Source organism: Myotis nattereri (assembly GCF_964212035.1).
Source record: "Myotis nattereri genome assembly, chromosome: 1".
Lineage (NCBI taxonomy): Eukaryota > Metazoa > Chordata > Mammalia > Chiroptera > Vespertilionidae > Myotis > Myotis nattereri.
Window position 1 is genome coordinate 45,529,173 of NC_138075.1, and position 127,188 is coordinate 45,656,360.

General features: G+C 43.1%; 3 protein-coding genes and 1 pseudogene across 6 annotated transcripts; 3 read left to right on the plus strand and 1 right to left on the minus strand.

Moving 5' to 3' along the window:
• Window positions 1–4,804: 4,804 nt before the first annotated feature.
• Window positions 4,805–10,318, plus strand: RPL4 (ribosomal protein L4). Its single transcript, XM_081104961.1, has 10 exons — window positions 4,805–5,007; window positions 6,501–6,672; window positions 6,872–6,978; window positions 7,333–7,471; window positions 7,896–8,020; window positions 8,496–8,625; window positions 8,898–9,054; window positions 9,353–9,436; window positions 9,537–9,657; window positions 9,739–10,318. The coding sequence occupies exons 1-10, from the start codon at window positions 5,005–5,007 to the stop codon at window positions 9,967–9,969; spliced, it is 1,269 nt and encodes a 422-aa protein (XP_080961087.1). The 5' UTR covers window positions 4,805–5,004; the 3' UTR covers window positions 9,970–10,318.
• Window positions 10,319–11,657: 1,339 nt separating this feature from the next.
• SNAPC5 (small nuclear RNA activating complex polypeptide 5) lies at window positions 11,658–34,143 on the plus strand. 3 transcript variants are annotated; one of them, XR_013997231.1, is made up of 5 exons: window positions 11,669–11,765; window positions 13,239–13,328; window positions 14,328–14,462; window positions 30,497–30,587; window positions 31,344–34,143. XR_013997231.1 is itself a non-coding variant. In XM_081113788.1 (3 exons), exons 1-3 carry the CDS (start codon window positions 11,676–11,678, stop codon window positions 14,442–14,444), a joined length of 297 nt encoding a protein of 98 aa, XP_080969914.1. In that variant the 5' UTR covers window positions 11,658–11,675; the 3' UTR covers window positions 14,445–15,234. The 3 variants fall into 3 exon arrangements, 2 of the variants coding, with proteins under 2 accessions (XP_080969914.1, XP_080969913.1); XM_081113788.1 differs by lacking the exons at window positions 30,497–30,587; window positions 31,344–34,143 and having other exon boundaries at window positions 11,658–11,765; window positions 14,328–15,234; XM_081113787.1 differs by lacking the exons at window positions 30,497–30,587; window positions 31,344–34,143 and having other exon boundaries at window positions 11,665–11,765; window positions 14,325–15,234.
• On the minus strand, window positions 17,110–94,778 carry MAP2K1 (mitogen-activated protein kinase kinase 1). Its single transcript, XM_081113779.1, has 11 exons — window positions 94,191–94,778; window positions 50,960–51,170; window positions 49,132–49,278; window positions 45,427–45,504; window positions 44,612–44,663; window positions 27,090–27,214; window positions 24,531–24,732; window positions 23,205–23,269; window positions 19,218–19,279; window positions 18,852–18,897; window positions 17,110–18,136 (listed from the first exon to the last, which is right to left on the minus strand). Exons 1-11 carry the CDS (start codon window positions 94,268–94,270, stop codon window positions 18,023–18,025), a joined length of 1,182 nt encoding a protein of 393 aa, XP_080969905.1. The 5' UTR covers window positions 94,271–94,778; the 3' UTR covers window positions 17,110–18,022.
• Window positions 53,386–57,560, plus strand: LOC308527264 (large ribosomal subunit protein eL31-like; annotated as a pseudogene). The gene is made up of 2 exons: window positions 53,386–53,450; window positions 57,190–57,560. The product of its transcript is annotated as a large ribosomal subunit protein eL31-like (transcript).
• Window positions 94,779–127,188: the final 32,410 nt, after the last annotated feature.

Here is a 127,188-nt window from a genome sequence, read left to right on the forward strand (position 1 = left end):
TAATGATTCTCTCTCATCACTGATGTTTCTATCTCTTTCTCCCACTCCTTTCCTCTCTGAAATCAATAAAAATATATTTAAAAAAGAAAACAGTATCTTGTTATTGTTCTAATTTTTCATTTATTTGATCACTAAATGAAGATGAACAGTCTCTAATATGCTTATTATTGACAAGTATCTCTCATTATTTAAATGTTTTATTTCTTATTTTAGCTATTGATGCATTTAGATACCAAGTTCAGAGAGCCAAGGATTTGTTAGAAATCAAAAGATAGGAGGAGGCAAGGAAAGAACCTTTCCCAGAGCCTCAGTGGGAACATGGCCCTATAGGCACTTTGATTTCACACCCCTAGTCTCCAGGACTGTGAGAGAATGCATTTCTGATGTTTTAAGCAAACCAATCTGTGGTACTTTGTTACAGTCGCCCTAGGAAACTAATATAGATGTCAAGTGGCAAGAATTCAGGGAGGGATTAATACATTTACCTGGATATACTGAGTTTCTGAGTTTGGTTAGTGAGGATTCAGATAGTGTAAGATACCTATATTTGCTTTTTTTCCCTGTGATTACTTATTTGTGTCCTTCTATTATAGTTGTCTCTTTTCCTTAATTGATTTTAAAGAGTTTTTAATATATTTTTAAAATATGGATATTAACCTTGATCACTTATGACTATTTTTCCCGAGCTTATTTGTCTTTTAGTAAGTAATTTACCTTAGTTTACTCATTACTTTAAGGATTAAACTCTATGGGGAGTTTACTTATAGAACGGTTGGCATATATTGGATGCTTAATAAATCAATACATATTTTTAGCAGCTTTGCTCATAACTATCACAAACTAGACACAATCCAAGTGGTAAATGGATAACCAAACAGTAGTGCATCCACACAATGGAAAGCTGTTCTGCAATATAAAGGAATGGACTAATACACACAACAACGAAGATGAATCCAAAATGCATTATACTCATTAATGAAGTCAAACCCAAAAGGCTACATACTGTATGATTTCATTTACATGAAATTACGGAAAAGGCAAAAGAAAAGACAGAAAATGAGATAGAAAACAGAATAGTGGTTTCAAGGCACTGGGAACAGGAGAGAGGGTTGACTATAAAGGGACATGAGGAAACTTTTGGAAGTGACAGAAATGTTCTCTATCTTGACGGGGATGGTTATATGACTGAATGCATTTATAACAACTCCTAGAACTGCACTCCACAAGAATGAAACTTACTCTATTTAAATTAACTTCAATAAACCCAACTTTTAAAACACAATTTTAGGATTATTGAGTTGTGTTTAAAAACCAAATAAATTTTTCATACCTCATAGATAAATGGGTCTTTACAGATTCCTTTCTTTTCTTCATCAAATTCCCTGTGATACAGAACCACATGTGAAAAATAGAGTTACAGAATTCTGTCATTTCAACTCAAGAGTTAGTCATCATGTGTGACAACAGTGAGAAAAGCAAAATGCAAAGTAGACATGGCAGCCTTAAGGCATAGTTGGGAAGAGGGGGAAAAAGCAGAAAAGAGTTTTAGGTTAAGAAGAAATAGAAAAAAGAGATATAGTAGAGATTAATAGACTGCTGCCCACAATTGGGCACAAATGCTTCTAAGAGGCAGCTCTACTCTTTTTAAAAATACATGACTAGTTACTATTAAAATGTAATTTACCACATGACTTTTGGGAAGTAAAAATGACTGGATTTTGACCTGCCAATGAATCAGTGGGCCACCACAGAAAAGTTATTTTAAGAGACCCAGGCCTTAGATTTCTACAGCTAAAATGGTAACATCTATCCTCCCTCTAATTTTATGAGCTGTTAACAAAAAAATTTACAAAAAATTAGTAAATTTGATCACATTAGCTCTAGCTGGTTGCTCAATGGTTAGAGCAGCAGTTCTCAACCTGTGGGCGGCGACCCCTTTGGGGGTCGAACGACCCTTTCACAGGGTTGCCTAAGACCATCGGAAAACACATATATAATTATATATTGCTTCTGTGGTTAATCACTATGCTTTAATTATGTTCAATTTGTAACAATGAAATTGGGGGTCACCACAACATGAGGAACTGTATTAAAGGGTCGCAGCATTAGGAAGGTTGAGAACCACTGGGTTAGATAGAGCATTGGCCCGCAAACTGAAGGGTCTCAGGTTGAATTCCAGTCTAGGGCATATACCTCAGTTGCAGGCTAGATCCACGGCCACATGTGGGAGGCAACCAATCAATGTGTCTCTCTCCTTCTTCCACTCTCCCTAAAAACCAATGGAAATTTTTGGATTAACAACAAAAACAATAGTAATAATAAAATAACAATGTAAGCACAAAACTCTATCATTTCAGTCAAGAGAATTTAACTTTTTTTGTTTTGTTATTCCTCACCAGAGGATATTTTGTCCACTGATATTTGGAGAGTGGAAGGGAGGGAGGAAAGAAACAAACAGACAGACATTGATGTGAGAGATACATTGATTGGTTGCCTCCCGCATGCACCCCAACCAGGGCTGGGGATCAAAACTACAACCCAGGTCCTTGACCAGGAATCGAACCCATGGCCGTTTGTGCTCAGCTGACACTCTAACCACTGAGTCAAGCTGGCCAAGGTTTTTTGTATTTTTGTAATAAAAAAAATGTTTTTGTTAATCAGTCAAGAGAATTTTAAAATAGTGATCTCAAAGCACGTAAAACTATAAACTATTAACATACCAAAATGCACATCAGCCCGCTACATGCTCTGAAAGAGGAAAGATTCTTTTGTGTTAAGATCTTTAATTGATTTTTACAGAGAAAAAGGAAAAGGAAGAGAGAGAGAGAAACATCGATTTGAGAGTGAGACATGGATCCTTGGCTGCCTCCTGCACACCCCCCACCAGGGATCGAGCCCTAAACCTGGGCATGCGCCCAGACCAGGAATCAAACAGGCAACCCTTCAGTGCACAGGAGGACACAACCAACCGAGTCACACTGGCCAGAGTGAGCAAAGAATCGTTAGTGTCCTAAAGGAACCCAGTGGAATTGTTTCAGGACACCATTTATTATTTGATCTACTCTATGATTTACTGAAATAAAACGGGAAATACAAGCTTGAGACTGATTCACTTTTGCCACTTGGACAAGACTGTGACTTAAAGATGTCTGTCTTTAATGTACAACTCAGAGAGGACCATCAATCATTCAGCCATAATTTCTCAAGCATGTGTGTCTTTCTCTAACCACAGAATGAAATAGTATATAGCCATTAATAAGAACAAAGAGATCTAGAGACGCTCCTACTGGAAGCTATCCAAGACACTGTTAGTTTTAAAAAGCTAGTGTTCTGTCTGTAACGATCAAAAAATTGACAACAATAACCACTTTTGTAAGCAGAAAAAAGCAATAAACAATGAAAACGTATAGAATTTAGAAAACAAGGGGCGAGATTATACCAGCGGTTCTCAAAGGGTGTGAGGCCAGCAGCATCTGCTTCACCTGTGATGTGCTAGAAAGGCAAATTCTTCGGCCCCACCAGACCTACTATGTAAATAAGAAACCCTGGAGCTGGGGCCCAGCCAGCTGTCTTGACAACCCTCCAGGTGAGTGTGATGCACGCTCCAATCTGAGGGCTCCTGGATTCCATTTTTGGGTCGGATGCAGGACTAGACGGAGTCCCCTTGGGTACTATCACTTCACTATAAGGATAAAATGCCGCCGGCCGGTGTGGCTCAGTGGTTGAGCGTTGACCTATAAACCAGGAGGTCAGGGTTCAATGCCCCCGTCAGGGCACAGGCCTAGGTTACCGGCTCAATCCCCAGTAGGGGGCGAGGAGGAGGCAGCCGATCAATGATTCCCTCTCTGAAATGAAAATATATTTTTAAAAAAGAATAAAATGCTATCTTAGAGCACAGTGACATAAAAGTACGTTAAAAAGCCAACACACCAACACGTTATCATAACCGTGGCTCACATGATAACTATCCCGAAGAGGCTACACAGCAGTAAGTTTCACACCGGCCAGGCTTTGCACGGGTGGAGGGTGCCAACACCTGGTTTTCCATACACAGGAAAAGTGCCTCCACCATCCTGCAAGGCGTGTGCATTACCCGAATGAATAAGGTGCCTCCTGGAAAACTTGTCACTTCCCACCACGATCGATAACGCACAGCTATTTTCTCCTAAACGACACCACCGGGCCACACTGGGGGGGGGGGGGGGGCGGGGAGGGGGTAACCCCCGGAGCCCAGGGAAGCTCAGCCTAACGTACGCGCCACCGAGAACGGACAAGGCGCTGATCCCCATGGCTGCGGCAAGAGGCTTGGGGGGCATACAGATACCCCGAGGGAGTAACGCTGTCCTCGCAACCGAGCCAACAGCAGGAGCTACGACTCACTGCAGGAGACGCGTGTGAAACTCCTCGGCAGCCTGGTTTATTCGCGACCACATCCCGCCTCCGTCTAACAGCAGAGTCCAGGCCTCCAAACCAAACTTCGCGCGGGAGGCGGAAGCCCGGCGCCTGACCCCGCCCCCGCCGGGACTACTTCCACCGCCCGCCGCAGGTCCCCTTAGTTCACAAGTGAAATTATTGCTTTCAAGCACACAGCGGGTTTTTTCTTCCCAGTAGCTTTTTTTAAAAAATTTTTCCCAATAATTTTTCATTTCCCTAAGAAAATGTTAAAATACGGTACAGTAGTTGCAAGGAAGACACCTCATCTCGCGAGATTTGGCCACTCCCACTTCGGAATTATTCCGCCAAAAGGAGTCCCCCGTTTCTAAACGCTATTGTTGACTCTAGAAGTCAATAGATACCGTCATTTGACGCAGATTAACAAATAACGTGCTATTTTTTATTTTTTCGGAGTGGTAGAGAGGTATGTGTGTCTCTGGATTGGCCCTGAGGCGGAGCCGGGTGGGGAACGAGTCGCAGGTGACATATAGAACGAGGGAGTGCTAGGCACTTCCTTTTCCTGTGGGAGCCGCCGGGTAGAGAGGAGCGTGGCCTTCTCCTCTCCCCGCCATGGTGAGTGCAGGTTCTCTCGGCTGGGCTTTCCCCTGCTGTCGGGCCTGGCAGGAATGGGTTGGGGGTTCCGAACATAAGTTTTCCGGAGGTTGGAACGCAAGGGAAAGGAGAAGACCGAATGTGCCTGTGTGTTGCGGGGAGCCGGGTAGTGCGGCTCTAGGGCAGCCATCTTGGAGGCAACGTGGGCCTCCGGCGCGGGCGCCCTGGAAGCGGCCCAGGCCACCAGGCGTTCTCGGACGCGGAGGACTTGGGCATTCTAGCTTTCTGTTCTTAGAAAGCACGAGCTCCGCGGAAGACTTGGAAGTTGTTGGGCCCTAAGACGGACGGTGGGGAGAGAGTCAATTTTAGGCCCTAGATCTCCATGTAAGGAATGTTTCGTCTATTGAGATTTTGTTGAGAGTTTTTCTGAATTCCCGTATGTTCGCCTTAAGAGTCGCCACTATCAGAAGCACTCTGATCCTCTTACCTTAAAAATTAGTTTTTCCTATTCGGTGTCCCCTAAATGTTTTCGCTGTCAGCCAGCTCGTTGCACGGCAAATGTTAAATGTACCGCGTTTCCACAAAGAATGTTTTTATATATACTGTGTAGTGTGCTGGCCATGGGGAGTTGAGTGAACAAAATGGGCAAAAAAAAACGATCGGTCTGATGTTTGGACCGTGATTGAGTTAGCTGTAAATGCAGCACCGATCGGCGGTAGTGAGGCCTGGGCATGGGGGACGGGGACGGAGGCGGTCGCTGGGCTTCAAAGAGGCATCCGAGGGAGGTGGGGCCTCCCTGTGGAGGGGAGGACGCCCGCTCATGTCTGGGGAGAAGACGCAGGTGGTAGGGGGATCGTTACTCTGAAGAGAAGGTGGGGGTGAGGCTGAGCATATTGTCTGGGGGCCAACCTCAGAGCTAGGTGATAAGTCTTGGGAGAAGGTGGAGCAAAACGGAACGACCCGTGTTTTTACTCCGGTAAATGTTGGGGGATGTGCTTTGAGCGGGATGAAGCTGGCAAGGATGGAACAGTTGGGAGAGGAGAGTTGTGGTAGACAAGGTTTGTTACCGTCTGGGGTGAAAGTTTAGATAGTGGTTTTAACGTTTTCAAGCCTTAAAATAGAGTTTTGGTCATTTTGCTTTGTAAACCTTGGTTGGAAAGTTCCACGATAAGCCATTCTCTTATATGTGGCAGAATTTGATTCTAATCGTTGTTAAGAGTTTTACTTGCAATGATGTTGTAATTTGCGTCCTACTCTGTTCTCAGCGACAGTTGCCTGCTGTCAGTCAGCTGGTTCAGAAGGGTGACGAAAATTCTTCCTGAGCAAAACATACTAACCTTTCTTTGAGTTAGCAGACTTGGTACATTGGTGACGTAGCCTTTGTGGTAGCTGTAAGGGGTGCCTACCCCACCAAACTCGTTTTTTGTAACTGAGCAATTAATGGAATTGTTGGCATATAAGAGGAGTGCTTCTGACATTGCTTGTTGGTATAAATATCTTTTCCTTCTCCCCAGGCGTGTGCTCGTCCACTGATATCTGTGTACTCTGAAAAGGGGGAAACATCTGGCAAAAATGTCACTTTGCCTGCTGTGTTCAAGGCTCCCATTCGACCAGATATTGTGAATTTTGTTCACACCAACTTGCGCAAAAACAATAGACAGCCATATGCTGTCAGTGAATTGGCAGGTATGGATTTAGGTCTTTTATCGTTATTGGTTGATACTTTAAGAGCTGCTTAAACAGTAGTGATGAGATTCCACTCCATTGGTCCGTGTTTCTGAATCAGATGATTTTCCTGGATGTTCTGATGCTGTTTGCTGCTATGCATAATAGTCACAGTGGTGTGGTTGGGTAGCTAAAACTTTCATTTATTTCCCAATTTCAGGTCATCAAACCAGTGCCGAGTCCTGGGGTACTGGCAGAGCTGTGGCTCGAATTCCCAGAGTCCGAGGTGGTGGAACTCATCGTTCTGGCCAGGGTGCTTTTGGAAATGTATCCTTTGTGGTCACTGCCTAGACCGGTCAGCCATCATGGAATCCAGCAGACTAGACCTGGTTTGTTCATACTGGTTTGAAGATATTTTTGTCCAAAAAACTAATAGCATCCAGATAACTCTAGACAGATTTGGAATCTGGAAGGTTTTTTGTTAAATACTAAAGAATAAGTGCTGGACATTAGAGAAAGTTTTCCTTGCAATGATGTCGTAATTTGCGTCCTACTCTGTTCTCAGCGACAGTTGCCTGCTGTCAGTCAGCTGGTTCAGAAGGGTGACGAAAATTCTTACTGAGCAAGACAATCTCTTCCCCCTAATATTTGAGAAATGTGATTCTTAACTGGGAAAAATAGATGTGTCGTGGGGGCCGCATGTTTGCACCAACCAAAACCTGGCGCCGTTGGCACCGCCGAGTAAACACAACACAGAAACGATATGCCATCTGCTCTGCCCTTGCTGCCTCGGCCTTACCAGCACTGGTCATGTCTAAAGGTTTGTGATATTTTGTATTGTAGGAGTGATAACAAATACCCACTTTTCCCATCCTTCACCTGTACTTCTTACGTTAATAATAACATGTAAACTATTCATCCCAGAGTGCCTGACTAAATTTATTATTACATACTAATTCTAACAAATCAGTCATTGGTGAGTGCTATGTAACTGGCGAAGTGCTTTAAATACAGTGATTTAGCATATTAGAAACATCATTTTAACTTCATGTTGCCTATTCTACTTTTACCTGTCAAAATGATGAGATTCCACTTCATTGGTCCGTGTTTCTGAAACACATGATATTTGTGGAAGTTCTGATTTGGCAGTTTGTATACTGTTTTTCTTCTGTGGGTTATATAAAGTGCTGCTCAATTTTTCAAAGGTTCAGGGTAACCAGGTCAGTGTTAATTGGCTTTGTCAGGTCACCGTATTGAGGAAGTTCCTGAACTTCCTTTGGTGGTTGAAGATAAAGTTGAAGGCTACAAGAAAACCAAGGAGGCTGTTTTGCTTCTTAAGAAACTTAAGGCCTGGAATGATATAAAAAAGGTAGGTTTAATGAACACATTTATAGGTTTTGATAGTTCTCACAAATTTGTCAGAATTTTTTTGAAAAGATTGCTGAAGGACAGTATTAACTATACATCCTGGCTGTGGGAACAAGGACTCTGGAACCATATTATAGTCGGATACTGCTTAACAAGGACACCGTTTGAGAAATGCATTGTTGGTGATTTGTTATGTGATTATCATAAAGCACTTACACAAACCTAGATGGTACGTAGCCCGCTTATTACACAGTTAGGCAATGTAGTGTACCATTGCCTATATGTGGTCTGTCATTGATGGAGATGTTACACAGTGGGTCACAGTACTGGAGTTTGGATTCTGCTATTTGTAGCTGTGTTTTAGTGTTACAGAAAGTCATTTTTATCTCAGTTTTATTTATAAAATGGTGTTTTGTAACAAAATACCTGTTATTGGGATCATCTTAACCAGAATACTAAAGCTTCTCACTTTGTAGGTCTATGCCTCTCAGCGAATGAGGGCTGGCAAGGGCAAAATGAGAAACCGTCGTCGTATCCAGCGCAGGGGACCTTGTATCATCTATAACGAGGACAACGGTATCATCAAAGCCTTCAGAAACATCCCTGGTAATTCTTCTATTGCCTACGTGTTTTGATTGCCCATACTATACATGCTTACTCAGCTTTTATTATGATGAGATTCCACTTAATGGTCCGTGTTTCTGAAGCACATGATTTTGTGGAATGTCTGATTCTTGGCTGAATGAGTGAGTGTACAGTTAATGGTTGAAACTTCATAGTTGATAGTTCTAAGGTATCTTATCTAGCACATAAGCCATAAGGATGATTTATGTTTCTTTTTAAATATATGCCCCCTAATTCTCCTTTCCCTTTAAAAGGAATTACTCTGCTTAATGTAAGCAAACTAAACATTTTGAAACTTGCACCTGGAGGGCATGTGGGCCGTTTCTGCATTTGGACTGAAAGTGCTTTCCGCAAGTTAGATGAGCTGTATGGCACTTGGCGTAGAGCTGCCTCCCTCAAGAGTAACTACAAGTGAGTGTTCTTACGTTTATAAACTGAACATAAATTTTTATATTATGGATATTTACATTGATAATTGGTTTCCTTGTTTTCTAAATAATGGATTGCTTTGTTGCTATTTCCCTTTATATACAGATGTAATATACTGAAATGGTAAGATACTCTGAGAAGTGGTAGTGTAGTTGGAAATTTCAGTTGAATTCTGGAGAGCTTTTAAATGGTTAAAACTTTATCTTCTGTTGAGGTTCATGTTAATCACATGAGAAATAAGATTGGGCATCTATTTTCAACACCTTGGTTTTTCTTTCAGCCTTCCCATGCACAAGATGCTCAATACAGACCTTAGCAGAATCTTGAAAAGCCCAGAGATCCAAAGAGCCCTCCGAGCACCACGGTAAAGTTGTGATATTTATAGTAATTCTTGCCCCAACCTCAATATACTTGGTTATTTTTAATGTAAATAAACTGTTAATATAGTGTCTACCTTTTTATAGCAAGAAGATTCACCGCAGAGTCCTGAAGAAGAATCCACTGAAAAACCTGAGAATCATGTTGAAGCTAAACCCATATGCAAAGACTATGCGCCGGAACACCATTCTTCGTCACGCCAAGAACGTAAGTGATGATTTGGCTTTTGCATAGAGGATACCTTTTTAGCGAATTTGATTCTTAGATTTTCTTCTTAATTTGTTGCAGCACAAGCTTCGGGTGGATAGAGCAGCAGCAGCACTAGAAGCCAAATCAGATGAGAAGGGGGTTCCAGGCAAAAAGCCTGTGGTAGGGAAGAAAGGAAAGAAGGCTGTTGGCCTTAAGAAGCAGAAGAAGCCTTTGGTGGGGAAAAAGGCTGCAGCTACCAAGAAGCCAGCAGCTGAGAAGAAGCCGGCAGAAAAGAAACCCACCACAGAAGAAAAGAAGCCTGTGGCATAAACTTACATTTGTTTATTCCATAGCGGTCAAATCACTTTGGACAGCTAATTTTGAATAAAAATGATCAAAGGCAATGAGAAACATAACTTGTTGCATTGTTTTGTGAATCTTGGTTACAATTTTTTTTAATTGACATTTTGTTCTCCGTAATTTCAGCCTTTCATTTGTTAGTCTGGTCTACAACGGAGCATTGGGTTTATAAAGAATCTATGCTGTTGATTGAAAAGAGGGATGTTCCATAAATCCAGATGTAAAATCCATTTTGTAAGTGATGTCTTGAGAAAGCGATGGTTGAGAGACTTGTCTTAAATATATAGAAGCTGTTAAGATTTAGCCATCCCTCACCACCAAAAAAAAAACCTTACAAAAATTACATAAAGTTAGGACATTTTCAGTAACCACAAGAGGGCAGAATCAGAATATGTTTTGAGGTGCAGCGGTAAGGAGCATGTTCTCAGAAGTGTTCTTGTTGCAACCCACTATGATAGAACACTGTTGGAGGGTGTTTGCCACCCTCTTATATTTTGGCTCTTGGGAAAGTGCCAGAAGTATTTTTCAGAACCACTTGTGTATTCAGTTTTACTAAGGAATGAATACATTGATTTGATAAGCATGGTGCAAAAAAATCATGTACACACAAGCATGTTATTTTTCTAAACCTTTTAGTTTGTCACTTAATGTCTTAACCACTCTAGAGTTGGCTCATGGCTGGATCTTGATTTTTCTCCCATTGAAATCAAGATCCATAGCAAGGTTGATGTATGATACTCCCAATTTGCATATTCAAGAGATAGTTTCCTAGTATTTAAAGACACCACCCCCAATATTGTTAGCTGCTTTATTTTTCATTGTCCAATTTGCACCGACATTCTGGGAAACATTTAAAAATGGAATCTTGGTCTACAAAAGCTGTAGGGCACTTGCACCTGTGCTAAATGCTGGTGATGTTAGTCCCTGCTTTAAAAGATGCATTGTAGGATTTGTGCATTTTCATTAACCACTTCATTGTAACATCCACGCTGGAAGTGGGAGTACTGTCCCACCTGAAGCATTTGCAGCTGGACACAGCTTTAGTATTTTGTTAATCCTTACCCTACGATGTTTATCAATTTGAGAAACATGGATGGGTTGCCTCCCATAAGCACACCCCCCTCCCCCCTCCCCCCCCCCCCATCGGGGGACCAAACAGCAATCTAGGTATGTCCTGACCTGAATCGAACCCACGACCTTTTGGTGTATTGGTAAATGCTTCAACCAACAGAACCAGGTCAAGGGCGCTACTTGAGCTTTTATTTAGTTAATCGTCACGGAGGATGTTTTTGCATTGATTTTTAGGGAGAGTGGAAGAGAGGGAAAGACAGAAACATGAGATCAGGGAGGAGACTGCAACCAAGGTACAAGCCCTTGACCGGAATCAAACTGAGGACTCTGGTCTGCAGGCCGCCACTATCCACTTAGCAAAACCGGCTAGGGCGATACTTCAGCATTTTTACCTTCAGATTATGGCTCCGACGGCCTGTGCTTTAGGAATCCTGCTCATTACTCCAGCCTACCTTTAATAACCTTAAAACCCCCACTTTACGCTGGGTGAGGCGGGCAGGAAGCGCTCGGGCGCACGTGCAGCCGGCCTGCGGTTCCGTTTCCGGTAACGCGGGCTCGGTGACGTCATCACAGAGCGCCCAGCCGCCCGGGCGTGTGGAGACGCGATGCTGAGCCGGCTCCAGGAGCTGCGCAAGGAGGAGGAGACGCTGCTCCGGTTGAAGGCGGCACTGCACGACCAGCTGAACCGGCTCAAGGTGACCCCGCGGCCCCCACCGCCCCGCCACCCCAGCCCGGCTCTGCGCGAGCCCCGGTGTCTGCAGCGGCCCCCTGCGGCTGGTGATCCTCCCTCACCAGGCGGTTGGGGCGCTGATCTGGTGGCTTGCCAGCCCGGCAGGCTTGTTTTTAAGATGAAGGCCCACCTCAGAATCTTGACCCTGCAGGTCTAGGTTGAGGCCCAGCAGTCTGCACGTTTGGCGAGTTCATTCCCACACCGACACTCCAGAAGTGCAGGGAGCTTCGGAAGTGCCACCTCCCGAAGGCTCGTGTTGATGCTCCCCGCCCACCGGCCTCTTCCCCGGGGCTCTCAAGGCATTTACTAGCCGCGATTTCCTCGCTCGTATTGCCGCTTGAAACAGCTCTAGTATTGCAAAGCTAGAAGAGACTCGCACATTCTCCCATTGTGCGAAAAAGGACAACGAGGCCCGAGAGAAAAGGCTTGTCGCAGAGTTCCCAGTAGCTTTTCTTCCTGGATCTGGTTATTGAATACACGGCTTTGACTGGGAGGAGAGATTTGGGCCCACCAGGACCTCTTCCCAGATCTTTGCGTAATTCAGCCTCAGTACAATGGTCCTGATAACTCCTACTGCACCCTTCTTCAGGATTTTTTTATATCTATTTCATTGATTTTTACAGAGAGGAAGGGAGAGGGATAGAGAGTTAGAAACATCCATGAGACTCATTGATCAGCTGCCTCCTGCACACTCCCTACTGGGGATGTGCCCGCAACCCAGGTACATGCCCTTGACCAGAATCGAACCTGGGACCTTTCAGTTCGCAGGCCGACGCTCTGTCCACTGAGCCAAACCGGTTAGGGCTTGCTTCTTCAGGATTTTTAAGTCCAAATGAAAGCCCTTTTTAAACTGAAAAGCTTTGTAAACTGAAAAGCTTTGTACACAACTGTGACATATATCAAAATAATACGCACTTTTCCTCAGGACAGTTGTGATAGCCTACAGTTATTTACGTTCTCAAAGCACCACAAGACCTGCAAAGGCACCTGAAGTGTGTGTGTGTGTGTGTGTGTTGATGATGGACCTCCAAAGCCTAAATTTCTTTATGCTCCTGGAAACACTTCCATTTTTCTTGCCTTCAGTGTCTCAGTACTAGGTAGAGAAGCTCAAGCCTAAGGAATCTGCCCTCAGTGGCATCAGCAGATGACACTTGGCTTTTTAAAGAGCTCGCTTGTGTTTTTCCCCCCGAATCGCTTGATCTGGGCTAGTGGATCATTGCTCAGTCAGAACACCTGTGCACCCCACAGGATGGGGCTGGAGGCTTGCTTTGGTCATTTTCTTAAAAGGCAGGGAAAGCTTAAGACCCCCCACCCTTCTCCCGGGAGCTGCAGGGAGATTCCACTGTTTCCACTTATGATGCCAACTTTTTACAGCATGGATAGTAAATTTTTCCACACCAGTGAAATAGTAAGGAAAATGTTAATTCTTCTTTTCTAGGTTGAAGAATTGGCCCTCCAATCAATGATTAGTTCTAGAAGAGAGGATGAGATGCCGTCTTCTCCAGCTGCACAGGAACAATCACATGATGTAAGCTTAACCAAGTTTGGGCCTAGGGAGCAAATGCAAAGTCCATTCTGCTGTCGGTGTAAATTACATTATCAAGACATAAGGACTCTGGGAAGTACTGATAAGAATATTCTAGTTTGATAAACTGGTTATTCAATATTGCTGTTTTAGTGAGGAAACAGCCTTGCTGGTTACACCTTGATTTAATATTGACTTATTTTTTTTTTTAATATATTTTATTGATTTTTTACAGAGAGGAAGGGAGAGGAATAGAGAGTTAGAAACATCGATGAGAGAGAAACATCGATCAGCTGCCTCCTGCACACCTCCCACCGGGGATGTGCCTGCAACCAAGGTACATGCCCTCGACCGGAATCGAACCTGGGACCCCTCAGTCTGCAGGCCAATGCTCTATCTACTGAGCCAAACCGGCTAGGGAAATATTGACTTATTAATTAGGTTCTTGTATTGCCTCCACATCCTAGTCATCCATCCTCAAGTCTAGTTATTCTAATGAACCCAGGGAGAGTGGAGATCTTTGCAGGATATGTCAAACCTCTTGCTCCACGAGTAAGTTTGGGTTCAAAAATAATGTAGCTTCAACTACAAAGCATAGTGCTAAAAAGTGAGTTCTAGTCCTCATTGTGTCCTCCTCTTACCAAATGCCCACTCTAAATCAGTAAAATCATCTTTCTAAATATACCATAGTTTAGCAGCTCTCTCAGTTGTGTGTGAAGCCACTTAAACCCATTTGAAAGCATAATTCTTACGTAAGAAACACTGTTGTAAATCAGGTAACATTCTGTCAAATCTAGGGCATTTATCCTCCCATTTTGGCAATGCAGGTTGGGGTGGAGGGCGGACAGGGTAGAATTTGGAGAAACAAGAAAGTGGCCATACCTCTTAGTGGTAAATACTGGGAATGAATACACAATTGGTATTTGGTTTTAAACCATTTTTAAGAATTTGCTGTTTTGAGACTAGTGTTCTCCTAACTCATAATGTCCTTGGCTAAAGCAGATGGTGGTGCATGTAGACAATGAAGCATCAATCAACCAAACTGCACTGGAGTTGAGCACAAGGAGCCATGCACCAGAAGAGGAGGAGGAGGAGGAAGAAGAAGAACCAGATTCGTGAAGTGGGGAAAGAGCCAGGGTTAGTTACACAAATTAAATTTCTAAGTCGCAGAAACTTTCTAAAGTATTCTTGCCCTGGGCCCTATGGCCTGCTTTAAAAGGAAGCAAGACCTTTAGGAGGATGTGTATAATAATTCTCAAGTTTCAGAATGCTTTAACAAAAATTAGTGACATATAGAAAAGCAAAGATGCAGTGTCTTAGCATTGAGCAATATGGGTGGTGCCGTGTCTGCATTCTGGTCAGATCCAGTAGTTGTGTTCAAAACAGAAGATTTCCTCTGAAATGCTATTGAGCAAGTTTGGCATTTGCCAAAAGGGCAGAGTGTAAGTACAAGGCAGCCTTTTCAATCAACAATGCCTCTTTTAAGCAAACCAATTAAAGGCTGTTTGCGTACCATTGAACGCTTGTAAACATAGCTAAAGTCTAGGAGAGAAAGATGACAAGGAGGACAGAACACCACTTGAGAGCACCAGATGTTGCCACCTCTCAGTGACATCGCAACGTACTGCCACTACGGACTGTTCTGTGCGGCTGTAATCACTTCTAGGTTGAGACATCACAGTGATAAAATGTGCATAGAAATACATTGTAGATGAGTAGCCGTCATGCAGCTAGCTGGTTTCGATAGCAACAGGGGAGCGGATCAGTCCCTCCTCTGGGGAAAACAGGCCAGCCAGCAGGATGGTTTAAAACCCATTTCTGAACTTCGGAAGAAATGTGCCATTAAGAAGGAATCACTATGCTTGGGAGATTGGATTTTTATAATAAAGAGATGTTAGTTACAGAAAAAGTGTTTGTTAAAACTTAGTGTTTGAAGTTGAGATTTATTTCTGCATACTGTCCATTTCCCATTAAATGTACAGTTAAATAGTTACTTAACTTTATAAAAGTTATTTGCCCTGTCCATGCAACAGAAAAGCCAAACAAAACACAAAGAACCTCCTCAAGCAGGACGTCTTATGTAACTGTTCCAGAAGAGAGAACATGGATATGTTTGTTAATCAACATTTCATTAAAGTTATTTTGAGCTACTCTTATAGGAAGTAGCAGGAAGTTTAAATGAACATGCTTCTCAGAAAACACAATGTGAAGATAGTTTTCCATAAAAAGCCTCAAGGCATACATTTTGGGGGTCTAACTTAAAATATGAGCATGGGTTTCTAAGAGCTAGAAAATCTGATCGCTTGCCCTCTCACATCTTTGCAACTCTCACTTTCCCATCTGTAAAATGAGGGTATTTGTACCTGCTCTCGCGATTTTCACAGGTTCCTGTGAGATGCTAATAATATACTGAAAAACCCAACTACTGTTGGTGTTTCAGGAAGAAGTTTGAGGAAGGAATTTGGCATGCAGAACTCAACATAGCAAGACTGATGCAGGGGGCATCATTCTTGAGAATGAGATCTTAGTAATTACTGGAAAATAATCCTTTACCTCTCAAAATGTAGTACCTTTGGATATGAATAGAGAATTTAAAAACACCCCTCAAAAGATACAGGTTACATCACTCCTTCCGTCTCAGACAGAATTTACCCGCTTTAATGAGACATTCTCAGTAGTGGTTGCATTTTACCTGTTAGCAAACGACAGTATGAGGAAGGTGTGGGTCTTAAACCTCAGCCTGAATATTTATATGTCAAAAATTATACGGTAGACTGTTGACTTCGAACAGATATTAGCCTCATAGCAAGAAAAAAATATTGACTAGCTAAGGCAGCAGTATACAACCCTGACCAGTTTTTAAAATCCTGGCCGAGTTCCAAGCTCTGATAGATCTGGAGTGGAACTATCTGCTCAGGAGATTTACCCAAATTCTGTTTTTAATTTGAAAACAAAATAGGCTTTTTGTTTTTAAATATACAGGGTGTGGCAAAAGTAGGTTTACAGTTATATGTATGGAAAAACAATGAACATCTGAATAAACTTGCGTACTCGCCACTGTAAACCTACTTTTGCCCACCTGTATATTCACTTTGGTTTTCTATATTTTTTGGTTTTCTTTTTTTCTGCCCTGTCAAAAAAGAAAATGAGGTCTGAAGAGGTGCTGACCAGGCAGCCTCACATGGACCTCAAGTTCCAAAAGTCACTTTCCAAAGAAGGAATGGGTACCAGTGGCCAGCTCGGATACAGCTTTTTTTGTGACCTCACTGCCACCTCACAGACGTAACAAAACTAATGCCACATATTCCTCCTCTTCAGAAAGGTGTAAAGTGTAACTAACTAGTGAAAGAGGGAAACCATTGCTCAGTGGAGCAAAGCAGCATGGACAGACCATCCCAGTGGAGGCTCCAATGCCAGCCAGGCACTGTTCACCACCAGCAAGGCGCTCCTGCGAGCATGCTGGCAACCCTCCCAGCCCACCCACCTACTGCTTTTCCCTTACATAAAGAGACAGAAGGAGCAGACGGGATCTATTCACAGGTCCACAGGAAAGGTGGCTGGAAGATTCGAAGATTAGGGTGTTTGCTGAGAAGAGTTGGACAAAGTCCAAAGATTGGAATTTCAGGAAACCCTATTAGTTTTGTCCAAAGCGGTGACGTCCTCAGGGCGGCATTTTCACCTTTCAGACCCCCTTTCTCTCTCTCTCTTTCCCCTCACAAATAATGCTTGGCTAAATCACCTGATTTCTTATGTATTAGAGACACCACAAAAGTAGAAATATATCTTTCAGCCTTTTAACTTGATAGTATATTTATTAGAGTAAGAGATTAGATTTGTTAAACATTTGCATTAAAATGGTTAAAAGGATTTTCGTACAATTTGTAGGCACTGTACACACTTGTTTACAATAGCATCATTACTTGGATTTGGGGAAAGGTAAATCGCATACATTTTAATGCCTTGATACACTTGTAACGTTCAAAGTAACTCCATTTTAGAAACACTAATCCAAACTTAAAGAGACAGATACCACTAAGTATCCACATAGTATATTTAAAAATAAATATAGAAATATAACCAGAAGTCTATAAATCATCAAAATAGACAGACTGGTGAAGCCCCAATTATCATGGCAGTGAAGGGCTCTGACTAGATTTTGATGGAAATTGCTGAATTCTATACCGAAAGCAAAAACATAATAAAATACCATGACATACACGTTCTGATGCTTATTTTCATAGCAGCAAAGCATGCTTCACATGCACTGCCTGTGAAGGCTCTCACAGGGCTCCTTCCTCAAGTAGAAAGAAGGTACGCCCAGCAAGAATGAAGTACCACCAAGTATCAAAAGAATCCCCCAAAATACAGGTGGCCAGCCAATCATGGTGAGGGGAGAGCAGTGCAATATTCAGTAAGAAAGACTACTCACAGTCGCCAAGGTTTCACTGTAATTCAACGTTGTACATGTTTTGAACATTGACACACACAAAATAGCCCCAAGCACAAAGCCAATCCACTTAGGGAATAATAACAGAATAAGGATGGTAATATTAAAAATGACACATAGAATTTTGGCACATGCTGAGTTCATCCTTTGTCGTATGTGAAATGCAATCTGAACAGAGGCATGGGAAAGGCCCGAAAGCAACATGACGTGCCACTGGGCTGGGACTCGCTCTTTGCTGTTCCCTAAATGCTTAGACACCAGCCGCATGGGTTGGTGTGCTGGGCTGGTTAAGGCCGATGGTGGAGCAGAGCCAACCTGCAAAATCCACTTCCTCAGCATCAGATCTCTTGATAAAAGCATGAACCTGCATGTGAGGAAAGAGGAAGTGTTGTTAAAAAACACACCAAGAATTCAAGAGTCCTGGTAGGTCGAGAGCTTATGCCACATCTGGAAGGAGCTCCCAAAGCCTGCCCTTGAGCAACGGTGGGGCCAGAAAAGCAGGGCCAGCTGAAGAACGAAGGTCCAGCCCTGCCTGGCTCTGCCAGTCACACCAGCTGTGAGGCCTGGGGCGCTTTGCTCACTTCCCTGAGCCCGCGCTCTGAGCTGTAACATCGGGATAATAGCTCTGCCTTCAGTGTCTCACTCCACTGTTAGAGGGAACAAAGGAACTGATGGACTTGACAGGGTGTATTACACTGTACAGGCTCTACAGCCACGTAAGCTCATATTAGTGTTAGTCCTTCCCAACTCCTCCGGCTCCCACCACCACCAAACAAGAGGAGGCAAGTGCAGATGGGGAGGAGCACTGGGGAGGGTGCTGAATATAAGGTGAGACAGTGGAAGAAAAAGACCGTCCCCGTGACTCCTGGACTCCCGGGTCTGCAGGGCCACCCCAGTTTCTCCTTTAAACTGATGGGAGGGAGGACAGAGGGGACTGCGATCTGGTATCCTGCAGCAGGGCCAGCTGCTCTGCCGTGATCAAGGCAGAGCAGAGAATGGGCTCAGGAAGTACTGGACGGATGACTAACAGAACAGATGAATAAACAGGTAGTATAAGAATCTGAAATAAATGGACTTACCATGAGTTGCTTCAAATCTGCTCTCTCTGCAGGGTTTTTTATTAAGCTTAAAAGGAGAAAGATAACATGAGAGCTGCTGCCTAGAGCTGCTTCTAACTCCCAATTACTTCTGTTTGCCGCCTGTGCTCCCCACACCCCATGGGCTCTGAGGAGGGCCTGAGCCTTATTCACCTTCCTGTTTGTAGCACAATATCATGCCCACAGAACATTAATAAATGCTTGCTGAACTAAGGTCAAAAGGCACTATGCCAATCCATGTAGAGCAAGTGCCAAAAGTAGTGGCTATTTAACCGACTGCAATTGTCAGGTGGGGTGGGGAACCTTACAAAAATGGGTACTCTTCCAGTTAACAGGGAGCCAACTTACCATTTATTCACAAAATCTTGAAATTCCAGACTGAATACTCCACTGGGCAGTTTTGGAGGAGGCTGCAAATACATGTCAACACATAAGAAATGTCAGGCCTGCTGCCCTGGCCAGTGTGGCTTATTTGCTTGGAGTGTCATCCCATACACTGAAAGGAGGCAGGTTCAATTCCCAGTCAGGACATTTACACGGGTTTTGGGTTCAATCCCTGGTAAGAGTGCATATAGGAGACAACCAATCGATGTTTCTCCCTTCCTCTATCTCAAAACGAATGGCATATCCTCAGGTGAGGAATAAATAAAACAAATCTTTAATAAAATAAATAAATAAATAAATAAATAAATAAATAGTCTGGCTTCCTGCCCCAGGCATCTCTCCTCTCCAACCCTGTCTCTGGGCAGTGCTGCCTTTATCGAGTCAAGGAAAGGTCAAGGGTCAGGGCCAATGGCTGGCTGCTGGTGGAACCACTGGTCTCAAACCAGTTAGAACCACTCACCTGTTTAGTTAATGAACAAATCACTGTTCCTCTTGAGTTTCAGTTTACCCTTCTATAAAACGAGGAGGGCCTCATGGCCTTTCCCACCTCACACTCTACGACAGGAAATCTTGGAATGTGGCGTGGGAATAGCCAGCAATTAATAGCAGCAGCTAGGGGCATGTGCAGCCACCAGGCACACTCCAGCTCAGGCAGCACCTGTGAAAGTCACTGAAGGCTAACTAGCTAAACAAAATGTATATCCCCCTTCTAAGCCCTGAAGGAGCAGAGAAAGGTTAATAAAACATTAACTGGCAGAGGCTGCGTCTGGAAGAATGTTAGCTGCATGCTCACTCCGGGAATGAAGCTGTTTGCAGTCACCAGAGCAAGAACACTGGCCACAGCTCATTTTCCAAGGGTGCATGGTGGACATCACTCAGAGCTACCAGGACAAGGCCCTGCAGCACCCTGCTCCTATGCACCACACAGCTCAGAAAACATGACCCACCCATGTGACCTGCATTGGGCTGTGTGCAGCTTCCTTGTGAGATGTCACCCAGACCCAACCCAGGATGCCATTGTTCTGTTGGGTTGCCCAAATAAACAGGTGGTTCAAGGCTAAAAGTTAAATAATAACACTACCAAAAATTCTAGCCTAGCCCTCTTCCCCTGAATGCCTTATAAGAACAGCAGGTGAGCCCTGACCGGTTTGGCTCAGTGGATAGAGCATTGGCCTGCGGACTGAAGGGTCCCAGGTTCGATTCCGGTCAAGGGCATGTACCTTGGTTGTGGGTACATACCCAGTAGGGAGTATGCAGGAAGCAGCTGAATCGTTTCTCTCTCATCGATGTTTCTAGCTCTCTATCCCTCTCCTTCTCCCTTCCTCTCTGTAAAAAAAAATCAGTAAAATATATTTTTTAAAAACAACAGCAGGTCGCCCAGCCGGGTGTAGCTCAGCGGTTGAGCGTCAACCCAGGAACCAAGAGATCACCAGTTCGATTCCTGGTCAGGGCATATGCCCAGGATGCGGGCTCGATCCCCAGTGGGGGGCATGCAGGAGGCAGCCGATCAGTGATTCTCTCTCATCGATGTTTCTATCTCTCTCTCCCTCTCCCTTCCTCTCTGAAACAATAAAAATACATTAAAAAAAAAAGAACAGCAGGTAAATAAGCCTAATCTGAGGTCAAGGACTAACCCCAGCTCTTAGACCCGCCCTGAAGACTGCTGCTGAGGGAAATATGAAGGGAGCATTCACGGGTGAAACCAGAGCTTGGCGTGCAGAGGCCAGGCCAGTGCTGAGTAGGAGGGGGCCAGGCAAGGGAGGGAATGTGCACCAGCAGAGCCTGAGGTGCATGCACCTGTCGCCACGCAGCCCAGCCTCCTGGGACGTTATGGGGGTCTGGGGGTTGGGAGGAGTAGGTGCTAAGGGAGGAACAGCACTAGGTGGGAGGAATCTGGGCCACTTTCATCCTGGAGCCGTTTCCTCACCTATATGAAAAGACAACAAAACCACTGGACCCGCCCAAGCAGTGCCTGGAGAATGATTAGGAAAATGTGAAAATATGGAAGAAAGCAGTGCATACTAGGCAACTGGCAGCTCATGTATAACCTCAGGCCCTCTCTTCCCTTATCATGGCTCCCAAGCACCACTCTCAGCTTAGGTCCCAGCAGAGGATGGCTTTCCTGACTACCACCAATGCAATGCACACGGCCTTTTCTGCGTCCTCAAGCAGCCAAGATCAGATCCTGGACTTCTTTCTATGTCCCATGGTGCCGAGCTTAAAGCTGGGCAGTCAGGAAAGACAGGTCAGTTAACCTCACTAGACTGAGCCAGAGTCAGTGATTTATTAACTGCTAGGGTGTGCCGGGATCTTCCCTGTCGGGTTTGTCATAGATAAGGGGGCCTTTATGAGCCTTTTGGGATCTGGTTTTAGAGAGCAGTAACAAAGTATGAAGTTACTCCACTAGTCTCTTGAGGAAGAAGAAAACAGGATGATGCCCTTTCCTGTACACCCAGCTGAATGGGGGCCTTCAACTGCCTTCCAAACACACCAGAGCTTGTGCATACTGTCCACTACCCTGCTCCTGGGGCCAGGAGCGCTGGCCTGTCCTCAGCCCCAGCCCAGCTCCTCCAGCCCTGCCCCACCCCCTCTACGCAACCATGGTGCTAGTCCATAGCTTCCCGTACCCCCCAAACCCACGCAAATTTGATGAATGCTTATCAATCTCTTCCTTCCTTGATCCCTCTTTTTCCTTTTTTAACCATTTAAAATTTTTTATTGATTTTTAAAGGGAAAGAGAAACATCGATTTGTTGTTCCACTTATTTATGCACTCACTGGCTGATTCTTTTATGTGCCCTGACTGGGGATCGAACCCATAACCTGGTGTTTTGGGACAAAACTCTAACCAACTGAGCTACCTAGCCAGAGCTATCACTTTTTTTCATTTAAACATACTGGTATACATATTTACAAATAATATGTATTGCTTGTATTAAAGTCAGCTAACAGCGACAAGCAAAAAGAAACCTTTAATTATCTATAATTCTATCTGTATTGTATTGCTTTTCTAGACTTTATATGCACATATATGCATATATACTATTTTTAAAATTGATTTTTAGAGAGAGGAAAGGAGAGAGTGATTATAATATACATACTGTTTTATAATCTTTTTTGCATGCAACAATTTATAGTGAATATTCTCCATATTTCTATGCTGTAATTTTTATTGTTCATTTCTTAATTTATTTTATTTTATTGTTTTAATCCTCACTCAGGACATGCTTAGAGAGAGGAAGCAGGGAGAGGAAAAGGGACAGAGAGGGAGAGAAAAGGAGGGAGGGAGGGAAGGAAGGAGGGAGAGAAACAGCAATGTTAGAAACACTGAAAGAAAAAATAGAAAGAAACATTGATCAGTTGTCTCCCATATGCTCCTGGACTGGGGATAGACCCAGCAATCCAGGTATGTGCCTGACTGGGAATCGAACAGGCAATCTTTTAGTGATGGGACAGGCTCAACCAACTGAGCCACTCTGCCCGGGCTGTTCACTGCTTTTAAATGGCACAAGACAAACCTTACATTGCAATTATAAATGCATCTGTTTGCCTCCCCTACACAATTTAACAGTTTTTAAGACCAGGGACTTTGGATTTTCCCATCTTTGGATCTTCACCACATTCCTGCCATCCCACAGCCTTTAGCACATAGAACATGCACAAGAAATGAAGACATGAGAATGTAAATGGGTAAGGTGGAGGCTCCTGAATCTGAGAAGAGAGGAGGGACTCAAACTTACCTGAAGATGTTCCCTGGGGAAGGGATTCCTGCAGCCTCTAAACCAGCAACTCGATTCCAAAAGCATGATGCACAAAGCAGAACCCATGATCCTGGGTCCCAAGCAGCCCATATTGTGGGAACGACTCACAGGTTTCCCAGTCAATTCAACTGTGAGTTTTTCTTAAGAGAACCAAGTAGATTCCATGGTCAAGGAAACTATGCAGTACTTACCTCGTTGACTATGTAATCCAATAACTCAAAAATTGCCATGGGCGGTCGGCTGTCCATTCCATAAGCTACAGATTTTATAAAAAGAAAGAAGAAAACACTTCTCAGAAACAGACAGGGGAAGTCTTTGCCAGTAAGAGGTTAGGTGTTGGTCATGGATCCCAGGGACCAGTATAGGGTAGTGGACAGTAAAGAGACACAACAGCCACAGATCAGGCCTGAACACACAGGGGACCAGCAAAGGTCACAGAGCCAGGCCAGCCATGGTATGAGTCTGGGCTCTGCCACATCAAAGGTTTTTTACTTTGGGCAAATTAATTGTCACTGAGCCTAGTTTTGAGCTTTGGATAATATTTATGTCTGCCCTTCCTTATATTGAGAGAGGAGCAAATGAGATAATACTAAACAACTAAAAAACTTAGTTTTAATTCTCCCTGAACTTGTTTTTTTTTTCCTTTTTATTCCCGAGTCACAGACCAGCCTGAGGGGCTGCAGCCACCAGCCTCTCCAATGCTTCTCCCTTCATACATGCCCTCTCCCATGTGGGCCTTATGAGGATAAAGACCAGGTCTCCCTGGTCAGACAGGATGTCCTAGCAGGACCTCTGTTAGAAGATGGCTGGGCCAGGATCTTCTGAGTACCAGCTTTCTCGCCTATTCAGGTTCAAAGAGGCAGGCAGTGCTGCACAGTGATCACCTCCGAGTCAGAATTGGCCAATCCCAACTGTATGTGGCCTTTGCAAGTCAAGCACTCTGTGCCTCAGTTTCCTCATATCTAAAATAGAGATTATAATAGTGCTTACACACAACTGTTATTAAAATTAGACAATGGCAGGTAAATCCATGGAGACAGAGAATAGATTGCTGGGGATGAGGTGGGGGGAGTTGGGAGTGAATGCTAATGGAGATGAGGTTTCTTTTTGCAGTGACGGAAATGTTCTGGAATTACATAGTGGAGATAGCTGCACTACATGGAGGAATATACTAAACACCACTGAACTGAACACTTTAAAATGTGTGTTTTATGTTATATGAATTTTATCTCAGAAAAATAATCTACCTAAAATAAAAAGAAGAAAATGTCATGACTTTTAAAAATTAGATAATGCACATAGGTGCAAAGTGCAGTGCTGGGAACATAGCAGCATTCAATAAATGGTAGGAAGTTGTTGGTTATAACAGTAATTTCCTACACTTACCTGGAGACTTCTGCCCTGCTCCCCCTAGCCCCAGTCTGGTGTCCTGAGACAGGGAACCAGCCCTCCAGAAATGACCGACAGTAAGCGACGCCCCCCCCCCACTCCAAGCTGGAGCACACCATGACACTCACAGCTAAGGGGTCTCCCAGGGGTCCTTGGCCGGGGTGGTGTCTCAGCCGCATCTCCCTCCACCTGGCACCCAAACATCAGCTCCAGCTCCTTGGCATCTGGAGGAGGGATGGGATACCTCCCAACCGCCATCTCAACCAGAGAGAGCCCCATGCTCCAGATGTCCGACTGCACCGAGTAATGAGTCCCCTGGAGTCTCTCTGGCTGCAGGAGAGACAAACGTTACAAACACCTGTGAGCCAACCTGGGCCCATGCAGAAGAGGGCTGGAGTCCCTCAGTGGGAGCCTCAGGACTTCCTGCCCCCGTGAGACTTGCCTGCACTGCAGGAGCGTGGGCTTCCCCTGGGTCTGCTGATACATTTCATTTTCTTTTGCCCTTTCCTCTCCAGAGTTCACATGTCATGTTAATACTTCCACTAACCTACTGAATTTGGCCTTCTGCCTGTCCCCAAATACTGTGCTTACCAGTCCTAGCCAGCTCTCATGGCTCTGACCCCTCCTCAATTCTCTGTCTCCCCTGTAACCTGCCCAGAACCGCATCCAGCCCAGCTGTGGTTCCACCGCTGCCCAGCCTGGCCACCATCTTGCATGGGTGGGCACTCTGTCCAGAGCCCAGCATGCGAGGCTCACCTTGTTATCCGAGTCTGAAACATGAAGCTTCTGGAACATGGGTCATGAATGAGATGGTGCAGTGAGTAGAAAGAAGTTCAAAGCCCAGCTCTACCAATGACTCACTGCTTTTGGAATGGCAGAAAAGCAAAACAATCTGGGTTCAGAAGACATGGGTTCAAAGCCCACTCTGGGACTTCTAAGCTACATGATCCTGAGCCTCCATTCCCACATCTATAAAATGGGGGCTGGCGATGATGGTAACAACAGTAATAACATAAAATATGCGCCCTACTTACTAGGGTGATCAGGGAGTTCAAAGCAAACGAAAATACATGTTGTATGTTGCAAAATATTGCATGAGTTGTTACTAGTGGGAAGAGACAAAGAAAAAGAATATAGTGCTATATAAAAGCATTATTTGAAATAGCACATGTATTTCAAAAACTATAAAAATCCTTATTCTGATCATCATACTTTTTTTTTTTTAAGATTTTTAAAATTGATTTTTAGAGAAAGAGAGAGGGGGAAAAACATGATGTGAGAGTGGAACATCGATCGGCTTCCTCCTGCATGGCCCGTTTCGGGGATCAAGCCCAAAACCCAAGCATGTGCCCTGACTGGGAATTGAACAGGCAACCTTTCAGTACACTGGCCGACACCCAACCAACTGAGCCACACCAGCCAGAGCCATCATACATTTATTTAGACAACAAATTAACTTCTCCCATAGGATTTTCCCCCAACTCCAACACTGGACTACTTTGGAATTGACCACATAACCACAAAAACTCAAACCACTAAACAAACCCCTGGATCAATAAGTCCCAGAGCCTGCTAATTAATTTTGAATTTGAGAGTTGGCAGTTGAGTGGCCCAGTTTTTAGACATGTAAGGACTAAGCAATGAGGGGATGGCAGAGAAAGCGTTCTGAAGGGCCATGGGTTCATGTTAAGACTGCGGGCCACTGGAGTGGAGGGCGGAGATGTGCGTCAGCACTGGTTGGGCGATGTCAGCAATGACTGGAGTTGTGGAGGGGGAGGGGCAGGCGAGAAGAAATGAAGATGTGAACACGAACTTCCACCAGGGAGGCCTGGGACAGCTTACAAATCCCACCTAAGAAGCAAGTGAGGGAAGGCGTGCAAAGGCAGACTGACTAGCAAGAAAGAGATCTAGCTTTCAATCCGGGCTCGGCAAGGGAAAGCAAGCAGGTCACTTAATCCCTCAATCTGATTTCCTCAGCTCTAAAATGGGAACATCACATGGATCAAATGAGATCGCCCAACGATGTAAAAGTGCCTGACAGATAACTCCTAAAACACTCTCTGTCAAAGACGCCCGAGCCTCTGCCTGGCCCTCCAATCAGCCTGCACTCGTGTTCGCCTCCGGCTCACTCTAATGCTCCTCTGCTCTGCTCCACTCAGCACTCATCCAGTCAAGCCTCCCCTTTCTGAGTCATCCTAAGGAGCGTGCTAGCCACTTCCCACCCATTCAGTCAACCAAACATTCACCCACTCACCAACCATCCCCCCTCAGCACCCACCCTGTGCCAGGCCCTGAGCCAGAGCCTGGGGACAACACAGACACCTACAGTCGTATCCCTGCCCCAAGAGCTTGCTGTATGGAGGAGGGAGAAGAGCTGGTGCTGCCATGGTCGTGGGCACAGCCTGACACAGCTCTGGTGGCAGTGGGAACCGCGGAGTTGGAAACAGGAGGGAAGACCTTCATGACCAGGCCCAGAACCCCAATTATGCTCAAGGCCTATGAAAGGCTAAGACCATCTATCTCCCTGTTAGACTGAAATCTCCTCAGGAAGGGACCATAATGCTTCACCGCTCATTTCTCCCCCAAACCCCCCATCACCAGGTTCTGGCTCCACAGGAAAAGACACCCACTTAGTTCCTATCCCTGACCAGACCAGAAGCTCGAGAAATGGAACCCATTGCTCATACCGACATGTAGGACCTTGTGCCCACGAAGGAGTTGGCCATGGAGTCGATGAGCTGCCCGCTGACTCCAAAGTCACAGAGCTTGATCTCCCCACGGGAGTTGACTAGGATGTTAGAAGGCTTGACATCTGCAGGGAAAAGAAAATTGAAAAGTAGGCAACTGCCCTGAGCATGTGGCTCGGTTGGCTGAGTGTAGTCCTGTGCACCATAAGATCACCGGTTCAATTCCCAGTCAGGGCACATGCTCAGTTTGCTGGTTCAGTCCCCTGTCTGGGTGCACACAGGAGGCAACCGATCAATGTTTCTCTCTCACATTAATGTTTCTCTCTCTCTCTCCCTTCTTCTCTCTCTAAAATCAATAAAAACATTTTTTTTTTAAAGTAGAAAAGAAAAAGTAAAGTATGAAATTGACACAGGTAGGTTGGGGAGAAGAAGAGTCAGCATTCCACAGACAGACCAGCCCTGACCATGAGTCTCAGGACATACCCCTGCCCCCGTCAGAGTCAGCCCTCAGACTGCAAACACTTGATACCAAGACCTCCTATTCCCCCCTTTCAGGGTTCGAGTAAAGACTGTCAGGAGAGGAAATGGCAAGCTGCTATAGAAGCAGAGCAGAAAGCCAGGATATTTCAACTCTTTGAGAATCCCAACTTGGCCAGATGACCATTAGAAGGAGTCAGTCACCATGAATAATCAAGATTTCAAAGTCTGTTGCTTCAACCATCCCTTTTAGCAGAGCACGTGGGTTTTAGGAATATGTGTGGCAGTGGTTAGGAGCTATCATGATTCTTTCACTAAAGTCATTTCCCTAACAGCTTACACAGCGGTGTCTACCTGTTAGTCAAGGAGAGCTGGAGAACTAGAAAGGCCTGGAAAACTGCTCCTCGCTATGTTCCAGGCAGTGCCCCCTGGACCAACCCCATCCCTCTTCCCTGCACACAGACCTTCCCACTTCCCGCCCTCGCTGCCCTGGTCACCACTGCTAGTGCACTGGCCCTTCCCTTTGTTTGCTTCCGCCGTCTCCTCTAATTCAAGCAGCTGACCTGTAAAGTGGGCAGCCCAGGGCCAAGTATTATTCTCATTTACAGGTGGGAAAATTGAGGCTGGGACTTTGTAAAGGTCCCGGGGCTAGGACTTTGTGGCAGACATCAGCAAACATGAGACCCACTCAAGAGCAGGCCACACCCAGGGACGAAGTCATACACCATGACAGGGAATCTTTGTCAGAAGTAATAGAGACACTATATAGAACATCAGAGAATCAGGGTAAAAACCAAATCCCCATAATTCCAACCTACCAGAACTGCTATTAATATTTTATTTTTCCCTTTAATACTCTCATATGAATGTATTTATTTTTAAACAGATTCTAACACCTCTATTTAAGTATTTTTCCAAGAATAAATTGGAAAAAAAGATCACCCTTTCATATCCCAGTAAGTCCTTCCCCTACCCCACCCCTGCCTAGCCAGCCCATCATCTTCAGCTCAGGTGGGGTCATAACCACAGCACCCCTCTCCACCTACCATCATCAGCTCCGAGAGAGGAATGTTGGCTGTCTGTCTCACCACTGTAACCCCAGCATCAGGACAAGACCCTGGCACACACCAGGTGCTCCAAAACACAGTGAATGAAATATTTAAATTCACAATGTACCAATGCACACACTCCAAACCATCTGAGCAGTCTTTCTAAGACCCAGCCCTCATAATGTCATAGTAAACAAGACCTTTCCAAACTCCTCTGCAACCCTGTGGCTCCTACATACAGACTTTCAGAACGTAGGCATCAGAAGTGGCCTTAGAGATCACCTGGCTCCTCCCCTTCATGGTGGCGATGAAATGTCTAAGGCCCAAAGGAGTCCAGGGACTTGGCTGAGGTCACACAGCAAAATACTGAATGAAGTTGGAATCAGAACTCAGACCTTCTGATACCTAGACCTGTCCTCTTCCCACCTACCGTACTGCCACATTACCCAACGGTTCCACTTATTCACATACGTTCACTGAGCACCTACTACATGCCAGGCACCATGCAGCAATCAGGAAGACAATAGCGAGCAAACTGAGCATGTCTAGTGTAAAATGAAGTATACATTTTAGTACTTGAGGAAACAAACTGACAAACCAATGTGTAACGTCAGATAGTCTCAAGTACCACGAAGAAAAGAAAAATAACAAAACCATGAAAAAGCACAGACAGTGGAGGTGGGGTGCTGTTGTGACAGGGCAATGAGGGAAAGTCTCGCTGTGGAGATGATCCTTGAAGACAACAACCTGGATGAAGTGAGGGACTTGTGCTGCCTCCTGGGGAATTACTTCAAGCACAAGGGGAGGTTATAAATGTTAGGAGGTCAGGGACTAACCTTTTTTTCCCAGGCCTAACATTAGGACAAGCCCAGACAAACACTTTCAACCACGGAGGTCCTCCTCTCCACAGGACTGTCGCCCTTCTCAAACAGATGTGGACAAAAGGGGCCACATGTTAACCTGACAAGCTCAGGGGAGGCCTGCATGACGGTCTTGCAAACTCAGAGACCTAAAGTAACCACAAAAGATGGCCTGAAATTAAACTTTAACTAAAAGCAGTTATGGTGGGTAGTTACAACCTTGGCCGGTATCTTCACTAACAAGGTCAACCTTTACCTTAATTAAGCCTGTCTGTCTTTTTGCATCTATAATAACATATCCTTGAAATGTCTGGGTAACTTGTAACTTCCCTTTTTCTGGACCCCTTGTGGCACAACCTAACGTGCCTGGGTGCCAGGACAGATACCACAAATTCTTTCATTGTTATCATGTTAATTGTTCCTGCACCCACCTAAGTATGTGTCCATCATTTTACCTTTTATCCAATCCCAGGGGTTTCCCCCGCTTTGTTTTCTCCCGCCTCTCTAGTCTATCACCAATGGATTTCATGTAACTCACCTACGTCCCTTCCTTTGATTGCAATCCTATATAATAAAAGGCTAATATGCAAATCGACTGAATGGCAGAACAACCAGTCGCTATGACACACACTGACCACCAGGGGGCAGATGCTCAACGCAGGAGCTGCCCCCTGGTGGTCAGTATGCTCCCACAGGGGGAGCACCACTCAGCCAGAAGCTGGGCTCATGGCTGGCGAGCGCAGCGGCGGTGGTGGGAGCCTGTCCCACCTCTGGGGCAGCACTAAGGATGTCCGACTGCAGGCCAGGCTGAGGGGACCCTCCTCCGCACCTCCCCCCCCCCCACCCCGTGCACAAATTTCATGCACTGGGCCGCTAATGTATAAATATAGATGTAACCCGCCATTCTCCAGAGCATTATTTTAATTTGTTGAGGTTCTGCTTCCTGGCTTATGTTGACAGTTTGGCTCAAATAAACTCACAAAAATTCTTTACAGGTTTGAATGTTTTTATGTTAACACAGAGGACGACGACTAACCCCTAGAAGTTGGTGTTCAGGGTGTGGAGAGTGACGCTGAGTACCTGGACAGAACTGGAAAAGCGAGGCGTGTGAGGTATTTGCTGGGGCCCTGCGGGGAGAGCACATGGGAAGCATGGGCCTCTCTCCCCCACTCCCACCGAATGCCACAGCCCTTTATCTGGGCCAGCCCTCAGCTCCCTCACCTTCCAAATACTCCATGGCCTATTTAGGAATGGCCTATTAGACCTTGTTTTAAAGCATAAGAGCGGCACTGGCTAAAGAGACAAGATAACTTGTATGCAAAGCCTGACCCTGCCACCTACCATACATGCGGACTTGAGCAAGTCACTTCATTCACTTCTCTAGTCTGTGATTTGCCCATCAGTAAAGTGCAATCACAGCTCTTGCCACCTCACCAGATGGAGACCAGGATCAATCTAATGAGGTGTGGGCATTTAAAATGCTACAGGAACACAAAGAATGATTCTTCCACAGGCTGCCCTCCAAGACAAGACAGCCCCAGCTCCTCCCATCCCCAATGCCCAGGACTCCTTCCTCTGCTGGCTCAGACACTTCCCTCCAGGCTGTAGCTGCTCTTAGGAGTGACTGCACTGCAGCTGTAGCTGTAGCTGTAGCTGGCCTTGTGTCTGATTTCTATTCACATGGCAAGCAAGCCTCCTTTTTTTCAGTTATGTAACACATTTTCCTCCGTCCCTGGCTGTCAACAACAGCTTTCCCCCACCTGCCCCAGGGAACAGCATTGCTTGGGAGGCTGCAAAGATCCCTGATGGGGGTAGGGTCAGAAAGGAGCAGAGCGAAACCCTGAGGGGCATTTTCCTGCTTGGACCAGTCTGTCCTAGGAGCCAGATGCACTACACATGGCCCCTCCTGGTGACCCGGGAGCCTGACAAGAAGGTGCTTGAAGACCTGGGCACACTAAATCCCTCAACTCCAGAGCATGTGGCTGGAGCAGCCAAGCTGGAGCAAGCTCCTCCCTGCAGCCCCAGCCAAATGGGGCTCTTCTCTGAAGGCACAAAAGAGGTACATATTAGACAAGATCAGAGAGAGAGGTTCCCTCTGTCAGCATCCACATTTGCTTTCTACAATCGCCTCCTTCCTCTGTTCCTGCTCCTCGTATCTTCCCCCTCCAGCAGGACAGCACCTACAGATGCTCCTGTCTGCCTCAGAGTGCAGTCCAAGCCCCTTGGCCTGCCTTTCCGAGTCTTTCATTGACCTTCCTTACTTCTCCACATCTCACGTCCATCTCCTCTGGGCTCAGGCTTGCCTGCCTCTCTAATGTGCTGTTTTTTCCTGGCACCTGCATCTAAAGCATCCTCCTCTACCACCCACCCTTCTCACTTCTACTTCTAGATGCCTCGTTCTTCCCAGTCCCCTTCCCAATGTGGAATACTTTCCTGCTCTGGAGCCCAGGGTTTAATTGGCTTCCTCCCATATATCTCCTAGCAGCAACCTTAAATATTGTTCAAATCATAGGCCCAGTCTCTCCCTACTTGGGTTCTCCAGGCCTTGGGTTCTCTTTCTGACCCTTCAATATCAAAAGAGTGAGGCTAGGGCCCTAGTTGGTTTGGCTCAGTGGATAGAGCATTGGCCTGCAGACTGAGGGGTCCCTGGGTTTGATTCCTGTCAAGGGCACATGCCCGGGTGGCGGGCTCAATCCCCAGGAGGGAGCGTACAGGAGGCAGCCAATCAATGAGTCTCTCTCATCGTTGATGTTTCTATATCTCCCTCTCCCTTCCACTCTGAAATCAATAAAATAATAATAATTTTTAAAAAGAGAGTGAGACTAGGAGAAGCCTCAGCACCTGGTGGGCTAGGCTGCATTCTGAAGGAAGCATCCACCACCCCGCTAGGCTCCCGGGCTGACAAGCCTCCCTTGGAAACCCACAAGATGCTAAAGTTTGATATTCTCATCCTGTTCAGACTCTGCAACAATGAGGATGGGTAATCACCCTTTCTCCAAAAACGAACTAGGAAGGTTTAGGGAAAACTAAGAGGAAGAAAATATGTTTTTCTCTGATATTTTCTGTCCCAGAAATAACCAAAGCCCCTTGCGCCCTCCCCCTCCCCCAAGAACATATGACTTAAACTTAATTTCTAAGCATTTTCTACCTCTCTACAACAAGAGATTTGAATTAAGGAGTTAGCAGGTCATTTTTTTATTCTATAAACACCTATAGAATGCCTGCACTGAGCTGTGAGTGAAAAGGACACAGTCCCTGTCCCTGTCTTAAGGCCACTGCCACTAGAGACATAATCAAGCATATATCCAGAATGCATGCACACGTGTGTGACAGTAAGAGCAATGGCCAGGGCACTATGGACTCAGCTAGTCTAAATCCTTCTAACCAGCCAGGACCGATGCCAAGGTGGCAAGGCCCCATCAGGCAGATAAAGCAGGTGAGTATCAGCCCCCACAGGGTGCTACGTTTGAGTAACCACATTATGTTTGGTTTAGGCTAAGGCTAATATCACAAGATGCATTACCTATTAGAGGGGGGAGGCAAGATGGAAGAAGGTAGAACATGGAGGAATGGAAAGGCAGAGGAGCAGGGCAGGCAATGGGGAGCGGGAGAAACAGGAGAAAAGACATGGAGGGAAGAAATGGGGGCCCCAGGGAAGCAATCTGAGGACAGTTGGACACTAGACTCTGGCTCATCTGTGACAATGATTGAATCCAAAAGTAAGATAATCTTGGATAAGTGAGAGTTAAAGGTTAAAGAAAAAAGGCAAATGAGATTTTAAAATTATGTCTCGTGGCTTAAAATGACCTCTTCTTAGCAACCCTGCAGACCCTTAATAACCCTTCTCTAAAGATGAAGAAATAGAAGGGAAAGGTAGCTGACCCTCATAAGTCAAGTAACAGTCTCCACAGAGCCACCTCCAGTTATCTATAGCCTCAGGGAGCTAATTAAGCAGCAAAGTTAATTAAAATTCAGAGAAAATCCCAAACCCTTCAATTAGCCATGACCTATAACCTCTTTATCCCACTCAACCTTCCCCAAGAGCATTGAAAAGTGGCTCCAGCCTTCTCCCTTCATTGCCTCCCTCCTCCCCTCTCCCCCTCTTTCCCATTTTGTTCCTGAAGCTAAGCAAAATGAACAGAGCTGAAAGTAGGGTGGGAGGATGGGAGGCCAGGAAGCCCAGCAGACCTGGAAAAATGCCACAATAGCTCTGGGTCAAAGAGCACCTACTATGCCAGGCCTTCCCCTCCCCTGTCCCCCAGGCCTTTTAAATATAGCGTCTCCTTTAATTCTCACAACAATGAGAAGTAAGCATTAAAAAACCTTGTGTGGAGATGAGAAACAATGAGGTCCAGAGTCCAGGAGTCCAACAAAATTACACAGTGAACTAATGGCAGAGGCTAGAGTAGAACCCATAGACTCTTGAGTGATTGTCCAAAGCCTAGGTAATCTGGTTCTAGACAACAGATCAAGTGGCAAATCCTAGTGAGTTGTACTCCAAAGTTTCAGAAAAGCCATGACTAAGTTGTAGTTGAAGGTGGTCAAAAGGTAGAAATTTCCAGTTATAAGATAAGTGAGTCCCGGAGATGTAACAGTGCTATAGTTAATAAATACTGTATTGTCTATTTGAGAGTTGCTAAGAGAATAGATCTTAAAAGTTCTCATCACAAGAAAAAAAACTATGTATGGTGATAGATATTAACTAAACTTATTATGATAATCATTCCACAATATATAAATATATCAAATCATTATGTTGTACACCAAAAAAATCTCAATTTCTAAACACTGTGGTTGGGGAAAGGGTCACTCACATAGCAAGCTTTAGCTGGAATAGGATCTGACTTGGGGTAGGGTGACATCTGGTTGTGAGAGAAAATAACTCTCTGCTCTGGCTTAGCGAGTGCATGCTTCCTTCTGAGCTCCACCTTGACTAGCTTAACGGCAGGAAGCAGCAGGGACTAGAGGTTGTTTCCCTCCCACCTCCTTCTGATTGACAACCGGGTTCAACAGGGAGCCAGGAAGCGCAGTCCAGGTCCTGACAGCAGCTGTTCATCTCTCAGCACTTTCAGGAGTTTTGCAGTCAAGCCCAGTAGCTGTGTTGAACTTTCTTCCCTCCCAAGACCCATTGATTCTGAAATGCATTATTCTCGGCCTTTGTGCACCCCCCTCTGCAAATTCACTACAGCATTTCTGACCCAAAAGCACACAAATGCTGACAATTAGACAGGAGAGGGTGCTGCAAGAGTCAGAACTTGGCTTTCACTAGCACACACCATTCTAAGAAATGATCTAAATTTTTTTTTAAATATATTTTATTGATTTTTTACAGAGAGAAAGGGAGAGAGATAGAGAGTTAGAAACGTCGATGAGAGAGAAACATCGATCAGCCGCCTCCTGCACATCTCCCACTGGGGATATGCCCGCAACCCAGGTACATGCCCTTGACCGGAATCGAACCTGGGACCCTTCAGTCCGCAAGCCGACGCTCTATCCACTGAGCCAAACCGGTTTTGGCAAAATGATCTAAATTTTTAAAATAGGATGTAACAAAAGCCAGACCAACACAAATAGGGGTTACACTAAAGAGAGAAACAGAGAGAATGAGGAGAAGAAAAGCAAAGGGGAGAAGAAAAGGAACGAGGGACAGTAAAGGAAAATGCTTATGGGTCCTAGATTCCTGACCTATCATTTCTAATAACCCATAATATTTGGCAGAGCAGCCCCATTTTACAGATATGGAAATTAAGGCTCAAGTGAAGTTCCTTGCCAAAGATCATAAAACAACCTTTCCATTAAAAGAACATGCCTTAAAGTAGAGGCAGGCTGGAGGTTTGTTGATTTTTAAATGGAGTAGGAGAAAATTCCTACTCCATTATGGAAACCCAAGCTCCACCAAAATAAGGCTTTATCATTTGTGCCTGGATCACAGCTCAGCGTGATTCACCAAAAAGTCTGGAAAGGAGGTCAAGAGGCCACTCGCCAGTCATTCACAGCTCTGGAGCGGACACAGGAATTTCTACCTTGGGACAAGCCCCTAAAGAAAAGCACTAGAAGAGCGTGTTTGCCTATTTAAGGACAAATAGAAGCAAAAAGTAACAGACATTCCTGGTGTAGTCTACCGAGAAATCCTCTCCCCACCACACACACTTCTCTGGAAGAAGTGCTCCTTCTCCACTCTAGCCAAGGCCTGAGGTGGAAACTGACCACCTCCTCCACCACCTCCCCTAAAAGGCCCCGAGGAAGCACTCTCCCTCCTCCAGCTTCCAGACAAACTCATCTGGAGCCATAATCACTGCTGTGGGTCTAGCAGCTGAGATAATTCTAGAGAGAACGTGACTCTATTTCTAACTAAGGGACCAGCATACTGGATACCAGCTTCTCATTAGCCACTGTTTCTCTCCATCTGTAAGGTGCAGCGGTGTAGACCGAGTCCAGAGAAATTGATATCCCTATAGATTCACTGCCACCTTAAGGCTGTCACCACATGGCTGGGGGATGAGACAGGTGGGGAAAGGAAGAAGAGGAGCAGCCAGGACTGCCTCCTGGACACATGGACCAACTTATGAATCAAGACACAGACAATATCTACACGCACGTGCGCGGGCACACACACGCACACACGCTCACTCACACACAGGGATTGTACTCAGGACAGAATCCTATGTGCAGCCTCAGGGGCAACTCTGAGTTTCTGCTCAGATAAGCCTGGCAACATCCCAGAAAAAGCCTGGCAGGCAGGGAAATAACTTGCACAGGTCACAGAAACTCATTACATGTGAATCTGATAACCAAACAGCCTGTAAAACAATAACAAAACAAAAAAATCTCAGGCCACTGCAGATCTTGCCTATCTGCTAACAGCAAGTCTGACTGAAGTGAGAAGAAGATTCAGAAGTTGAAATCCTGGCTGAGGCTGAGGACCCAGTTCCTCTGGAAGCTGCTGCTGGGATACCCACCCAGGAGGTGCTCTGGACGCCCATCTGTCCCCAGGAACAGGGTCCAAAAAACTCTTATAGTCTCCAAAGAAACTTTAAATTTCATTCTGACTCAAGACATTCCTGTTTTTATAAAACTTTACCCTGAGCAATAAGGAACTCTTCTAGAGCGGACTTCAAGCAGGATGGCCTCAAGGTAAAAACTGCTCTACCTCTAAAGAGTCATCTGGCTTGTTCCAATTGCAGTCTGGCTCATGGCTCAAAACTCTAGGCTGGCTTTCCAGTACGTGGCAGGCTCGAGCCACTAATTCAATATTGGGCATAAAGATCAGACAGGTTACACACTGTTTCATCTGATAGAAGGGAAAGAAAAACAAGTTGAGGCATAATTTAACACTGTTCTTGGCCATTTTATTGATCATCAGCCAGCAACTCCAAGGCAGAAATAATTTATGAGCTAAGTTGTATGAACTCCGTATTGATCTAAATCATGTAATGCTTCTTTAGGGTCTTGATCAAAATAAAACCTTGGTAATTAGGGTGGGCTAAGAAGAATGGCAGGCTAACAATGCAAATCACTGCTTTAAATGGTAGGAAACAGGGCTGTATCCTACTCCCCTCTCCCATACACACAGTTTAACCTAACCATGTGGAGGTCAGCTTTGGATGAAGTGGACCTTCGACCTCCTGCCATAGTAAGAAGAAAGACTGCACAGAAAACTTGTTAGCTAATTCATTTCAGAGCTCCAGAGTCAGGGGGAAAAAAACCCTTTCCTACCTATGTCATCCATCATGTTTTCATTAAGAACTTTTTTTCTTTTTAAAAATATTTTTATTAATTTCAGAGAGGAAGGAAGAGGGAGAGAGAGATAGAAACATCAATGATGAGAGAGAATCATTGGTTGGCTGCCTCCTGCACACTCCCCAGTGGAGATCGAGCCCACACCTGGGCATGTGCCCTTGACTGGAATCGAACCTGGGATCCTTTAGTCCAAAGGTTGACGCTCTATCCCAGTGATGGTGAACCAAGACTTATATTTTTGATATTTATTTTATATATTTAAATGCCATTTAACAAAGAAAAATCAACCAAAAAAAATGAGTTCGCGTGTCACCTCTGACATGCGTGTCATAGGTTCGCTATCACTGCCTATCCGCTGAGCAAAACCAGCTAGGACTCATTAAGAACTTAAAGCTGATAAACTTAAATCTAAGTTTGTGATTAAATTCTAGTTTGCTCAGTCATAGGATTCTTCTTCCCCTTAACTCAGCGGTCAGGAAGCTTTTTCTGTAAACAATCAGAGAGCAAATATTTTAGGCTTTGAGGGCCACCTGGCCTCTTTCACAAACTTTCTCATTAGCACAAAAGCAGCCACAGACAACACTTATACAAATAAACATGCCTGTGTTCCAATAAAACTCAATTTGCAAACACCGAATGTGAATTTCACACAATGATCACGTCCCAAAATTCTGAAAAGCAATTCTTAGCTTGCAACCACATAAAAATAGGCAGCGGGCCACATCTGGCCTGCAGGCCGCCAGTCTGCCCCCTCTTGCCTTAAAGGCTCAATTACTGTTTTGATTTATGTTAAGTTTTTGTCTTTCTGACCCAATGCTTAACAGTATTACAGTGGAAAACTTTTTTTCTAATTTGCCTGCTTTCAGCATCCGTTTCTCCTCCCCGTCTTCTAGTAGGAGAAGTCCTCTTTTCCACTTGGGATATGCCCCTCCCCAACAGCAAGTGTTTCAGTTAGGCCCTAATTGTTAGTCCAGTGATGGCGAACCTATGACACGCGTGTCAGAGGTGACACGTGAACTCATTTTTTTGGTTGATTTCTCTTTGTTAAATGGCATTTAAATATATAAAATAAATATCAAAAATATAAGTCTTTGTTTTACTGTGGTTGCAAATATCAAAAAAATTTCTATATGTGACACGGCACCAGAGTTAAGTTAGGGTTTTTCAAAATGCCGACACGCCGAGCTCAAAAGGTTCGCCACCACTGTGTTAGGGTTTCAACTAAGCCCCATCTATTTGGCCACTGAGGTGGGTTTATAACCTAGGACGGCCAAACTACTCTAGTCCCCTGACACAATGATTGGTCCATGAATGGGCAGGCACTCGAATCAGAGCCAATCAGTGGTCAAGCACTGATCTGGATGATGGGGAGAGTTGAGGGGGGTGGGGAACCCTTTCTCTAAATTCTCATCCAGCATAAAGACATTTGAAAGGTAGGGAAATTAGCATGTGCACACCCAAAGCGGTAATCCTCAATAGGCCTAAGACACACTCACCTAGTTGAAAAAATATAGAACACTACATAAATGGTGCCTGAAACAGTTGGTCCCCCCCCTCCCCCCGCAATAACATTTACTTCTCACTTAAAAAGTAATTTGTAAGTACAGGCATGCCTAGTTTTGTATCACTGACACATTCCTAAAAATAAATGTTTTAATCAAATTGTGATTTGCTTGCCTTTGTGAAGATTCTGTGAAAATTTAACAGTTGAAAGATCCTGTACTGAATGTTTTTTAAAAAGTAAAGAATTGCCCCTGGAGCAACTTGTGTTGTAAGTTATTTTTATACATTAGTTTTACTTAGAGCAGGGCACACTAGAGAAATCACTTTCAACCTAGTAATTTAAAATCCTGAGTGTCGTCTCTGTATGCTAGATTAGGTAACAGGGTGCCAACTGCCTCCAATACTCAACAGGAGGGCTGGTTCCCTTGATACCTGCATGATTGTTGGGAGTGTATGCTTCACAGGCACTGGCCCCTCTGGGAGGTGACTGAGCCCACAACCCTCCCGCTACCCACCCCAGCAACCCCACCCCCGCCCCCAGAGGCCTAGCAGTAGGTATGGACTGGGGGCAGCTGCTGTTCTGCTTGAGTGACCCACCTTCCCAACCACAGTAGCCCTGGTCCCTGTCCTACCAAAGTCTATGGTTCAGCTTTTCAAAGGATTCTCTGAGCTTTCCCCAAATCCTTCTAATGAGTAAGTTTTGAAAAGCTTAAACCAAGTTAGGCTGGTTTCTGTTGTTGGTAATCATAAAAAGCTATACCAATTAATCTGCTAAACAGCAGCTAATCTTTATTAAGTGTCTACTATGTGTCAAGCACTACTCTAAGTACTTTGTAGGCATTATCTCAAATAATCCTCACAACCCTTTAGATAGGCACTATTTTCCCCATTTTTCTGAGGTTTGGAAAAATTAAATAATTTGTCCAAGGTTACACAGTAAGTAGCACAATGAGGATGCAAACCATGAGCTTTTATCACTGTGACAGAGTGAAAAAATATTGGCCATGATATTTTGTAGCTCCTCCCAACAAGACAGAGTCTATCCCACTACGCTGAATCTTGTCTTGACCATGTGACTTGCTTTAGCCTACAGGGCAGTAACAAACCTGACATAATCAGAGGCTTACACGGTGGTTGACTATTGGGGTGACCCCCTCTTGCAACTAAAACCCTAAGGCCATTATGGGAAGAAGCAAGGGCTTTAACCTCCCAGAGGATGAGTAAAAATATGGGGAGATAGGTCCTGCCAACGCACAGGATTATAGAAAGTAATAAATGGTGTTTTTTTTTTAAACTACTAAATTTAAGGGTGGTTCATTTCACAGCAAAAACTAACTCAAATCATGATTAAGCTATCACCAGCAACTCGGTATCAACAAGTAGGAGTTAGTGAAAATTTGAGGCAGAGAAAAAGCTTCTTTATTCTTCCTTTTCTTCACAGACAGAATGCGAAGAACAGAATTTTAAATTTCATCAAGAAAGAATATAGTATTTAGACCAGAGAAAGAACTAACTGGCAGCAAGGAGACCGACATAAAGACAGAGGCAGGCAGACTCTCTCATTCTCACCCTAACTTAGATTTCCAGGAATCATCCACTCATTGCACTTCCTGCTCTGGAATCCTGTGCAAGGAGTGCTATTCTAAAGGCCAGGCCTCCCAGCAGGAATCTGAAGAGCTGAGAAGACCCACAAACAGCAGGAGTCTGTAGAGCTCAACAGTCAGGCCAGGCCAGCCTGCACACACACTGCACATTAAGGCAGAAGGCCTTCTAGTGACTTCTCCTTTTTGGCAAATAGTGAACTCTTCACCAAAGACATCTATCCAGAGACCTATCTGGCCCACAAAGCAGCTCTTCATGCCAAAGAGCATTAACTGGTGAAGCCAGAAAAGAAATTCCTAGGAAAGTGGGGGCAGCACCAGGCTGAAGGGGAAAGCAAGCTGGTTATTCCAGGAATGAGCTGAAACCTTCCTCTCTCCAGAATGGAAATAAAGCTAGAGCTTTTTGTCAAAACCACAGAGAAGGCGCAGGGGTAGAAAAAAACACAGGACTAGATTAATGACTGTGTTAAAAGGAGAAGACATGGGTTTTTGGCCCAGTTTCACTGTTGATTCTTGTGTGTTCCAACAAAACCCAATCACACAAACACCTATAATAACTCCCTAAGAGAAGCTATTTTCTGCAATTATGTTAGATAAATTAGAGATGTTTCCTGATTTAAAGAAACTCAAAGACTAGTGAGAAAGCCCTGTAAACTCTGTGAGCTTTGGTTTCTATAAGTGTAAAATAGGAAAAATATACCTATTTCACAAGGTTACTGTGAATAACAAATAAGTAGCATAGAGCACATAATACGGCACTTGGTATACAACATGTCCTCAATAAATAATGATCATTATTTATTACAATAAGGAAGAAATGGACACTGTGCCAAAGGAATATAGAGACAGAGTATTTAATCCATTCAAGGAAGGAGATGGCCCATGGGAAAGCTTCTCAGAAGAAGAGACGTCTGAACTAAATAATTTTACTATTTGCTAAAATTTATTGACTTATGAGGAAGACTAATTCCCACAACTATATGAAATAAATATGTCACATGCAATTATTGTTCTTTGGCATGAATTATCCTCATTTTACAGATGAATAAATAACAGAGTTTATACACCCTTTTATATACATTTATGAGTCAGGATTTGAACTTTAACTGGCTGATTCCCCAACCTCAGTGCTGTATTTAAAGGATGAGCAGCCCTGGTTAGTGTGGCTCAGTTAGTTGAGCACCATCCTGTGCACCAAAAGGTTGCTGGATCGATTCCTAGTCAGGGCACATGCCCAGGTTGTAGGCTCAATCCCCAGTAGGAGGTGTGCAAGAGGCCGCTGATCAATGTTGTGCTCTCACATCGATGTTCCTCTCCGTCTCACATTCTCCCTTCCTCTCTCTCTCTCTCAAAATCAATTTTTAAAAATCTGTTTAAAATCTTCTAAAAATTAATAAATAAAGGATAAGCAGACTCAATCTAGCAAAGGTATGAGTATGAAGGAGTAGGGTAGAGATGTGGAGTGCTCCCTGGAAGGCAGTAGTAGAGCAAAGGTGAGGGGCAAACAAAGGTACAGCTCATAAAAGGAATTTAATTTCACTGGGTCTCAATTTCCTCACTAATTAAATAAAGGAATAAGGAAGGCAATTAGCATGTGTTAGGCCTTTCTATATGCAAAACACTCTTCCAGTTGCTTCGTTTTGTAATATCATTAATTCTCATAGCACCGTAGGAGTGGGCATGAGGATTCCATTTTATAGGCAATGTAATGGCTTTCCTCCACCAGATCCCTCTAACACCAACCTCCTAGGTTCTTCTCAGTGAGATGATGTATGTCAATAGCTGCCCTAGAACACAGCCCCATGCTCAAGAAATGCTCAGTTCTCCTCTTCTTTCAGCTGCTATTTCCTGGAATATACTAAAATATTCTAACATGGAATTCAGATCTTAACCACAGATTAACGGCCATAAACTGCTGGAAAACTGCTTTCCCCTTAAGCCATAACATAACTCCTATCAGTGGAAAGAGGACAAAATGGTAGCCAGTGCAAGTAGAAAGCAGAAGGTTTTCTTATATTTCTGCATTTTAAGTGTATAATTTGATGCATTTTGAAAAAAAAAATGTACATATCTATAAACCCACCACCAAAAGCATTTAATATTTTAATTACTCCAGAAAGTTCCCTCATGCCCCTCTGAAGTTAATCCCATGCTACCATCCCTACCCCCCAGACCCTCAGGTAATCACTGATTTACTTTGTTACTGTGGATTAATTCTCTCTGTTCTAGAATTTCATATAAATGGATTCATACAATATGTACTCTTTTGTGTCAGGTCTCTTTCACATAGAATGTTTTTGAGAGTCATCCAAGTTGTGTTTATCAAAAGTGTTCATTTTTATTGTTGAGTTATTTTCTGTTGTTTGAATATATCAAAATTTGTTTGTTTCTAGTTTGGGTCTATCAGGAATAAAGATGCTATGAACATCTGTATACAAGCCTTTGTGTGAACAAATGTTTTCATTGCTCTTAGGTCAATATTGAAAAGTGCGGTTGAATTGTATGGTTTAATTTTTAAAGAAACTACCAAACTGTTTTCCAAAGTGGTTGTCCTTTCCCTGAATGTTTTTAAGACTCTCTATTATTGGTTTTCAGCAACTTGACTTACTTTTTTGCTTCTTTTTTATAGCTTTACTGGTATATAATTTTAATATAATAAATCCATATACTTAAAGTGTTATCATTTGATGAATATATGTGACCATCACCACAATCTAGATTATAAACATATCTATACCCCAAGAAGTTTCTTTATGTTCCTTTATAATTCTTCCTGTCCTCCCCCTCCCTCATTCCCTACACAACAATTGATTTGCATTTTGTCACTACAGATTAGTTTGCAACTTCTGGAATTATATAAATGGAATCACATATGTGAGAATAAACAAATCATCTTTTCTGTCAAAGAACAGTTTAGACAGCCTCATTTTGGGCTGCGTGACTTGGCAGCCGCCATGCTGGCCGCATGGCTTGCAGCTTCCTGGGGGCCGCTGTCTTGAAACAGCAACCGCCAACCCCTCCCTTTGAATTAGCCAATCGGGAAAGACTGTGCACCTGAGCTCCAATCAAGAGCGAGGGCCAGGTCACATGCTTCAGGGATTATAAAGCCGAGCAGGTGTGCACGCACTTCCAGACCACGTGTGTGCACCCTTCTCCGTAGAAGTAAAGATGTTTGCCTGCTGCCTGGCTCCCGAGTCTGGTCTGTGTTCTACCAGGACCCCTGACTAGGGGGGCTCGCCTTATTTCTAACATATAGTATATTTTTTTTGTCTCTTTCACTCGGCACCATTCTTTTAAGATTCATCCATATTGTTCCACGTACCAATGGTTTATTCTTTTTATTGCTAAGTAGTAAACTCTTTATGGATATAACACAATTTGTTTATCCATTCAACCACTGATGAGCATTTGGGTTGTTTCTAGTTTTTGGCTATTACAAATAAAATCAATATGAATATTCATGTAAAAGTCCATTCATATGACTGGACATATGCTTCTGTTTGTTTGTTTTAAAATATATTTTTATTGATTTCAGAGGGAGGAAGGAAAAGGAAGAGAGAGAGAGAAATGATGAGAGAGAATCATCGATCAGCTGCCTCCTGCATACCTCCCAGGGCACAAGCCTGAAACTGAGGCATGTGCCCTGGCTGGGAATCAAACCATGACCTCTTGGATCATAGGTCAATGTTTAACCACTGAGCCACACCAGCTGGGCTACTTTCATTTCTTTAGGGTAAATCCTGGGAATGAGATAGCTGAATATATATGAATAGTAGGTACATGCTTAACATTTATGAAACTGATAAGCTGTTTTCCAACATAACTGTACCATTTTACATTCCTACCCAGCAGTATCTGAGAGTTCCAACTGCTCCACATCCTCAATAACATACAGGCATCAGTGTCTTTAGAATGTAGGTGTTTTATGATGTAATTAAAACCACAATCTCATTGCAGTCAAACTCAGATCTAGTCATGGCTTTGGGCCTATGCACAATCTAGTCCAGCAAGCAGTCAGTGACACTGGGGGCTGGGTAACTAAATTCTAGCAGAGTCTCTGTGATGAGCTTGCTGCCCTTTATGCCCGTTACAGCTTCAGGTAACAGGTGTACAACAGACCAAGAAGAGGGTGGAACTTGCTGTTCCAGCCATCAAGCTAAATAGCCAAAGACTTGTAATAAAAATTAAAAATGTTATTAAATGGCATATACACCAAAACACAAAAGAGGATGCAACAACTTTTAGATTTCAGCTAAAATTTTAAAAATAACAACTAGCAAGTAAGTTCTTACCTCTATGCATAATCTTGTGTTTCTCCCTCAGATATGTCAGACCTTTTATTACCTAGAGGAAAGAGAATGTAAAAAGATAGCAAATGGAAATGGTGGTGTTTAGAAAATACTCAATGTCTCTATTTTAAAATGACCTAGAAAATATTTTATCTAACATCACAAATTTTTTTATTCTTTCTTTTGTTTTTTTTCAACCTGCCCTATCAAGAAACCATCTTTTTACATGGCATATAGAGTATTATTTTTAAGTAAAATTGATTATTGCAAGTTTAAACAACATTAAAAACCACTTTACTTGGCCCAGCCAGTGTGGTTCAGTGGTTAAGCATCCACCTATGAACCAGAAGGTCACAGTTCGATTCTGGTCAGGGCACACACCCAGCTTGGGGGCTCAATCCCCAGTGGGGGACATGCAGGAGGCAGTCGATCAATGATTCTCTCTCATCATTGATGTTTCTGTCTCCCTCTCCCTTCCTCTCTAAAATCAATAAAAAATATATTTATTTTTAAAAACCACTTTACTTGAATTCATTTCTTTTAAAATCAGCAATGAAAAAGAGGCTTTCTAATGCCACAAATGAGAATTCTTTTGAATACCTTATTGTATTTTTCAAGACACAGATTTTAACATAGGGTCACTTTTCTAATTTTAATTTGAGAGAGCGAATTGTATAGGGAATATTCTAATGAGTAAACCCCATTTTCTTACAAACTTTACCCTGCTGACTTCCTAGCTTCCTCTTTTGTCTATTTCCTACCATGTCATTAACTTATCAATGAGGGGACTTGGAAGAAAAACTTCACAATATACTCACAGCAATGCTAACTTTTCCTAAAATTTGTTCAGGAATTCTTCCAGCTTTCTTCAGGACTTGATCCAAGGAACCCCCATCCTAAGAATAAAAATACCAGCCCATTTAGTGAGAATGTTTCTAACTATTCATTCAAGTGTTAAACTTCATGAGGAAAGTGAGTCACATACATGGCAAATCCAGATATCAAATATTATATGAATGCAAAACATTGGGGGGGGGGTTATCAAATAAATAGTTACTCAAATCCTGTGAATAATCATTAAATTACTAATTCAGTAGTCAAAATAACAACTTGATTTGCATTGTACTGACACTATAGTGTAATGATTAGTAGTGCAGCCTCTAGAGATAAACTGTCTAAATCTGAATCCCAACTCTGCTGCTTACTATCTAGGGGGCTTTGACCACCAAGTTAAACAACTTATAAATTGGTGGTGATGATAATTATAAGGCTATTATAATAATCATCGGGCTATTAAAAGTATTAAAGAAGCTAATCAGAGAAAGCATGAAGAACAATGTCTAGCACACAGTAAGTGCTCAATCAATGTTAGCCATTTTATCACCATCATAGAAGTCACAACTTACATTTGGTATTATCCTAACAAATCATAATTAATGAAAATGTTTAAAATGTCATAGAAATCAACACATTCGTTCCACAAATCCTACCAAGTGCCATGGGCTATGTCAGGTTCTATGGCAGACAAAGATATGAAAAGGACCTAGTTTCTGCTCTCAATAACTTTACAAACTAACATGGAAAATATACATCTCTTAATAAAATATAAAAAATATAAATATAAAAGTGTTGTAGACATGCAGAAGAAGAGAAAAGTAATTCTGACTTAAGAATGGCATTTGAGCTATAATCTTACTCAAAGAATGAATATGATTTCCCCACCTGGAACAGGAGAGGAGCAAGGGGAGAAAAGAAGAGGGTATTTCACTAAGATCAAAAGCACAGAAGCATTAAATTGCATGGAATGACAAGTGGTTCATTTCACTGTGGATACATGAAGAAATGCAGTGATGGATCAGGCTGGAAATGGCCGGCTGTGGCCACATCACAGAGCCCCACCAAGGAACCAAGACTTGACTTTATATAGGCAGAAGGATGGGAATCCCACCAGGGTATTTTAAGTTGGAAACAACTGCATCCCTTTCCCCCCTCCCTTCTACTCTCTCTAAAACAATAGAAAAAATATCCTCACTCCTTGGGTGCGGATAAAAAAGAAATAAATAGTACAGGTGTGGATTCTCAAAAGCACACTAACAACCCTGAATATATTTCACTTAAGGATGGCATTATGAGTCTAGAACCAAACAGAACTCCCCTGTGAACACGCTTATTTTCCACGAGCCCTACTCAAGGTGAAGTGGAAGTCATCCTGTGAGCCTGGCTGCCTTCATAATGCCATAGGCTCCTGGTGTCCAAACCAAGACAACACAAATAGCCCAAGTAACCACTCCCAAGTCAGCTGGCACCTCTCAATTTCCTTTACTGATGGGAAGAGGAATCCCAGTGCAGAAAGTTTCCCAGCCATTTCTATTTTGCTTCCAACTGAATGTGGTTTCAGATCCTCTGTTTGAATGGCTCTGCCTAATTCTCAGGGAGGACTTAAAACAAGGTAACAAGACAACTCTGTCAAAATCTGGTTTGAATAGAGTAGAAAAGCTAACCCTGTGGCGCTCAGGTTCTACCACCTAGCATAGAGAGTAGCTAACTGTCTTGGCTTACACTTTCCCTGGGAGTTGTGATAAATATTTCTAATGAAAAGGAAATATTTCCTTTCACCTCCGTCTGAGCTATAATCAGAGTTACAGTGTGAACAATGGAATTAGCAAGATTTAAGAAGCATGAACCACAGTCGGGATTACCCAGAATTGCCTGCAACTCACCTCACAACCTTTTAATTCTGCTTCACTGTTGCCAAGGACTTGCCTTCACTAACTAAAGCTGCTGAAACTGTGCTTATTTTTAGAAGCTGATTATTAACCAAGTCAATGGTGCTTTTGTGAAGCTTTTCTATAGAAGAGATAAATGATTTATGGAGAGAAAAAAAAGAGCTCAAAAGCTTTGCTACTGCATGAGAACCATCAACCCTGAGTCCCCAGTCCTCTGGTTGCCCAGCTACCAGCAGAGTAGAAATCTACTTCCCCAAAGACAAGAGCATTCCTGTTTTGATCAGGGAGCACTCATTTACCCCTGGGGTATCAGAATTCAGATGGGGCAGTGCACACACAGCTTATCTCTAGGAAATGCAGACCCTGGCCAAGGGTTTTAGAAATGAAGGATTCCAGAATGAGGAAGCCTCAAAGCAGGTCAATTTATGGTAAATTGAACAGACTGTCCTCTACATGGCAAGAAGCCATGTAAAGCTATTACAAGAGGTTCCAGCAAGGTCTGAATAAATGAATAGGCCACTGCCTATCAATATTTGAACCTAATCCTAACCTCTAAAGCAAGCACCCTGAAGTTCAACCATGCTCACTCCACAAATTGCCTCCTGTTTGCCCTATTAAAGGAAGAATTCTGGGTGGAAAACTTGGAGGAAAGAATTTCTGATGGATCAGAAGACAGCAGGCATGAAATGACACATACTTGGTGCTCAAAAGCCCTCATGTCCACACTGATACTCCTCACGTGAGCATCAATAAGGAGTATCAGTGTGTGGCAGCTCTAGGGGCAGAGATGCTACTCACAATGTCTCTACCTCTCAGCTCCTGTGGCCCCTTGTGTCTAACTGGCACTATAAATAACTGTTTGTGAGGCTGAACCCACGTTGATTAACTAATATAAATCCTTGACAGGCTGTAAATGCCAAAAACCATAGAAACACAAAATGTTAGTTTGGGGTACTAATGGCCATTTTACAGATGAAAAAACTAAGAATCAAAAAGATAAAGAAATTTGCCCAAGGTCATGATGAGCGAGTGACAACCAGTAAACAAATAATTATTGAGCACCTGCTGGTGCCAGGACTACTCTGGGCTTTAGAGACACAGTGGCAAACAAAACAAACTATTTGGATTGTTGTGTTGAAGTCTCCTGTGCCATGCTGCCTAATGGGGACAGAAGAAAATAGCAACCATGAAGCCAGCCTCTCTCTCTTTGAAGTTCTAGGCAGCAAGAAGGAAACAGCTCCAATCACTATCCAGTAGATTCCTCAAGGCACAGGCACTGAGGTCAGACTACATCAGTTTAAATTCTACCAATAACACTTACTAGCTGCATGACCCTGGGTAAATTATTCCATTTCTCTGAGCTTGTTTCCTCATTTGTAACATGCACACAATAAGACTGTTATGAAAATGTAATAAAATATTAATTTGCTCAGGATAGTGCTTGATATAGTATACCCAATAAAAATTAGTTTATCATTATTAGTGTTGCTAACACTATTATTGTTAGTCAGTGGGAAGAGAAAAAAGGTCCAGGCTGTTAGTGGCAAAAAAAAAACTGGCAGTTCACAAATATATGATTAGCCCATAAACGCCCTCTCACACCCTCTGTCATACATCAGATGGGATTACCTCTCTACATGTTCAAAGACTCCTTCAGGCTCCCCTTAAAGCAGATTATAAACTCTCTGAGGGCAGGACTGTCTCACTCATCTTCATAACCCCAGAACCTCTCAGACTAAATATCAGACCAAAGCTACCCAACTCCCAGGCTTCAGAGGCCAATAGGTGGTCACATACCATATGCTCCATGCAGATGCTGATCTCTCCATCGCTGTAGAATGCACCATAGAAGCCCACAATGTATGGGGAGTTACACTCATGTAGAACCTGCAGCTCCCTTATTATCTGGTTCCGGATCGCAGGTTTGATCTCCAGGTGAATTAGCTAGAGAAAAAAAGGTGCGAAGAAGAGAGGTTTTAAAAACATATAAATAGCCCTAACCGGTTTGGCTCAGTGGATAGAGTGTCGGCCTGCGGACTCAAGGGTCCCAGGTTCGATTCGGGTCAAGGGCATGTACCTTGGTTGCGAGCACATACCCAGTAGGAGGCAGCTGATCGATGTTTCTCTCTCATCAATGTTTCTAATTCTCTATCCCTCTCCCTCCCTCTCTGTAAAAAATCAATAAAATATACTTTAAAAACATATAAATGGATGGATGGATGCAACTTTCTTAAATGCTTAAGCTCTTAAAGTAGGATAAGAGGAAACAGGCAAGTTTTAACAAACAAGTTTCCTCTCAACCAAAGCACTGAGTGCCAACATACCAAGGCAGATGCTAGCACTTGAGGACGTGTAACCAGGGGAGGGCCAGCTGTGCCCCTGCTCCTAGCACATTGTATGCGGGAAACGTATTTATACGTTTTACATATTTATACGTTCTACCAGTGTAGTAGAGCGCGGGACACGTATTAATACGTTTTTTATAGACTAGCGAAAGAATGCGGGTAACGTATAAATACGTAAACTAAAGTTATCATAATTTTACTGAACGTTGCCATTTGCGCAAAAAATTAGCAAAAATGGCCCGCGCCACCTGTTAGCGCGCAATAAAAACTACCCGCAAACAATGTGCTAGGAGCCAAAACTGAGAAAGAAGGACTCACCCTCCCAAGAACAAAGCTGAAGGACAGGTTTCTCCCAAAACGACCTGTGAAGCTGAGGGATGAAAGGAAAGTGGCCTTGAGAACTTGGTTGATTCTCAAGGGTTGTAGGAGTAGAAAGAAATGAGGAACTGGGTATGCTGACCTAAGCTGCCCAAGAGATTTCTCTTTGACCTCAGAAGCCTCATGTGGTTGAGATTTAGTCAAGTCCTCAGGTGCCACCTTATATCCCCCTAATTTGTCCCGTTTCAGCCAGGGAGACAGGTGACAGAAACATGAAATGGTTTCCGAATAAGGCTGAACTTCTAAAAAGAGCCACAGACCAGGAGTGCCAGAGGACACGGAGGTAAGCAGTGGTTATCAGTGGGCTGCAGCAGCTAGTGCAAGCTAGACAAGAGGTGGGCCTTGAACATGCAGACTCTTTGAAATGATGAATAGCACAAGCAAAAATATATGGACAGGAAGGACCACGTGCTAAAAACATGGAAGAGTCCAACTGCACTGGAGCAAGAGGCTGTTCAGAAAGAGGACCACCCAGGGTAGACAGGAAGGGAAGACTGCATGCCATATGGTGGGGAGCAGAGATGTTACACTGAAGGGAAATGAGGGGAACCCTGGCAGGGCTGAAGCAAGGGGAAACAACTTAAAGTGAGTGCTTTGCGCATCACTGGGGCTGGGTAAACGAAAGCAGCTTCTCCTGCACTTGATAAATAGCACACACGAAGGATCCCTTGCTATGATTTTCCAGTCTGGGGATGGGATACACTAACACACCATTAATGTGTTTACCTATAATCTGATAGATAACACGAGTTTGAAATTCAAATAGCACAAAAGGTACTGAGTGAAAAGTCAGTCTTCCTTCTACCCTTGCCCCAGGCCCCCAGGTCTTCTAAGAGATAAATCAATTACATGTTTACCCAGCAAACTTATTCAGTCATTTCATTTTTTAAAGGCAGCCTCACCTTTCTGGCCATAACCAGGCCGGACGGCTGGTGGGAGACCTTGAACACCACACCACCATTGCCAGCACCCAGCTCACTGATCTTCTCAAAGTCATCATCCTTCAGTTCCCCCACCTTCTGCTTCTGGGTAAGAAAGGCCTCAAGGCGCTTCCGCTGCTGCTCATCGAGCTCCAGCTCCTCCAGCTTCTTCTGCAAAGCCTCCAGGTTGGTCCTGTCACAAAGGGGAGAGCACAGGTCAATCCTGTCACCGGAGAAGGCCACCCAATGGAAGAGGCTGGGGGAAGGTTCCATCACTGTGCCTCTGCCCTCTTCACTCTGCCACCCTACACAATTTACCCCTGCCAAGGCCTCGGCTTCCTCATTTGTAAAACACGGGAATTAGGTCTCTCTCGATACGCTGTGAGCCTGCAAGAGGAACCAAGGAAACTACTGAACTGAAGGGGACTCCAGAATGAGCCATCTTAATTTGCTTCATAAGCCCAATTTCAAAAGCCCCACTAGTGTTGGTTGTATTAAATTGACACCATGTACAAAGTAAAATCTATTTCCTAAAACCACTAAACTGAAATCAAACCAAATCATCAAAAGAGGCTCTAAACTGAACCAGAGCAGTAGACATTCTCTTTTCCAATGGGATCAAGTCAGAAACCAGGTTAATCAAAATAAAGCAAGAAATCATAAAAAGATATACCTAATTTTTTTTATTTTTGCACAATATATATAAATATACATCTGTTCACACATATTTTAACATAGGGCAAGGCCCTCTCTTTGAGTAAGAGTCTGACATCATCTTTCTCACATGAAGCAGAACAATGTCTATCATTTCCAATTCCTGGTTCTTTAAAAAGAAATAAAAATGCAGACACAGAGTAATATTGGAATAAAATTCTAACAGTTTTATGATTTCCCCAATCTTAATGTTCAACTAATTGGAGAGTAATAATGTTTTTTAGTGACTTGAACTTGAGTCTTTCCATAGCTTTTAACTAGTGTTCACAGGAGGGAGAAAAAGAAAGAAAATCACCTCCTTTGCAGCCACATTTCATCAGTTTTTCCAATATTTAAATATATTACTTAATTACAAATACCAGCTAAAACTGTACAAATGGCTTTGGGAACAAACTGGCTCTTGGTAAGCACATAATTCAACCAGTGGGTGCTAAAGTGAGTGGGCAAGGCAGAGAGCAGCCTGCTAGCTGTGCATTCAGCATGCTGTGGGCATCACTGTTTTACAGAGAGAACTGAAAAATGTTCATTACTCCTGGGAGCTCGATAAGAGGGTGGTGAGGAGGGTGGTAAAGAGAGCTTCCACTGTGTTTCATTTTATTTCAGTCCTAGTCTAAACAAACACCACAGGTGACAAGACAGGCCATCATCACACACCAGAATGTTTGTGTGCCCCCCCCTCCCCCCCCCCCCCCCCACACACACACTCAGAGACACACCACTTCTGAGCTTGGAGGGTAGAAGCAAGCATGATTTCCTTTCTTTATTCACACTCTATTCCAATCCTCAAGAAGGCAGGAAGATGGAGATCTAATGCCTCCCCAGTGTATGGGAAGATCCAACACTGCTTTACAAATAACACAGCACATGGAGCCAAAGAGGACACAAGGCTGAACTTACCATTTTCCTCACTAGGAAACTCTGGGGAAAGAAAGCTGATGTTATGGATTGAATTGTGCCCTCCCCCGCCATTCATATGTTGAAACCCTAACTATGTTTAGAGATGGGACTTTTAGGAGGTAATTAAGATTAAATAAGGTTATATAAGTGGAGCCATAATCAGACAGAATTGGTGGCCGCCTTACACTCTTGCACACATTGGCACTCTTAGAATTCAAGCCTCCAGAACTGTAAGGAAACAAATTTTTGTTGTTTAAGCCACCCAGTCTGTAGTATTTTATTATGAAGCCCAAGCAGGCAAGGACGGCTGGTCAATATTCTCATCCTACTAAAAGGCTCAACTAAGTCTCAGCTGCCCCCAGACCCTCAGGTAGGACTTGGGACAGTGTGACTGGACTGCACTGTGCACACCCTCTGGTTTCCTTTCTTTCAGGTCTCTCCACAAAGGAGCCCATTGATGACAACATTTAGAAACACGTGTCAAATGCTGACCCCATTATCTAAAACTTAGTTGCTGTTACAGTTGCCTGGAGGGCTCATCAGGCCAGCTAGAAATGCAACTCCAAAAGGTATTGTCAAACACACATCCACTGAGTGGATATGGGGGGGAGAGAGGGAAGGAGGGCTGTGTATTCTTCTGTTTCATATGCATTCATGCATTTAATCCACAACCCTAAAATTACAACAGACAGCACACTCAAGCACAGGCAGGTGAAATAACTTGTCCAAAGTCACAAAGAGAGTACATGGCAGAGCCAGGATTCAAACCTGGGCAGAAAGAATCTCTAACCTTAACCATGATGCTGTGTAACCTCTTCAAAATATTCAATATGCTTTCAAGGGAGGCAACTTGCAAACATAGGTAAGCTCCTAGTGTAGGCATTTAACAGACCAGGCTCAATTAGACATGAAGATGGTTTCCCTACATGAAGAGCCCGTTGCCCCAGATGCAATCCTGTTTCCCCTGCACATCAATCTGAACACTGCCTTGCAAGTAACAATGGCCACAAGAATTTCCACCTGTATAGATGTAGGTGTGAACAAAACTAACTCCATCTGTGTCCTGGATTCAATTTCATTTTTTGTTTCATGTGACCTTTGACCAACCTCACTGTCCTTAGTAAAGCATATCAAAGATTGATGATTATCTGTGCTCTTAAGATGTAGCCATACATATTTTCATTAGTAAGAGCCAGAGTGGCATTGAAATGGGTCAGAAACAGAATGTTGGGGAACCAGCTAGTATTGTAAGAAATATTAACCATGCTCTGTTAACCATGATTGTTTTATTCTGATTAAAGAAGGCACATTCCACCCTGGCTGGACCTGACCTGGAGATGCAATCCTTCCTCCCCATTTGGAGCTACCTATTATCAAAAAGAGATTAGCAAACATTTGTTACAGAAACCAGAATTGCCAGCCCTTTGAAGATCCTCAGCCCTTTTGCATACCTGCAGGCCTTTGCAAATCTCCAGCCTGCTTACCTGTTAATTTTGGCACTCCCTTTGGCTATTTCCCCTTGTAACTCCAGCCCTTGCATATCACTAAGCCCTTTGAAGACCCCTAGTCCTTTTGCATATCTGTAGACTACCCTTTTGCCCACTTTCCTTTGTACTTATGCCTATACAAGCAGCTGACTTACGGTGGGGTGCAGAGCAGATTTTTGTGGATAACCTGCTGCTCTCCCATGCTGCCGGGAATATAGGAATAAACACTCAGATATGATTCAACCCTGTCTCTGCTTAATTGGCTCAAGTAGTGACAGGCAGCACAGACTCATTACTTGTCCAGTTACAGCATGACAACTGGAATAAATAACAAAACTGATTATAGTACCTATAATAATAAAAGGGCTAATAAATATGCTAATTAGACTGGACCAGAAGTCCTTCCTGACGAAGCCAGGGCGGAGGGAAGCCAGCCCCAGTCTGGGTACCTGCGGGCAGCCAGAGGAAAGCCAGTCTGGGTCCTGAGTGACTGCCAGTGACCGGAGGAGGGAAGCCCGGGTCCCGGGTGCTGGAGGGAAGCCCGTGCCGGCAGCCGGGGGAAGGCCTACTCTTGCACGAATTTTCATGCATCAGGCCTCTAATCAATTATAAACAATCATCTCTGATAAGACTACCAGGAAGGATGGCCCCTGGTATTACTGCATTCTTTGCCCCTTTGTCTTGTCAATCATTAGAGTTACACTATCAAAAAACTATTGTAGGCTCTTTCTTTCCAACTTGCCGGGCACGATGGCTCCTGCAAAGAAGGGTCGGGAGGAGAAGAACCAAAATGGCAGCCTAAGTAAACACCTATACTTGTTGCCTCTCACAACCACATCAAAATTACAACTAAAAGACAAAACAACTTCTACCCAGAACTGCGGGAAAGCTGGCTGAGTGGAAGTTCCACAGCTAGTGAGGTGAAGAAAGCGCATTGAGACTGGTAAGAGGTGGGGAAGCACGGAAAGTGCTGGGACCTGGATGTGCTGCTCTTTTAATCGGGAGGGAGATACAAGCTCCTGCTTGCTCTGAACTCCAGTTCCGGGTGAGACTCTGGGGGACCCAAACACATACGGGGAGAAACTGGACTGTCTGGCATCGGGACAGGAACGCGAGGGCAGCTTTCTCTCAGAGGTGCTTGCAGCGATCATTGTTCCTGCGCAGGGGTGCAGAATGCTGAGACGTGGGGACCTCTCTGGTGCAGGGCTGACTGGCAGCCATTGCTGTTTGCTCTGCCCTGGTGATTCCCAGAGACCCCGCCCAACCCAATTTACAACCCCACCCAAGCTGTGCCCAGCAGCTTTTGCATATGAATGGCCTGTCCTTTCTCAACCTAAAACCTGCCAAATTGCAGCTGGGTCGGAGAGCCCCAGAGCTTCCAAAAGAAGGCCCAAGGCCAGCGGCAGCAGCAGCCTGCCTTGCTTCACAGCTCAGCCTCGTCTGGGCACTTCCAAACCCCATACAAAGAGGAGGAATCTGCAGATCTCTCTGTAGCTCCTGTTGGGCAGCCCCAGACAGTGGCTGACCTTGCACCTCCTTGGAGATCCAAGAGCGAGTGTACTCAGTAGTCAGAGTGAGACCATACCAGATTACGATTCTTCACATCCATAAGAGACACACTCAAGGGGCAGACTCAGTGAGCACCAAAGTACCACAGAAGCAAGTCCTGCCCCATAAGGATATCTCCTGCGCAACAGATCTTCCAGTATAGACACAGCTGATTCTCACAGCCAATTGACCTGGAGGTCAATTCCTCCCAGTGATACCAACAGCAATCAAGGCTCAACTACAAGACTGTGCACACAGCCCACAAAGGGGGTGGTCCAAGAGCGTCGACCTCAGGTGACTGGGGAGGCTGAGCCACGGGGCCCTATAGGACACCTACCACACAAGGCCACTCTATCAACTCAAGGAGACTTAGCAGCTACCCAGTACATAGAAACAAACACAGGGAAGCAGCCAAAATGCGGAGACAAAGAAACATGTCACAGATGAAAGAAATGGATGAAAGAAAAATACCGGATATAGAGTTCAAAACCACGGTTATAAGGTTACTCAAGAATCTTCTAGAAACCTCCGAGAAATTTAGTGAGACCCTCAAAGATATGAAAAAAGACCAATCAGAAATTAAGCATACACTGACTGAAATAAAGAATAATTTACAGAGATCCAAGAGCAGACTACAGGATCCCAAGAATCAAATCAAAGATTTGAAATACGAAGAAGCAAAAAGAATCCAAAAATATGAAGATAGTGTAAGGAGCCTCTGGGACAACTTCAAGCATACCAACATCTGAATTATGGGGGTGCCAGAAGAAGAGAGAGAGCAAGATATTGAAAACCTATTTGAAGAAATAATGACAGAAAACTTCCCCTAACTGGTGAAAGAAATTGACTTACAAGTCCAGGAAGCAGAGAACCCCAAACAAGAGGAATCCAAAGAGGACCACATCAAGACACATCATAATTAAAATGCCAAGAGCAAAAGACAGAGAGAGAATCTTAAAAGCAGCAAGAGAAAAACAGTCAGTTACCTACAAGGGAGTACCCATACGACTATCAGCTGATTTCTCAACAGAAACTATGCAGGCCAGAAGGGAATGGCAAGAAATATACAAAGTGATGAATAGCAAGAACCTACAACCAAGATTACTCTACCCAGCAAAGCTATCATTTAGAATTGAAGGTCAGATAAAGAGCTTCACAGACAAGAAAAAGCTAAAGGAGCTCATAACCACCAAACCAATATTATATGAAATGCTGAAGGGTATTCTCTAAGAAGAGGAAGAAGAAGAAAAAGGTAAAGAGAAAAAATTATGAACAAAGTGACAACAAATACATATCTATCAACAAGTGAACCTAAAAATCAAATGAATAAAAAAGCTGATGAACAGAACAGACTGGTGAATGTAATAGAATCAGGGGCTGACAATTCTTGGGGGGAAGGAGTTGTAGGGAGTGCGGGAAGAGATTGGACAAAGAGCTTACACCTATGGAAGAGGTCAGTGGGGGTGGGGAAGGACTGGAGTAGGGTGGGAACTGGGTGGAGGGGAGCTATGGGGGGAAAAAAGAGGAACATCTGTAATAATCTGAATAAAGATTTTTTTAAAAAAGAAAAGAAAAAAAGAAGGGTAGCAAGAAGAAGGGCTGCTCCACCATCAACAAGGTGGTGACCAGGGGCACACCATCAACATCCACAAGCGCATCCATAGCATGGGTTTCAAGAATCGTGCCCCTCGGGCACTCAAGGAGACCCGGAAATTTGCCATAAAGAGATGGGGACTCCCGACATGCGCATTGACACCGGGCTGAACAAAGCTGTCTGGGCCAAAGGAACAAGGAATGTCCCATATCGTATCCAGGTATGTTTGTCCAGAAAATGTAATGAGGATGAAGATTCACCAAACAAGCTCTATACACTGGTCATCTATGTGCCTGTCACTACTTTTAAAAATCTACAGACAGTTAATGTGGATGAGAACTAACTGCCGATTGTCCAATAAAGTTATAAATCTGCCGAAAAAAAAGTATTGTAACTAGGGTCTGTTAGGGGAGAATAATCTGCATTCTGACCCAATCTTCCTGTAAGTAAATTACCCTATCATAAATCCTGTTACATTCTATGGAGTTGTCTGCTTGTTTTATCAGTCTTAAGATACCTTCTCATTACAGTGTTCATTACACTTTTGTCCCACTGTGGGACACCACCCACTTGGTTTAAAAAAAAAGGTGGTGGGGGGGGGGAGAATGCTGGCTGTTCATTTTCCCAATTCTCTGTAGAAATAAGTAATTCCCCCACCTTCAGGAAAAGAACACTAAATCTGGGCATTGTGCCACCTTCCTCCCTCTCCTACCTCCTATGCTGTACTGTCTAACCACCTAACCTTCCAATAAGGCACTGACTCTTGCTTTGTGCTTTCAGAAGGTGAAGCACGGAGAGACACGCAAAGACTGTATTGTAAGCTGTGGTGACAAGACCCTCCTAATGACCAGGGTGGGATAGTGCTGCCAGACAAACAAGTCATTAGTAATCTGGGATCCTGGGTCCTTATCCCACAGGTGGTCATCAGCTGGCTGGGTGACCATGCACAGGTCATTTAACCTTGTCGCATCTCCATTTTCTCTTCTGTAAAAGAGAGTAACAACTCTATGCTTACATCAGCAGCAGAGGATCAAAATAGAAAACTAATGGGAAGAAACACTGGAGTTTCGACACATTTCTACACCACTGTTAGGACAGGTGGGGGTAGGTTGGAGGATAAGGAGCAGGAACCAAGGCAGCAATAGCAGGATCCAGAAATACTGCCTTTCCTTTAATAATTCTTAATCCTCTAAAAGTCTTTAAAAACTGTTTCATAGAGTGAAAGACAAGATTTTTGCTGAAGGCGAAAAGAAAATTCTGAAATCAAAATGGCTTTCAGTACTTATAAAGAAATCACTCAATAATTTAACAGTATTCAGTATTGCTTCCTCTGGCACAGGGAGTTGATGACATTCAATATGGCTTATTTCTACCGTTCCAAGGTGAAATGTCTCAAGCAAAGGAAACAGAAAGAGAGGGGCCCCTCACCCCTCAACTACACCACAAATCTCCAAAACTCAGAGGGCAAGAGCCTGCCTCCTTCATAATTTTTGGGTATAAGTGAAAAACAGCAAACAGAACTAGGGATTGAGAAACGACACTGGAGCCCAGCACAATAAATCTCTGACACACACACATACAGCCCTTTCCAGGGACCAGCTGTGATGAGCTCTGGCCCCATCAAGTTCACCACAGCAGAGAAAACCACACACTGTACCGTGAATTCTGCACCATGGCTGTCTTACACAAGTTCATCGAGATACAAGGAGATTATAGGTTTGAAATGGGAACACAGAATAAAAGAAGGAACATGAAAAAAAACAAGGGTTGTCATTTGTGTTCTAAAAACACCAGGGAAGCACAAGGAAGTGGGTGGGGAGAAGAAAATCCTATGGGCTAGAGTATCTCCTCCCCTCTCAGCTTGCCCATCTGCTAAGCCTAATTACTCTACCACAACTGGATTCCTTTATTTGTGGCTCACTGGTTTAAATCAAAAAGCAGTAGCATCGGCAGGGACCTTAAAGACAACATGATTCAACACATTTTACAGGAAAGAGAACAGGTCCAGAGAGGACAAGGTCATACAGCTTAATGGTGATAGATCTTCCAACTCCCAGAACAGACTCCTTTCAAGGCCCCACACTGCCACCTCCAACCCTGACAGTCACTGAAATGGAAAGCTGAACTAAAGAAATGACTGAAGGGGGAGGGTGGTGGTGTCAGACAAAGGAAAGGGGTCCTCAAACAGCCAAACTCGAAACAGGAATGGGCCATAATTGCATGCCAAACACAAGCCAGCTGTCGCCAACCTGAGCCTTGCTCTAGCCTGGCAAGCCCTGTCTCTGCCAGGAGAGAGCACAGAGGATGACAACCAATCACTGTGCTGGAAGGAAAGAAAGGGTCCCAGTGCAGGTGGTTATCCTCACCAGAGAGCCCAGGGAGTTGTAAAGTTCTCTCTCTCCTGGGGCATTTGTCAAGTAGGAATGCTCTTCGGGCAGAAAGAGGAAAGTAAAGGCAGAAAGACCCAAGCTAAGAGGTAACAGCACCTAAGACTAAGGCTGCAACCCCTTGATCCACATCTTATACCACTCCCCATTTGTGAGATCTTGGGCAAGTTACCTCAATTTCTGGTCCTATTTCCACACCCATTAAAAATGTACTTGAGGGCCCTAGTTGGATTGACTCAATGGATAGAGCGGCGGCCTGCGGACTGAAGGGTCCCGGATTCTATTCCAGTCAAGGGCTCGATCCCCAGTAGGGGGTGTGTAGGAGGCCGCCAATCAATAATTCTCTCTCATCATTGATGTTTCTATCTCTTTCTCCCTCTCCCATCCTTTCTGAAATCAATAAAAATATGTATATTTTTAAATGTACATGGGGAAGAGGAGAGGTAGTGAGGGAAATGATGTGATGATCAATAAAAAGTGAACATAGAGACAGAGTATAATGTAAAAAAAAGAACCATTTAAAGTGCTAAACGAATACTTAATAGTTATTCTACTGTCAGCTAATTATTAGTTAAGAATAACATTTGACAGTTAAATCAAACGTTAATAAAATACCTGCTCTGTGCCAGGTATTCTCTTAAATGGGGATGAGCTCCTTTAATCTCCTACAACCACAAACCAGACATGTGCCCAGACCAGGAATCAAACCGGCAACTCACATGATGTGAGTACCACTGTTAGCCCCAATTTACTGATGAAATTCCTACAATTTCATTTTCATGCAATAAATATTTGAAAAAATGTACAATTTTATTAAATACTACTTTTATTGCCTTTAATTGGTTTCACCACCGCCCCCCCCACCCCCCAAAAAAAGACTATGGAACAAAGATTGTCCCAGAGGTCCACTAATTCTCACAAAGTGCCTAGGAGACAGATGGCTCTGTAATTCAGGATATACTAGAGTAATCAGAGTAAGTTTTGTAGGGAAATTAAACCTGAATTGGTGTAGAACAATACATAAACTTTAGATAGATGTTGAATTATAATCTTGTACAACTGAAAATTATATTTTATTAACCAGTTACCCCAGTAAGTTTAATTTAAATTTAAAAATTTTTCAAAAGGAAAAGGTCATTCTAATAAGGTCCACTCTGTAGACAATGGTATACAACTGGAATTAAGAATATTATAAGCAAAGAGTAAGTGTTGGAGAAATAAAACAAAAGTAAAGGAAAAAATGAGAATTTAAGACAGATGGTTATCTTTAATTTCACTTTAGATCAAATGGCTTCCAAACAATAAACAAATTAAAAGTCAAGAAAACCAGTTTAATTAAGAGGCAAATAAGAATAAAAATAGCCTTAAAAATAAAAATCAACTTACCCCTTGGAATCAAACATCCTTCTGAAATCAAATAAATTACGTTCCCACAGTATGTTTCTGCAGACAGACTCACTGAAAAACACACCCATACACACACGTACACACACACAAAGAAACCTCTGGAGTGATAGGACTACCCACTCACATAGACTCCTCTTAAATATTAAACAACAACCTGAGTCAGAGAGGGGGTGTCATATTGTTACTTGAAAGAACCAACATCCTACGGTTCCTTTTGCCCCAGTGGTCATAATTTGTTTCACATTAGCCACCTATGAATTAATTCCTAAAGGATCAGTCTTCCTAGAAATACAAAAAAGAAAAGTAATGGAGTTTTGACGGAGCAGGGGGAAAGATCAGAAGATAGAGGACAAAATGGAATGTCACATTTACTTGATAGGGGCTATTATGGTCGCTGTAGGAAAACATGAGGCCAAAAGGGGTAAAGAATTATGAATTTATTAAGTCATCTGGAAAACCAGATAGGGTGAGCCCCAAAATGACACTAGAACCCAGGGACAGGGAATCAGAGATTTTAAAGGACTCTAGGTGGGCTTTTTCTAGGTGGAGAATTCTCTGGGGAGGTCCTGAAGGGAAAGATAATGGTCTTAGCAAGTGGAATGTGGTCTAAGCAAAACGGAATGTCGGTTGTGAAGTGGTCTAAAGGTCAATTCCCAGGGGAGGGGGTATCCATTCAATTATTTGATCAGACCTAACAGAGGCAAAGAGGGACATAACAGTCTGGAAATGAAATTGAGATATAGTTAAGAGGTGAACTTAACTTGTTTAAACCTCAAAACATTAAAAAATAGGTATGTTGTACCTTGGCTAGTGTGGCTGTTTGTTGGGCATCATCCTGTGCACTCTAAGGTTGTCGGTTTGATTCCTGGTCAGGGCACATGTCCGGGTTGTGCACTCTATCCCAGGTAGGGGGCGTGCAGGAGGCAATTGATTGATATTTCACTCTCACATCAGTGTTTCTTTCTCTTTCTCCCTTTATCTCTCTTTCTCTACTTTCCTCCCCCTCCCTTCATCCTTCCCTCTCCTTTTCTACTGCTCTAAAAATCAATTTAAAATCTTTTTTAAAAAATAGGTATGTCGTTCCCATTTTACAAATATGGAAATGGAGACCAGAAGCAATTAAGTAATTTACCCAAGGTGAGGGCTGGAACTCCAAAGCTTGATCTTTTCTCTATACCTTGCTGAAGAGTTCACCTTCTTCAAACAAATCCCCCACCAGCTCATCCCTAAAACCAGGTATTTACGCATTAGTGACTTATGTCTTTGAGGTAAAGGATTGTGTTCTACTAAAAGGTCAAAGTTCCTGTAAGGGTAGCAAATTAAATCTACTCAAAGAAGAACTCCCTTCAGAGGAACAAGCAAGGCTGACATATTTTGATTAGGGTGGAAAGGGAAGAGACAGGACACTGCCCAGGTAAAAGCACTTGTAAAAGCAATAAAAATTCTGCTGGCCATAAAAAAACAGGGCACTACTGAGGGAGAGGAGGATAGAAAGGAAGGGCAGGGAGTGTTGAAAGGAAGAAAGCACCAAGGAAAACCTAGGTGGAAAATACAATAAATATGTGGTCACCGTCGGAAAGACAAAGGGAGCCTTGGGTCTGGTGGTGCCACAGAACGAGCACGGCTGGCTACTCCTGAAAGAACAAGCTGGTTGACTGGGGCCTTAGGAATATGCTGTACTTGACCCCACCCATTCCCTGTTCTTGAGAACCCGACCTTTTAGAAATACCTTATGTAATTATGGCCCATACTGCTCTGTGAATCAAAGATGCAGATGGAAGAGGTAGAGGACCCGATGTGACCACAATCTTAGACCTCATCATCCAAAACTATGAGAAAAATCAAGTCCCTAGGACAAAAAGATCAATACCCAGTAGGTGCCCAGAAGCACAGCTAAGGGCAGGAAGATACAGTCAGAAGAATCACAGCACTCAAAACCTATCCAATTCTAGTCCGTATTGAGGAATCTTAATTCCCCAGGACTGTTTACTCCCTTAAATACAAAAACACGTTTGGCCCTTCTCCTTGCCCAAAGTACACGGGTGAACAAACCTCATCTCTAGGGAAAATCCCACTCCCTACATCACTCTCTAGCAATGGGCAGGGAGTCCTGATCTCAGGATCAGGGCTAGAAATCCATACAAGTGCTCACCTAGGCAATTCACCTCCTCACTCTAGTGCGTGGAAAACTACTAGTCAGGCCCTCAAATTAATAGTAGTTGGCTTGGTAGGGTCAAAACCTACCTAACAGCAGTAATATCATGAACCAGAGAAAACAAAATTTAATTAAAACCCAAACTGACAGTGCTTGCTTCTATCTTCTGAAAGAAGGTGCAGGGTAGAGAATGTTTGTGCTAACCAACCACCTCATAGCAGAGGCTACCAAAGGACCAGAAAGCTTGTCCATAGTTAAGAAGGGCTTGCCCCTGAGTCTTGGCATAAGCAAAAGCAGGCCTGAGCAGCAGCACGTAGAGTTAGAGCTGGAGAGCTAAGTTATGCTGCAGAATAAAATGGGAGAAGCTTGTTTTAGAAGTGGCTATGAGGTAGCAAGAGAGGAAGAAAGGATGCAGCATGGCAGAATGGCATAGGTCATTTAAGACTGAAAATATCTAATAGTAGATTTTAAGTTGTCTTTATTGTTATAATAATTCTCCCCACCCCAGACTTCAAATCCAATCTGCCATGCACACGAATAGCTTTGTGTATATTTTGTTCTTACTGTTGTTTGGTGGAAACCAGGGAAAGGGGGCCAAACTCCAAGCTGGTTCAACACAGAGCAAAAAAGAAGAGAAAAACCCCAGAAAGGGAAACGTGAGTCCCACAGAAGCAGAAGTAACCATGAGAATGTAAACCTCTAAAACTGCTCCAAATCAGAAGAGGACAAGAGATGGGGAACTTGAGCAGACATCTGGCTTACACCCATTTATGCCTACAGCTGTGGAAACGCAATGCAGATTTATTATGGAGCACCCACTGTGCAAGAGGCACTATCTATGCTAGAGGCTAGGAAGGTGTAGATGAGAAAGATGCGGTCCCTGCCCTCACTAGGCAATCTCAGTTTATGTGTGTATAATAGACAGGGAGACAGACAGAGATGAAAAAGAGAAAAACAGGGAAAGATACTATCAAGTACAGCAACAACTGCAGAGTAAGGTAGATCATAATGCTGAAAGAGAGGTTGGCATAGTGAGCTATGGGAACAGAAAAAAAAAGACTCCAGTTCCATCTAAGATGAGGAAGGGAAAGTAAAAGTTAGAATATGTAATGCCCAAGTTTAGACCTGAAGGATATCAGTTTTTGCGCAGAGAAAAAGGCACCCCGGCTTGGGCCTCAGCATGAACAAAAAGGTACTGAAAGTTACAAGCTGTTCCAAGTGGCCAGAGAGCAGACGCATCCAGAAGAGAGCCCATTTGAGGCTGGTGGGTAAGCCGGGGTACACTATAAAGGGCACAGTACACCATGCCAAGAAATCAGGTTTTGATGAAATGTTGATCAAAGGGTACAAACTTGCAGTTAGAATACTGATAGGCCCTGGAGATCTAATGCACAGCATAGCGATTATAGTCAACAATACTGAATTACATACTTCAAAGTGCCAAGAGACTGAGCCTTAAACGTTCTCACCACAAGAGAAAAATGGTAATTATGCAGCATGGTAGAGGCGTTAGTTAATGCTATGGCGGTAATCCTACTGCAGAACATAATGTGCCAAATCAGCCCTGGCCACTGTGCTCAGTGGTCAGAGCATTCGTGGGCACACTGAAGGGCCAAGGATTCGATTCCCAGTCAAGGGCATGTACCTGGATTTTGGGTTTGCTCCCTGCGCCCATGTCAGGGTGCATATGGGAGGCAACCAGTTGATGTGCCTCTCTCACATTGATGTTTCTCTTTCTCTCTCTCTTTCTCTCCTCTCTCTCCTTCCCTCCTTTCCACTCTCTCTGAAAAGCAATGGAAAAAAATATGCTCATGTGAGGATTAACAGAAAAAAGTGTCAAATCAACACATTGTACACCTTGAACTCACACAGTGTTATATGTCAATTATATCTTAATACAAAATAAATTAAAATCTTAAGGAAAACAAATAAACAAACAAACAAAAGATGGCCATAGCACACCAGCCTAGAATGCCTCAGGAGGGTTAAGGCTCAGCAAAGAGCAGCCTGACATCTTAGCTTCTAAAAAATGCCATAAAAATACTTGTTTTAATACACGGGTGGGCAAAAGTAGGTTTACAATTGTTCATATGGAAAATAATACAATAATAAATAATAATACAAGAATAAACTCCATGTTTCACATACTCACAACAACAAAGCTACTTTTTTCCCACCACTATATTTAAACATCTAAAATACATGCAAGACATCACAATTTGACTGGAATGCAATTTAAGCATGCAGTTTTGGAGTCAAATCACCTAAAATGTGCTTATGCGATGCAGACATTTGATAAATCACCTAAAATGTGCTTATGCGATGCAGACATTTGATAAGTGAACAAATTCCAATTTGGAACCTTCATAGGGATGGAGTCAAGAGGTGTACAACTCAGGAATTACTGCCTTTTTTGAAACAAAAAGTATATAGAAATCTGAAGTGTAAAAACTGCTGAGCTCAGCTTTCCAGATCCTTGGAAGCCCAGGTATCTTTTAGATAATTAACCTATCATTACCTGGTCAAAGAAATAACCCTGAACCTGAAGTCAGGAGTTCTGCTGATAACTGAGCATCTTACCCTGAACATCCCTCATCTGCATTAAATGGAAGTGCACTTCTTCCCAAATTGCCATTTTTATATTCATTATGTTCCTGTTAATTTTTTATAATAATATTAATTTTTCATATTATGCTGTTTTACTAATGGATTTTTGTAAATATATGATAGTTTATGTATTTAAAAAAATGATGGAGTTGAGGTCTGTTACAGTCACTAAGTCTCCTGTGTTAATACACCTATTAAGTCTATATCCTGCCGAAACCGGTTTGGCTCAGTGGATAGAGCGTCGGCCTGCGGACTGAAAGGTCCCAGGTTCGATTCTGGTCAAGGGCATGTACCTTGGTTGCGGGCATATCCCCAGTAGGAGATGTGCAGGAGGCAGCTGATCGATGTTTCTCTCTCATCGATGTTTCTAACTCTCTATCCCTCTCCCTTCCTCTCTGTAAAAAATCAATAAAATATATTAAAAAAAAAAAAGTCTATATCCTATCTGCAAAAATATACCTAGGGCCACTTGCACATAATTGACACCATACCAAATGATAACCTCACAATTTTTCCCACCATTAAAGCCCACGTTTAACTTTGAAAGGCATTGCCAGAAGAATGCCTCTAAAAAAATCCCACTGCGGATGAAGTCTCATCAACTGCTTTTTTTCTACTGTGTACTTCATGAATTACCTCATCATGATTAACTCCAACCACTAGAATTAATTACTCCAGATGATATAGAAATTGGTCTTCTCGATTCTTCTGAAATTTGTTGAGATCGTCCCACAAAAGCAGGGGAAGAGTATAAATAAAGCAAAAATTGTCTTTGAAATACTGGGAAAATAAATAAATAAATAGAAGCAGACTCTTGTCCTGTATCACAAAGGACTGTTATGAACACCTGGTCAGAGAATGGGTGAGAATATGTTCTAAAACAGGAAAGCAGGTACACACACTGAAGAGACACTTTTCTTAAAAAAAAAAAAAAAAAAAAAAAAGCATTTCTTCTAACTTATTCTTGGTTACAAAAGAGTGTGGTTGTGGATGACACTTCACATTAACTGTGAGTCCTCAAAGAGCATTAAAGAATATACTAATGATCAAGATTACAAACAAAATCTACCAAAACAATATTCCACTGCATATTAAATGAGTTTATTAAACTTGAGCTGTAGAGAAAAAACAAGAAAACTTGCAAAACCAGCATTATTAAGCATCCACTGGACCTTGGTCACTTTGGGTCAAAATTCTACATGCTCTGCCTGGTATTCAACAGGGATGCATGTTCTTACAGCAGCAGATAAAAAGATCTGTCCACCAAGCTCTTCCTCTTCACTTCTCCCCACCCACTTCCTCTTCTTCCAAAGGAGAAAGGCTCTCATTTTCGCACTGGTTTGCCACATCCTGCCTGAGAAGCTATTTCCTAGGAGCTGCTTGGGCTATTCTGAGAGAAGCTTTAACACCTTCATGCCCCTAGACCAGCGATTTTCAACTGGTGGGTTGCAAGAATTTTTAAAACATGCAATATCTGACTACTTAGAGCCACTAACCTCTTTTCCCTTAGACTGTCAAAAAACAAACAAAACAAAACAAAACACACAGCCAACACAATAGCCATCTGGTGTGAATGCCCTGTTGTGAACCATAAATATATAGGTCATATTTTTAGAGTTGTATCTTATTGATTATGTTGCATAAGGTTGCATCTGATTGGTTAATTCTTAGTACCAAAAATCCTTATATACAAGTATAGGCACTGGATTTTCTTGTTTTGTTTTGTTAACCCTCACCTAGGATATTTTTTCCACTGATTTTTAGAGAGAGTGGAAGGGGAGGGAGAGAGAAAGAGAAACATCAAAGTGAAAGAGACACATCAATTGCCTCCCGCACAAGCCCCAACTGGGCTTAGGGATAACTCAGGTACATGCCTTTGACTGGGAATCAAACCTGTGGCTCTTTGATTTGCAGGCCAACACCCTAACCACTGAGCCATGCCAGGCAGGGCAGCACCTGTTTTTTTTAAAAGTCACTTTGGAGCATACCCCTTTTTTTGTGTGTGTCAGATCAGCAAAAAATATGTATTTTGGCGTGCCACAGAATTTTAGTAATTCGTTTATGTGTGCCATGAGATTTTTTTAAAAAAAATTGAAAATTGCTACCCTGGACCACAAGTATATTTATGATATCCCTAACCACCATACTTATACAGTCTAGTAACTAGACCAGCCGTGGGCAAACTACGGCCCGCGGGCTGGATCCAGCCCGTTTGAAATGAATAAAACTAAAAAAAAAAAAAAGACCGTACCCTTTTATGTAATGATGTTTACTTTGAATTTATATTAGTTCACACAAACACTCCATCCATGCTTTTGTTCCGGCCCTCCGGTCCAGTTTAAGAACCCATTGTGGCCCTCGAGTCAAAAAGTTTGCCCACCCCTGAACTAGACTCTCTCTACTTGACCAAATAATACTCCCAACTCCTTCATGCCAGGCACTGAATTAAGAATTTACCTAAGACAGAGTCAGGTAGAAGCCACACCTCTTAGTCCCATCTGGGCTTCCACAAGCCCAGCTTTTGCTTAATCAGTCAAAAAAAAAAATTAAGGAGAACTACACTCCCAAACATAGGCAACAAACTTGAAGGAGAAACCCCAAATGAAACATAAATAATTTTATTGAATGCTTACCGGGGTGCCATGCAGGATCTCTGGCTCTCTCCTGTTGGGGGTGGGCGTATTCTTTGTTCAGGTGGGAACTTTTGGGAACTTGCGTGAGTGATTTAGGTGTTATTTGCAAGACCTTTAATTCTCAAAACAACCCTACAAGTTAGGTATTATCAACCTCTAATTTACTAATGAGGAAGTTACCTGTGAGAGAAGTTAAATAACCAGCCCTACTGACACAACTTGTTTAGGGGTGAAGCCAGGACTCCAACCTCAGCTGTCTCTCTCCGCAGATCATTCCTATATCACTAAGATCCAGAACAGAGTTTATATCTGTGAGGGAATTGGTCATGGTACTAGAAGAGGAACAGGGCATAATTAGCTCCTTTTTCCCCCTTAATTAAAGAGACTTGAAATTTTTGTAGTCAAGAAAGAAAAGGAATATTTTTTAAAATATTATCTGTGAGATCCTGTGCAAAGAATTGTTATCATCTGCTGTGTTACAACTGGACTTCTTGTTACAGCTATCACCCTAGCATAGGTTAATCATGCTCCTTCTGGCTGGCCAGGCATGTGTGTCCCTCCCAAAAGTTCGCACCTGAACGAAGAGTACGCCCACGCCCAACAGGAGAGAGCCAGAGACCATTCATGGCACCCCAGTTGCTTAGCTCCCAAGCCCATTAGCTAGAGAACATAGGACACTGAAGCTTCTAAGACAAATGAGAAGTATTATTTTTTCAAGCTTCAAACTTGGACCTATTGTTACATTTCAATAATCTATAGCAGTCTGGACACCTGCCTTATTTGAAACATCAAAATCTGATGATTTTTATATCCAAAAGTACAGCTAAGAAAAAAAATTAACAATACTTGTTCTCTTCCTCTACATATACTTATTATACTTCCATTTCTTTTTTACCTAGAAGTTAAATCTTATCAAATTCACACAGGGTTACCCTTAGGCTGCAGCTGACTGTATAGAAACATGTCAAGACTTTAATGGCCCTTATTAAAGACCAGAGGCCCGATGCACGAAATTCGTGCAAGGGCCTGACCCTGGCCCCTGCCCACCGCAGCTGTGGCCGGGGCCTCTGCCGCCTCTGCCTGCTGTGGCTTTGTCCGAAAGGAAGGAAGGAGGTCCGGAAGGCATCCAATCTAATTAGCATATTATGCTTTTATTATTATAGATATGTCAAAGAGAGGCTGTAAGGGTTAACAGAAAAGCTGCTGGTGGCCTTTAACAATGAACAACTGAATAAAACAAACAAAGAACTGGTCACCTTTATTCATTTTAAACTGCACACATTAAATTCTACCTTTTTGGTAAGACAGATCAAAAAGCAGGCAGTAGGGCAGGGCAAAAAACAGAAGCCTAGCTAGAAAGTCAGGGCCCTGGACCTCAATCCAGGCCTTCAGCAGCATTTACTGAGTAAAATGCCTAGCCTCTCTGGGTCTTAATCTCTTCATACTTCCAGCAGGTTCAACTATCAAGATCTATCCCTAGCATTTAAGGACAAGCAGGCACTTATACTCAGGGCAGAAAGCATGAAAGGTGTTGGTGGTGAAAATGATGATTAACATATTGTAATGCTATCCTGGGTCCAGAAATAGCCTGGCTTAGTGCTACATTCACCTTATCAGCCTAGATTTATTGGGAAGAGGGAGGGTTACAGGAGGACTGGTGGGTGGGAATCACAGCCACCTACAGTGAAATTAAACTGTTCCCAAATGAGTTCTGCTGAAGTGTGATTTATCCAGAGTGTTAAACAACTACCAGCAGTATGAAACCGTGGTACTGAAATTGTGTTACTGCACAAACTTAACTTTTCCCCAAATGTGATTTGCAGAGAGGATGCAGCGCTGAGAATCCTATGTCTCTGGCCATCTGTCCTATCGAGTCCCTGGAGAGGCGTGGGGGGAAAGTGTGAAAAGCCACAGGTGCCATGTATATTCAGCCATGATGTCACATATCTATCAAGGAGCCCTGCATTTGTTGAGGATAAGCATTCAGCTCAGCATGCAAAAAGGGCTTGTCAATCCTTCCGGCTCCAAACATTCCCTGAGCCTTCTTCTGTGCCAGGCATGGGGCAGAGGGAACGCCACAGAATGCCACTGCACTAGCAGGAGCCCTGGGCTGGAAGGGCAGTACAGAGGCCTACCAGCATTCTTAGCTGTCTGCATGACTTGCACAAGGCCCTTAACCAGAATCCGTTTCCTACGTACAGAGTAGAGATAACACATATCCCGCATGCCTCATGTTGTTGAATTAGGAAGTAAATGGATATAAAAACAATGAACAGTATACAGAGCCTTGCAAAACAAATACTATGATTACTACCAACACTGTGACCCTCTTGTACCAAGATACTATAAACTGAAAATAATCAACCATCAATAAAGTCAAAGCCTTCACAGGGATTAGCAAAGCTTGATTTTGGGAGCGCAGCATTTTCTGCCCTCTGCCTTTACTGCCATCTCAAGGCTTGGTTAGTCATTCAACAAAATTTTACCAAACTAGATGCCAAGGAACATGTTATGCACTGGAGATAATGATGAATAAGACCCAGCCCCAGACTTCCCCAAGTCCAGCCCAACTAGACAGAGTCACACAAACAATTTAAGTGGGATATGTACAGAGAGCTCTTAAAGGCAGAGCAGATGACCACTGCCTGGAATGGGGTGGAGAGGTCTGTGATGATTTACAGAATTGGTGACTTACAAGTTAAGCTCTGACGTAAGATTAGGATTTCAACATGCACTGAGAATGGAGGAGGGAATCCCAGGAGAAAATGCAGTCTGAGCAGAGGCCAGAGCCCACTGGGAAAGAGGGGTGGATGAACCATGGAGAAGTTGAATCCAAAATCTACCTAGACCTGACTCCCAACATCTGGCTAGGGTCACAGGAAGAGTGTGTTACCTTCCCTTTATGTCAATGACCACCCCTCCCTATTCCTTCCTACACACACACACACACACACACACACACACACACACACACACACCACCCAGGAAACCCTCTTTAAACTCGGAGGAAGCTGAATTTGCAGCCTCCTGTTCACTGAAAATAATTCTTTTGCTTCCTGCACATCCCCCAAAATTGCAAGTATGGCCGGCATTGTCTCCATTCTCAGTCTGTGTAGATAAAGAACAGGCAAAAAAAACCCATCAGAAGTTCTTTGGGAAGTGAGAATTTTCTCTCCTTCTTACTTGATAGAGAATAAGGCACTCTACGTTGGGAATCTGGTACTGGCCCTTACTATTAGTCCTGTTAATCATAAAAAGTTTACAGTGTCTATGAATCCTAGGAAGTGGTGTCTATGAATCCTGGGCGGGTGTTATTATGCCAATTTTACAAATGTGGAAATAAACCCAAGGATCTGAAAGAATTTACATAACTCAGATTGTGAGAGAAAGGGTCGAAAAACAAACCCAAGTCTGCTGACTCCAAAGCTTTCCCGCTATACCACCCTGTCTCAGGCTATGTTTTCTCAAAAGTCACACTCACGATTCAAAATAGAGCCTGCTGTGTAATGAGGCCAACTTCCCCTAACCCTTCTTTGTAGCCCTGGGTTCTTTTCTCTGCCAAAAGATAGGATAGCAACAAAGATCTCCAAGATCCCTTTCAACAATAAAATTTAATCTACTTAATATCTTGGCGCTCGAATGTGTGCCCAGTGGTGAACTATATGATCATGTGAAGTTCACTGTATAAACCTCAAATGGTAGCAAGGCATTGCCATGACCACCACTTTGCAGAGAAGCAGCAGGCAGAGTGGCCATGTGGTGAGTGAACAGTTGCACCGGGGAAGCAGCTCAGACCGCACACTTTTCCGCTACACAGGCACTGTTATTCAAAAGCACTGCAGCTTGAAAATTCTGAAGCCTGCAGACTCTCAGATCCCTGTGGAAGAGAGGATAGTCTCTGGATTCAAATGAAACACTTGGAGAGGCAGAAACATTCATTCAAAATCTGATCAGGAAGCTGAGCTCTTTTCACTGCACTGTTAACACCCAAAACAAGTACCACTCTGAGACGTGAACAGTATGTCCTCCGGTAATCCTGCATTTGGCCTGTCCACTCCAAAACTCTCGTAGCCTATATCCAACTTCCTAGAAATTAGACTCCCCTCTACAAAACAACACGTGGATTCATCTGGGTGCTCGGCCCCACCCCACCACTACAGAATCTCAGCTAGAAAGACCAGATAGAGGTCAAGCTCCTTCAGATCCCTCCCAGCTGTCTCCACCATCTCTGAAGTCCTCTCCACTCCTGCCTTTGTGCTCGCAGGGAACACAGGCACTTTCCTGGACACCCTGCCATCATTCCATTTTCTCTGTTTTTAATCTCTCTGAGCATATTCATGCATGTGATTTTAACATTTCTTTAGAAAAAAACCCCAAACTTTAATTACTCAGTTTCTGAAAGACAACTTTCTAAACCATGAGTCTATTATAATGAAATCAAACATCACATTTTGTCTTCCTAAAAATATTACCCCAGCACAATGTCTTTTTGTTCCCACATGCCCATCACCCAAATGCACACACATATACTTTAGACTGTCATTTAGACACTGGAGTGTATAATTTAAATGTCTTTAATAGCATCTACTCAAAGGACATTTGCACATGATTCTTCACTTTACTTCAAAGCGCTGATGAAAACTGCAGTTTTTACTAAATAGGAAAATATGTGGATGGCAAATGCTGACAAAATTCTGACAAGATTTTAAAATGCATTCAATTCACCCATTAACAATGGCATCTTTTTCAATTTTCAGCAAAAGTCCTTTATATCCATCTCTCAGCCCAGTGCCTGGTATATATAAAATATCTACTAAATATCAGTTAAATCAATGTTAATACATCTTTATCCTCTTAACACACAAGTCAGACATCTATTGTAATTTTAGTCATAATCTAAATCTATCTAACCTCAACATAAATGCCATTCGAGTCAACAGCAAGTAACAAGCAGCTGCTTGCATTCAAAGTATACATACCTCTGTCATTTGACCTGTTTTGAAGTTGTCTTCTTGTTTGGAAGACAAATGGTTAGCAGCTGCAAGTTCAATTACAAAGTGCTTGGTAGGAAGGCAGAGAAAGAACCGGAGGAATCAATGTGTTGTTTCACATATTAAGTGTGGAATTTCTTTCCAACAAATATCTTTCATTTCCCCAGGGAAACCCAATCTAAGCATGCCCTTTGAACTTAGAAAAACATACGGCTGTACTTTGGGAAGAACCTAGTTTGAAGGCCAGCAAAGCTGTGAGAGCAGGGAGTCACTCCTTTTGCATTATCTCCACTTTGTTCATTTTTTTTAAGGGAGAGTGTGGAGCAATGGAAAAGCCACCAGTCCAAAGGCCTGGATTAATTAGATATATGACAATGAACAAGTTACTTCCTGCCTTTGTCCATCATTTTCTCCTTCACAAAATAAACAAAAATCAAATAAATTAATAAAAGGGTAAAATTGTATAACCTCTAGGCACTAACAGAATTTTCTGCAATGATGGAAATGTTCTAATCTGTGCTCTCCAATACAGTAGCTACTAGCCATATGGGGCCACCTAGTGCAGCTTAGGAACTGATTTTTAAACTTTAATTTTAATTAATTTAAACTTATATAGCTACATATGGCTAGCTACAGTTTTGGAGAGTGAAGCTCTAAAAAGACCTCTAACATTTTATGCAATCTTTGGAGGGTGGTGGGAAAAGCCTGGGTGTTAAGAGTAGGACAGACCCGGGTTCTAAACTTAGTTCTACCACTTACTACTTGTATAACCTTGCACAAATACTTAACTTCATTTTCCTTCTTTGTACAATAGAATAGTATGACCTTTCTTGCAGAATTTTAGAGCGAATTCAAGATAATGATGTAAATGGACCAGATAAACTCTACATAACAGTAGTTATTTTTCCAGTTATGATGTCCTTCAGGGATAAAAGTTTCATGTCTTTTGACTTCATCCTACTGTTCCTTCCTGAGCTAGGACCCATACTTAATTATTACCCTACATATTTTATTGATTTTGGAGAGGGAGGGAGAGGGAGATGAAAACATTAATGATGAGAATCATCGATTGGCTGCCCCTGCATGGTCCGCCCCCCGCCCCCCCTCCCCAACCCCCAATTGGGGATCGAGCCAGCAACCCAGGGAATTGAACCGTGACTTCTGGTTCATGGGTCAATGTTCAACCACTGAGCCACACTAGCCAGGCTTACCCTACAGATGCAGCCCTTGTCTTTCAAGAATACAATATGCTCAGGAATTATTCCAGGTCCTCAGCTATGGGCGAGCCCTCTGTAACTCAAATCCTCTGCGCCTCCGGAACTGCTGATTTCCGCTTATCCTGTGTCCCCTCCAGCTCACACCAGCATTCAGGAATTCACAAAACTCCTCCCTGTGATTGCATATCAAGCTGAAACTTTGTTCAATGTAACTAAAGCACCTGTTGCTGGTTTCCGGTACTTTCCTCACGAACTCTCCCCTTGATTTCCCCTAATAAATATTTTATGGCCTTTTTAAAATTTAGAAAAGCTTATGACTATCTTTTTTTTGCAATTGTTCAGTATACTCAGAAATAGAAATGCTGCAAACTACATTTATGTCTAATCCAGCATTAGTCTAGTTATCAAAATAAAACAAGGTACAGGAGACTGTTTTAGAAAGAGTGTTCCACTAAAATAGTAAAAGTGTTGCAAATCTCTTATCTAAATTAATATAATGTGTTAAGGGCTTGTTCCAAATATCCCACTGGTCCGTCCTTTGGTAAATGGAACCTTTACATGGTTTAAATGACCAAGTTTACACAAATGACCAAGGTAAGCAGGATAAATTATCTGCCCAGCCGGGTGTGGCTCAGCGGTTGAGCATCGAACCAGGAACCAAGAGGTCACCAGTTCGATTCCCAGTAAGGGCATATACCCGGGATGCCAGCTCGATCCCCAGTGTGGGGTGTGCAGGAGGCAGCCAATCAATAATTCTCTCTCATCATTAATGTTTCTATCTCTCTCTCTCCCTCTCCCTTCCTCTCTGAAATCAATAAAAATATATATTAAAAAAATTATCTATTATTAATAACTCTTAGAATGTTAAGCTGCTCTCTTATTCCCTTCCCCTCCCCCCACTGGAGGAGAGGGCTAGGGGAGAGGTACGCTGAAATACAGGCTGGCATTTTAGTTGGATTTCCATCTGGATTTGAGTAAGCCATTAGACAAAGGTTTACAGTCAGCTTGGATTCATGGTAACTTCTAAGGCCTCCCCCAATAAAGACATTCTTGAAGGATCAGTTACTGAAGGATGGTATGAAATCAAATAAGACAAATAATTTTGACTCTGGACTCTCAAATATAATGAAGGTCTCATTTAATTATTTAAAACTAACCTGTATATAACTCAATAATGAAGGAAACATAACCTGGATCCAGACAAACCTGTGAATACAGCAATATGATTGGCTAGTCATGCCTTCTTACATCATCCAAATTTTCAAGATTTAACCTGAATCTAGAACCCAAGTAGCTCATTCACTCAATTGTTCCACTTTGTCTAAAAGTTAATGCACTTAAGAGCATTCAAAAGATTCTGAACTTTTCCTGGTAACAGTTAAACTCAAAATAGGTCAATTCCAGAAAGGCATTCATTTTAAGGGATTTTTGTCTGCGGTTATTTTGAAAACCACTGCTTTTAAAACTGACATTATGAAGCTTAAAAATAGGCCTCTTACTAAGGATCTTGGGCTAAAATACCCTTTCCTTCCCCCATTTCCTTATTTCCCTTTTCTCTCAAACACCTAGGAGAGTGACACTATAGAGAGGTATCTTCTCCAGAGCTTCAGATTACTATCTGAAAAGGAGTTTTTAAAAAATTTTTTAGGATATTGGACAAAGTTACCAAAATTCAGGGTTGAGTAAAAACTTGAAAATTTTTCAAACCAAATGACAACATGTAATATATACACCATAAGAAAATGAGTGGGAATGAAAACTCAGCCACCTCTTTCCACTCCAGCTGTGTGAACTGCCTGGAAGTTCCTTCCCCTCCGTGAGAAGGGTTTCCCTAGTCTCATAAACGAAGGCACTGGGCTAGAGAATCTGTAAGGTCCCATCCAGCTCTAACAGGCTCTACTTCTCTAAAGCTGGGCCACTGCTTCCTACTTTCATGGCTCCTTGGAAAGAGTAGAAAAGTCCCTGGGCCAGAAGGTTCTTGGGAAGCTTCATCATACTTACTAGTGTTCCCTTGGGACACAAGAACTGCTAATGAGAGCAATGAAAGATGAGATGGCTATAAAATATAAAAGGTGTTGAGAGGGAAAATTCATGTTTTGCAGATGACACTAGATCTAGAAATGCACATATATCCAAATCAAAATATTACTAGATATAATAAGTATATTTAACAAAGCCGCAAAACAACTCATACAAATCAAACCATAGTTAAGCTGGAAATACAAATTTTAAAAGGTTCAAACACAACAGCATCAAAGTGTTAAGTATCTGAAATATATTAACTCAGGACACAAGAGAATTATTCAGAAGAAACTATAACACCATCACAGGAAACGTTAATAAATGAAAAGTATACAATGAAAACTTAAAGCTTTCTATAACCTTACCAAATTAAAAAAGTACCAAAACTATAAGAGTGAGTTAAAAGGAAATTTTATAAATAGAACAAATTACCACAAAGACCAAATAAAGGTAAACTGAAAATATAACAGATGGATAATTAAATCATATTTAATTAACTCCAGTAAGATACCAGAACTCATTGTGGAGAAAAATTAACTTAAACCCCATACCTCAAGTCAAATACATTAATTCATTAATTCTACATGGGACAAAAAGTTAACCATATAAGGGAGAGAAAAAGCTGGAAGAAAATGAAGCCACATACTCCTGCTAGTTATGAAGAGATAACAGATGCCTAAATGAAGAAAAGGAAGCTATACCATAAAAAAGGAATGCTTCTGAAGAGAAAAATAAATAATTTTTTTCTGAAGCAATACAACATAAAAGGAAAACATCACAACAGGGCAATGTAGTAACCACATAATTTATAAAACTTTAAAACACAAAGCACACTGACCTATTGCTTCAAAGTCAGAAGACAAGCAATTGTGTATGGGTTAATAAAAGACATGAACTAAGAAAAAATAAATAAAATACAAAGCAAATAAAAACTATTCAAACATATTTTAAAAAACAGAGGGGAAGAAAAGTTTGCCCATGACTTTTCAAAATGTCCAGCTAGCACCAAAAATCCGTCCCACCTACCTCTCCAGCTTCATCTCCTGTGACCTGCACTGATGCACCGGTCACACTAAACTACTTGCCGGCTCCTCCACCCATCCCAAGCTTTCCCACTTGTGTGAAGTGGCTCATCCTTCTCTCTCTTCATGCTTCCCCCACCCCCATTCCCATGGAAATCCTAGCCATCCTTCAAGACCCAGCTCAAATGTCCTCTCCTCCAAGAAGGCTCTCCTAATCTCCTCCACTGGATGTGAGTCTTCCTCTTCTCAATAGCTCCTACAGTACTTTCTTTGTGCCTCTTCTCTTAGGGCACCTTTCTTACTCTGCAGCCATTTGTTTCCTTCTTGTGCCCCTGGCAACCTCTTCCACCTAGATGGGATTTTTAAGATCTTGGGAGGCAAAGACAGCCTTACTCACCGACCTACAGTTTCTAGCATAGTGAATTACATTCAGTAAACAGTCAAAACATATGAAACTGAAATGATGAAATACAGAAAAATAATCCCATTTCAAAAATACAGTCTGGCTAACTATTAACAAAAAGCAGACTGACCTTTAAAGGAGCCCTTGTACTGCCTACTAAACTATCAAAAACCACTAAACTTAAAACACACACACACACACACACACACACACACACACACACACACAAAACACTTCCTGAATCTGGAGGAAACAGTTGAAATTAATTGTAAATTTCAGTTCTATCTTTTTTGGGGACATATTCTATTAATGTGTAAGGCGGCAATTACAACAGTGGTAACATGGTTCATTGCCTCTGATTCTGTGTATGAAGTAAAAACTAAAGCAGAACAACATAAACTGGTTCAGAACATTTAGAAGAATATCAATAAACAATAGTGATATTGATAAAATCTGAAAGCCACCTAAATAATTAACAAAGTGTCATTTGTGAAGCCAGACCCTATCAAATACTACTCTTCAGCCAAAAATAAACAAGTATGAGGATTATGTCCCTGTGTAAAAATGGAGTGGGGGGGACTCATCAACTGATCACAACTATCTAAATATGTATATTAATGGAAAAACCAAATTAAACTGGAAAACTTAATGTCTGTAGGTTCTTTCTTTAAAAGGTATTTATACATTCAAGTTTTTTGAAAGTTGTGCTTAAGCAGGTTCAAAGAAGGAGTGAGGGAAAAAGAGGTCACTCTATCCTTGTGCACTTTTTGTTCAACTCCCATGTAACCTCTTCTTAAACTGACGCCCTTGCTGACATCAAAGCACGATGCCCTTGGGATCTACACCAAAGAAATTGGAGGCAGGATCAGCATTTTTAGCAGTCGGCCTTGCACCAGGATTCAGAGAACACCTGCTACTTTAAAACAAAACGCCATTCATTGTGGGAGGTGTTAACTTTATAAACAGGTTTGTGAGCCTCCAGTCTCCTGGGCTTTCAGGCAACAGAACCAGGACACAGGACATAAAGTAAAACCACAATCAAGTGTAAGAATCAAGGATGATTTTTCAAAACTGGCTACTTCTGCAAGGAAACAACAGAAACAAAACCCTAAGTTTTCTTCTGAGGCTCACCTCCTCTTCCCAGCCTGTGGGTTCTCTGGATTTGTTTTCTCAACATGTCAGAAAGATTCACTATTGCTTGACCTGTGCTTCCTGTGGATATGCTGGAAATAACTATCAATTTATATAGACTAAAGCTAGCAAGAAGTCTGTTTGCTTAAAGATTATTTTGGCTTTGTCCACTCAACCAAAATTTTAATTGGTATCAACAATGTTATAAGATTCAGGGGTCCGAAATGGTATGGTCCCTAATAATCAAGAGTGTTATGATTAAAAATGATATTGCATTTAATGTGATATTACACAAATAGTTCAAAAGGAGAGAAATGCAAGTTAACATTAAAAAGGGCATTAAGTGGTTGAACATCAATCTATGGACTGGGGGAGATTGCAGTGCGAACAGGGCAAATGCTCAAACTGTGGGCATGATCACCAGAAGCGGGCATTCTCTCTCATCATTGATGTTTCTATCTCTCCCTCTCCTTTCTTCTCTGAAATCAATTTTTTAAAAAATTTTTTGTTAATAAAAATACAAAGAGCATAAAACTTAGGATGAATTTCGTTCTTTGGGTACTTTAAAAAAATGTATTATGAATTTTTCCAAACATACAGAAAAATGGAAAAACAAAAACAGCGAAACTCATAAATTAACTAAATAATTGTGAACATTTGCCCCATTTGCTTTTTCCACTATGTGTCTATGTGTATTTTTTGCTGAAACCATTTCAAAATAAGTTTCATGCATCATCTATGAGTCACAACACTCTCCTACATAATCATACTACTACTATGTCTAAAAAAAATAATAACTCTCTATTCAAATTTCCCCAATTGACCCAAGAATGCATTTTATAGCTGTTTCATTTTTTGACTCAGTACCCAATTGAGATTCATGCATTCCATTTAGTTGGCATGTTCCTTAGTCTCTATTCCAGAACAGCACCACTACCCATCCCCCACCCACCCCTTTTTTCCTATGACTTTGACTTTTTAAATAGACTGGACCAGTTGTCCTGGAGAATGTTCTGCATCCTGGATTTGTCTGATTGTTTCCTCTTGGTGTCATTTAACTTGTTCCTCTGTCCCTGTGTTTGCTGTAAATAGGAAGTCAGGTCTCAAGGCTTATTTAGATGCAGGACTGGGTTACGTTTTAAAGGATGGACAGCATGTTTAATGTCAAAATCTGTATGATTTATCAACATTTGCAATTTAGTATTAAGAATAAAGGGTGCCTTGGCTAGAGTGGCTCAGTTGGTTGAGTATCATCCTGTGCATGGAAAGGTTGCTGATTCGATTCCCAGGCAGGGCATATAGCTGGGTTGCAGGTTCAATTCCCGGTAGGGGAACATACAGAAGGCAACCAATCAATGTTTCTTACATCGATGTTTCTCTCTCTCTTCCTCTAAGCATTTTCTCAAGAGAGGATTAAAAATAAAATAAAGAGAACCAAGATGGCAGCATAGGTAAACACCTATCTGTACTTGCTGCCTACCACAACCATATCAAAATTACAACTACAATACAGAACTATCATCCAGAACCGCGGGAAAGTTGGCTGAGAGGAAGTACTACAACTATAGGGGTAAAGAAGAAAGCGCATTGAGACTGGTAAGAGGTGCGGAGGCGCAGAACAGGCTGGCACCCGGGTGTGCCGCTTTTTTAATCGGGAGGGAGATACAAGCTGCCGCTTGCTCTGAGCTCCAGTGCTGGGAGAGACTCTGGGGAACCCAGACACATATGGGGATAAACTGGACTGTCTGGCATCGAGGCAGGAACATGGAGCAGCTTTCTTCCAGACAGAGGTGCTCACAATGGTCATTGTTCCTGTGCTGGGACTGCCCAGGTGAAGGGCTGACTGGTAGCCACTGCTGTTTGCTCCACCGTAGAGATTCCCTGAGACCCCGCCCAAACCAATTTACAACCCCACCCAAGCTATGCGCAGCAGCTTTTGCATATGAATGGTCTGTCCTTTCTCAGCCTAAAACCTGTCAAATAAATTGCAGCTGGGTCAGGAAGCCCCAAAGCTAGCAAAAGAAGGCCCAAGGCCGCACCAGCAACAGCCTGTGTTGCTTCACAGCTGGGCTTCATCTGGGCACTTCCAAACCCCATACAAAGAGGAGGAATCTGCAGATCTCTCTGTAGCTCCTGATAGGTGGCCCCAAGCAGTGGCTGACTTTGCACCTCCTTGGAGATCCAAGAGCCAGTGTACCCAGTGGTCAGTGTGAGACCACACCAGATTACAATTCTTCACATCCATAAGAGACACACTCAAGGAGCAGACTCACTGAGCACCAAAGCCCCATTGAAGCAAGTCCTGCCCCATAAGGGTGTCTCCAGCACAGCAGTTCTTCCACTGTAGACACAGCTGGTCCTCCCAGCCAATTGGCTTGGAGGTCAATTCCTCCCAGTGATAACAACAGCAATCAAGGCTCAACTACAACAAGACTGTGCACAAAGCCCACAAAGGGGTACACCAAGAGCATCCACCTCAGGTGATTGGGGAGGCTGAGCCACGGGGCCCTATAGGACACCAACCACACAAGGCCACTCTATCAACTCAAGGAGACTTAGCAGCTAGCCAGTACATAGAAACAAACACAGGGAAGCAGCCAAAATGCGGAGACAAAGAAACAAGTCACAAATGAAAGAAATGGAAGAAAGCAAAATACTGGATATAGAGTTCAAAACCACAGTTATAAGGTTACTCAAGAATCTTCTAGAAACTTCCGAGGAACTTAATGAGACCTTCAAGGATCTTAGTGAGAATGCCAAAAAAATGGAAAAGGATCAGTCAGAAATTAAACATACACTGACTGAAATAAAGAATAATATACAGAGATTCAACAGTAGACTAGAGGATCCCAAGAATCAAGTCAAAGATTTGAAAAATGGGGAAGCAAAAAAACACAAAACTGGAAGAGCAAAAAGAAAAAAGAATCCAAAAATATGAAGATAGTGTAAGGAGCCTCTAGGACAACTTCAAGCATACCAACAACTGAATTATGGGGGTGCCAGAAGAAGACAGAAAGCAAGATATTGAAAACCTATTTGAAGAAATAATGACAGAAAACTTCCCCTACCTGGTGAAATAAATAGACTTACAAGTCCAGGAAGCATAGAGAACCCCAAACAAGAGGAATCCAAAAAGGACCACACCAAGACACATCATAATTAAAATGCCAAGGGCAAAGGACAAAGAGAGAATCTGAAAAGCAGCAAGAGAAAAACAGTTACAGTGGGGCCTTGACTTACAAGTTTAATTTGTTCCGTGACGGAGCTCATAACTCAAATTACTCGCACGTCAAATCACTGTGACGTTCGCTGTGCCAACTAGCGGTGGGGTATCTGAAGCTGGCTCATAACCCGAATTTTTTTGAGCTTGCAACTCAAAGCAAAAAATCGGCCGAGAGACAGCTCGTATCTCAAAAAACCTCGTTAGTCGGGACACTCGTAAGTCAAGGCCCCACTGTAGTTACCTATAAGGGAGTACCCATACAACCGTCAGCTGATTTCTCAACAGAAGCTATGCAGGCGAGAAGGGAGTGGCAAGAAATATTCAAAGTGATGAATAGCAAGGACCTACAACCAAGATTACTCTACCCAGCAAAGCTATCATTTAGAATTGAAGGTCAGATAAAGAGCTTCACAGACAAGAAAAAGCTAAAGGAGTTCATCACCACCAAACCAGTATTATATGAAATGCTGAAGGGTATTCTCTAAGAAGAGGAAGAAGAAGATAAAGATAAAAAATTATGAGCAACAAAGTGATAACAAGTATATATCTATCAACAAGTGAATCTAAAAATCAAATGAATAAAAAAGCTGATGAACAGAACAGACTGGGGAATGTAATAGAATCAGGGGCATGGAAATGGAGCGGACTGACAATTCTCAGTGGGAAGAAGGTATGGGAGGTGGTGCAGGAAGAGATTGGACAAAGATCTCATATGCATGTATGCAGTACCTATGGACGCGGACAGTGGGGTGGCAAGGGCCTGGGGTGGGGTGGAAACTGGGTGGAGGGGAGCTATGGGGGGAAAAACGAGGGACATCTGTAATAATCTGAACAATAAAGATTAAAAAATAATAATAAATAAATAAAATAAAAAAGAACAAAGGGTAGGAGTCAGCTTTCTGAGAAGAAATCAGATTTAGATAGCAGTCCAGTAATCATAAAGTGCTTTCATAAACATTATTTCAGACTAGTGGTCCGGTGCACGAAATTCGTGCACAGATCACGGGGGGGAGGCAGGGGGGGTGTGGCTGGGAAGGGGTTCCCTCAGCCCAGCCTGCACCCTCTCCAATCGGGGACCCTTTGGGGGATGTCCAACTGCTGGTTTCGGGATCCTGTGGGATCAGGCCTAAACTGGCAGTCGGACATCCCTCTCACAATCTGGGACCACTGGCTCCTAACTGCTCGCCTGCCTGCCTGCCTGCCTGATCGCCACTACCTGTCTCTGCCTGCCTGCTTGATTGCCCCTAAACCCTCTGCCTGCCTGCCTGCCTGATCGCCCCCAACTGCCCTCCCCTGCAGGCCTGATCTCACCCCCAAATGCCCTCTCCTGCCAGCCTGATCACCCCTAACTGCCTCTGCCTCCACCACCTTCTGGCTTTGTCCGGAAGGAAGTCGGACATCAGGAAGATGGCTGGTCGACCCGGTCTAATTAGCATATTACCCTTTTATTAGTATAGATAGATAGTTTATATAGGATAGGATTGCTTAAATGGCAGGGGGAGCCTTTTTTTGCAGGAGGAGCTGCTCTTGGCAGACAAAAATACATAATCCCTGTATCTGGACTGATAGCCATATGCACTATACTGCAAAACCGGTCACTAAAAAAATTGAACCACTCTCTTACACCTTACACCAAACAGCTGTTGCCCTTAAAACCCCTCCTCAGCCCCCACCTTAGGTTCTGCCTTCGCAGTTCACCCAGATTAGGTTGTTTTTGTTTGTTTTTTATTTGTTTTTTAATATATTTCTTTATTGATTTCAGAGCAAAAGGGAGAAGAAGAGACAGATAGAAACATCAATGATGAGAGAGAATCATTGATCAGCTGCCTCCTGCACACCCCCCACTGGGGATCAAGCCCGCAACCCAGGCATGTGCCCCTGGCCAGAATCGAACCTGGGACCCTTCAGTCCGCAGGCCGACACTTTATCCACTGAGCCAAGCCGGCTAGGGCCAGATTAGGTTCTGAATGGTCGGTTTCTATGCCAGTAAGCGTCAATAGCTCCACCTCCTAGGCAGTCATTGGCTCCTCACAGTTCACCCAGATTTGGTTCTGATTGGTCGGTTTCTATGCCAGTCAGCATCAAAAGCTCCACCTCCTAGGCAGCCATCTTGTGATGGTGTGATGGAGTGTTAATTTGCAAATTACCTCTTTATTATATAGGATTATTATATAGGATGATGTTCACCTGCCCACCTTCCCTCACAGGTTTGTTAATCACTAGAGGCTTGATGCACGACATTCGTGCAAGAGTGGGCCTTCCTTCCCCGGCTGTCGGCACCGGCTCCCCTCCAGACGCCAGCAGGCACTCGGGACCCAGGCCTCTATCTCTGCCTCTGCCTCAGCCACCGTGGCGGCCGGGGACCTCTGCCTCTGCCTCAGCCACCATGGAGGCCAGGGGCCTCTGCCTCTGCCTCAGCCACCATGGAGGCCAGGGGCCTCTGACTCTGCCTCAGCCACCATGGAGGCCAGGGGCCTCTGACTCTGCCTCAGCCACCATGGAGGCCAGGGGCCTCTGACTCTGCCTCTGCAGCTGCCAAGGCCCCTGACCGCAGTAGGCGGTGGCCTCTGCCTCCGCCCCCGCCCGCCATGGCTTGGTCCAGAAGGATGTCCAGAAGGACAGCTGGTCTAATTAGCATATTACACTTTTATTATTATAGATTCTTACTTTACTAATGAGGAAATCTTGAGATTCAGTGAAGTTAAATGATATGCACAAGGTCAACAATTAAGTGGTATAATTAAGTCTAGAACCAACATCCTAGAATAGCATGGAGTTACTGATGGCATAAGAGATTTATGTTATGTCTTTAAAGATGGGTCACATTCATTTATTCCAGACACTCTTCTAAATGCTGAAGAAATCTCAGTAAACAAAATAGTCACGGTCCCTGCCCTCACAGAAGCTAAAGTGTGGTGGCAAGTAAAAAACAAAAATAAAGTCACACAGGAAAGCAGAGGAGGGCATTCCAGACAAAGGAAATCATGTGAGCAAAACTAGACAGAGGCAAGAAGCAGTACGCTACCGCCAGGGGTAGGACAGTAAAAGGATGAATCAGTATGGACCAAAGCAGGTGAGTTGGGAAAAGGAGGAAAATCAAACTAGATGGGTAAGGCAGGGCCAACAGCTACTCTACTGAAGTATCCTCTCCCTTTCTTTAAAATATGGGTAAATAGCCCAGCCAGTGTGGCTCAGTGGTTGAGTGTCGACCTATAAATTGGAAGATCACAGTTCGATTCCTGGTCAGGGCACATGCCCAGATTGCAGGCTCCGTCCCCATTAGGGGAGTGCAGTAGGCAGCCGATCAATGATTCTCATCATTGATGTTTCTATCTCTCTCTCAATCCCTTTCTTTCTGAAACCAATAAAAATATATTTAAAATATATATATATATATATGCATAAATAAGTGAAAGTAGAATTTTGTGTTTATGTTCAAACAAGAGCCCCACACACAACTCCTTGCCATGGGCTAAATCATCTTTATGAATCAATTGCCATTTCTGTACCTGCTGCATCAAAAGCAGAGATGGTCTTCCCAAGGGCATGGGCTTCAGCTGGTCTTACTTTTCAGAAACTGTTCTCAAAAGACAACACCAGCATTAGTTATTGCAGCAACAAACTAGTAGAAACATCCAAGTTCAAAACTACAAAATCAGTTACAACCACATCAAAGGCTCCTAGTTATCATGGTGCACAGCCCTGAAAAGATCATAAGAGGCCTCTCTCTCCCCAAAAAGAACATTAGTCTATCTCAACTTTTCTGTCCCTTCCTTAAAGGCCTCACACACTAACAGATGTATGTCCCTTACAAATCTGGCAGAACTGCTGATGCTATAAATTGTGCTCTGAATGCAAAAATTAAGTAAGTCTGAGTGATTCAGGGTTACCTTGAAACAGTTCCAAATTCAAAATCTGTGGATGCCACCAAAGCCAAGCAATGCATCCTGTTTATTCAGTACCTTATAGCCTTCAACGCACTTGGTGTATTTAATCTTCACAATACTCCTTCAAGTTAGGAGTATTTAATCAACAGGTATCTACTGAGTCCTTCTTAGGGGTCAGATACTGTTCTACACACTGAGCAAAAAACAAAGCCAAGCCCCCCCCCCACCCCATGAAGCTTATACTTTAGTGGGAGGGTACAAATACTTGTACACCAGGCAATAATATTTAGTGGTACGCTATGAAGAAAAATAGAGCAAAACAAAGGAGTAAAAAAACGACAAGAAGTGTTATATTAGAGTGATCAGGATGTCCTCTGTGTGGAGACATTTGAGCAGAGGTCTGAAGGAAGTGAGGAAGCAAGTCATGTGGGTATCTGGGAGAGAGCATTCCAAGTAGAGGGAAAGGCAAGTACAAAAGGCTCTGAGATGGGAATGGACCAACCCTAGTGTGGGACAGCACAGAAAACAGTGTGGCTAGAGTGCATGAGTGAAAGGGGGCAGTGGAAGAAAACAAAGGGCCTGATTAGGGAGGGCCTTGTAAACCATTAAGGTAAAGATCTGGTAAACAATTATTATCCCCACTTTACAGACAAGGAACTAAAGGTCAGAAGGTATAAAGGACTTTCCTAAGGTTAAAAACCAAAAAAGCAGAAACCGGTTTGGCTCAGTGGATAGAGCGTCGGCCTGCGGACTGAAAGGTCCCAGGTTCGATTCCGGTCAAGGGCATGTACCTGGGTTGCGGGCATATCCCCAGTAGGAGATGTGCAGGAGGCAGCTGATAGATGTTTCTAACTCTCTATCTCTCTCCCTTCCTCTCTGTAAAAAATCAATAAAATATATTTTAAAAAAAAAAGTGAGGTTTTAACAAGTATCCTGTGCTATCACTGAGATTTCTCAGATCTCAAGCTTCCCCAGTGGAGACTACAGGTGTTCTTTAAAAAACAAAGACAGGCCGAGACCGGTTTGGCTCAGTGGATAGAGCGTCGGCCTGCGGACTGAGGGGTCCCGGGTTCGATTCCGGTCAGGGGCATGTACCTGGGTTGCGGGCACATCCCCAGTGGGGGATGTGCAGGAGGCAGCTGGTCGATGTTTCTCTCTCATCGATGTTTCTAACTCTCTATCTCTCTCCCTTCCTCTCTGTAAAAAGTCAATAAAATATATTTAAAAAAAAAAAAAACAAAGACAGAATAAGTGCCTCATCTTGGAAGGAGAGGCAAGGTACCTTAAGACCCAGCAATCCCATTTCTGAATACTAGTACATTCCACAGGGAACTCTCACAAGGATTCAAAAGAAGCTATGGTACAAAGACAGTCTTGGCCGAACTATTTGAGGCAGCAAGGGAATGGAAACAACAAAGTGGTCTAATTCTAGAGGAGTAAGTAAAATGCATTACATGCACATGATTAACTGCTCTGCAAATGAGAGAAATAATGAACTAAATACACATAAATCATCATGAATAGAGCTCAGAAACATTCTGTCTGGATTTTTAAATAAGAAGATAAGCCCCTGCTTGCATGGCTTGGTGCAGGTTCAATTCTGGTCAAGGGTTGCAGGTTTGATTCCCAACCCGGGTCAGGGCACATGCTGGAAGCAACCAATCGATGAGTCTCTCTCACATCGATGTTTCTCTGGCTCTCTCTCTCCCCCTCCCTTCCACTCTCTCTAAAAATCAATGGAAAAAATATCCTCCAGGTAGGACTAAACTAAATAAATAAAAATACGGCACTCAAAAATCTGGTCTGTTCACATATTCTTGTTCTCTTCCAAGGCCCCCACCTGAAGATCAGTGTGGCCATGTGATATGCTTTAACCAATGAAATGGTGGCAAAAGTGGTATGTATCACTTGTGGGCAGAAACTTAAGAGCCAAAATGTGGTTCACAAGATTCCCTTCTCACATAAGCATATCAGTCTAGTCCCGTGGTCAGCAAACTGCGGCTCGCCAGCCACATGCGGCTCTTTGGCCCCTTGAGTGTGGCTCTTCCTAAGCCTTAGGAGTACCCTAATTAAGTTAATAACAATGTACCTACCTATATAGTTTAAGTTTAAAAAATTTGGCTCTCAAAAGAAATTTCAATCGTTGTACTGTTGATATTTGGCTCTGCTGACTAATGAGTTTGCCGACCACTGGTCTAGTCCCTGAAGGAATCTGATCAACAGAGCTTCCCACTGACCTGCAAGTGTGTTAAATTAGTTAAGACTTTTGTGGTGTTACCTCAATATAACCTAGTCTATCCCGACTAATGCAGAGTTACAGTACAATAAAAATGCATGTTTAAAGTGTACAACATAATGATTTGATATACGCATATACAGTGAAATGACTACCACAGTCAAGTTAATTAACATATCCATCTCCTCATATAGTTACCATTTTTTAAAAAACATTTTTTATTGATTTCAGAGAGAGAGGAAGGGAAAGGGAGAAACATCAATGATGAAAGAGAATCATGGATCAGCTGCCTCCTGCACACCCACTACTGGGGATGGAGTCAGCAACCCGGGCCTGTATCCTGATTCAGAATCGAACCATGACCTCCTATTTCATGGGTTGACGCTCAACCATTGAGCCACACAGATCAGGCAATAGTTACCATTTTTTAAATGTGGTAAGAACACTTAAAGTCCACTCATAGCACATTCCCAGTAGTCAATACAGTATTAACTATAGTCATCATGCTGTACATTAAATCTCTAGACTTATTCATTCCACATAACTGCAACTGTGTACCCTCTGACCAACATCTCTCCATTTCCCCCGCATCTCCACCCCTGATAACCACCTTTCTACTCTCTACATCTGTGTATTCCACTTGTTTAGATTCCATATATGTGATAACATGCAGTATTTTTCTTTCTATGTCTGGCTTATTTCGCTAGCATAATGTCCTCCAGGTTTCCCACATTGTCGCAAATGACAGGACCTCCTTCTTTTTAAGACTGAAGAGTAGCACAATAGCATTCAGCTATACTCTAAGCCAGGGGTGGGCAAACTTTTTGACTCGAGGGCCACAATGGGTTCTTAAACTGGACCGGAGGGCCGGAACAAAAGCGTGGATGGAGTGTTTGTGTGAACTAATATAAATTCAAAGTAAACATCGTTACATAAAAGGGTACGGCCTTTTTTTTTTTTTTTTAGTTTTATTCAGTTCAAACGGGCCGTATCCGGCCCGCGGGTCGTAGTTTGCCCACGGCTGCTCTAAGCACAGAAACACACAAAACACCTATCTAATTCCCAACAGTACATATATACATAATGGGTGGAATTATAAGATCATATATTAAATATCCTAGAATGGGTGAATGGTGCCTGTGAAAGAAGATGGGGATTGGGAAATGAGAGTAAAAGGGAAAATAAATAATGAATAGATATAAAAAGGTTTGTTAAACACATTTTACAAATATTAGAAACTTCATTCACTCACTGATTCACTCAACAAACACTGGTGCAGTTATTATGTGCCAGGTACTGTATTCTAGGAACTATTTACAGAGCAGTAAATAAAAAAATGGCAGCACTATACTTATAGTTTATGGTGTACAGAAGAGAGATATTTTAAATATCCTAGTAAAAAATTATAGAAAGTGAATGAGCGCCATCTAAAAATGAGGTAAGCCCTAGCCAGTTTGCCTCAGTGGATAGTGTCCGCCTGTGGACTGAAGGGCCCCGGGTTTGATTCCAATCAAGGGCACATACCTCAGTTGTAGGCTCCTCCCTGGCCCAGGCCCTGGTCGGGCACGTGCAGAAGGCAATCAATTGATGTGTTTCTCCCACATCAATATTTCTCTCTGTCTTTCCTCTCTTTTCCACTCTCTCGCAAAATCAATGGAAAAATATCCTCGGGTGAGGATTAAAAAAAAAAAAAAAAGGAAGTAACATGAGAAAGAGGGATCTACTTTAAATTAGAGCAGCAGTTCTCAACCTGTGGGTCGCGGCCCCTTGGGGGGTCGAACGACCCTTTCACAGGGGTCGCCTAAGACCATCAGAAAACACATATATAATTACATATTGTTTTTGTGATTAACCACTATGCTTTAATTATGTTCCATTTGTAACAATGAAATTGGGGGTCACCACAACATGAGGAACTATATTAAAGGGTCGCAGCATTAGGAAGGTTGAGAACCACTGAATTAGATGGTCTGTGAACATCTCTGTGGAAATGACATTTAAGAGGTGAAGGTTACTTCCTTCCTAGCTAAGGAAGAGGGAGGGATGAGTCAGTCCAGGAAAAGGAACAGCCTGCAGGGAGTATGGACCATCCTATGGAGGAAGTGAAAGACAACTAGTATGGAGGAAGAAAAAAGCGGCAGGAAATGTGATTAAAGAGATGGGGTGAGGGGCACAGTGGGTAGATCACTCCTATTCTCATAGCCCAATATAAGAAGTTTGGGTTTTATTCTAACTGCAATAGGACCATGAAAAACATTTTAAACCAGGGGAATATGATCTTATTTCCAATGTATTTCATTCTAACACTTAGCATCCTTGCAATATGATCGTGTTTCTGCAAAACTTGCAAAAAGAAGTATTTTTGCACTTGTTTTCTTCAAGGAACCTCCCAGAACTTGCATAACATCAGGTCCCATATAATCCAGCTCCATCTGAATGAGCTTAAGTGCTACATTAGAGGTAAATCTCAAGGTGCCAGGGAGCCACAGAAGAGAATCAACTTGCCAATTTAGTACCAAGAGTTCTTCACTGTCAATGTTCCTTTTTCTTTAGTTTACGTTGTATGACAAGCATGTCAAACTCAATGGTTAACACGGGCCAAATAAACAAGGTTTATGTTTATGTGGGCCACAAAAAAACAAAAACTTCAATTTTCATAGAAACATAGGTTTATTTCAATAGAGACATGCTGAATACAAAGAGCTGAAATAAATGAGTCATCATTAGCATAAAATAATAGAATATTTTAATAAAAATTAATATTTGTTTCTTGAACATTAACTTACCAGACGCTGAATAACTGAACAAATTAGTAAATGTAACACAAATAAACCTATTTTTCTTGTTCTCCGAAAGCAAAATATTTCCTGTTGTGCACACCAAACAAGTCAGTACAAGACTAATGACGTGGCCATTGGCTGCTAAAGTATTCACTGCTTGTATTACTGGAGAGAAATGGTGTGCCTGCGGGTAAGGCGAGTAAGGGAAATAAATGCAACACGATTACAGTAATCAGTCATCAGCGAATGTTGTAGTTTGTTATTAATAATTATACATAACAGAATATTATAAAAATTAAGTTACAACATTTTTATCAAAATGTTTCTTACATACCGCTATATAGGCTGGGCTGCAAAAATATTCATTGTGGGCCGCGTGCGCCCTTCAGGCCAAGAGTTTGACATGCTTGTTGTATGATAATGTTCAGAATTGTAACCTGGTCTAAATCACAGAAATCATGAGAACAGTAGCTTTTTTTTTTAAATATATCTTTATTGATTTCAGAGAAGAAGGGAGAGGGTAGAAACATCAATGATGAGAGAAAATCACTGATCAGCTGCCTCCTGCATGCCCCCGGGGATCGGGCCCACAACCCGAGCATGTGCCCTGACCGGAAATGGAACCATGACCTCCTGGTCACAGGTCCATGCTCAACCACTGAGCCATGCGGGCCGGGTGAGAACTGTAGCTTTGCTGGAGAAACACTCTGGAAGGTGAAAGATGAAGACGTGTACAGCTTTCAGGACTCCTGTTCGTAGTGGGACAGTCCCTGCTTGTCTCAGGCAGCCTACATAAAGGTGCCTCCTATTGTAACACAGCAATGTGTGATGGAGGTAGATGCATATGGCACACAAAAACTAAGCAAGGGAGATTCATTTATCCAGAAGCAAAGGTACCTTAACACACATATCCACCAGGAATGAAAATTACCTTCCAGTTTCCTCCAGCCTTTTCAACACTTACCCAGTAACAAAGGCACCAAGAGCTAACATCTATGGGAGACTTACTATGTATTAGCTTATTTAATCTTCATAACTATCCTAAGTCAGTTCTATAATTAGCCCCATTTTTGCAGATGAAAAAAAAAACCACAACAAAAACAAATAAGCCTAAGCCTTAAAGATTAAAAAATTTGTCCCAAGTCACAAAAACCACAAGTAACAGAGCCAAGCTTCAAACTTAGCCTGACTTCAGAATCCAACCTCTTCCCCACTATTTAGAATCTCCTAGTCCCACCCAAATTTTTCTGCCACCGACTCAAGTACTTTCTTCTTTTCCTTCCTGTACTGTTTTCTGTTAATGAAATTTCCCCCTTGATAATACAGCTGTGGTGTTACAATTAACAACAGAACGACCACAGGTAATTCCACTTAGTACCTTCCTCCAAATAAAACAGGGCAGGATGACCAGGCCACAACATTCAGCCAGAATCCACTGTGGTCAAAACAAAAGGTCAACAATTTGACCTGAAAGCAGTGACGTAACTAAGGAATCTCCGCCTCTGGGGGTTTTTCAGTCTATTTTAAGGGGATAAAATTCTGTAAACTAAAACTGAACGAATGTACGAGTCAAAAACATGCAAAACAGACACTACAGTATTGAAGAGGGTACCCTTTGTTGGGAGCGGGTGTGAGGAACTTGTCTGAGCTCACACTACAGGTCCAACAATGGCCTGATGACCATTACAGAGGTGAACATTCACCAAGCCAACAGGTCCCTGGAATATTAAAATCCAGAGAGAGGAAGGTTAGAGAAATCACCAAAGGACAGGAGGTCCAGGCCTACTCTATTCGCGTCATCCGCTAGTTAGTTTCCTAAAGTCTTCAGTGTTCAGGTAAAAGATTAAGAGCCAAATCTTTTCCGGTGATTTCTTCAGAGGGTCTCTCTCCCTCACAGTCTTTTTTGTCCCTTACCCAAAACCCAAAAGAATTGTGAGAGCTCCGAAACCCCCATGAAACAATTTCATCAGATTGGATGGATGGGTGGGTGGGTGGGTGGGTGGATGGGTGGGTGGGTGGATGGGTGAGTGGATGGGTGGATGGATGGGTGGGTAGGTGGATGGGAGGGGGGATAGATGGATGGATGGCTGGCTGGCTGGGTGGATGGATGGTGGATGGATGGGTGGATGGATGGATGGGTGGATGGGTGGATGGATGGATGGATGGATGGGTGGATGGATGGATGGGTGGGTGGATGGAGGGATGGAGGGGTGGAGGGGTGGAGGGGTGAAGGGGTGGAGGGAGTCAGATGAAGAGGAGCCGCTCCTTATAAGACCCGATAGTCTCCAGGAAGAAGGGCAAGGACAAGGAGTCCCCAAGTCGGCAATGGAAGAGCCACCTGGAAGTCAGTGCACACACGCCCCGCTGGCCAGGCAGCGGCGGCAGCGAGGCGCTCCCGGCCCACAGGTGTCAGGCACCGGGTGAGAATGCTGCCGGTGGATCCCAACTCCGCTCTGCATTTCGAGCCGCTCTCAAGTAGATGCGGTCTTAATTCTCTCCATGACCTGTGTCCCCTTCGGGCCAGAATCCCAGAGGATCGCACTTAGAAACCCGCTGGGGAGGGGCAGTGGAAGAACCAGTTTTTTGTGGGGGTTTTTTTTTCCTTGTGGCCTGGGATGACCGAGAGGGTCGGGAAGCGGGTAAAACTCCAGACTTGCTGGGTCCACTGACGGGCCTGAGTCAGGAGCACAATCAGTGCTTAGTCACCGATATCGCGGCGGCCGGGACTTCTCCGCTCCTGCCCGCCCGCCCGCCCGAGACGTACGTGACGAACTCGAGCGGAGCCCAGCGCGCGGCGCACGCCCGACTCGGCTCAGGCAGCCCCGCGGGGGCCTCCCCGCTCCGGCCCGCGCTCGCCGCCCCCCATACTCACTCCGCCGCGCTGGTCCCGTTAACCGCGGAGCCGTCCGGGGCCGGGTTCAGCTGGATGGGCGTCGGCTTCTTCTTGGGCATTTTGAACCTGGGAAAGGCGCTTCCAACTCCGCGGGGAAAGCGGCCCCTCGGCTTCCTCCCTCTGCCAAGTCCCGAGCCCGCCGCGCGGGGCCAGCTGGGGGCCGCGGGACGGGGGCTGCCTTCGGAGGACGGCGCGCCCCGCGAGGTCCCGTTAGCGCCTCGGGGCGGTGGAGGGCTCGGGGGACCCCCGCCCTACTCGCCCGGGGCTGGGCTCCACGCGCAGGGAACCCCAGAGTTTCCCAGCAGGCGCAGCTCGGCAGCCCAGGACGCCCTCCCTCTCCCTCCGTCAACCGGTGGCTCGGGCTCGAGGCTCCGGGCTCTACAGCGCGCGAAACAGAACCCCGCTCCCGCCACCGCCCGGGAAAGTGCCGCTGCCTCCTCGCCGCGCTCCCAGTCGCTCCGCGCAGCGGTCCCCGGGAGGCGCTGCAGGGCGGGGGAGGGGCGGGGGAGGGGGATGCCTCGCTCCCTCCCCCGGGCGCGGCCTTTTCCACACGCCCACTCGGCTCCGCCCGCTTGCCTCGCCGACAGCCAATGCGAGCCGGCCTCCGCGGCAGATGACGCGGAAACACGTCACGGGGGCGCGGCGCGCTGCCCTGGGGGCGGGGTCCGGCGAGGGCTCCACAGCGCCCTCTACGGGCAGGAGGCGCCGAGGTGGACCCACCGGGAGAGGAGGTGGTACATCCTGGATGCCACAAGGAGCTGAGAGTTTGTCCTGGTCTGGTACCACGCTGCCTCCCACTCTGTGGTGACTGGAGTCCTCCGGAGGTGAAATAACAAAATAAATAAGGAAAAGGGCCCCTTCTCTTGTCCAAAGGAAGGACAGAGTGAGGGAATAGAAAACTTGTTTAGAGACTCCTTGCCTATAATGGTAATACTACTGATCTATTGACTGATGAGGGTACAGAGAGAACGATAGTGCTGATGAGATTGTAAATTGGGGCAACCATTTTTGAGAGTAGATTAGTAATATTTTTTAAAGCCTTAAAAAAGCCCATTTTATCCAATAATTCCAGCTCTTATGAAACTTGAAGTATTAGTAAATAAGGAGTTTAGTAAAATAAGAGAGGTACAATGCCTATTCAAAATGCACATTCAGCCTGATATATACACTAATAAAAGAGAAAAATGGTAATTGGCGTACGGCGATACCGTTTTCATTGGCTAATCAGGGCTATATGCAGTTAACTGCCAACAAGATGGCGGCTAATTTGCATATGTAGGCACAATGCAGAGAGGCGAAAGGGAAAGCAGGGAGAAGCCCCCTGCCACTGACAGTGATCTGAAACCCAGGGGGGAGCTAAGAGCTGGGGGGCAGCCATGATCGGAGAATCAGGCGCCTTTGCTGCCCTGGCCAGTGATAGCAGGAAGTAGGGGTGGAGCCAGTGATGGGAGCTGGGCACGGTCGAAGCTGGCAGTCCCGGGAGCTAGGGGTCCCTTGCCTGGGCCTAAAGCAAAGCCCACGATCGCAGCGCCCCCCGCTGCCACTGCAGGTCCCCGCTGCCCGGGCCGGACGCCTAGGCCAGAGGCGTTAGGCCTGGGCAGGGGTGGAGCCTGCAACCACGGGGAGCTGGGGGTCCCCTGCCCAGGCCTGACACCTCTGCCGGAGGCCTCAGGCCTGGTCAAGGGGCCGATCCGGTGATTGGTGATCGGAGGGTGATGAGGGTCAACTCCTCTGGCTGAGGCATCAGGCCTGGGCGGGGGGTGGAGCTGGGGATTGGGGGGATATGATGGTCCCCTTGCCCAGGCCTGAAGCCTGGGTCAGAGGCATCAGGCTTGGGCGGGGGGTGGAGCAAGTGATCAGAGGGAGATGGGGGTCCCCTACCCAGGCATGATTCCTGGGCCAGAGGCCTCAGGCCTGGGCGGGGGCCAGAGCCAGTGATTGGGGGGAGATGGGGGTCCCCTGTCCAAGCCTGACACCTCTGGTGGAGGCGTCAGGCCTGGGCAAGGGGCTGATCAGGCGATTGGAGGGTGATGGGGGTCAACGCCTGAGGGCTCCCAGTATGTGAGAGGGGGCAGGCTGGGCTGAGGGACACTCCCCCCGACACACACACCCAGTGCACGAATTTCGTGCACCAGGCCCCTAGTATATATATATTCAGTTTTCCTCACCCCCTTTGCCCTTCCTCAAGTATTTAGTCCTAAGGGCATTAGGTGTGCAGAGCAAGGTAAGCATCTGCACCTGGCCATGCAGAGCAGGGTGTCAGGGGCAGAGAAGGAGGCTATAGAAACCCCAGAGGGTGAGGAGGGCTTGCCCACCCAGGAGGCAGCCCTATACTGGATCTTGTAGCCCTAGAGCCAAGTGGGTAGGGCAAAGCCTTCCAGAGAGAGAAGCATGGCAGCTTAGATGGGAGCCTAAATGTGATTAAGGATAATACGAGCCAGGTTTCTCACTGTGATAAAAAGTTTCAAATCAAGAAAGGAAGCAAAGGGAAATGAAGAAAATCCTGTGATGTTATATTGGAATTGAAGGTATTGATGTGAATTCATAGTTTTCAAAATATAGAAAAAGATGTGTGAATGTGTGTGGGTAGGTGTGATCCTGTATTTATGCATGTTAAACATGCAAACTCTTCATATCAGAGTACAATAATAAACATTAAAAATTGAGGCCCTGGCTGGGTGGCTCAGTTGGTTGCAACATTATCCCATACACCAAAAGGTTATGGGTTTGACTCTAGTCAGGACACAAACCTAGGTTTCAGGTACAATGCCCATCGGGGGGTATACAAAACGCAACTGATGGATGTTTCACTCACATCCATATCTCTCTCTCTCTCTCTCTCTCTCTCTCTCTCTCTCTCTCTCACTCCCTTCCTTCCTATCTCTCTAAAGTCAATAAAAACATATCTTCGGGTGAGAACTGAAAAGAAAAATTAATTGAGGCTCTGGCTGGATAGCTCAGTTGGTTAGAGTGCCTTAGATACACCAAGGTTGTGGGTTTGGTCCTCTATCAGGGTATATGCAAGAATCAGCCAAGGAATCCTATATAATAAAAGGCTAATATGCAAATCAACAGAACGGTGGAACGACCAGTTGCTGTGTCGCGCACTGACCACCAGGGGGCAGACACCCACAAAGGAGCTGCTCCCTGGTGGTCAGTGCACTCCCCCAGGGGGAGCGCCGCTCAGCCAGAAGCCCTGAGCAGGCCTCACGGCTGGCAAGCACAGCTGTGGTGGCAGGAGCCTCCCGCCTCCACGGCTGTGCTAAGGATGTCCAACTGCAAGAGGGTGCAGGCCGGGCTGAGGGACGCCCCCCCAAATGCACGAATTTCGTGCACTGAGCCTCTAGTGTATAAATAAGTACAACAAATTGATATCTCTCTCTCTCTCCCTCTCTCTCCCTCTCTCTCCTTCTCTGACCCAGAAATGCCATTGTTAGGAATTTTTCCTACAAATTTACTTAGACATTTATACAAAAAAATCTTGCCCTAACCGGTTTGGCTAAGTGGATGGAGCGTTGGCCTGTGGACTGAAAGCTCCCAGGTTCAATTCCGGTCAAGGGCATGTACCTTGGTTGCGGGCACATCCCCAGTAGGAGGTGTGTAGGAGGCAGCTGATTGATGTTTCTCTCTCATCGATGTTTCTAACTCTCTATCCCTCTCCCTTCCTCTCTGTAAAAAAATCAATAAAATATTTTTTAAAAAAAATCTTTAAAGGCATGTTCACTCCAGCAATATTTAAAATATTTTTAAAAACTGATATCAATGCAATAATCTATTGAAAGGAAATTATGACATACAAAAGTTATAATACATTTATAGAAAGAAGTACTATACAGTCTTTTAAAAGAATTAGGTAGGCTTTTCTATGCTGTTATAGAAAGAGTTCCAAAATGTATAATGTTAAAAAAAACAGAAGGGGGATGAGAGCATGAGTGGGGGCGCGGGGGGAGGTTGGGGGTTAAAGAGGGGATGAGGACACATTTGTAATACCTTAACCAATAAAGAAATTTAAAAAAAAGAGCAGAACAGTGTAAAATGGTCTTATTTGTTATAGGAAAATTGATATAGCTGCATATATGCTTATATGTAATAGAAAATTTCTGGAAAGACACAGAGAAACTATTAAAAGTACTTGCCTTTTGGGAGGAGCCCTGAGAAATCTGGAGACAGAGTAAGTTTTCATTTTGTAGCATTTAGTATTTTTTTAAAATATATTTTATTGATTTTTGGTTTTTTTACAGAGAGGAAGGGAGAGGGATAGAGAGTCAGAAACATCAATGAGAGAGAAACATTGATCAGCTGCCTCCTGCACACCCCCTCCCGGGATGTGCCTACAACCAAGGTGCATGCCCTTGACTGGAATTGAACCTGGGACCCTTCAGTCCGCAGGCCAACACTCTATCCATTGAGCCAAACCAATTAGGGCCAGCCTTTAATATTGTTGTAATTTTTTATTATACATATAACCTGTTCAATTAAAAACATTAAAATTTGCCCTAGCCAGTTTGGCTCAGTGGATAGAGCTTTGGCCTGAGAACTGAAAGGTCCCAGGTTCAATTCCGGTCAAGGGTATATGCTCGATCCCCAGTGGGGACCTTGCAGGAGGCAGCCAATCCATGATTCTCTCTCATCGTGGATGTTTCTATCTCTCTCTCTCTCTTCTTTCCTCTCTGAAATCAATAAAAATATATTTTAAAAAAATAAAATAAAATAAATAAAAACATTAAAACTTTCACCCAAGCTGATTTGGCTCAGTGGCTAGAGCATCGACCTGCAGACTGAAGGGTCCCGGGTTTGATTGTAGTCAAAGGCGCGTACCTCATACCTCTGTTGCAGGCTCCTCTTTGGCTTGGGCCCTGGTCAGGATGCATGCAGAAGGCAGCCAATCAATATGTTTCTCTCACATCGATATTTTTCTCTGTCTTTCCCTCTCTCTTCCATTCTCTCTGAAAATCAATAGAAAAATATTCTCAGGTAAGGATTAAAAAAAAAAAAAATTTTGCCCTAACCGGTTTGGCTCAGTGGATAGAGCGTCAGCCTGCGGACTCAAGGGTCCCGGGTTCGATTCCGGTCAAGGGCATGTACCTGGGTTGCGGGCACATCCCCAGTGGGAGATGTGCTGGAGGCAGCTGATCGATGTTTCTCTCTCATCGATGTTGCTAACTCTCTATCCCTCTCCCTTCCTCTCTGTAAAAAATCAATAAAATATATTTTAAAAAAAATTTTAAAGTTTAAGAAAACATTAAGCCCAGCCGGTGTGGCTCAGTGATTGAGCATCAGTCTATGAACCAGGAGGCTACAGTTCAATTCCCAGTCAGGGTACATACCCGGGTTGCGTGTTCAATCCCCAGTTGGGGGTATGCATGAGGCAGCCAATCAATGATTCTCATCATCGATGTTTCTATCTCTCTCTCCCTCTCCCTTCCTCTCTGAAATCAGTAAAAATATATTAAAAAAGAAAACAGTAACATGGGAATATAAAATAGTGCAGACACTTGGAAAACACTCTGGCAGTCCTCAAACTGTTAAATGTACAGTTAACATATATCCTGGCAATTCCATTTCTAACAATATACTCGAGAAATGAAAATGTATATCCATACAAAAACCTATACACAAATGTTTATAGCATCATTACTCAGAAGTGCCAAAAAGTGGAAACAACCAAAATGTCCATCAACTGATGAATGAATAAACAAAATGTGGCCTATCCATACAATGGAATATTACTAGACCATGAAAAGGAATAAAGTGCTGACCCATGCTACAGCATGGATGGACCTTGAAAATGTTATACTAAGTGAAAGAAGCCTGTCACAAAAGACTACAAATTATATGATTTTATTTACATGAAATGTTCAAAATGGGCAAATCTATAAGAGACCAAAAGCAGATTAGTGGTTGCTCGGGGCTTGGTGGGGCAGGTAAAGAAGGGATAGAAGGATGATAGCTAAAGGGCATGAAGTTCCTTTATGATGTGATGAAATTGACTGTGGTGATAATTGCACATCTCTGTGAATTCATTACAACTATCGAATTGTGCCCGGCTGGTGTGGTTCAGTGGTTGAGTGGCAACCCATGCACCAGGCGCTCAGTTTGCTTCCCAGTCAGGGCACAGCCCAGGTTGTGAGCTTGATCCCGTGCAGGAGCCAATTGATCAATGTTCCACTCTCACGTGGATGTTTCTCTTTCTCTCTCCCTCTCCCATCCTCTCTCTCTAAAAAAATCAATTAAAATATTTTTTAAAAAGAAAAAGAAAGCCACTTCCTTTCAACAACAACAACAAAAAAAAACTATTGAATTTTACACTTTAAATGGGTGAATTGTGCCCTAGCTGGTTTGGCTCAGTGGATAGAGTGTCGGCCTGCAGACTCAAGGGTCCCAGGTTCGATTCCGGTCAAGGGCATGTACCTTGGTTGCGGGCGCATCCCCAGTAGGGAGTGTGCAGGAGGCAGCTGATCGATGTTTCTCCCTCATCGATGTTTCTAACTCTCTATCCCTCTCCCTTCCTCTCTGTAAAAAAATCAATAAAATATATTTTTAAAAAAATAAATGGGTGAATTGTATGGTATGTGAATCGTCTGTCAATTAAGCTGTTATTAAAACAACAACAGCATGAACAGGGAAATTAAAGGGGAAGATAGAATAGCCATGACAGTGTTGAAGAACAAAGCTGGAGGACTTACACTACCAGATATCAAAATCCATCTAAAGATTGAGTACTTAAGGCACTATGGCACTGACACAAGCACAAACAGACCAGTGGAATAGAATTGAGAGTCTGGAAACAAACCCATATGTATTTTACCACCCAATTTATGACAAAGACAAAAATACAGTACAGTGGAGGAAAGGTCTTTTATATAAATGGTGCTGGGTCAATTAAATATCCATAAGGAATAAAATAAGTATTGCACCCGACCTCTTACCATACAAAACAAATCAACAATAGATGGATTATGGAACTAAGTAAAACTTTTAGAAGAAAATATTGAATATCTTCATGGCATTAGGGTAGGCAAGGATTTCTTAAACAAGACACAAAACATCAAATAATAAAAGAAAAATGTGATAAATTGGACTACATTAAAGTTAATTACTTCTGACCTCAAAAAAAAGTAAAAAGAGAAAAGACATTTGCAATGTATATATTGGGGGGAAAACTCACAAATAAAATGTAGAAAGAACTCCTACATATTAACAAGAAAAACAAAGCAGACAACCCAATAGAAAAATGGGCAAAAGGCTTGAACAGGCATTTCATAAAAGAAGATATCCGAAGAGTCAATAATCTTGAAAAGATGCTGAACTACTTATCAGGAAAATGCAAATTAGAGCTACAATGTGAGTACTTATTGCCACTAAATTATACATTGAAAAATGGTCAAAGTGGTATATTTTTGTTGTTATGTATATTTTACTATAATAAAAAACACACATACTATGGTGGGAGTATAATTTATGCAGCTAGTTAGGAAAACTGGCAATATTTACTAAAGTTTAACTTACATTTACCCAAGACTCAGCAATTCTACTCCTAGGAATCAATATATATGTTCTCCAGAAAACATGTACAAGAATGTTCATAGCAACACTATTTGTAATAGTTATTAGGAAAACAACCCAAATGTCCATCAATAGTAAATAGATATGTAAATTGTTGTGAATTCATAAAATGGAATACATAGCATTGTGCAAAATACTTAGTAACTACTTCCAATAATATGATTGAATCTCATATACATCCTCTTGAGTAGAAGAAACTACATGAAAGAAACTAAAACAACTTTATAATTTTATATACAATAAAATACAGGTGTGTTGCCCTGGCCAGGTGGTTCAATTGGTTGGAGCATTATCCCATACACCAAAAGGTTGCCTTGCAGGTTTGATTCCTGGTCAGGGCACATACCAAGGTTGCAGGGTCAATCCCCAGTTGGGGCACATACAAGAAGCAACTGATCAATGTTTCTCTCCCTCTCTCTTTCTCTTTTTCTCCCTTCCTCTCTCTCTCTCTAAAATCAATGAAAGTATATCCTCAGTTGAGGATTTTAAAAAAATATAGGTGTGTTTTCCATTTATGATTTATGCACTTTTCTGGATATGTGTTACCCTTTCAATAAAATAATTATTATAGAAAAGAAGAAGAAATTTATGCTAAGACTTTTTCCCCCTCAGAAAACAGGACAGAATGACCAAAATGTATTTTTATTTGTTCTGCTTTTCTTTTCAAAGTGAAAGAATAATATAGGTATTTCTTACATTAAAACATTTGCATTTTCTGAGCATTATGTTTTTGTTTAGAATTTTGTGGGTTTTTAAATATATATATATATTTTTTTTAAAAAAATATATATATAACTAATTAGAGGCCCAGTGCACGAATTCGTGCACTGGTGGGATCCCTCAGCCTGGCCTGCAGGGATGAGGCCAAAACCGGCTCTCCAACATCCCCCGAGGGGTCCAGGATTGCAAGAGGGCGGTTCTCTGGTGACACAGCCCAGAATCAGGCTTCCTCCTCTCTGGTTCCGGGTACATCAGCTGAGAACCGCAACTGCCAAGTCACCTGGTGGTCAGTGCGTGTTATAGCTACCAGTCGGATGGTTGAATGGTCAGACAGTCGCTTAGGCTTTTATACATATAGATACCAGCTTATTCTGTGGGGAAAAACTAGAAAAGTAGAAAAAAGATCATAAAAACCATTCTTGATACACTACTCAGTGATAACTTCTGTTTACTTATGGAGTCCTGTATTTATATTAGGCATACACACTATTGATATTACAGGATCAGTTAAATTTATGATATTATCAATTTATGAGCTTTATTTTAGAGGAAAATTTGTATCTGTCCCTTACAAATTAAGGTATTTTGTTTTATTATGAAAAATTCAGTTGGAATATTGAAAATAAAAAGTGTCTAGTTATTGTAAATAGAAGTTATTTCATATGAAGAAATTCCACTTAGATTTTTCTCATTTTAATACAATATTTTCCAAATCTCTAGTAACGAGAGAACTCTGATCTTTTAAAATTAAATGCTTTATACTATCATTAACTCCCTTCGCCTATAATTCATTCTGTTCAGGGTGGGGCCGATTTTTAAAATGCTTAAATAAATAGCTAGGAATCCCTTCCTTAGATTTTTAAGCTCCTGTGAGTTTGGCAGCTGTCTCTATTGAGTAACTGTGTGAAGGGTAACACTACCCGTCTCCTCCTTCAGAGGAGGTGCATCCGCTTCCTCAGTTCTGGATGTCAGACATTCTGAATGCAGTGACACCACTGGGCTATTTTGGGAGCAACTTTTAATGTTCACTTGCCCTTCATTTAAAGGAAAAGATGCCTCAACAAAGTGAGGAATGATGCCATTTCAGTGGCTCTCTAAGGATATGGTTTCAACCAACAGGATGTCAAATAGGGCACGTTTTTGGAGGGGAGTAAGGATAGGGACCTTGCCCCGGCTCAGCATTCCGGAGAGGAGATGTGGTACTTTGATATGACTCTTGAAAGAAGATATATGTACTTGGCCATACCAGCTTCCTAGACAGCAGCTGTGGAGAAGGAAGTCCTGACTTCCTTTTGAATCACAGTCCAGGATCCCGGATATCCTTATTCTCATAACTAGTGTGAGATTAAGCAAATCTCTTTTCCAGAACATTCATTGGAGTGCTTGGCATCACTGGCCTTTTGAACATTTTTAAATGCTTTCTTCTAATCCATGGAAAACCCCTGCATCATCCTTTTCCTGCCAAGTGCTCTGCAAAGATTACTAGCAGGAAATTCAAAATGAGAATGACCATTTGAACTAGAGTGGTTTGGGAGCTGTGATAAGAGCATATGGGACATACACATGCAGAGCCATCTTAAATCTGTCAATCTTTTTTTTTTTTTATCATTCTCACTCTTACTCAGAGGTCAGGTCAGCTTATAGAGAGCTGAGAATTTGCCTGAAAGAGTTTCATCTCCAACAATGAACTGCAAATGACACATAGTTTGGGGTATGTATACTTTAAGATATTATAAACTATAATTGTTGATACATTGTTGTGTTTTGTAGTCTTATATACTTCTGAGTAGCAAGGAATCTCTTCTCTGCAGTGTGCAAGATTGTTTTAATTATACAGCCTCATAAATTATTGTTATGATAATGATAGCTTTTATAATAGTCATTACAGTTACTACTGAACCACGTGGTTATTTATCCTTGCTCCTTTGAGCAAGGATATCCGTGCTTTCTTTGAATAGACAGGCCTTTATAACTTGATTAGGGAATGGCATCTGATGTGAGGCTTCAGCATATAGAGAAAGACACTGTGAGTTCATTTTAGAATTTTAGAGTTGAATTATAGAGATCATAGTGTCCAATCGCCCCATTTTATAAATGGGAAAACTGAGCCTCAGAGAGTTCAGTGGTGTCATTCTATGTCACACAGCTAGTTAGGGGGAGAACAGGGACATATTTCCCAATTCCCAGGCCAATGATCATTTGAAAAGTTTTGGTACCATCCTGGCCGATGTAGCTCAGCGGTTAGGGCATCGGCCTACGGACTGAAGGGTCTCAGATTTGATTCGGGTCAAGGGTGTGTAACTTGGTTTCAGGCTTGATCCCCGGCCCGGACTGGGGCGCATGTGGCAGGCAACCAATAGATGTGTCTCTCTCACATTGATGTTTCTTTCTCTCTCTGACTCTCCCCCTTCCTTCCCTCTCTCTAAAAATCAATGGAAAAATATCCTCAGGTGAGGATTAAAAACAAAAACAAAAAGCATCAACAGATACTTCTTAGGTGGGAAGAATAACAACAATTTTTGGTTTTCTTCTGTGGAGTTAAAAAAATGATATTATCTTAAAAATTAATGTCCAAACATAGAGGATTTTATGATATATCCACATCAATTTTTAAATCTCTCTTTAAAAGAGTAATGGGGAAGAACCAACATGGTGGCATAGGTAAACCCCTGTACTCACCACCTCCCACAACCACATCAAAATTACAACTATAATACAGAACAACCATCATTCAGAACCACCAGATAGCTGGCTGAATGGAAGCCCTACAACTAGAGAAGAAGAAAGCATATGAAGACTGTTAGGAGGAGGGGTGGAAAGGGCTGGTCCATCACCCATGTGTGGCGTTTTGTTTGTTTTTAATCGGGAGGGATATCTTGGCTGCAGAGGCTTCCTATGAGGAGCAAGGGGTCCCAGCCCTATACCAGGCCCCCGGCCCAAGGTTCCAGTGCCAGGAAGAGAAGTCCACGTAACTGTGAGCTGTAAAAACCAGTGGGAATTGTGGCTGAGTGACACTGAGGCTGCTGGAGACCCAGGCAGAGCCTCGTAAAGGGCTGGTGCACGAATTTACATAGACTCTGAGCTCCAGCGCTGGGACAATGGCTTGGGAGGAATTCAGGGACATAGAGGGAGGAACTGGATTGTCTGGCATCAGAGCAAGAACTCAGAGGCATCTTTCTGCTAGAAAGGAGTGCTCGTGGGGATCATTGTTCCTATGCTGAGACCTTCCCAGTCACAGAGCTGACTGGTAGCCATATCTTCTTAGTTTCCATCAGCCTGGCTCACACTGTTCGCTCCACCCTGGTAATTCCCTGAAACCCCGTCCCATTCAGTTTGCAGACCCACCCAAGCAGCAGCTTTTCCATATGAATGGCCTGTCCTGGTCAGGCTTCAGACTCTCCTAAAATCTCTCAAGCAAAGATTACTAGCAGGAAATTCAAAATGAGAATGACCATTTGAACTATAGTGGTTTGGGAGCTGTGATAAGAGCATATGGGACATACACTTGCAGAGCCATCTTAAATCTGTCAATCTTTTTTTTTTTTTTTTTTTTTTTATCATTCTCAATGTTACTCAGAGGTCAGGTCAGCTTCCTGCACATAGAAAGGAAATTAATTAGAAGAAATATTTTAATATCACTATTTGCCCTTTCTCTATAATAGAAGTGTCAACCAAATTCACAATTGACAATGACAAATTGAAACACATGTGTGCAATTGGCACCAGGGCGAACTTTATATGTATCGTGCGTGTGCGAGTCAATGTCTATTTTTAAATTGCCCGTGCACATAATATGTACCAGCTGGCCTTTTTATATATATAGATATGCATTACCTCTGGACACAGACAATAGGGTAGTGAAGGCTTGGAGCAGGGCAGGAACCGGGTAGAGGGGGGCAGTGAGGAGAAGAAACGGGGACATCTGTAATACTCTCAACAATAAAAAATTCAAAAAATAAAGTAAATAAAAGAGTAATGGTACTGGAATGGGAACGTGTCCTGAAAATAGTAAGTAAAGAAAGCACTTATAAAAAGTATGTACCATCGCCCTAACCAGTTTGGCTCAGTGGATAGAGCGTCGGCCTGCAGACTGAAGGGTCCCAGATTTGATTCCGGTCAAGGGCATGTACCTTGGTTGCAGTCACATCCCCAGTAGGGAGTGTGCAGGAGGCAGCTGATTGATGTTTCTAGCTCTCTATCCCTCTCCCTTCCTCTCTGTAAAAAATCAATAATTAAAAAAAAAGTATGTACCATCAACAAATGACAGGTGTTGGCAAGGATGCAGAGTAAAAGGAACCCTCTTGCACTGCTGGTGGGAATGCAGACTGGTGCAGCCACTGTGGAAAACAGTATGGAGTTTCCTCAAAAAAATTAAAAATGGAACTCCCATTTGACCCAGTCATCCCATTTCTAGGAATATGTCCCAAGAAAACAGAAACACCAATCAGAAAGGATATATGCACCCATATGTTCATAACAGCACAATTCACCATAGCTAAGATCTGGAAACAGCCTAAGTGCCCATCAGTAGATGAATGGATTAGAAAACTGTGGTACATCTACACGATGGAATACTATGCTGCTGTAAAAAAAGAAGGAACTCTTACCATTTGCAACGGCATGGATGGAATTGGAGAGCATTATGCTAAGTGAAATAAGCCAGTCAATGAAGGAAAAATACCACATGATCTCACTCATTCGTGGATAATAGAGACCATTATAAACTTATGAACAATAATAGATACAGAGGCAGAGCTGCCTCAAACAGATTGTCAAACTGCAGCGGGAAGGCTGGGGAGGGTTGGGGGGCAGGAGGTAGGGGGGTAAGAGATCAACCGAAGGACTTGTATGCATGCATATAAGCATAACCAATGGACATAAGACACTGGGGAGTAGGGGAAGCCAGGGGATTGTCAAGGGCAGGGGGGGAAAAAGGACACATATGTAATACCCTTTGTAATACTTTAAGCAATAGAAAATAAATAAATAAAAAATAAAATAAAAAAAGAAAGGATATATGCACCCCTATGTTCATATCAGCACAATTCACCATAGCTAAGATTTGGAAACAGCCTAAGTGGCCATCAGCAGATGAGTGGATTAGAAAACTCTGGCACATATACACAATGGAATACTATGCTGCTGTAAAAAAGAAGGAATTCTTACCATTTGCAACAGCATAGATGGAACTGGAAAGCATTATGCTAAGTGAAGTAAGCCAGTCAGAGAAAGATAAATATCATATGATCTCACTCATTTGTGGAATATAATGAACAACATAAACTAATGAACAAAAATAGAATCAGAGACATAGAAGCATCGAACAGACTGTCCAACCTGTGAGGAAAGGTGGGGGTGAGGGGGTAAGAGATCAACCAAAGGACTTGTATGTATGCAGATGAGCATGGCCAGTGGACACAGACAGTAGCAGGATAGGGGCATGTGCTGGGGGGTGGGGGTGGCCAGGGAGAGGTCAATGGGGGAAAAAGGAGACTCATGTAATACTTTAAACAATAAAGAATTTAAATTAAGAAAAAAGTATGTACTACATGTGAGCACCATTTTATTATTAAAATACAGTATATAGCCTGGCCAGTGTGACTCAGTGGTTGAGCGACAACCCCATGAATCAAGAGGTCACTGGTTGGATTCCTGGTCAGGGCATGTGCCCTGGTTGGGGGCTCGATCCCCAGTAGGGGGCATGCAGGAGACAGGTGCAGGCAATGATGTTTCTCTTTTATTGATGTTTCTATCTCTCTATTCCTCTCCCTTTCTCTCTCTCTAAAATTCAATTAAAACATATTTTAAAAATTGAGAACTTATTTTAAAAAACATAGTAATATATATATATATATATATATATAAAATAAAAAGCACAATATGCTAATTAGACTGGATGTCCTTCTGGACATCCTTCCAGACAACCTTCCAGATGAAGCTGGAGTTGCGAGGGAAGCCCGAGTCCCGGGTGCCAGAGGGAAGCCAGTGCCGGCAGCCGGGGGAAGGAAGGCCTACTCTTGCACAAATTTCATGCATTGGACCTCTAATATATATATATATATATATATAATGGAGTGAGAGAGAGAAGACAAAGGAAATATCTCATAATGTTAACATATATCTAGAAGGTGAAAGTACAGGTGAGACTATTTTATTTTGTGTTTTTAGTATTTTCCAGATATTGTTGGTGAACATTTATTAGTTGTCAGACTGGGTCCCTTTTTTGTCTACACTCTCTGCTTAGGTGGCCTCTACCATCTATATATTGATGAGTTCCCAATTTATTTCTTCTGGCTAGACCTCTACTTCTAAGTTTCAGACACACAAAGCCAACTGCCTCCTTGGAACTGCTACTTGGTTATATCAATGGGCATCTCAAACTCAAAACATCCAAACTGGAGCAATTGATTTCACTCCCATACCCACTGTAACCACCTTGGTTCTTCTCTATCCAGCGCCACCCACATCCAACCTGTCACAAAATTCTGAGGCCCTGCTCTGGGCTGTGGTTTCTGAGGTTCTATTCTGGCCCTTGTCTGGCCACACCCCTCCCCACATTGTGAGGAGTCCACAGGACCAAGGGGTCATGTCTGCACAGAGCCTGTGCTCTTCCTTCTAGCCCATTCTCTGGTCACCCGAGGCTCCAGAGCTGGCTCCCAGGGCCTGCAGGGGCCACTTCCCCTGGCCCATCCTCCTGAGGGCAAAGTGACAGACTGCACTCAGGCATAGACTCCTTTAGCCCCGAGAAATGACCAAGGACCTGTTTGAAGAGTGTGTGGACAAAGTTTGGCTGGTGAGCTGGATTTCCACACACCTGTGGGTGAAGGTCCTTGCAGGGTGGGAAGAGAAGGGGAACAGACAGAGGAAGGAACAGATAGAGTTCTCCCCTAGTCCCATTACAGCATTCCAAGGAAGCTGAGAAATCCACATTTCAACCTAGACTTCCACATTCTTTGAAAGTATATTTTTCACGGTAGGAGGATAGAACATATTATAGTTAATGGTCTCCAACTTAATTTATAACTTTTATATATATAAGCATTTGAATTTGGGTTTCCATTTGTTCTCTGGCCTTAGTCCCTGCAACCACAAGAGTTGGGCTTGGCTTTCTTTAAGTTCTATTTCCCAAATATGTAACCCTAATCAGCCCTCCACTTTCCTGCTGCCCTCTTGATAATCCATTCTCCACACAGCAGTTAGAGGGTCTTAAAAAAAACAAACATTAGGCCTGGCCAGTGTTGCTCAGTGGTTGAGCATTGACCTTTCAACCATGAGATCACAGTTTGATTCCTGATCAGGGCATGTGCCCAGATTTCAGGCTCCATCCCCAGTGTGGGGTGTGCAGGAGGCAGCTGATCAGTGATTCTCTCTCATCATTGATGTTTCTCTCTCTCCCTCTCCTTTCTTCTCTGAAATCAATAAAAACATATTTTTAAAAAATATTTTAAAATCTGCTTTCTTTTAAAAAACAAAAACTTAAAAAACAAACATTAATGTACTGTGGTTCCACAGTGAATCTCCCAGTGAATCCATCTTCAAAACCCTCATCAGTCCTTTCCAGCTCTGCCTCCTCCGTCCCTCACCTCATCCTACTTTCCGCCCCCTCCTCGCCAGATGCTGGCCTCTGACCTTCTTTCCTCTTCTGAACACTCTTGTTTGTTCTCACCTCGGATCCCTTGGGCCTCCTGTTTACTCAACCGTTTGCTTAACCCTTTGCTTGCCTGCCCACTTGTCATTAGGACTCTGCCCCAAAGTCACTTCCTCACCCTTTCTTCATTGTTCCTCTAATCACTCTGTCACGTTGCTATTTTATTTTCTTCTTATCTTATTTATTTATTTACTTATTTATTCTCTGGTCCCCTGCTGGAAGAGAGGGATCTCATCTATCTTGTGCCCCATTTCATCACTGGCTCTGAGAACCACACCTGGCATATAGACAATAAATATTTGTCAAATGAATAAATCTCTTTCTTCTCCTTCTGACCAGGTCCTGAAAACAATATCTCGAGGCACGTTAATTAAGTAATATAACCCAGTGTGATCTCTGTTTTATAGAAGATGCTGGTTGCCAGCAAAGGTTGGGTCACACTCTAAATCAGTAGCAAAGATTGGACAGGATTCAGGCCTTGAGCCTCACCAGCCCCAGTCTCTTCCCATAGCAACCTACCTGAGAGCTCACTAATGCCAAAGAATTCCACCCTCCTCTTTGTAAAAATATAGAATTTTGGCATTTTAGAGAAGGAAAAATCTTAGCAAGTTTCTGAAAAAACTTTATCTATGATGCGCTATAATGTCATTATAAAAAAGAACTATTCCAAGGCTTTTACTCAAAACTCTTTGTAATAGTTTTTCACCCTCATTGGTGATTTAAAAATACATATATGGTTTTGTTTTGCATTAAATTATTTTGTTTTGTTTCAAGCCATTTAGCCAGTTTGCAAGTAAATATAAAAAGAAACATGTTCACCTTGAATGGTTAAGACTGCTGGAGAGGACAATTGTAAAATGAAGTAATCAGCTAATTCACATGGCCCTTTTTATTCCTCCCTTTACAATCATAGTACTTTTTCTTGTTTTATTTGCCTTCTAATACAAAAATAATTAATAAGACAGAAAGTAATTACTCCTTAAATTCCTATAAAGCAACAGGTCCTAAATTCTGCACTATATACCCTCAATAACTAGGAACTCAATAAATACAATCAAATTAACTTAAATACTACTTAGGGAATCTTCTATATTTAAAGAAACATTTCTTATACTTTGAATCTTTTTTTTTTTTACAGCTTTCTTGAGGTATAATTATGTAAGATGGATGGCACACATTGAAACTGTAAAATTTGAACAGTTTGGACATAAGTGGACAAACCATCACCACAGTCAAGATAAGGAACACATCTATCATCCCCCAGCAGTTTCCCAGCATCCTTTTAGAATTACTCTCTCATCTGCCCATTGCCCCCACTATAGTTTGCATTTTCTAGAATTTTATATAACTGGATTGCATGGTATGTACTTTTTTAAAATATATATTTTATTGATTTTTTACAGAGAGGAAGGGAGAGGGAAAGAGAATTAGAAACACCCATGAGAGAGAAACATCGATCAGCTGCCTCCTGCACACTCCCTACTGGGGATGTGCCCGCAACCAAGGTACATGCCCTTGACCGGAATCAAACCTGGGACTCTTCAGTCCACAGGCCTACGCTCTATCCACTGAGCCAAACTAGTCAGGGCTGGTATGTACTCTTTAATGTGCTCTTTTCTTAGCCAGGCTTCTTTCACTCAGCATAATTGCTGAGGTTCACCTATGTTGTTGTGTATTTCCATAGCCTATTGATTGCTGAGTAGTATGACATTTTATGGTTATACCACAATTTGTTTATCTATTAGCCTTTTGATGGATATTTGTGTCATTTCCAGTTTTTTTGCTATTTCTAATAAAGCTACTATGAACATCTGTGTGCAAGTCTTTGTATGGCTATGTTTTCATTTCTCTTGGGTAGGTACCTAAGAGTAAAATGGCTTAGGCTATTGTTAACTTTTAAGAAACTTCCAGACTGTGAGTGGGGAGAAGCCTGGGGAGGCAGGGCGGGGGCAAGGGCACACACACACACACACACACACACACACAAAGAAAGAAACTTCCAAACTAAACTATTTTACATTTCCACCAGCAGTGTAGGACAGTTCCAGTTGTTTGACATCTTTGCCAATATCTGGGCTGATCAGTCTTTTAAATTTTCAACATTGTACTGACGGTGTAGTGGTATCTCATTGTGGTTTAATTTGCATTTCCCTACCGACTAATGATATTAAACATCTTTTTATCTCCTTATTTGATATCCATGTATCTTCTTTGTTGAAGTGAATATTTAATCTTTTGCCCATTTCCAATTGGATTGTTTGTCTTATTATTGAGTTGTAAGAGTTCTTTATGTACTCTACATACAAGTCCTTTGTCAAATATATGAGTTACAACTATATTCACCTTACTTGTGATTTGTCTTTCCATTTTCTTTAAAGAGCAAGTTTTTTATTTTGGTGAAGTACAATTTATTGATTTTTTTTTTGTAAGAACATTTTTTTTAGCTGAATAATGAATTGAATTAAATAAATAAATTTAAAGATCAAAAGTAAGCTAAAATTGGTTTTTCCCCCCACTTTGTTAAAAGGATAAAGATTTTCCTCTTGCTTTTTGGATATAAGAAGACATTTTTAAAAGCAATTTGGCAAATTATATATTTTTCTCTTTATTTGATCCCTCCAAAATTTGGCAATTCTTAATGAGTGAGTCTTGGCAATATATTTCTTTTCTTTTTTTAAAAATATATTTTTTTATTTCAGAGAGGAAAGGAGAGGGAGAGAGAGATAGAAACATCGATAATGAGAGAGAATCATCGATCAGCTGCCTCCTGCATGCCCCCCACTGGGGATGAAGCTTACAACCCAGGCATGTGCCCCCTGATCAGAATCAAATCTGGGACCCTTTAGTCTGCAGGCTGACGCTCTATCCACTGAGCCAAACCAGCCAGGGCGGCAATATATTTCTTTGCATGAATTCAATAAGATCACTTCCCAATTATAGTCTTATTAACCAAGACCTTGACTGGAATGTCATGTCTGAAAGAGACATGTGTGGAATGTGTGGATTCTGGATGTCACCAAAATCCTTAAGGAATGAAGCTATATATTTCTTTTTTTTCTTCCAGAATGGAAGGGAGAGGGAGAGAGATAGAAACATCAATGATGAGAGAGAATCATTGATGGGCTGCCTCCTGCATACCCTGTATTGGGGATCGAGCCCACAATCTGGGCATGTGCCCTGACCAGAATCAAACTTTGGCCTCCTGGTTCATAGGTTGATGCTCAACCACTGAGCAACACTGGTGGGCTGAAGATTGACTTTAAAGCCATTAAGAGCCCCTTAGAGAAATGGCCTGGTAACTTATTTATTCATATGGTTCATGACAATCTTTCCAGGTAAGAAACGAAGGTTGCTGAGAGATGGCAAGGAAGGAACCACAAAGTATTTTGGGAACCTCAAGAACTTAAGGAACTCACCCACATGTATGTGTAGCAGTGGAAAATTGTACCCCATCCCACCCCACCATTCTTTTTGACGTTATTTCTGTAAAATGCTGACTCTGACTAATATGTAACTTGTAGATCAACAGCATGTTTGTATAAGAATCCTAAAAAGTATCTTCAGAAGATATAGACTCTGACCTTCAGTCACCACAGCTCTAGGGGAATTGCTTACCTTCAACCATAACACCAGGATGACAAAGAACCATGATAACACACACTAGAGTAGACCATCATTTGACCCATTTTAAGATCCTTTTCGGAATGGACTGTACTGGACTGCACGTAGAGAACTTTTCAATGACCTCCCCTTGATCTCTTTGTTCTGCTTTGCTTCTCCCTCCTTATGAAAACCTCTGCCTGTACTGAGATGCTGATATGGACTTTGTGATAAGAGTCCCCTATCTCCTCAAGTGATCAGCAGTTGAATAAAACCCCTTTTCTTTTTTAAAAAAAATATATTTTTATTTATTTCAGAAAGGAAGGGAAAGGGAGAGAGAGATAGAAAAATCAATGATGAGAGAGCATCATTGATCAGCTGCCTCCTGCACATCCCCTATTGGAGACTGAGCCCACAACCTGGGCATGTGCCCTTGACTGGAATAGAAACTGGGACCCTTCAGTCTGCAGGCCAATGCTCTATTCACTGAGCCAAACCAGCTAGGATCCTCTTTCCTTTTTCAAAGTTAAAATTAAATTAAATTAAATTAAATTAAGATTAAAACAACAACAACAAAACCAAAAACGCACTAACCTGATGAATATTTTCAGGCAAAATTAAAGTTTATCTCATTTTAATTTTATATATATATATATATTTAAATATTTTATTGATTTTTTACAGAGAGGAAGGGAGAGGGATAGAGAGTTAGAAACATCAATGAGAGAGAAACATCTATCAGCTGCCTCCTGCACACTCCCTACTGGGGATGTCCCCGCAACCAAGGTACATGCCCTTGACCGGAATCGAACCTGGGACCTTTCAGTCCGTAGGCTGACGCTCTATCCACTGAGCCAAACCGGCTAGGGCATATTTTTCTGATGAAATGTTGTAAATGGAGTTGTTATTGCTCCTTATTATTAGCATTTGATCATAAAACTGACCTCCCAGAGTAATTTCTTTCCTATCTTAAATGTATGCTATGAGCTTCTTTTTCAATCCAGCCCTCTCCCCCCAAGAAAAAAGTTCAGCTAAAGCTATGGACCTTCTGGATGACTAATTATTTCCCAATTTAGAACTCCTGGAGATTATTTCCCAGTTTAGAACTCCTGGAGACTTTGGTCTAGTAGAGGAAGCAAAGTGGGTTCCAGCCATATATGTATGTGTGTGTGTGTGTGTAATATGTTTTTATTGATTTGAGAGAGGAAAGGAGAGGGAGCGATAGAGACATCCATGCATCAACATCAATCAGCTGCCTCCTGCACACCCTTGTTGGGGATCGAGCCCGCAACCAAGGCATATGGCCTGACTAGGAATCGAACTAGTGACCTATTGGTGCAAGGGTTGAGCAACACCAGCTGGGCAGGCACCTATATTTTATAGAAGACTAGAGGCCCAGTGCACGAATTTGTGCATGGGTGGGGTCCCTCAGCCTGGCCGGCAATCGGGGATAATTGGGGCCATCTCACCCAGTCCCAATTGGGGCCATCGAGGCCGGCTGGCCGGGGAGAGGGACCATGGGAGGTTGGCCAGCCACAGAAGGTTGGCTGTGGGAGCGCACTGACCACCAGGGGGCAGCTCCTGTATTGAGCGTCTGCCCCCTGGTGGTCAGTGCATGTCATAGTGACCAGTCATCCTGTCATTCAGTCGTTCATTTGTTTGGTTGCTTAGGTTTTTATATATATAGATTATCACGTACAACCAGGGTTGAAACACAGCAAGGTCACCATGTTTAGAGAATAAGACTAGCAGAGGGTTGAAAAGAGTAATATATAAACTCCAATTTGATTCCAATCAGGGGAGAAAAATTATCTAATTCTAATATATTATCACTTAAAAATGCATAACTAATGCAATATGAAAGAAGTTAATCACTGGGAGAAAATCTTAGACTTCTTAGGCTGTGCCTCGTACAAGTAACAAGAAGTGGCTCATGAAAATTGAATAAGTACTTCTTTATATCTAAAATTAATTTATTAGAGCTCCATAAGGGCAATGGAATAAGCGGAAGATACACTGACACTCTCCCAGGACCAAACTGGAATTACAACTAAAATACAGAAAAACCATCCTGAAGAATCAACTGACTGTTAGGTTTGATCAGATAATTGGATTGATACCCCTCCCCTGGGAACTGACCGTTAGGCCACTTCACAGGGACATTCCTTTTCACTTAGATCACACTCCATTTGCTAAGATCATTATCTCTCCCCTCGGGACCTTCCCAGGATCCAGATCTACCCAAAGAATTCTCCCACCAGAAAAATCCCGCCTAGAAGCCTTTTAAAATCTCTGACTCCCATCCCTAGAGCTGATGCCATTTTGGAGCTCAGCCTATCTCGTATACAGATGACCTAATAAATTTTTAATCCCTTACCACTTTGGCCTTGTGCATTCCTCCTTGACAACTGTAACAATGAAGACAAGTTGAAGTGAACCCTGATAACCAAGGACGGAAAGTGGAAACCACATAGAGACTGTTAGGAAGCGTGGAGGTGCAAAAGGCCTGCCCGGGCTCCCACAGATAGCAGTTTAAGATCCAGCGGGAGCCCTAGCTGGTTTGGCTCAGTGGATAGAGTGTCAGCCTGCGGACTGAAGGGTACCAGGTTCAATTCCTGTCAGGGGCACATGCCCGGGATGCAGGCTTGATCCCTAATAGGGGGCATGCAGGAGGCAGCCAATCAATGATTCTCTCTCATCATTGATGTTTCTATCTCTCTTTCCCTCTCCTCTTCTGTGAAATCAATAAAGATATATTTTTATTTATTTTATTTTTTTAAATATATTTTATTGATTTTTTACAGAGAGGAAGGGAGAGAGATAGAGAGTTAGAAACATCGATGAGAGAGAAACATCGATCAGCTGCCTCCTGCACATCTCCTACTGGGGATATGCCTGCAACCCAGGTACATGCCCTTGACCGGAATCGAACCTGGGACCTTTCAGTCCGCAGGCCGACGCTCTATCCACTGAGCCAAACCGGTTTCGGCAATAAAGATATATTTTTAAAAATCCAGAGAGCTATCTCAGCTTTGGGGTGTCCCACTGAGAACTCTGGGGTCTAAACCCCAAGCTGGACTCCCCAGCTCAGAGCATCAGAACAGAGGAAGGTGCCAACATGACATCTGGCTGTGAAAAGCGTCAGGGTGGCTGTCTGTCAGGAAGAGAGAGCTGGAAACACAAGCACCCTCTTAAAGGGTCAACACACAAAATTTCATGTGCAGCCACTCACTTTGGACTGCGGCAGAGGGAGAGCAGAGTGCACTAGAGCTGTGTGAGGAGAATCCAGGGTTTGGGGTTCCAGGGTTAGAGCTTAGAGGGCAGCCCTCCCAGTTTCCTGTGCTGAGTCATTCCCTCATGCTGCAAAGGACATCTTTCTTCTCAGACCTTTGCTATTTAGGCAGGTGTTGCCCGGGAAGGGGTGAGGGAAGGTAGTTGTCCCACCCTGTTGGAAGACTTATCGCCCCACTTTGTGGTTGATACCCTGAGGCAAATCAAGACTGAGTGTCAATTGGACTGCAGGCAGAGGTGGATCTCTGGAGGCTTTGAGTCTTTGCCTGACCTACTTCTGGGCCTGGGGCTAGGAAAACCAGACCCTGGTGCGCATCTTGGTCCTTTCCAAGGCAGAGGGAGCCACAAGCTGTGGATTGCTGTTATCTCCAAACAACTTACTCAGGGCCAGTCAGAAACAGCGTTTGACATTGTCCTGCACTACATAGACACAAACTCAAACAGGAGCCAAAATAGGGAGAGAAAAAAACAAGCAATCCTTATTAAAATACCAACAGCATATTTCACAGATCTAGAACCAATACTTCAAAAATTTATATGGAACCAAAAAAGACCCCAAATAGCTGTAGCAATCTTGAGAAAGAAGAACAAAATTGAAGGAATCACAATACCAGGTATCAAGTTATACTACAAAGCCACCTTAATCAAAACAGCCTGATACTGGCACAGGAAGAGGCATATAGACCAATGGAACAGAACAGAGACCCCAGAACTCTACCCAAGCCATTACGCTCAATTAATATTTGAAAAGGAGGCAATAACATACAATGAAGTCAAGACAGTCTCTTCAATAAATGGTGTTGGGAAAATTGGACAGATACAGGCAAAATAATGAAACTAGACCACCAACTTACACCATACACAAGAATAAACTCAAGATGGATAAAAGACTTAAATGTAAGTTGGGAAACCATAAAAATCCTAGAAGGAACCATAGACAGCAAAATCTCAGACATCTCTTGTGGCAATATGTTTATGGATACATCTCCTAGGGCAAAGGAAACTAAGGAGAAAATTAACAAATGGGACTACATCAAAATAAAAAGCTTCTGCACAGCAAAAGAAACCATCAACAAAATAACAAGAGAGCTCACTGCATGGGAGTTAATATCCGATAAAGGGATAATATCCAAAATAGATAGGGAACTCATATAACTTAATATAAGAAGACAAACAATCCAATTAAGAAATAGATATTTCTCCAAAGCAGACATACAGATGGCCAAGAGACATGAAAAAATGTTCAAAGTCATTGATCATCAGGGAGACGCAAATTAAATTGACAGGTATCACTTCACCTGTCAGAATGGCTATCATCAACAAATCAACAAATGACAAGTGCTGGCGAGGATGTAGAGAAAAGGGAACCCTAGTCCACTACTGATGGGGATGCAGACTGGTGCAGCCACTGTGGAAAACAGTATGGAGTTTCCTCAAAAAATTAAATATGGAACTGCCATTTGACCCAGTGATCCCACTTCTAGGAATATATCCTAAGACACCTGAAACACCAATCAGAAAGAATGTATGTACCCCTATATTCATAGCAGCACAATTTACAATAGCTAAGATCTGGAAACAGCCCAAGTGTCTATCAGTAGATGAATGGATAAAAAAGCTGTGGTACATTTATACCATGGAATACTATGCAGCATTGAAAAAAGAAGGATCTCTTACTCTTTGAGACAGCATGGAGGGACCTAGAGAGTGGAACTGAAGAGTATCACGCTAAGTGAAATAAATCAGTCAGAGAAAGACAAGTATCACATAATCTCACTTATATGTGGAACCTCATGAGCAAAATAAACTGATGAACAAAACAGATCCAGAGACATAGAAGCATGGAACAGAATCTCAGAGGGAAGGTGAGGGAGGGTGGGTGGGAAGAGATCAACCAAAGAATTTGTATGCATAGATGCATAACCTATGGACATAGACAATAGGGTGGTGAAGGCCTGGGGTTGGGGGTGGGGGCAGGCTAGAAGGGGCTGAATGAGGGAGGGGGGAAGGGGACATATGTAATACTTTCAACAATAAAGATTTAATTTAAAAAAAGGAATGACAAAAAATTCAGGGTAGTGATGACATCAATAGAATGGGAGGTGCAGGGGAATAGGAGAAGGGATAAATTCATAGCTAGATGTAAAATATTGGCTAATTCTCAGATTGAATGATATGTTCTCAGGTGTGTATATTTCATTGTTGTGCTTTATAACACGTAAGTATTATTATTTTTTAGGTGTCAAATATTATGTAAAAAATATTTAAAACCTTCTAGGGACTATGGGGAAAAAGATCATCTGATGAGACCTCTCGGTTCAAAATAGCGATCCTAACCTTATTTATCTTTTTCCCCAGCAACATAATCTGAGTTAATTAGATCAGTCTCCTTATTGAAGTTTAATCATTTTTTATGCTTTTATTATTTCTCTTATCTTAGGGCACCTTCCTATACATCTACCCAAATCCTACCTAATTTCAAGGTTCTGCTCAAGTTCCAGATCTTTCCAGAAGTCTTCCCTGACTAATGTTATGCCCAGATTTCAAGATCCCCCAAAGATCCACCAGGGAGCGCCGAGTCTGATGCAAAAGCAAAGAGTCTTTATTCAAGCTAGCTTGAGCTCCCTGTCCACCACACTCGCCGACATAGCGGCAGGAGGCAGAGAGAGAGCTCTGTGGGGAGAGGGGTTTTATAGGGGAGTTAGAGTAAGGGGAGGGGAGAGGACTGTGGGCCCTGCCGATTGGCCAGGCGCAAGTCGGGGTCTTGTTACACAGGATGTGGTTGTGTCTATGGCGCGCACCTCCCTTGATTATCATTGGTTAGTTTAAAGAAATCCTAGGTGTGGTTAGCAGAGGCTTGGGCTTCTGGGAAGAAGCTCCTTGCTGAGCACATGGCTAATGGCTGCTGCCCCAAAATGGAGGATCCGGGGCAAGATGGAGGGCGTAGCCCTCGCCCTTTCAACTACTACAAGAGTTCATCTTTCTTTCCTCTAACACTTATCAACTTTGGGGTACCAAGCAATTCAGCACTTAATTATATTGTCTTATATCATTTATAACCAGTCAGTGAACGTTAGTGTTACTCATTGCAAATAACAAAACCAGTCTCATTACTAGTTTAAACACAAAAGAAGTTTATTAAACGATATGGATGGCTCATATATTCTCTGAGCAGAACATGAGACTAGGAAGCTATACAGGACTGATACCAAAATTGTGCTGTTCTGCTGCTCTAGTGAAGACCCCACTGGTAACCCTACTGTGGAAAAGTGAACTTCCGCTCTCACCACTGCCATTGGACACTGAACAAGAACATGATCACTAATACCTCTAGTCCCACTGCCCTTGGAAGCTGGTGTTTTGTTGTTGGTGGTGGTGGTTGTTTTTTTAAAAATTTATTTATTTTTTAAAAATATACTTTTATTGATTTCAGACAGGAAGGAAGAGAGATATAGAAACATCAATGATGAGAGAGAATCATTGATCAACTGACTCCTCCATGCCCCCCCACTGGGGATCAAGCCCACAACTCAGGCATGTGCCCTTGACCAGAATTAAGGCCAGGACCCTTTAGTCTTCAGGCCAATGCTCTATCCACAGTGCAAAACAGGCTAGGGCTTATTTTTTAATTTTTTTTTCTTCCAGAATAGATTGAAATCTCATTCAGTTGTGGAACTGGAGTACCAGTGTACACCTAGCCATATGGGACCTAAGAAGCTGAGTTTTTCACTTCTACCTTAGGGATGAACTCATAAGATGGTGAGAATCCTCAAACATAAAAATGGTAGTCAAATGTTATATTATCTTACCAATTTGGTTTACTACCTAAAACACATAACACTCAATAAATGCCTACTAATTTATTACCTTTCAGTATCTTTCATTAAAACAGTACTTTGGGGATAATCTAATCCACACTTATCTATATATTTAAAAGCCTAAATGGCCATCTGACTGGCCAACCATCCGACTGGCCGACTGGTCGACCAGTAGCTATGACACATACTGACCACCAGGGGGCAGACACTCAATGCAGGAGCTACCAAGTTGTGGTGACTTGGCAGCTGCAGTTCTCAGGTGACGCACTCAGAACCAGAGAGGAGGGAGCCCAATTCTGGAGTGTTTCACCTGGGAACTACCCTCTTGCAATCCGGGACCCCCCAGGGGATGTCAGAGAGATGGTTTTGGCTTGATCCCTGCAGGCCAGGCCAAGGGACCCCACCAGTGCACGAATCCATGTACCAGGCCTCTAGTTGTATTATGAAGAAGAAAACAGAGCCATAAAGTGATATGGTTATGGTCAGACTTTTGATCTTAGTAGAGCTAATATTGTAGGATAGTTTGAGCATATATTGTAGGAAAGATTCCAAAAGGCGTGATACAATGTACAGTGATGTTATAGTCTTCCTGTGCTGAAAATTGCTCGTGTGCATTAATGTGAAAGTACTAGCTATTCACATTTTTTATTTTTAAAATAAAAAATTTAATATAGGTTTTAATTGATTTTTAGAGAAAGAGGAAGGAAGAGGGGTAGAGAGATAGAAACATCGATGAGAGAGAAACGTCATTGATCAGCTTCCTCCTGTACAGTCCTTACTGGGGATTAAGCCTGAAACTCAGGCATGGGTCCTGATCACAAATCGAACTGGTGACCTCTTGGGTCATGTGTTGACACTCAACCATTGAGCCACACCAGCTGAGGGCTATTCACATTTTTAATATTTATTTTTGGAAACACTTCAAAATTGTAGGTTTGCAAAATTAATATTAGTTTTTAATTTTTTCTATCTTGTTATATGTAGTAGTCTGTTAGTTGTCCCTTAACATCTTTTCATCCCTTTAACCCACAGTAATAGAAACCCTGAATTTTTACTGGACCATGACCACCAAGAATAAAGACTATGCTCCCAGCTTCTTTTGCAGCTATGTGTGGTCATAGAATTATACTCTGGATGTAACCAGAATTGTTGTATGCAACATTTGGGAAATGTTCTTAAAATGTGGGGCTGTACCCTTTCCTCTTTCCTCCTTCCTGCTGACTGGAATGTAGTTGGAGCTCTAGGAGCTATCTTGGACAATGAGGTAATCTTGAGAATGGAATGCTCACATGGTAAAGCAAGAAGACAGGAGACTGGATTCCTAACACCATGGAGCACCATACCAACTGTGGACTTATGAAAGACAAACTTTCTATCTTGTTCATTATTTTAGTTTATTTTTTTTTCTGTTATTTGTAGCTGATCCAGATTCTAATTCATAATCCCTGACCTGGTCACTTTGATTGCTAATGTGATGCAGGCCTAACTGGGTTGGGTGATATGAGCCCAGCTGCCACATATAAGGCAGGGAGGGGCAAGTGTATGTCATAACCTTGAGATGAAGTCCTCAAGTACACAGCAGACCACTACTACCAGTCAGACTCCTTACCTAAGTGATAACACTAGCCAATCAACAAGACTCATAGACTTTGGTATATATAATTGATTTCAAAGAGGAAGGGAGAGGGAGAGAGAGATAGAAACATCAGTGATGAGAGAGAATGATTGATCTGTTGCCTTCTGCTCACCTCCTCACTGGGGACTGAGCCTGCAACCTGGGCATGTGCCCTCACCAGGAATCAAATCATGACATCCAGTTCATAAGTGCAATGTTCAACCACTGAGCCACACCAGCCAGGCTAGACTTTGCTTTTTAAATGTGGGATAGAGATAATGATGGTCTTTTTGTTTAAAAGATTTAGCCTATTTCTCCTCTTTCAAACCTCATCTCTGGACTGGGTTTTCTGCTTGCCAGAGTAACTTTTACACTCCATACTCAATTTTTGATCTTTAATGGTTTAGTTTTATTAACACTATTCATTTTTTAAAATATGAAATTGATTTTTAAAAATATTTTTTTTTATTTATTCAGAGAGAAAGAGAGAGAGAGAGATAGAAACAATGATGAGAGAATCATTGATTGACTGCCTCCTGCACGTCCCTACTGGGGATCAAGTCACCAACCTGGGCATGTGTCCTGACTAGGAGTTGAATCGTGACCTCCTGGTTTATAGGTCGATGCTCAACTAGTGAGGCACACCAGCTGGGCAATATTAAATTGTTTTAAAAGCTTTAATGATATGGTCTATGAGAAAGCTATCTTTTATATCTCTGATGAAATTGCTAAGGAAAATATATTTCTAGTATTCCTCACATATGAAAAAAAGAAACAATTATTATCCTTTGACAATAATATGTCAATGCCTTACAACTGTGGTAGTTATATTCACATGGACCCACAAATAATTACTTACCAAAGTATTTACATTTTCTGAAAGGCTCAGATATTTTTAAAATTATATGAATAATAATAGGTAATATTTATTAAGTACTCTCATTTAATCATCCTTATAACCCTACAAAGTAGGTACTATTATTAATAATGAGGAAACTGAAGCATAGTCAAAAGTCATTAAGTATTAAATAATGGAACTGAGATTCAAACCCTTGGAGCTTCTGCCCTAGGCTTTCTTTTATTTTTTTTTGGTAGGGCGTGGAGGGTGGTATATAACTTTTTAATTTCTCAAAGTGCTTTTGTATTTACTTTATTAGACATAAAGTAGAGAATATAGACTATCTAGATAATTAGAAGAGTGCCTCTTGCCTCAGTTATTCAGACTCTTGAGACATATTTTCTATTAAATTAGTGTTAATTTAGTTAATTGCTGAATATTATCTTGCATGTATAGAAATAAACCATAAAACTAATGAAAATGTGGTATATATGCATATTTACACACATAGTTTTAGATAGAGCTTACTGTTAGGTCTGAGCAACTAATTAAATCAACACCTCCTCCCCGGGGACTGACCTTTAGACCACTTCACAACGGACATTCCCTTTGGCTTAGAACATATTCCACTTGCTAAGACCACATTCCATTTGCTAAGACCTTTATCTTTCCCCTCAGGACTCGCCCAGAGAATTCCTCGCCCAGAAAAAGCCTGCCTAGAGTCCTTTAAGACCTCTGACTCCCTATCCCTGGGTGCTGGCGCCATTGGGGGGCTCAGCCCATCTGGTTTTCCAGATGACCTTGTAAATTCGTAATTCTTTATCCCTTTCGGCCTCGAGTTCTTCCTTGGGCGACCTTAACACTTACAATTTATTTTATCTTATTATTTCACACACTTGATTCATTCTTTTATAATTTTAATAAAATATTTCAAGCTACAGAAAAACAGAATAATGTTGGGAGCACTTCTCATGTTTTTGGTTTGTCAAATCTTGATCCTATATTTGCTGCAGTAACTTTTTTTTTTTTTAGTTTTTTGAATAGTTAACACATTTATATGTTTAAAAAGAGTACAGAGTTAGATCCCCATCTCACTCTGTCCCATATGCCCAGTTCCCATCCCGACAGGTGTTATATATTTATTTTCCCCCAGTTTTGTGTGCCAGTGCGCATATATATCTAGAAACAAATAGGAATATATTTGGACTCACTTTAAAAAAACACACACATTAAGGGTAACAAATCTTTGACATTCTACTTGAGATCTACACTCCTTCATCGCCTCTTTCATCTCAGCTCATTATTCAATAAGCGATGCAAAAAACTCCACGTTCAAGATATTCTGTTAACTACGGAGAATCGGTAGTTTCTCATCAAACTGTTTTCCTCTACCCTTTCTACTCCATCCACAAGCCAGTTTTCTAAAACACTGAGACCTGCTTCCAAAGTCTAAAATGCCTAGAGCGCAACAAAGGTGGACTTGACGCGAATAAGGAGATGTCACCCCTCCGAGGAATTCAGGAAGAAGGAAGCTGTGGGGTGGGGAGCAGGGGGATGGGCGGGACCCGGGAAGGGCGGGGTGGAACGTGGGTGGGCGGGGCCCGGGGGTGGGTGGGTGGGACGTAGTGGGCGGGACCCGGGAAGGGCGGGGTGGAGACGTGGGTGGGCGGTGCCTGGGGAAGGGGGCGGGCCCGTCAGCCACGTCCGCGCCGCGCCGCGCGCAGATTTGGCGCCAAGTAACTTAGAGTCTCGCGAGAAGCGCGGTTTGCGAGCCGCGCCACGCCGGGAGCTGAGTCCGCGTGAGGTGAGAGCGGGCTGGCGGGAGAGAGAAGTCGCTCAGGGGAGAAGCGGCCGAGGGGTTCAGGCGGAAGAGTCGGGGTGCGGGGAGCAGCAAGGAGGGAGTGAGGGGGGTGGACTACAGGGCTGAGGTGAATTGCAGAGCAAGAGAGGCGCGACCTGTGGGGCGAGGAGACCGGTGGGGACAAGGGGTGCACATTGACTTTTTGTTTACGTTTGGGGACCGCCTCTCACTAAACCCGGCCTTTTAGCGGGAGGGGACGTGTGTCAGGAACATCTTTACCTGGCCAGCTCCTGCCCCCGGGCTTCTAACGCGGAAGGCGTGGGTGACTGGAATGAATGAAGGGAGAGACGGGGCGGGCGAGCATGGAGGGGTGGGAAATGCAGTGTTCTCGCCGGTTAGCAAAGCGGGGCATGGAGTTTCCGGTGCGAACTTCCCGGGGTAAAGGGGCTTCTGCTCGGGTAACGTGGAAGAAGTTGGACATGGGACACCCGAAGGGTCTGGGAACCAACTAGTTTGAAGGTTACGTTTCCTTGTTACGTTCGCTCCTCTGGGGGTTTGAGGCCTAGAGGAAGAAGTAAAGAGGATTTCATGGATGTCTAAAAAGGAGACAGTGAAGAGACAATGCAACAGTTACCAATAAGGGAAAGACATAAGAATATAAAGTTAAATTTTAAAGAAGCGACAGATGGATCCCTTGTTCATTACCAGTTTACTGACCAGCCCACGCCATGCTCGGCCAGCTCCTTGCATATAGGAGCCACCCTCCATGTAGCTTGTGTCCTGCCCTCAAACTCGGCCTCAGAGGTGCGAACCCCATTTCTTCCCGAGGGCGTAACTAGATGGGGCTAACTATGCTTATTGTAGCTACTGCAGCGGTTACCGGCTCTGACCGCCTTTCTTCCAATTTTGAACATCTATGGTTCTTGACTCTTGTAGATACAGGGGTCATCATCAAGAGTTTATACTTTGTTTTTATATATGACTAGAGGCCTGACGCACGGAATTCGTGCAAGAGTAGGCCGTCCTTCCCCCCACTGCTGGCATCGGCTTCCCTCTGGCACCCGCGACGCAGGCTTCCTCCGGAAGGTCGTCTGGTCTAATTAGCATATTATGCTTTTATTATTATATGTGATCATGGAAATTTAGAATTGGAGAGATTAGGGATCATCTAGCTCCAGAAGGTTTGCAGTTTTGGGGGAAGTTTTGGAATTCTTCATTTCGTCATTCACCAAATATATATTGAGCCTCTGCTGTGTACCAGCTTTGGGAATGCAGTGGTGAAGCACAGAGAGACCAGTCTGGTCTCTGCCCTTTTAGAGCTACAGTCTGGTATGAAAGACAACATTAAGGAAATAATCACACAAATAGAACTTAGTATTGAAACGGGGTTAGTGCTGTGAAACCTGCACCTGATACTTTGAGTGCTTAGTATAGGAGGATTTAGTTTGGGGAAATTGGGGCAGACTTTTCTGTGGAGGTGATAGTAGAGATCTGAAAGAGATTAGGAGTCAAGGAAGGGCCTTCAAGAGAGGAATTGTCCTTTGCAAAAGTCTAGAGGCCTGCCCTAGCCGGTTTGGCTCCGTGGATAGAGCGTCGGCCTGAGGACTGAAGGGTCCCGGGTTCGATTCCATCAAGGGCACATGCCCAGGTTTCGGGCTTGTTCCCCAGTAGGGGGTGTGCAGGAGGCAGCCCATCCATGATTCTCTCTCACCATTGATGTTTCTGTCCCTCTCTCCCTCTCCCTTCCTCTTTGAAATCAATAAATATATATTTTTTAAAAAGTCTAGACTAGAGGCCTGAGGGATATGGCTCTTTCAAAGAACTGAGAGAAAAGAGCATGAAGAGTGGTGTAAAGCTGGAGAAGTAGGAGGGTGCCAAACCATGCCGAGCCTGAGCTTTATCATTATCCTAAGAACAGAAGGAAGCCATTGAAATATTTAAGCCACGTGGTAAAGCGATCAGCTTTATATTTCCATAGGTTAAACTTAGCTGTAATGTGGAGAATGGATTGGAAAAGTCAAAATTGGATAGGAGGAATGGAGTAATCTAAGTAGAAATGTTATGATGTGATTTGGAGATA

Excerpts from the sequence above, each read along its gene's own strand:
- MAP2K1 (XM_081113779.1), bottom strand. The coding sequence starts at position 94,270 with ATGCCCAAGAAGAAGCCGACGCCCATCCAGCTGAACCCGGCCCCGGAC. Across the intron at positions 44,664-45,426 it reads TAGGAAAAGTTAGCATTGCT|GTAATAAAAGGTCTGACATA; the intron begins GTGAGTATATTG and ends TCTTTCCTCTAG. Across the intron at positions 19,280-23,204 it reads TGGATTACATAGTCAACGAG|CCTCCTCCAAAACTGCCCAG; the intron begins GTAAGTACTGCA and ends ATGTATTTGCAG.
- SNAPC5 (XM_081113787.1), top strand. The coding sequence starts at position 11,676 with ATGCTGAGCCGGCTCCAGGAGCTGCGCAAGGAGGAGGAGACGCTGCTC. Across the intron at positions 11,766-13,238 it reads ACCAGCTGAACCGGCTCAAG|GTTGAAGAATTGGCCCTCCA; the intron begins GTGACCCCGCGG and ends CTTCTTTTCTAG. Across the intron at positions 13,329-14,324 it reads CACAGGAACAATCACATGAT|CAGATGGTGGTGCATGTAGA; the intron begins GTAAGCTTAACC and ends CCTTGGCTAAAG.
- RPL4 (XM_081104961.1), top strand. Across the intron at positions 8,626-8,897 it reads AGCCTTCAGAAACATCCCTG|GAATTACTCTGCTTAATGTA; the intron begins GTAATTCTTCTA and ends TCCCTTTAAAAG. Across the intron at positions 9,658-9,738 it reads TTCTTCGTCACGCCAAGAAC|CACAAGCTTCGGGTGGATAG; the intron begins GTAAGTGATGAT and ends AATTTGTTGCAG.